Source organism: Pholis gunnellus (assembly GCF_910591455.1).
Source record: "Pholis gunnellus genome assembly, chromosome: 5".
Lineage (NCBI taxonomy): Eukaryota > Metazoa > Chordata > Actinopteri > Perciformes > Pholidae > Pholis > Pholis gunnellus.
This window is the reverse complement of record NC_136531.1, coordinates 14,066,594-14,210,560: the sequence shown is the minus strand read 5'-3', so window position 1 is coordinate 14,210,560 and position 143,967 is coordinate 14,066,594. Positions and strand designations below refer to the sequence as shown.

The following is a 143,967-nucleotide window of genomic DNA, read 5'->3' as shown; positions in this document are numbered from 1 at the left end:
CCAAGTGCAAATGATGTTGACACACAAGACAACTTAAACAACTTATCAAAACGGGCTACATTCATTCACCGTGCTGACATTTCGATAAGGCAAAGAAATATGAGGCTGTCCCGTTTAAAAAAGGCACTGAGAACAACATTGAACTGAACTCAGTTGTATCCCTTTTATCACCTAGTTCACTCCTCTTAACTGTACAGCAGCCAAACCATAATTTGGATTTGCTCTGGTTATAAAAGAAATTCCGATAGAAATTTAATTTTCCAAACTGAATCTAAACAGACAGCCTAATGCCAAATGTTGTAGTTTGGGTCTTAAGGTTGGGCTTAGGTAAGGGAAGGAAGGTGCCCAAAAACTGGACTGATGAACCCCTAACTGGTATTCATTAAAAACAACCAGAAGTGAATTACCCACTTCTATCAAAATAGGGTTTCATGAGTCCTTTTTTTCCTGGGGCCGGAGAGGTGGGACACAGCACAACTAACTCCAAGCCCTACTTCCTGGGAATCTATGGCACCATCACAGCTTTATGCGGCCACCTCTGCAGCAGGGGCGGCCTCAGCCTCTGGGGCTGCAGAGGCAGTCTCTGCTTCAGCAGCGGGAGCAGGAGGGACTTCATCTACTACTGCCATACCGGCACTCTCTTCCGCAGGGGCTTCTACTGCAGGGGCCTCTGCTGGCGTCTCCTCTGTGGCAGCGACGACCTCTGTGGCAGCGACGACCTCTGTGGCAGCGACGACCTCTGTGGCGGGAGCAGCTTCAGGAGCAGCCTCTACCGCTGCAGGTGGAGCAGCTTCTTCTGTTGCTGCTGGCTCTGCAACGACCACCGCGGCTGCTTCTTCAGACACGGCCTCAACGACCGGCTCGGCAGCGGTCTCGGCTACTGGTTCTGCAGGAGCAGGGACAGACTCTGCGACGGGTTCAGCAGCAACCTCGGCTACTGGTTCTGCAGGGGCAGGGACAGACTCGGCGACGACCTCGGCCACAACCTCGGCCACAACCTCGGGGGCCGGTGCTGCCTCCTCTACTGGGGCGGGTTCAGCTGCAGGAGCTGCTACTTCTGGTGCTGCAGATTAAGAGGGTGGGAGCAGAGATAAATAATAGCAACCTCATAAAAAGATTGAGATTTGAAGAAGTTGACTCCTGTCAACAGGTAGCATACTGTAAGGTTGAAGCATTTAGGTCTAATAAAAAAGGTAAAACCTCATCATTTTAGTTAAGTGAAGGATAATCCTTAATCCTAACATGTCATCCTCTGAACAGAAATACAACTGCTGACCTCACTAAAGATGTTGGTCTCAATAACTGCAGGACATTACATTTTGGTTTATACAGTTCTTTACAAAGAGTAGAGGTAGAAACAGATGCTTTAAAATTGAACTGCCGGCTTTTACAGCAACAATACTGACCAGTTCATCATTAACGAAACACAACCTGCAGACATAACACGCATCATATAAAAGGGCACAACTCTATGAAAGAGTAGTTTGTTTCAGTGAGTCAGCCGATAACTCAGAGCTAATATTCTTTATACATCTTCCAGTTAGTATAACCAACTGTTTTAGGACAAATTAGTTAGTGAAACAAGAATCTGATAAAACCTCAAGTGCCTCAGAGTGTGCATACTAAAGGTCACTAGCAATGCATGTGACATTACTAATAACCGCTTCTTCACAACTATTAGGTTCAACACAAATGAATTAAGAAAGTTCTGACCCAACAGGAAAAATTAGTTTCAAAAGCAGCCAAACCCCCCCCCCCCCACCTGACTGCACTGTAATTATACTCAGTGATGTGTACTCAGATTAAATGCGTCAGGACAATATGATCCTCGATCACAATCAGTTTAATCACCATGTGCATGAAGATGCTTCTGGGACTTAGTTTCCAGGACATTTTGGCTTTATTACATAACGTGATCACTGGCCAGTTTAAAGTCAGAGCAGGTCACTCTGCAGCGCTGTAGAGCTTTATACTCCTGTGACTAAAAACAACACTTCCGGGCTGCATGTACACAACTGAACCAGATGCAGACACTGCTTATCCCCATTACAGGCTAGTTAGCTGCACTGGGCGCGGAGCCATGATCTCTCATACTGGCTGAATAGACCAATGATTTGCAGACCGAAATCTAAACAGACAGGCAAGATAAAGCCATTGAGAGTGATCATTCTACCGTGTTGATATTTGGGTGGTGCAGCCAGAGCCAGCTAGGAGATGCAGCAAGAGTCTGATTTTATTTTGCCATTTATAATAATGGTCCGGCTAATGTACTTGTGTTTAGTGCTAATTATCAAATGTTAGTGCTCTCAAACATACTAAACATAGCTGCTTAACTTCAGAATGATTGGGTTGTCCTTGTGAGCATGCGGACGTTAACAGTTAGCTCACAAAACTCTGCAGCATGGTTTTTCTATAAATGTGTAAGTGTATAATCGATGACTTTGCCGTCGACGTGACCGTATCACGTTGTAATTTACAAGAAATGTGTCTTTGTTCTTTCTGTAGTATTATGTGGAGATGTAACCTCAGGAGTTTGAGTGCGTGTTTTGAGAGTGCGTGTCAGCAGCTGACCCTTTGCTGTGGAGGCGAGTTTGTCCTCACTGTCACCGCCAACTTTCTTGTAGGCCTGAGAGAAAGAGAACAGTTATGTACTTACTACATTCTAGCACACAAATGATAACAGTACAAAAATGGTGACAGTATTACAAAATGACATTTTTTTCTTATATGAACACAGCTGATACATAGTTGTGCTTTGCCAAGAGTCTGACTATTGTCTGGACTTGTGTCTGTTTAAATGGACATAGAAGGCTCTTTGTGCCTTTTACATACAGTAGTGTCTGGACTGTGGGGATGTCTGCGACACAGTCCAGTCTGTCCGTACAGCATTGCAAGTGTTTTAATATTTTGACAATATTACGTTCCTTGAGAATTACTTTCTCACTTCTTAATGTTGTTCACTGTGTGGAATAGGGAGAGGACGAGGCGATTACTCTTAATGACCTCAAGTAATATTCCACCAAACATCTTTAAAGTTACACTCGACACAAACACTCAACGACAGATTTTGAGCGGAAGACCTTTTTAAGAAATCCCTTCAGAAAGACAAAAAGGTAGAAATCATAGACCGTATATAAGAAGTGGACGTAGTAACCCTGACGTCACCCATTGTTTATGGACTGCCATTTTGAAGCTTAGAGCATTTTGGTCGTCGCCATCTTGGTTTTTGACCATTGCCGTCTTGGTTTTTACAACAAGTAGTGACAGAAGATGGTGGCACCAAGTATAACCGAATGCTGAATGGAACATTTCAGTCGCCTAAAATATCGCAATTAACTTTCAGGAATTGAAAATACAGTTTGAAAGAGTTAAAGTTGTAAGACAAACACAGACAACAGTGTGGTAGTGACCCGTTAATCACAAGGTAGCAACACCCTAAATCATACCCTGCTTTACCATCTATTCATAAAGTCATATTCACAATGTTTACAGAGGTAATGAATCAAGTGAGAAGTCTGGTCATTTACTCAGACTACATTAGACTTTTTGCAACCAGAGGAGTCGACCCCTGATGGCCAAGAATGCAAGGTTAAGGTTCAGCATTGGCTTCCCTTTTCAGACCCGGACGCCTGGTCATAATGCAGACTTGCAGGTCAGATGAACCTGGAATGGAGCAACAGATACTCACATAGACGGCTGCAGCAGTGAGGCCCCCTCCACACAGAACAAAGTACGCCATGTTGGATGAGCTACCAGGGACCCCAAAGGCCATGTGTCGCACTGGAGCTGCTGAGAGACACAGAAGGGCAGAATTACAAGGTTAGGTGGGAAACTTGATTGGAAGCTTTACCTCAGCAAAGAAGTTTACAGCTACCGAGTTTATATAATGAAGACCAACTGTAATTTAGGACTATAGTGCTGTGGACCTTTAGTCAACCAGTGAGTGGACAGAGCATTTATTTTTCGTTTCATGCGATCCAAAATGAGCAATTGATGAAAATCACAGTGAAATTTCATTGAGAAAATTCCCATCGGAACTTAGACTCTGCACAAAGACTAATGCATTCTGGTAGTGTCAACATGTCTCCATCCTTTAATCCAGTTACACAAGAGAGCCCTGGTCAGTTGTAGCAGAGGCGATGGAAAGATTTAAGAGCAGCCAAGCTAAACACCAAATTGTTCCTTAAATTAAATCCCCAACACACAAACTGTATCTAGTGGGCTTGAATTCATATGAATTAGTCCCTCAACACATATGTCAGGAGCTACTGAGGATCTGCCAAAAGCTTCCTAATTGGCTATTTTTGTGGTGGCGAATGTGGCAGGCTGCAGCCGTGTGAAAAGATTTGCTGGCGTTTAAAAGGATTGCCAGTGGTGCATGCAGAGGTCGTAAATAAAACCAGCGTGCGTCCCAAACACAGCCTCAGCCTAATCTCTTCCTACCTACATAGCCGTCTCTCCCACACACCATAGAGCGTACGTGCACAGTACATAAGATATCTTTAGCATGAGCCACTCCCTCTGTGTGTGTGTGTGCACATGCAAGTGGTTTACTCAGCAACCTGAGTAGGCTAACTGAAGTTGTGAAAGAACACAATGTACAGCCCACCCCGCCCCCTTTCGTCCTTCACATGTTTCACGTGTGTTCAGGCAAAGCATAGCTCACCCTTTGACTTTACCACTGACAACTTGCACCTAAAAGCAAGGAATCTCTGTACCAGCACCACAAAAGATCACTGATTAGCAGGTTTTATCTTGTTGATTTGTTCTGTGCAAACAACAAAGTCTAAAAGTTACACATTGTGGTTTTATTGCTTGACCCCGAAGCAGTAACTGATGTAACAAATAGACTTATTAGTTATTGAGCTTTAAAAAGGTGCTCCTGGGCAGATTTTGATACCGTTGAACCCCCGATTTCCAGTCTTTATGTTAAACTATGCTAAACTAACTGCCTGCTAAAACTATGAACACAATTTGTCCGGTTGTGGATGCTGAGCCACTGTAGCAGTGAGTCCTCCCTCATTCGTCCTCTTAATACCCATGACACAGCAGCATCATGCAGGCACAAGGCCAAGTACAGGTTATTTATACAGGTAATCAGTTAATCCCTGCAGTGAGGTTCAAGCCTGTAAAAATGGACACGCATGTCAGGCAACAACAGACAAAATGGCTGCTATGACGGCACATGTGTATGTTGGGTACGTGCTCCCCTGCTCCCTCTGTCAGCTGACATGTGCTCAGTACATATGTTGGCCTGCAGGAAAAGCAGGTCAGGACTGGTGTATACCAGTCACACCAGCAGTTTTCTCAGAATACAGAAAAAGCTTCATCAAGACCAATGCTTGAAAGTATAATTCATTTTGTCTGCTTCAGTCAGAGCTTGAGTTTTTTTAAATTTTATAACAGGAAATCAAAACAGTCTGACCTCAGGCGGAATTCCACAAACTCAGATTCCAAAGTCAAGGATGATTGGGGGAGGGAAGGACATGTGAAAAGAGAAAGCCTCCTTTAAGGCCAAGTGATCAAATCCACTCACCTTATATGTAAATGCTACAAAGTGAGTTTTAAAATACACATCAGCTTAATAGATTTTTTCCCCCCCAGGTGTAACAGATGCATAGAGTTATTGGCTGTACGTTTGAGACATTATGGAAATGCTTTTTTCATACAGGCTTCTCAAGAGTGCTGACACTTATGAGCTAGGCCACATGGAGAGCAGCTATGCCCTACATAAGACCTCCTAGGACAACGTGTAACCATGACATGACGAAGAATCACTCGTAAATCGTTTTTTCCACTGAAAATACTGCAAATTCTCGAGGCTTGAATATTTGCATTAAAAAAAATACAACTGCACTCGATGCAACTTATAAAACCTTTAAATGAAAAATAGTTTTTTATCGTGTGAGAGTGATGCGCCCTTTCATAATGTGCAAGAACGGTGTGTTCCCAAAGCAGGACACGCCTCCTTCTGCTCTGCACAATGGAAACCCTGTGAGAATGAAGCCTTTTAGGACACTTTCACACACTTCTCGCATGAAAATGCAAACACTTAAAAGGAATCTCTGCTTTGGAAATTAACTTAAAAAAAATAATGTGTAGGAGTAAGCACGGTTTAGACAGTTTTACAATCTGAGAGGAAAGTCATTAAAAACGATTCATTTAGTCTATTTCATTTGAATCTAGTCGAGCCGCTAAACGCACGAGAGAGCGACCTTTCACTCTACTTTCATCAATTTGACGGTAAAAATGGCGTAAACTCCCCTCAGACCTCACTAACCGACAACCTTTATAAGGCTGCTCACCATTTCTGGACGTTGGTTCGAAAGCCCTCCGTGCCAGCGGCCCGACTCTCTGCAATGCCCGTCTGCAGAACATCTTTACTCGGTAGTCAGCAGCAGGTGAATGAGTGCGTGTTGCGTGTGTTTCCAGCCGGTTTTAAAGATGATCGAGGAGGAGCACTCAGCCGCTGTCCAATGCTGATTGCAGAAAGTACAACCCCTTTCAAGAAAGATTAGTACACGAGCGCGCTCCCTGCAGGCGAACTGGCAGAACAACGGTCGTGTTTTTTTATTATTCTTAAGTAGATTTATAGTAACCTTGTAAATATAACATCTAGTTCTAGTTTTCTGGGGTAGGTTTTGCAGTTTATAATGTGTGGCGTGCTGCGTACGGAGATGAAATCTTGTTGACTGTGCTGTGGAGGATCAGACATCCCTCATGCTGGTTTCAAGTGGATTACAGTCCCATGTGGTGTTACGGAAAGATACAGTGAACTGCGGTTGCATAATGCACACTGTCCCAGAGCTATTGTGGGCCTGCGCCATGCATGGCTCTGATTGGCAGAGACAAAACAATACAAGTAAGTATTATAATAATACGTGTTACTCTCTTATACTAACATTGAATATGTTTGCACCCATCAACGTGTCAACACCAGATGTATTCAGACAGTAAAAGTGTCATAGTTTCAGTGCACTTGTACTATTTAAATAGATATTCAATATACATATTTAAAATATCTAAAGACTTAAAGGACTTAAAGTAGGATATAGTAGCAGCTCGACATGAGGTTGCAGATTGCACCTTGCCTCTAAGGTATTGACAACAAAATAATTCTTAGTTTCAAGTGAATAGAATGACAACATAGTTAGAGAAAGATATATAGAGAGATCTAGGAGTACAAGTAGAAATAAGTCAGTCATCCTCCATAAAGTTAAGGGACTCATAAAAGAATGGTCAAAATCAAAGCAGCAGGCGTGGAGACATCCTGACTTTTATTCACTAGTTTTGATGAAGCTCCAAAAAAACTGGACCCCACATTTCCCATAATGCAACTCCTATGTGTCTTTTCAATAGTCTGTACCTGCCTGGTAAACTCCCAAAAGGCTTTCTGTTGAAAGTTGATATCCTTCAACCAGACATCACTCTGATATCTTCAGCGATTACATTTTCACTTAAAGCTCCTCCAGAGGCGCACATCTGTTTTCACAAGATGAGCAGTACGGTATCGTTTGAAATGAGTGGAATGCTCATTTATGTAGGCTTGCTCTGAAGTATTGTACTTCGCTACAGTGGAAATCACATATGTCAGCGCAGAGGGGGCATTGATTTCAATCTTTTTAAAATAAAATGCACTGCTATTCCTATTTCTCCAGTAGAGGTCAAGCTGTCCTAATAAGAGTAGCAGGTCCGGTGCTGGAAACACTATTATAGATCCACCTTGCTTACATACAGGCTACGTGACACCTCTGTCAAGTGTAAGCTACTGTTTATTCAGGGGCAACCGGTGGAAAATGTCAGTCAAAAAAGTGGACACAGAGTACAGAGTTTTCCATGAACAACAGACCAGTTCCTGTTTCTCCACAGAGGTAAATGGGAAGTCAGTGTGCTTTGTGTGTCACAGCACCTTTCAGTGGTCAAGGAATGTAATATTTGGCGCCACTATCAGACTCTTCATGGCAAAGGATACAAGGACTTGCGTGGACAACTGAGAACAGAGAAGATAAATGAAACAGGTTTGTTTTTAGTTGTAACCCAGAAATCAGCCATTAATTAGGAGCATTTTCAGTAATCATTCATACTAATTTACACTAAAAGACAGGGAAACATTTGGAGGTGTTGTTATCTTTAGGTTAACATGCAAAGGTTTTACTGGTTCAGCCCAGTTGAGATTGAATTGGTCTTTATGTGGCTTTTGAATTAAAATTAGTTTGACATCCCGGTGTTAAGAGTGACAATATTGTCAGATGTTCAAACATATGCTTTAGATTTGATCCGTTCTTTGTGCACTTTAGAAGTCAGTCAAGTTGAGCTGGAAAACCCTACTCTGCTTCTACAAAGACATGCTTCAGACATTATGTAGCTGTTCACAACAGTCAGCAAATTAGAGAATTTTTCTCATTTCTACACGTGGTGAAGAGAGAGCTGAGCCGGAAGGCAAAGCTCTTAATGTACTGGTCGGTCTACGTTCCTACCCTCACCTATGGTCACGAACTCTGGGTCGTGACCGAAAGGACAAGGTCGCGGGTACAAGCGGCCGAAATGAGTTTCCTCCGTAGGGTGGCCGGGCTCAGCCTTAGAGATATGGGTAAGGAGCTCGGACATCAGGAGGGAACTTGGAGTCGAGCCGCTACTCCTTCGCATCGAAAGGAGTCAGCTGAGGTGGTTCGGGCATCTGATTAGGATGCCTCCTGGACGCCTCCCACTGGAGGTTTTCCGGGCACGTCCAACTGGGAGGAGACCCCGGGGAAGACCCAGAACACGCTGGAGGGATTATATCTCCCAGCTGGCCTGGGAACGCCTCGGGATCCCCCAGTATGAGCTGGAAAATGTTGCGGGCGAGAGGGAAGTCTGGGTCAGCCTGCTTGGCCTGCTGCCACCGCAACCCGACCCCGGATAAGTGGAGGAAAATGGATGGATGGATGGATGGATTTCTACACCATAGTTTTTTTCTCACTTTTCCAACTTATTTAGTGGCTAATTTGTATGTTATTTAATTGTGTAAAAGCAAATTAGAAAAATATAAAAGATACTCTCCAGTTATCTTTCTTGAGTATAGAGTAAGACATCTATCAGTTGGCTGTTGAATGTTGCACCACTGTGACACCTGGACGCACACGTGCACGTACATGCACACACACTCAGCTGCCTGTACCTCTGGTGCGTTGCAGGATCTATGATTGTCTTGACCATTGAGCAGAAGAGGTTTGCCCGCATCATGTGATGACTTCTGAATCATCGATTAGACACAAAATCACAACACATGTGATACACAACGCCCACACTGCTCATGCACAAGACTGGTGCGTGACTGCTGTGATGTGCCGTCCATCTGGACACAGTCCTGTGGTGGGAAATCCTAAACAGACAGGATTAGATTAACACCACTGCACCAAAGTTACTCGTATACAGATGCTCCACCAAATAATGTTTGCATTCACAGTCTTTTATTTTGCAGCAATTATAAAACAAGAAGATCACAAATATACATACAATTTCCAAGGACGCCTCACATACTTATAAATATTAAAGTTCAGTGTTGGAGTAACAGCAAATATTTCAAATGTAAAAAGATTTTTGTCTATGGTCAAATATTAACATCATGCACAGTATGGTAATTCTCTTATTGACACAAACACACATACGTTCACTCACACGATCATGCACAAGAGCTAAAAACATTCTTCCATCTGAAAAGGCCAACGGTTCCGTCTGTCTCTCAGCAGCAGGTCCACAGCTCTTTCTCGGGTCTTTTCTTGTTCAGGACTTTAAAGGACCCGTTCATCGAGGTGTTTGCTGCTGCAGGTTTCTTCTGTCTCTTCAGTTTGGCACCAACAGCAAGAACAATGTCCTCTACCTTATCCTGCTGATACAGCACCTCCCCGTCACCTCGTCGACCGCATTTGTTTGGCGGGTTCTTGGCGGACGTCTCAAAACACATCATGCTGTGGGCTTTGGCGAAGCTCGTCGCCTGCTCCTGGCTCACCTGGCTCACCTGGCCGTCAGTCCTGCTGGGGTCACGGAGGTCACTCTTATTGCCCACCAGGAACCTGGGAGGACAACGGGCAGCGGAAACGGACAAATGAAGGATGACGATATTAAGAGTTGCATAAAAGAGTAATATGGTCGTAGGCTGTTGACTCAAGCAGAACGGTTCGAGATGATTTAAGGGAAAACACATTTCTTGCACTGGTCAATTTTGAGTCTTCTTTCAGACTAGTGAAGAAAACATCCAAAATACACTTTTAGGTGTTTATTTTACTACTTTGCGCATATAGATTTCTCCTAAATTCACCAGAAGTTAGTATTAGATATGCATAATTTGCATATTTAAACATACAATTTCAGAAACAAAAAATAACTGTCTTAATGTACCAAATTCAAGTGTAGTGCCTTGAGTGCATATTCTTAAAGACCGTTTTCTTCTAAATTAGTTTTAAATCCACTTTGAGCCAGAAATCTCCACTTTCATACACCAAACTGTGTTTAATGTATACAAATTAGCAGATATCAAATAAGATAATACATAATTTAAACATACATTTTCAGGAAACATGTAATACAAAAATAATTGTCTTTGTGTAAGTAATGGACTGGTATAATTCGTTATCGTATTCTCCTGAGGATAGACGCCTGTTCTTTTAGTGAGTGTCAGCACATTACCTTGGGATTTCCTGCCCGAGGGAGTTCTGCCTGAACTCTTCTATCCAGGCTGTCAGGCTGCTGAAGCTGGCGGGGCAGGTGACATCATATACGAAGAGCACAGCGTGGACATTGCGATAGTAGTGCTGCACCATGGACTTACGGAAACGCTCCTGGCCTGCTGTGTCCCACAGCTGGAGCTGGTGACGAGGTGGCAGAGAGACAAAAAACGTGACAAAGAGGAAATTAATGAGAGGGAAGGCACGAAGGGCAAAAATAAATCATGTGTTGAAATACCTCTAGGCTGATGCTGACACGCATGCATGCACACACCCACACACACACACTAAGTGAATCATCACTGAGGGGAAACAAAGAAAAGGAATAAACAAGTTGATGTTATCATCAAAACTCAGATCTCTGTCCTTGAATACATTAAGTGCACTTGATGTGTTTTACGATGATGAAAGGACTTTGCATAAAATCCTGTAAACACAAATTTGAAAGGAAACTCTTCAGCTGCTGAGTCATTCATTATCACTCGGAAGACAAAGGATTTGTAACACTTTGAATTACATGTGATCTGATTTAGACTTGCCCTCTGGGACTTGAGTATTGACTTGATAGGCATGAGATTGGCTCGATTGACTTAAGACTTGCCCTTGAAGTCTCAAACAGCTCTGATAAAATTATAAAATACTTTGCATTAAAGAAAACACTTGATTAAGGAACCCAAGATGTTTTGTTAGGTGCAATGTGTAAGATCTGGCCCAAAGTTTAGTTCAACACAAATAATGAACAAACAGAATGTGAAGAAGTTACAGCGTTGACGTTCCGTCAAAGACGTCTCTGTATTGTGTTGCAGCGATCTACTGAAATGAGCATGCTAACCAGCTAGCCTCGGCACGTCCTGTCTTATAAAGCCACTTGTACCTCGAGAGGCGATAGTGAGTCACTGTAGCGTCCAGTCTGCCATGTCCAACATGAGAGGACGAAGGAATAGAGATGCCCCGAGGTGTCAATCGCATTGGAAGTCAGTTTTGATAGTTTGTTTATTGGCAGAAATCAGAAAACAACTCGTATTTTGATTTCATCCCCCGAATTTTGCAAAGCATTCTTGACCTGCTGTTAGTTAGTAGTTTGCCTTTTTACTGGAACTGATGACTAGACATTTAGACTGTGGTAAAGGTGAAATGCTGCCCCCTATTTGTTTGGAGCGAGCAGCCAGATTGTACACATTGCACCTTTAACTACACGTTTATTTTGAACAAAAGACTGTCAACTTGATGAACCATGCAGGAACAAAGTTTGAAACCTCGTCTACCCTTTAACAAATCCACAGTCACCACTGACAGACACTTCCTCTGTCATGTGGTCGTTTCAAAACACTCAGGAAACAGCACGAACACCCACAGATTTAAGATAGAATCATCGAATAAACATGCAAGTCCCTCACGTGGCTTCCCACCATGGGGTTCAAATTAAACAGGTCTCAATTTCAGGAATTACAAATCTGAGCTGAATTAGCTGGCTGTTGATTAAACAGTTAACATGCCGCTGGAGTCAAGCATGTAATATTTACAGAGAATTACAGGCTGCACTAGTTCTGCAAACAAGCTGATCTTATTCCATCCAGAGAATTCTCAGTCATTCAGTCTGGGAGAGATAAATCGGCAGAGAGACACTGCAGTGAGGGACATTAAAGAGCCATAAAAACGCAGTATAAAACATGATAAAGTCACGGTTAAAAAGCACAAACACCTGTAAGAGTAACAGGAATATTAGTATGTCGGCGGAGTTTTTAGTTTTGTTTGTCCAGGCTGGTTATTCGGTTAAATTGTGCCCACTGGGATTAACATTCAACCTACAGAACCAACATTACTTTATCAACCAGTTTATTTTTAATCACCGCTGTGCGTAAAAATATTAGTTTGGCACAGTCCCGCGCACAGTTAGCCTGTTAATGTGTCCACAGTTTCTTTTCAGGTTTTTTTAATTGATGAATGAACACTTCACCAGTTACCTTAATTTTCTCTCCGTGGATATCCAGCTGCCTTTCGCGGAAGTCCACCCCGATGGTAGCCTCCACTCTGCTGGGGAACTCTCCGGCGCAGAGTCGGTGTGTGAGGCATGTCTTCCCCACCGCGGAGTCTCCAATCACCAGCACTTTAAAGGTCCGGCAGCGAGTCAACAGGGAGGACACGCTGCCCAGAGAGTTGGAAAACTCAAAAGATGACTCCATTTGCCCGTCGGTCACAGTAAATTCACGAGAAAACAAAGCGCAAAAAAACGCGGTCCGCGTCAAACTCCAAGGGAGGTTTCTAATAAAGATGCAGGTCTGAACAAGCGCTATAGAGACTTCCGGGAGGAAAAACACTTTCTTTAGGTGGTTTTTAGTGTAACTTGTCAACCGAAACACTCCTTGAAAACTCCTCGCGCCGCTGGTCCGCGTGAATGGAAGGAGGCGATGGAGTCTCTGGCGTTTCATTTGACAGCATGGTGTTGATTGGTGTCTGAGGGTGGAGAGTTGGTCAAATGACGAGCAGCAGTTAGTTTATAGACTGATTAATATGGATTCCTCTCAAAACATGTTTTTGTTACCCTTTACCTTTTTAATTTGTCAAAATAAAATATTTAATAATTGTTGGACCTTCCTGCCAGGATAACAGCTATAAGCTGCATGCGCTTCTATTTGTATTATTCTGTCTGTCAGTTTCTAGAACATACTCACCTGTAGCTGCGAATTAAACTGGTAGAATGTTGTCATCAGCTCCACACAGCCGACCATTAGGCTACATCACATAGACTTTATTAAAAGTAAAATTAGAGATGTTTCCTTTAAACTAATGCAGAGCATTTACCCTGCAAAGCATTGCTCAAGACATTTAAGAATGATTTAAATATAAAGTAAAAGTTTTTCACAGCTCAACCTCAAACTGGCCCAACTTGTTTGTCAGTCAAAACCTACTCTACCACATTTTGGAAATGTTTCCAAATGTTGGCATTCTTTTATAGAGATGACTTATCAATAACATTTCAGAAAAAAAGCATATAATAAATATAATTATTTTACTTTTTTACATAAAACACTTCGTACCAATAAAAGGCCATTATACTATAAGGGCAAGTGTCGCCTGCAAAGTATGGATGCAGATAAATAATTACAAATGATTTAATCTTTTGTGCAGGCTTATTCATTGTTCTGCCTGTGTGTGATATATAACTTTTTAAAATGACAGCAGCTCTCTCATCTTACCTAAACAGTCAGTGTACATGCTGCTGCCCCCTACTGGTGGATCCAGTCATATTTAGCCTCCCTCACATTTTCATATATTGGAAATATTGTGGAAACGTAATTACAAGAATATGCTTAGTCTGACGTAAACCAACTCTGGCTTGGATTATATTTATTTATTTAATAACAAATCCATATTTAACTAACAAACTATGTATTTTATATACAGTGGCTACATCCGAGGACCAAAATCTGACCTGGCAGCAGCTCAGTAGATTAACAGCGGCTACACATACAGATGAAAAGAAATAAAATGTTTTCTTTCGTTTGGTTTTAATACAAAAATCCAGAGATATCATACATCGCCATCTCAGATTTCACCTTTCACATTAGAACCCAAATTAGAGGAAAACAGGGAAGAAAATAAGATTATTGGGGGAAAAAGGAGGAGGAACGGAAAAAATAAAACAAAAAATTCCAGATGCTCATAAGTTTAGTCGCCGTGTAACTTTTTTTCCCTTCCGTCACTTCGGGCAATGGGCTTGGATGCTGAACTCTGACCCTTTGAGGAGCCATTAAAATGAGCAGAGAAGAGCCCCGCGAGAGTGGAAACATCCTACTTCAGACTGTTAGAGCCCCTGTGTACATGCAGATAAAATCATTTCTAACAAGTGACAACAGCAACAACACAAGTGACTCTGCCAGGAGAACCAGATCTAGAAATGATCGTCATCAAGAGGAGTTTCACTAATTCATCTCGGACAGGAAGGTGTCTATGGTATTGCTTAGATCTATCCAACTCTCTCAGGATTATGTAACAATGTTAGAGAGAATCACTGTACTTGAAATGGCACACATCACACAACCTTTACAGTTTTTAATCTGTGCTACAAGGTGCTCCATATTAACAGACAGAGGATTACATATTCCAAAGTTTAACCAGGAACTGTGAGGGTGAAATAAAACAAAAAACAAAACAAAAAACTGTTCACATGTGAGGAAACGTTCTTGGTGCTGTACGCCTGCAGAGATGGCGCCTTGCTCACACACTGCCCTGCCACATGTAGATACCACAGACACAGACAGGCCTGTGGTTGCTGGATGTCCTCAGTGTCTACTTTGGGTCCTCAGTAACTCCTCCTGCTCAGCTTCCTACAGATCCGTAAGAGATCAGATCCACTCAGCTCAGTCCCCCCCCAGTGACAGTCCTATTATGATTTAAATTAGCTTTTTAAAATAAGGGGGAACGCAGTGCGCGATAGGCTTGTGTCAGAAGAGCACAGAGTCAAACTCGAGTGGTTGCTGTCACCGTTGTTGATCATCTCCCGAGGAAACAGACAGTCCGTGTGAGTCCGTCACAGTTTCTCCCGACAGTTTGCCAATAACTATTGTTTATTTTCATTTTCAGCTCGGTTGTCAGCTTTATTAAAAAAAGTAAAAGGGCCATTCCGTTATCTTCCTCTTCCTCTTCCCCCCCCTCCTCTTCCCCACAAATATACACAACCGCACACATGCTCTCAACACGCACGCACACACACACACACACACACACACACACACACACGCACACAGTCCTGATTTCCACCATGTGGGAGAGAGCCAAGCCATGCCAGGACAGACCCGATTAAGCTGAGCCAAAGAACGAAACACCCATTTTCGCTTCCCCCGTGTCTGGCTCTACAAAATGGCTGCCAGGCGTACCACAAGGCTCCGTGCTCGGCCCAATTCCTTCTCTCATTCGCTGTTGTTCTATCGCGCTCACATCTCGTTGGCTAGCTCCTCCGTTTCCGTGGAAACGTCTCCATTGGCGATCTTGGTGTTCTCCTCGTATCCCGGAGGCGTGAAAGCTAACGTGTAAGGGTAAAGCTTGTAGCACTCAGCGCGGTACGACTCGGCGCGCTCCTTACAGTCGCCCAGCACGGCGCTCCGAAGACACTCCAGGACCTCTGTGCAGATCTGAAGAGAGAAGAAGAAACTACGTTAGGGTCTAAACATTTAGCAAAATGTGTTTACAATTTACAGTGAACGAGAGGTGACATGAGGGCTTTACTCTGTGTACCATAATGACTACATCGATGCAAGTATTTCCACCGTGGTATCAATGTATACTATGTACTTTCTACCAGAGAGGTGTTACATTACATAACTCCATGAATACCTGTATGGTTCTGTTGTTGAGTGACTCATCTAGTGCAGTGGCCAGCTCTGCTGCCTTGGTTTCTGTCGATGAGTCCAGATACACCATCATCTTAGCAGCTGCAAGAGAGAGAACAGAGTCCATGAGTCTGAACTACAGGAGGAATATAAGATTGGGGTTTTTTTTTTAGGTATGTGAAAGTATTTTGAGAAAGAGAGAACCAAAGAGTGTTGGTATTAAGTTCAGTGATGTACGACGGTTTTATGATGTGCAGTGGAATCTCAACCCCATACATTAGGAATAAATAGGAACAAAAAAAATCCAACCACCAGCTCGAGGCGATGGAAAGGTTTTTCCATTATCTAGGGCTGGGTGATTTATCTATATTTTTCAATTATGATTTGGGCTTTTCAACAATTATGAAAACAAGATAATCGAGATCAATCGATAATTGTGCCACATTCCGTTTAGCAATCACGCTCTCCTTTTGTTGCGCTATTCCTCCGTGGCGGTGTGCTATGAGCGGCTCTAGGTCTGCTTGAAAAAGCCGAAGGTGACTCGCGGCTCCGGCTGTGAGCTTTACAGCTTCCCCCGCACAGACCTTTCCACTTACCGGGGCCGTGGACTCACTGTGCACTTCTCACCCTGCAGGAAGGGACGGGGCCCCATGCTGCGTCAAGATCAGACTGTCCTCAGTGCGTCTTGAAACCCAGACCCCCGTCTCATTTACCATGCTTTGTGAGCGGGACTTTACCATTCATATTTACACAACAATGCGTTTATGATTACATCTTTTACAAGGGCACAAACATATACCTCATAGACATACCCTGCTAACTTTACTCTCAAAGTGCACCAGATTGATTAATTTAATGAACAACATTTTCTTCCACAGAGCATGCCCCCCCCATCGACGGTCTGAGGTGAGATGTTTGAGGTTGTGTCAGTATATCGTTAACCTCACTAACTAAACGTGAACCAATCCTTAAACCACATTGTGTGTGTGTGTGTGTGTGTGAGAGAGAGCGAGAAGCCTACCAGCCAGTCGGTGTGGTATGGAGTTCGAGTGCTTGGTGAGGTAGGCCTGGTTGAAGCTCATAGCGTTGCTGTCTCCGAACAGCCGGGTGATCTCCTGCTTCAGCACGGTCCTGACCCCCTCCGGCAGCTCCGTGCTCTCAGAGACTGAAAGAAAAGGAGGAGGGGAAGTTGAAGAAGCAATTGTGGGAGGAATGTAGAAAACAGACACTGAAAAGAAGTAGGGAGAAAAGGGCAGAAAGTTAGGAGGAAGGATGTGTGGATAAAGGGACAAATAAGGTAATGAAACCAACTACATATGCTGATTCAACAGCTGTGGCATTAATGAGGAACCCTCTCTCGTACCTCCTTTGAAGAAGCGCACTAGACACTGGTGTAACCATGGATGGTCTGGGTCAATGGCCAACGCCCTCTTCACTGATTGGAGCATCAACAGGTATTTTTCTGAAAAGAGAAGACGGATTGTCGATCGGATTGAAGCAGAAATGAAAGTTAAGGGACAGAGTATCAGCACGGTATGAACTAAAGAAAAAGTCTGTGACACGTCATTCTAAGGTGCCCGCCTACCTTTCCTGAAGTAGATCTCAAAGGCCAGTAGGTGTGTGTCTATTTTGTCCTTGACCAGGTGTTTGAGAGGGATCAGGAACTTGACAGCTTCTTCCAGTGGACTTTCTACCTGTAAACAGGAATTGACAGAGAGGGAACACAAATCACTTCAACTCCTTCGGCTCACCTAATCGCTGACGTGTTCCGTTGCCTGGCCACTGACAATAAGGTTTTAAGGATTCTTCATGTTTGTTTCTCTCACCTTGACCAGCTTGTCAGGTATTAGTTCCTCCTTGGGTCCTCCGATCTCCTCGTCGTCATCCTCCTTCTTCTTCTTCTGGTTCTTAAGCTGCTTCTCTTTCTCTGCGTTCTTCTTCTCCTCCTCCAGCTGGGCCTTCTTCTGGGCTCTCCGCTGCTTGTTCCTCAGCTTCTTCAGCTCTTTGTCCGAGAGGTTAGCTAGAGAAGAGAGTGAGGCGTTAACGAGGGACAAAATGCACCAACGTCCTCGTTTATTATTAGGACAGCATTTGATACGGGCCGGCTCCCTCACCAGTGTCGGCCTGCAGCTCCTTGCTGTCGTCAGTCAGGGGATTGTCGTGGAGGCTCAGGTAGATCTGGATGGCGCTGACGGCAGTCTTGTAATAGAAGGGATGCATCCGAAGCACGTCCTCCAGCTTCAGCAGGTCCACGTAGGAGCGTAGCGTCATCTTTCTCATGCAGTAGGTGTGGAAATCAAACTGATCGTCGGTGATCTCCACAAAATGCTGATTAAAAGAGGGGAGAAAGGAAGATGCGATAAGAAATAACATTAAGGATTTGACCCATACATAAAAGAAACTGATATAATTTGGGTAGCTACGGAGCTACTACATTTCATGCACACACAACTACAATCCCTGCTCATAAGGGCTCACCCTTTCGATCTCGTGGCACTTCTTAAGGGCATCCCCAAACTTGTTCATGGACTTGTAGGCGAGTGCACACTCCGTCTGGAACCACATGCACTGCATCTCGTTGAGGTTCTCCACGGCCGACGCGCCCTCCTTCACAAAGAAAAAGCAAAAACACAAGCATGAGCAAAGTAAATGACAAAGCAGGGACAAGCAAATTGTAGGAAACGTGGTCATTTAGTACACTAAAACGTCATATGTGCCGTGTTCCGTCTGAATTCGAATTATTTTACATACAATCATGATTTTGTTTTCGACGCTCTCAAAAGTTTGCCTCAGCTCGTCAGCTGTCAGCTTCTCTCACCCGGGTGAACTTGGAGCACATTTCCTCGGCCTCTTTGACCATGCCAGCCTTCAGCATGTACTTGGCACACTTGGAGTTGATGAATCTGTCGGCGGTGTCCAGAGCCTGGGCCTCATCCATCCACTGGGCAGCCTCCTTGATGTTCCCAGCGTGCTACAGGAGAGAGGTCAATACAACGGTCACGACAACAGCACAGCAACACGCCGCTTCTCAGTTCAACCGTTAACGTGTGTGGAGTACGTTACCTTGTAAATCTTAGCTTTTATCAGGAAGAGTTCGATGAGCGTAGGCGTGCTCTCAATGGCTGCGTTGATGTATTCTAGAGCCAGCGTCTGTTGGTCAATGATGTCGTAGTGCTGCGCCAGGAAGTACTGCACCCAGAGCAACGTGGTGGGCGGCTCCTCCTTACCGTCATCTGTGACATAAGGAACTGTGTAAGTTTACGTCTTCAGGGTTGTAAACAAAAGACTGTCACAGTTAACCTTATAAGATAACAGATATGTTAGCTCTCTTCCATAAGATTTGAATGAAACCAAACCCTGTTTGAGGTACTTCTTAAATTCCCTCAAAATTGTTTTTTTTAGAAAGACATCAAACTCATCGTCGTGACCCATTTGCTCCTCACCGTTCTGGTTGAACATTCTAGCGCTTTTTAATGTGGTTTCATAGCTGACGACCAACTCCTCTATTATTGCCACCTGCAAAGAGAAAGAGCACAGAGTACATTACCTCACCTGCAGTATGGAGTACGCATCTGTGAGGGAATACTTCATAACAACTTAAAAAGAGATAGTTTGGGTCCTTTGAAGTTTGCTTGTACGAGGTACTTATCCGTCACTTACCAGTCGGTGTATTACCAACAGTAAATAGCAATCAGCAGACTCTTAGTTTGAAGAAGCAGACAGGAGAACCAGCAAGGGAGCTAAGTAATGTATTGCTCAATATCTGTTTAAGAGTACGCTATAATTAGAATATTTTCACAACCGTACCTTGCCATAAGACAACGGTTTCCTAAAGGGAATTGTGGCCGTTCTCTACGCTCTCTTCAAAGCCACTAGACTCCTTTTAAACGCATTACTTGGGAGTTGCTGGTCTACCGCTGCCTTGATCAGTTGGTTTGTTTGTGCGACTGTGGTGAAAAACCCAAGTCACACAACACTGACAGCTTCAGTTCCCAGTTGGAAACAGAGTGTAGCTGTCTGACAGCAAAGTAAACCAACTAAAAACAAAACTGCAGTGTACACTGTTTTAGGCGTCTAAAATATGTTTAGCTGCTGTTCTCATTAACAGCAGTACATTGCTTTGCTCCTTCTGTCTGCTTCTCCAAACTAGGGGCGCACCGGCCATCTTCTACTGTAGTAATACACTGACTATGGATAAGTACCTCACACAACCCCAATTCTAAAAATCCAAACTATCTCTTTAAACCTCGTTCACAAGAAGCTCTCCCCAGACTGAGCTCTCATCCCTCAATGCATTATGTAAGCTGGTTTAAAGTGAAGTGAGGAAAGGTGTCATTGTGATTTAGCTGTTGAACAGTCATCCGTCATGTCTTAAGCAGTGCCGTCACCTTTTCTTTGTCGTTGTACAGTGATTTGAGGGTGGTGAAGACTGGCGGACAGCCTTTACTGAAGTTCAACCGCAGATATCTGTCCAGACACTCTCTGAACTTCTCACCTACAGAGAAATACGATGAGAAGATCATGAAACATGAAACTCCACAAAACAAGTAAAGACAAGTGGAGAAAAAACAATCAAAAAACGGAAGCTTGTTCTAGCTGGTTCATTTATAAACGTTGTCACTGTTCTGGTTGAAAGGAGATGTATTATTGGCCACACCAGAGAGGAAGTTGAGGGGCAGTCGGCGAGGAACCAGTCCTTTGGGGAACTTCTCCCAGGCGTCTTCATAGATCTTTTGTCTCTCTTCTACACCGCCTGGAGAAAAAAGAAAATCAGTAGTGTGAGCGATTGTAGCTCGTACAATGAATGTGGATGCTTTTATAGTCAGTGGTGATGATGATGCTGGCGTTATTAACAGGAAGGACAATGCGTCATACCTGGCTTTAGGGCATTTTCCAAGCCGCGATAATAGGACCAGTTCTCTGGGTTCCTCTCCTGCAGACGGCGGTAGACCTCTGTTGCATCATCCAGACGCTCCAACTTCAACAGCAACTCTCCTACGGAAACATGAGATCAGAACTCTGGTGTCAAAGTACATAGGAAGAGTAAAAAGCTGCTCAAATTAAACTGAAAGTTGAGACAAACGTTCAGTGAGGAGCACGGTGACCCACCTCGAGTCTCCTCCACTGCCAGTTTGTCACAGATCTGCTTCTCGTAGTTGGACAGATGCTCCAGGGCCTCCTTGTAAAGGCCTGCTTCTCTCAGCACCTGATTCTGGTACAGAAGCAGCTCGCTGTATTCGTAGTCCACTTTGTCTGGAGACGTCTGGGGGGAAACAAATGGGTTGTTAAGTGAATTCAACATTTTATACAAGCGACAGTGGAAAAACTACAGGAGCTGCTGGATGGACTTCTGCATCTATGCTACTCAGGAAACTCTGCATCATTCTGTGTGTGTGTGTGTGCGTGGCGTTGCCTAGTCACGTTGGCTTGTTGCGTTACATATATGGCACAAAGACAGGAAGCAGACTGGTCTTATCAGGAGCAAGGCGGCGAGAGGGAGAGAATGAGCGTCATTGTAGTTGTGACCGATGAAGAGACAACGTCCATATTTAAAACTCGGTTGAGACATTTGAACTAAAAAGCCTGCACTGTAACTCGGCTGCATCAAGAACGGCAAGCCAGACACGTACGATATGACAATAAATGTGAGTAATCCTGTTACTCATCTTACACTGCAGAGTGTTGCACAGCATCTGCGACACACAAAGTACTACATATTCATGGCTCTTTGTTCCATCAGTTCCCATATCTCGCATCGTGTAGAAAGAACGAGCAGGACGGATATTATACAGGAGAAATGGTAAACAGTCAGTGGGTCTAACCTGTTGTGTTTTCCGGAACTCTTCAATGATCTTTGCAGCCATCTCGTAGTCCTCCAGGAGGTGATAGGCGATGGCGTAGCCGATCCAGGAGGCCCGCTGTGCCGGACGCAGCTGCAACAGCTGGTACCGTGTCTCCTGCAGAAAAATGATTATGCAAACAGGGTTTGTTTTTAAATGTATCCATGCGTACCACCAGAACCAACAAGGTGACCAAAGAACGAACTTATGTCCTGTGTATGATGACTCGGGGAGACATGGTATTGACACCTGGTTGTTACAAACTAGCTCAGGGAGAACAACAAACAAAAAAATAAAATATTAGGGGTGAAAATATAACTTTTAGAGATGACCCAATGACTTTTTGGCCACAGATACAATTGCAGTTCGTCGATAAGCCGTATCGGGCGATACGGATCGTTTATGCTTTTAGCTCAGGTGCTGCAAACAATACCGGTTCCGGTCGATTTCAACACAGATTTCCACAAGTCAGAGTTCAACTACGGTCCGTTACACCGCTACCTGATACACTCTGACTTGGAGCCCCTCCATTCTCATCGATATTTCTAATCCGTGGCATTTTATACCTCCCACTAAATAAGCATCTAAATGCCAGGCTGGGTCCCACGAGAGCTGTTCTACATTGTGACGCCTGACTGCTGCCGGGTATCTGCCTGCTGATATGCTTGGTCCTCTCCAAAGCTGGAGCCATACTGCGTCCTGGACGAAGCAGAGCGACAGATGGGAGTGTGTATTCCAGAAAGTTCTTTATTATTGAAAATCATTTTACTCTTGTATTACAAAGAACAGGTGACATATTTCTGGAATTTGCTTCTCAAAACTGGGTGTGGACCCTGTGGCCTGACCCCGAGTGTGTCAGGATGACTTCCATTATGATAATCCAAACGGTATCTCAGAATGATGATCAACTGTCAGTTCTCACCCTGTAGCCCTCCAGGTCTCTCATCTGGATCTGCAGCAGGGACAGGTCTCGGAGGATCTGCAGGTTGTCTTTGTCCCACTTCAGAGCGTTGCGATAACACTTGATGGCCTCATCGTACTTCTTATCCGAGCGCTGCAGTAGGCCGTATACATGCCAGCCTGGGGCGCACATAAAGTTAAGGAACAATCTCCATTCAGACAGATGTTATCAAAACACTATTTAAAAAAGGTGTTAAGAAGAGCAGAGAGACGTTGTTGTCACTGGGGCCCAATAAGCCTCTCCTGGTTAGAGGGGACAACCGATTCACGTATCAACGACTTAATGATTGTTCTTTAACATTGCGACTTCTTCACGGAGTTTACATTTAAGAAAACAATTTCAAAATTAGAGGATAACAGTCACTGCTGACATGGTTTGAAATAGGGCTGCAACAAACTCACTCACTTTCATTATTTTCTCCACTAAATTGTTTCATCTGTAAACAGGTCAGAAAATAATGAAAAATGCAATTCACAATTGAATAAATAAAAAAAGTCCCTACGATTTCAAAACAACACTTCGCATATATCAGCATACATCCCTCAAAGTATACACTGCAAAAACAAGACACATTTCTGCCACGGGCTGCTCGAGATAAGAAGTGACCGGAGAAGCTAAAGAAGACAGCAGTGTGTTGTCTGCTCTTAGACACAGTGTGTTGACTTCAGGCTGAGGCTGCCCAGCACTTATCTGCAGGAAATGTGCAGAGATTTCCCTCAGGCCTGGGAATCACAGGGAGAGAGGCAGGAAGAGAGTAATAGAGAGAGGAGGCGCCGACTATTCTCCTCAGCACAATGAGCCTCTCCAGGTCCAGTGGCATCAGACGCACATTCACTCATTTCACAAAAGACACATCAGCTGAAGGTCTTCAGTCGGGGTTCTTGCATTTGTATTTCAAATCCGATGCTTTTTAAAGACCTCAACAAAAATAAGCCAAGACTCAAAAAAATGTCAAAACAATTTCTTGGAGAGAAAAGAGGAACTTCTGAAATAGTCAGCTGCATAAAAGACAAGCACTTAGTCAGACATTGAGGAGAGCAGCGAGATAAGTGAAGGTGCCCAAAGATTCCCCATGCATAACACAAGGCTGTGTGCGCGCATATATATATATGCGCATATATATTTAAAGCATGATATATACATAACCTTTTTCTTTACATGGCTTGTACAAGGCAATAACGTATTCCATTAATATGAATTATGAGTTTACAGAGAATTCCTCCTCAGCATTGTGGAGGTTAATTTACGGCTCTTTGTCGGTTAAACCTACAGTCAGCGGGCATAAATATGAGTCACACTCGTCTTTTTGATTCGTCACAGTTCGTTTTGTTTGTACACCCTCTGGTCTTTTGGAGAATAATGCAACAAACGGCGCACAGAGTATCAACACCTCCGTTCATGCCCGGAGCTTTCCCGCCGTCTGCGGAGGGCTCGCCCTACGGCGCCACGCGTGAGTATAAACAAAGCTTTACTCCTCCTCACAACTTGATCTGCACCAAATTTTGTGCTAACCAGCTCCGAAACTAATCTTCCTCAAACCATTTATCATTAAACTTGCATCTCCTCATCTTGGCTCATCCGTAGCTTGTTAGCTAGCTAGCAACTAAGATACAGACATCAATGTCTGTAGCTAGCTAACGTAGCATACAACTTCTATAAACGAGTCTCTCATTGTTTGACACTATCTTAATCAAACAGGTTGGTGGACGCATAGCGGACTTTTTAATGAGTTGCAGGGTTAACCCAGAGCACATCTCCTGCACTAACACATCGTGTGTGCCATGGCATGAATGAGGATACAGACGTGGCTCCTGAGGTCATTGCGCAGGCCTCTTCGCACCAGGTCGTAGGCCTCCTCCTTCTTTCCCAGACAGTTCAGGGTCAACCCCTTCATCGCCAGGGTCTCTGCAGGGAGTAAATGGCACAGCAGACGGTAAAAAATACAATGCATATTCCCCATAGACAGGACAACCTTTTCATTCATCTTTCCGTCCGCATGTCTGCTGCTTACCTCCATGCTCTGCGAACTTGGGGTTGGACAGAATTTGTTTGCAGAACTTGAGCCCATTTCTGTACTGCTTGTGTTCATAACATCGCTGTCAAAGGAAGCAGAGAGAAATCACATTAAGCCAAAAGAACAGGAGTGTTGTATCAGATAGAGACAGAGAAGCAGCGGAACATTCACCCTGGAGTTGACAGCCATATAGAATGTCGGTTGAATTACTAGAAAACGTGCTACATTGTGATATTTATCGTTCTATGAACTGACCTATATCGTGGAAAGGGATTTTGACCATATCGCTCAGTCCTAAGCTAGACTTGGCAAGGAGAAAAACTACGAAAAAAGGACACTCATTTCTGCAATTTCACTTTGTTGAGACCCATACTGATGAACTAAAAGCTGGTACATGGGAGCAGAATGCCAACCACAGCTGAACCGGTATGTTGCAGCGTTCTACTAACTACATAAAGGGACCTTAAAGAACAAGGAACAACGAAAAGTTCTGGTCACAAATTCAGAGTGGGTTATAGTTGTTCACCAGCAACATTATCAGATAATGTACTCCAGAAATATCCATATCATTAACATTCAACAGCATTCTGCACACAGCCGAGCTCCATGTTGAATCAGACTTTTTACTAAAACACACAGTATTAAACCACCTTGAAGGAATTACCAGATTTTTGCCCTAAAGTTATATTTAGTATGCAGTTGCACAATAAACAGAACACCCCCCCCCCCTCCTTTTAATCTGATCTCTGTGTGTGTGCGTGTGTGTGTGTGTGTGTGTGTGTGTGTGTGTGTGTGTGTGTGTGTGTGTGTGTGTGTGTGTGTGTGTGTGTGTGTGTGTGTGTGCGTGCGCTAGGAAGAGTTAAGCTGGCAGATGGTATTACGTTGTCCCACCATCAACTTCACTCATGGTGGAAAAAAAAGATGACGTCAACCTCGCATACGGGTGCCAAGGTCGGTTATGAAATGACAAGTAATTAAATGTTGAACTACACGAGGACTAGAACAGGCTAATGTCCTGCATGGTGCTGCTTCATCAACAATAGTGTGCGCCGTCTGAATTTTTTTATCGATTACTCTAAAGATTATTTTTGAATTCTAGATTGAATGAAAATCAAATGACCCAAAATATAAATAAAAAACATCTACTGTATCTGCTTTAAAGAGATGGTTGAATAAAATATTGAAATGTAAATTTTTGCATTGGTGTTGAAACAATTTACAGAATGTTCTCACTTAATTAAACATGGCCGTTAAAAGTAAACAGAAAATATTAAACGACGAACAACAACATTAGATGATGCATGGTGTGACGGTGCCAGAATTACCACGAAGAAACATTTATAAAAACTATGTAAAGGGAGTACTACTAACACAAACACGTTCCGCATGTTAACAATCATAACACGTCATGCTTTGACATGGACAGAAAGTAAACAGTAGGTGCCGTCTGGACAAAGCGCTCAGGCATAGCAGTCGTACTACTGTGACAAGCACTTTCCAACTTATAGAGTTTACTAGTGGAGCAACAGATTTGCTGCTTAAAGCTAACTTTAACTAGCCACCAACTGCTTAAAGCTAACTTTAACCAGCCACCAACTGCTTAAAGCTAACTTTAACTAGCCACCAAATGCTTAAAGCTAACTTTAACTAGCCACCAAATGCTTAAAGCTAACTTTAACTAGCCACCAGCTGCTTACAGCTAACTTTAACTAGCCACCAGCTGCTTACAGCTAACTTTAACTAGCCATCAGCTGCTAAAAGCTAACTTTAACTAGCCACCGGCTGCTAAAAGCTAACTTTAACTAGCTCTGCTCTGACCGATTGTCCGCCTCAAACACTTAACTGTGTCCCGATTCAGTGGACGCACCCTTCGAAGGCTTCAGCCTCACACAGCTTGTGTAAAAGCTCCACACCGACATGCTTTGTTTTAGGAGAATGATGCTAGTACACACCCATACTGTACTGTTTATTTCAGGTAAATTTAGCAACATTAATACCACCAGCTGTGCTTCATATCCAGCATGTTATCTACCTCAAACAAAATAACTCTGCCCCAAGTTACAGAGAGAATCTGTCAGAGCAGTGGCTCTAAACTGCAGGGCTCAAGTGCAAACATTAGGCTGGATTTAAAAACAATTCCCAAAGTACCAATGCCACATTCTCATCATGTTGGAAGGAAGGTGGTGAAGAGGAGAGTCTTGGGGTTACAACTCAACTCAAGATAATGATGGTGGACCCTCAGCACCAGGATGCCAGCCTACTAAATTACCTTAGAAGGCAGTGAAATTAAAATGTAGTTGAGTTTTGGCATTCGTGTTCATAAAGATTTCAGACTCTTCTTTATTATGAAATACCTCGTCAGAAATATTCAAGCTATCGCGAAAAGAGAAGTATTTGTAATCTGAACAATAGTTCAGTGGTGTGACATCCTAAATGGTCATGGCACCTATATTGTTCTATACACAGAATACTACCCATAATGCATCTAGACAGTCCTGAATAAATAACTTCCAACAGGCAGACGTTCACTGAACTGAAGCTGTCCCACAGCTTGAGCGCTGAACACAAACTTAAGGGGTTTCTCTTTGATGTGGGCAAGTTGCTACAAGTATCAGTGAAATTAATTACCTGGAAGTCCAGTTTGATGAATTACATCCATTAGTCAGGGTCAACTTTCTAGTCAATGCTTTGTGAGGCACCATGGGACCACACATTTCTAACTTTACCGCCCTTTGTGTGCAACACAGTTTTATCACTTATTGCTGCTAAGTTAAAGTTAAAATTAAGAGGAACTGGCTTGATACGATGTATTGCCCTGCCAGCTTCAATGCAGCACAAAACTTTTCATGTCAGAACAAGACTGCAAGGAAAAGTGCCCCCCCCCAGGACAACAAAATGAAACTCATGAAACTCCAGTGTCATGGAGAAGTTGGAGAACTGCCAACTTTTATCAATGCATTTGGGCACTCAGTGGGGGAAAGCAAAAATAAATAGGGGTGTGGTCCACTTCTGACTACAGCCAGGGAGAAAAGCGCCTCAAATCACATCCCCGCTGCAGAAAGAGCAATCAATGACAGAACATTCATCCAACAACAACTTCACGCTGATGAAACGCTGTCAGACCTCTTAACTGTGAACAATAACTAAAAAGTAACTTCACTGTATTCAAGTTGAACAATGATGTTTACCCGAGGACATTAAACTGATCCTTCTATAAATGAATCGTAGATTATAATGCAGAAATAACAACTGTTGAACCTGCAGTACTATACATTTAAAAAAGTAGCAGTGCTGTGCAAAACACCATTTACATCCAACGCATTTAACGGTGCAGCACCACAACAATTTTGAGGGGAAAAGCAACACTCCCTCTGAGGTCTGCAGCAAACACGGGCTGTGACTTCTCAGGGTCAGGTGCAGCTCACAGGTGTGCTGCCAGAGGTGGATGAATGAATGCTGATAAACAGCCACCAACTCCCAGCAGAGCCCGTGCTTTTCAAAACAATGAAGGTTATCTGAACTAGCCAGTGACGTTAAACGGGTCACAGTAAAGTAAAGCTAGATGTGCTTGCAGAGACAGGACACACTGACAGCCAACAAGCACGGCAAAAGAAGACTGTTTATTTAAACATGCAGCAAACACCACAGCTGTTCAACAACGTCTCTAACCCACATGATGCTGTGTGCAAACAGTAAATAAACAGGTACTCGGATATGGAAGCGAGGGATGGACGGATGGATGGGTAGCAGAAGGCCTGAAGCAGCTAACGTTACAGATTTGCTGACACAGTCACACCGGTCCGTGCCTCGCTTCCGCACGTTCTCACACATGCACGAGCTAAAGTTAACGTTACCAGTTTGCTCTAATCCAACCTACAGCGGTGATTTGTGTGACTACGGATAGCCCACACAGACAGATTTAGACCGACATTTATCAGATAAGTCGAGATATTTAGCGCTAGTTGGCTAGCGTTAGCCGATTAGCTAACGTCAAGTGGCCAGTGTGATGAGCTTCGCATAGCTGGTTAGCATGGCCCACGTCTGACACAAAGTAAAAACACCGGCCATGCATTCAGATAAATACAAACAAAACGTCAACGCAGTAATACGAGGTTACATTAGTCTGAGGAGCTCCGAGTATACACGACCGGTACACTGGCTACACATCGTGGAGCCCAGCGGTAACTTATCGGTTGTTGTGTATGAAGAGCGTTGTGGCCTAGCCAAGTCTGGCTATTTAAACCAGCGCCAATATGCTTTTAATGCTGCTGCATTTTAATCACTTTGAACACACGAATCACAGCAGAGTCAAGAACAACAGTTGTGGCTTTAAGTTACGGTGACAGCGCATGTCAGGGCCGGGCTAGCTAGCCCATTCAATGATGCCATTTTGCTAACACACGGAAGCTAACGCTAGCAGCCGGAGAGCTACACCGACTCTCACACACACAGTGCATCTTAAAACTCCACCAGGTCTCCGTGCAACTCTTTAAGGATCAACTCACCAGAATCCTCTTGAAGAGAGCGTTCTCTTTCGGCGGTAAAGTAACTGTCGGCATCGTTGCGGTTGAGATCAGCTTCCCCCTCGATCTCAGCACATGTAGCTAAAGTTAGCCCGGGTAGTCGAGACGAGTAGAGTCGAGTGGTGGCTCGGGTTGCCCTGCTTCAGCCGCTCCGCTCGATTGCTCCGTCTTCTTTCTCCTCACTCACTTCCTCCTCACGTGGTGAATCCAACACCTTTCAAAATGGCGGCGGCTGGTTTTACGTCCATGCTTTTACAATGGACGTGTTTAGAGCACAGCAGTAGCCTGGAAGGTTGTGAATTAAAATAAAGTTGAAGATCCCCTCCATACATGATTTTAACACACATACAAATACTCTGCTTGGAATAATAATTTGTGTCTGATGTGTTTTGCACCCCAAAAGTTCAATTATTTTGTTAAACATTATTAAAATGCAATCTAGTATTCCAATATTGAAAATTCTAGAAACGTACATGTTAATCTAAAAAACACAAAATATTTTCTATACAATCTATACTTCTCAAAACCATAACAGTTTTCATTGTATTTTCTGTGAATGATTCAAGTTTACATCACACTTGGCGTTCACCCCCAAACCTGATGTCACAAAATCATTTTGTAGAATCTCATCTTAAACTCAGATTTAAAGTGACCACAGAAAAATTTTCTCTCTTCAGGAAGTGAAAGTGAAATCGACCTTCTAAGATAAGATAAGATAATCCTTTATTAGTCCCGCAGTGGGGAAATTCACAGGATCACAGCAGCAAAGTGGACAGTGCACACAAGATACAGAGTAAAAAAACAAGAGCAACAAGTAATATAAATAAGTATTACACAGTAAGAATAAGTAAAAAAGTACAACATCCACAGTGTATAACTAAAGAACTAAAATACTAAAATATTATATATACAGACAGGGTATTTTTATTGCACAGTGTGTTTCTATTGCACAGATTTATAGTGTTTTTTGGTGTTGTGTGGTTTACTGGGAGCACAGCTGGTTGTGCAGCCTGACAGCAGCAGGAAGGAAGGACCTGCGGTACCTCTCCTTCACACACTGGGGGTGAATCAGCCGGGGGCTGAAGGAGCCGCACAGAGCTGCCAGGGCGTCCCGCATGGGTTGGGAGGTGTTGTCCATCAGGGATGATAGCTTAGCCATCATCCTCCTGTCTCCCACCACCTCCACCGTATCCAGTGGACACCCCAGCACACTGCTGGCCTTCTTGACGAGTTTGTTCAGTCTCTTCCCGTCGGCTGCCAAGATGCTGCTGCCCCAGCAGACCACTCCAGAAGATGGCTGATGCCACCACAGAGTCAAAGAAGGTCCTCAGGAGTGCTCCCTGCACTCCAAAAGACCTCAGTCTCCTCAGCAGATAGAGTCTGCTCTGACCCTTTTTATAGAGTGCGTGTGGTGAGTCCAGTCCAGTTTATTGTTCAAGTGAACACCCAGGTACTTATAAGATCTCACGATCTCAATGTCTGTTCCCTGGAGGTTCACTGGTACCGGAGGAGAGAGTTTACCCCAGCGGAAGTCCACCACCAGCTCTTTGGTTTTACCAGAGTTGATCTGGAGGCGGTTCCGCTGGCACCACCCTATAAAGTCCTGGTTCAGTTCTCTTTATTCCCTGTCATCACCGGAAGAAATGAGGCCGACGATTGCAGAGTCGTCAGAGAACTTTTGCAGGTGGCAGTTGGCAGAGTCGTATTTAAAGTCTGAGGTGTAGATGGTAAAGAGGAATGGAACGAGAATGGTTCCTTGTGGGGCCCCCGTGCTGCAGGACACCAAGTCGGACTCACAGTCCCGTATCCGCACATACTGTGGACGGTTGGTGAGATAGTCCAAGATCCATGCAGGTGGTGGTCCAACCCGGTCTGCTCCAGCTTGTCCCTCAGAGGCTGGATGGTGGTGAAGGCACTGGAGAAATAAAAAAAACATGACTCTCACAGTGCTTCCAGCCTTTTCCTTTTCTAGTGTTGAACTTTGTGTTTACATAATTTTGCACAGTGAAGGTCCAACACTCACGTAAAGTAACAAGAAGCAAAAGATTTGGTGGAGTTTCATAAACCAGTTACAACTTATTTACAAATGTTTCACTTTTCACTTTTATTGACCGTTTCACAAATCACACCATGTTTCTATGTTATAAAACTCAACTTGAAGACTTATTCACTCAAGGTTAAGTCCTCCTATTGTCTATGTATGTGTGTATTATGAATATTATGAATATTATATATAATATATATAGCATATATAATTCAAAGCAATCTGATATTTCACATAGATCAGTTTTTTAAACGTCCAAAGCAACATTTTATGATCCCATAGATTTTATTATTAAAGGATGAGTGGGTCATTTAATGACTGCATTCTGATGGACACACTTTAATGTAGACACTATTTTCAAAATCTTTCAAACGTATACATCATATCTGTTGTTGGTAATTAGGTTCAACCTTGGACCTAATTTCATTGAAAAATTACAAGCACAGTGGAGATGCAGGCCTTTATTAAATATCAAATATGATATCATACTATGATACTCAACTTCTTCTATTACCTTTAGGGGCAAACTTCTGTTCACTCCTTGGCAAATAATAAGATGTTGGTTTCTGTGCTCCCGATTAAACAAAATGTAATGCAAATTTTTTTTTTTTAATTTTGAAAAGCCAGAACACATGATGTACTGAGTGAATGTCCATGTGAGATGAACTACAGCACATGTCCTTTAGGATGCATCATACATGTCGTCCACCATCAGTGCAATGGAGGACGCAATAATGTTCATAATCCAAGATGGTGAACATGCAAAACTACATTCTGTCTGCCTCGCCATTACACTTTGGTAACAGCACACTGATTGTCCTGGGCACCGATCCTGAAGAGTGCCCCATGACAACCTTCTGGAGTGTTTCAACGGTGTTCAAACTAAATGGCAGCAACACCTCGAGGACAGTCCACAGGTTTATATATTGGCATCTTGGTCTTTGATAACATGTAATCCTACAGCCTCCTCAATGGATCCCTGGATGAGAGCTTCATGATTTGCACTTTAAAATAGTCAGTTACTGAATGTTTTTGAGACTACATTGGCTTTAATAAAAGCTTAATATTGTAATGCCGTCTCTTGTCTGAGTCGCTGGAAGCTGTAGCTGCCAGAAGTTTACAGGGAAATTTGTTACAGTACATCAGGAGTGACAACCTTCACAATACACACGCACACGCACACACACGCACACGCACACACACACACACACACACGCGCACACACACACACACACACACACACACACACACACACACACACACACACACACACACACACACACACACACACACACACACACACATTGTAAGCTTTATGTCAACCAACACTTTTATTTTGATCATCTATTTCTTGCATATCTTATAAGAATTAAAGTAAATTCCCTTCCATACAGTTAAGAGTTTTATGAAAATCATAAAAAAGAATGGTCAACTTTAATATAGAGGAGGCGGTGCTAGCCAAAATTTTGTCCATAAACTGGTAAATTTACAAGACCGTTTTTTGGAGTCAAACTCCATAAACGCTGGATCTTACACTTCCCATGATGCAACTCAATGACATCTTTTGGTTCGACCCTCCTCGCAGGCAAACATCCATGTCTTTCAAACTCCATTCCGTGAGTTTCTGTTATAAATTATAAATAGATAACCTGCTGACATCACGATGACAGCATCAGGGTTGTTTTCTCAGACTTTAAAAGAAAACCAGAGCCAAAGGAGACATACATACCTTTTTCACAGGCTGAGTTGCACTCCTTGTGACTTGTAATGGTGTAATAATCTGATTAGCTTCATCGCTTCACACTTACGGCTGCTGACATAATTTTAAAACTGGGGGAAATAAAAGTAGCAGTACAGTTAGCAGGATGAAGCTGTTCTCAGTTCCTGCCAGCGTCATCTAGAGGGCGCCATATTGAAAGAAAAGACTTAAAACCACATCACTGCTCACAAGCAGACAATTTGTTGATTATCTTTAGCCAACAAGCCGACTTTGTACAACTTTTAAGTTGTGAGGGAGAGTAGACACTTCAGTAAACATGTGTGTGTGTGTGTGTGTGTGTGTGTGTGTGTGTGTGTGTATGTTTTGCACTACACGTGTGCAGGTTATCTTAAACAAGCTGGGGAAGCATACGGAGCACTTATCCCTACAGTCGGATACTCTGCATTGAAATAACTCAATGGAACAGAAAGATAAAGTTATCTGAAGATAATTAGAAATGTGTGTGTGTGTGTGTGTGTGTGTGTGTGTGTGAGAGAGAGAGAGAGAGATTTCCATGGTGTTTTATTCATGGTGTGAGACAGCTTAGGCCTTGCTCTACTGTTATCTGGTGGCCTCCTAGTCCTCCACCACCACAATGGCTCCTGCTACCACATTCATCAACTTGACACCACACACACACACACACACACACACACACACACACACACACACACACACACACACACACACACACACACACACACATACACTTTCTCCCTCTCACTTAACACTATCCCATCCCCTGTTCTCTCTTTCCCCCTCCATATGTCTTCCCACTCCACATTTCTCCAGCTACATCTCTTCACGTTATTACTCTCCGAGAGGGAGAGAGAGTGAATGATCCTTCTAACTCATCTTCCACTCTCTGTGACACATCATTTGTCGTTGTGATTAGAGCCCATAACGGTGCCTCAGGAGTGTGTGCAAGGCTGATGATGTGTGTGTGTGTGTGTGTGTGTGTGTGTGTGTGTGTGTGTGTGTGTGTGTGTGAGTGTTATGGCTTCAGGAGAAAACTAGCTGTCATTAAGTTGGACTTGTGGCTGGCTTGTTGTCTGCGTTTGCTGATGACCTCCTGAGCGCTGACAAACAAGAAAGACAGTTGTGTGTGAGTACATGTGGGCGTTTACCTGCCACCTGCCCAACCCAACCCTAAAAATCTTGGCATTGTATATTTCTGCAAACCATGTTGAATCTCACCGTTTCAGAATCAAAAATATGTTTTACATCAGCCTTGTATCCTTGCTTTCAGGAAAGCTCAATGTTATGTAACGTTACGTAACAAGTGTAGAGTCAATGTTTACGTTTGGTTTCACACAGGACATGAACAGCGTCCTACTGAGTGAAAGTCCTGTGTTTGTTTGACCCCCCCAATGGACACAAAGCAGATATAAAAAATAGGCCACCCTGGATTGGAGTGCACATACCGAGGCGGTTACTACGGACGTGGTTGTTGTGGAGCGTAGCTTACACTAGCAGCTAGCATATTCCTTTTTTTATAGTGATTGAATTATTAGGTTATTTACTTGCATTATTTGTATGTTGCCATTTATTGTGCTTGGCGTGGGAAGGAGGATATCGCTCCGCTTTCTCCACAAGTTTCGGTAGCCAACAGCTCTTGAGAGACTTTACACTTGTGGCCACTTACCGCCATACATTCTCACGTTTCAAAAAACGCATCAATTATTACTTTAATTGTAATATTCTCCTTGCTGCTTGACATACTACGAATTATTATTTAGAAAAGTATAGTCATTCTTTTTTCTGACAATTTCTGTAAATGGTTTGTTGAAAGGAGCAGCGGATTCAGTGAAAAAGAAAATAGTCGTTTCTTATAGTCGTTCTAGTCTGATTGGATTTGTGAAGGAAGCTTGTGATTCTCCATCTTCCATGCGGCCGGTACTATCAACAGTTGCTCTACTTTTTCACACCAGTAATGAACACCTCAAGATCGTGCTCTCCGAAGATGTTAAGGTGTGTGCTCGGAGGTGGATTGTAACAAACACACCCCATCTTCCTCCCGTCCTGTCCTTCATCCTTCCTCTTCCTCTCGTTTTTCTCTGTCCTAGGTGGTGTCGCTACTGAACATGAGTAATGATGTTGTCATCTCTGTTAGTCTCCATTTATCAATGTCAAATGGAAAGCAGGAGTGTGGTGCATATGTGTGTGTGTGTGTGTGTAAGTGTGTAAGTGTGGTGCTGGTTGGTGGGGGGTAGAGAGTGGAGAGTGGAGGAGAAACGAGGCAGCTAGGTAGAGGAGAAAGGAAAGATGTAGCAGGAATGTGAGGAGAAACGGTAGAGGAAGGTGGCCATGATGAAGAGGAGAGATGAGTTAAAGGGGGTGTGGCTGACTGAGGATGAGGAGAAGTGAGTTTGAGAGGGGCGGAAAAGATGAATTACAACAAAAAGGTCCCGGCCCTGCGTGTGGTCTGTCTGTCTGTCTGCTGACACCAACAGCGAGTCCATGATTCATCGTCGCTATTACTGCCAGACAGAATTAAGGCTCTGCTCTTTAGCATATGCAAGTCTAATTATGCAAATCAGGGCTGTTAGACAAAACATTACTACAGCAGTTAGTCAGTCTGGTTTTAGGCGCTACATGAATGTGTGTGCATTTGTCTCCGTCAGTCTTGCGACCCTGAAATGAAACGACTCTCTCGTCAGCTAACTGGGTAATATTGATGTTGTTGTGCATGGAGCCCCGAAATGAACAATAACCACTAACCAATCGATGAAATTGTTTTGAAATTTCAAACAAATAAATAAAATCTTACTTTCCTTTGAATCACAAGATGGCCGTGTCCATGCATGTACAGGTCAGTGATTGGTCCAGGGTTTGTGTGTTTGTTTGTGTAGGATCACTGGAGAGGGACGTGTGGCAGGCTAGCTTAACTAAAAACACAGAGATCACCAGCAAGCTCTTTGGCAAGATACCCGTTCAATCTAACTTTTGTCGTAAAATTACAACTGCCAGTGCATGTATTGTTAATCATCCACATATTGTGCTTTACTGCTGTATAGCTTCACTGTCTAAAATCTTGTAACAGCTAGCTAAAGCATTTTAGCCAGAAGGCTAACAAAGTTAGCTAGCTACACTCTCCATCTATCTTTCATTGATCGTCATGGTGTTCATCAAGGACGACAATGGAAATAAATAGTGGACTTTATGTGTCATCCTTGACATATTGTATATGTGTGTGATTTAATATGTTTTCTTTTCATGTTAAACTAAACTAAAAGCTTTCAAGTAGCTGGCTGGCCAACTCTGTCAGCGTTTAATTGTGAACTTCATGTATATTGTTTATGTATTCATCTTTGACTTTGTCTTTTGGGGCACAGTCGTGGTCTTATGTCTGCATTTAAAAAATGAACCCAATAAACAACAGAAACTTTCATTTAATATGATCAGCGAGAACAGTCTCTCTTTATTGTATCTTTTTGAAAAACAAAGAAAAAAAAAAAAAGGTCTTTTGTAATTCTCTTTTGTTAACATTTCAGAATTCTGTACAGGATAAAAAGAAATAAGCACTGCCTTAGAACAGAGTCAAATCTCAAACTAGAAAAAACAAATGAAAAAAATTCCAAAAAAGAGAGGAGGTTTACAATACAAATTAGTAGTAAGACATTGTCTGAAGTGCAATGGCATAGCTCAGATGGGTTAAAACGTGAAACCAAAAAACTTCAAAATAAAAATACTTCTCTATTTTTTTAACAAACAGTAAATTCTTTACAGAGTAGAGACTGTATTATCTGGTGTATTTAAACCTGTAAAAACATATTTACAAATAGCCATTATCTTTTATATACTTTTTCTCATAATCACATATATGTCAGCACCAGTAAAAAAAAAACAAAGAAAAAAAACAAACAAAGAACATCAACAACAACAATTTTTGTTAAAATGTTGTCTACAGACTTGGTCCCGGTACATAATGATATTTGGAGGAAGCTTCTATTCTCTTCCTGAAGGGATTTCAAACCATATCATGAACCCTACTTTGAAGACAAAAAGGTCACAAAGGCTGTGACCTTAACACTCACCCAGAAGTGTTTCCCTACCTTCCTGCCTCCAGTGTGGAGAGGTAAACCTCCGCTGTTTTCCTACACACCGCCTCCATTTCACCGGTCTGACACTGAAATTTAGTTTGAGCCGGCCTGGAGCACTGGAGCGATATCAAAGTTTTGGAAGCATGAGCAGTGGAGCCATTGAAGCGGTGAGAGCTCGACTGCATTTCCTGCACAATGAAGGCTCAAACAATCCAAGAGTTTATCTAGACACTGACAAAGAGTTGTTATATATTTCACCATCTCCCCCTGATAAAACTGGGGAACGCCACATCCCTAAACGTCTGCCTGTTGTTGACCTACAGACTCCACACAGTGAGACTGAGGACCTTCTGCTCCCCAAACGTGACAAAACTCGTGGGTGCTACCAAATGCAGCAACGCTTAGAGGACGATGGGCGTGGTGGTTAAAATTTGTATTTAAAGGGTTGGATTATACAACATCAACGACCATGAGAACAAATGTTTTGATGGCGAGGAGATAGTTTACAGAGAAGAAGGCTTTTTGGTTTGTTGATTACAGCATCGTCCTCCAAACTTTCACTCTGATGAGCTAAATACAAAGTAATGCAAGTACAAACACGCGTTCACTCATCTTTTAACCGAGATTACAAAACAGTTAGAGAAGTATGGTGTTGTCTTACCAACGACTACAGTATTAAAACACATATTTATTACGCAACCATTAGGGCAGAAGAGTGGACAGCTTGTTGTTGATGAATGAAATCTATACGGCCTGAAGCCTACGGTTTACTGAAGTAAGCTCAAAGAAGGGGAGACACTGACTTCAGTGATAATACTGATTGTTTTGATGCTAACTGGCGCTAACCGTCGTCACCCTTTAGCCTCAATCAGCTGTCTGAAGTTTCTCTACTGTCTACAAAACAAACTCAAGGCTTAGCAGTGGTTCATTTTCCTTGTAAAGCGCTGGAAGGGGAGAACTCGTATTTCTTCACAGTAGTGTTACAGTATAGCACAGTTACGTTCTAGTTTGGAGCGAGGGCGTTTTACAGCTGCAGCACAAGAGAAGCCACGATGTAAAGCAGGGCTACGGTGATTGACAACCAGCTGTGTCACAATGCGAGGGAAGGTTGTGCAGCGAGACGGGAGGACAAACAAACTCTCAAAAGACAACACAAACTAAAAGAAGGCTAACTTTTCCGTTTTTTTTCTTTTCTTTTTTTTTCCTTTTAATTGACAAAGACACAACCAGCATCATTGTTAGAGATAAAACACAGCAACAAACAAAACGTGTGGGTGGGCTTTCAATGAGCTTTTTTTTCCTTAAAAAGAAGAAGTCACTTGTGGTGCTTGAATACATTCAGTGCCCAGCAATCGCTTTGCTTTGTGTCAGCCTGATGCATGTGATGTGGTTTGTGCCACACAGGCAGAGGGTTTAATGCAATATTAGCTCCGTTAGCTGTCTCTCACACATTCGCTCACCCTCCCAGGCTGATGTTTATTTGTCTCTATGTGTGTTTGTATATGTGTGTGTGTGTGCATGAGCTTTTGAGTCCAAGTGCTTGCTTTAGCTGCCTATTCTCTCCCTCTTTCTCTGCTTTCCACTCTCTTTGTCTTCCTCTGCATGCCTACCCGTCATCCACAGCCACGCACAGGAAATGAAACCCCCCCCCCCCCCCAAAAAAAACACCACCCATGTCGGTTGCCTAGCAAAAGCACTGGAGGACGGAGTGCGCTTGTGTGGCACAGTAGAGGAACATCATTTGTTCTGTTGTGATGTTCAGAATTTAAACAGAGAAAGGAGTGTCGAGAGCGAGGAACGAGTCTCTGGAGAGAGGGTGGGAAAGACGGGAGGAGAGACAGGGAAGGAGGATGAGAGGGAGAGAGAGAGAGATCAAGTGAAGAGAGCGCGAAGGCGACAAATTTGTGCGTGCGTGCGTGTGTGTGTGTGTGTTATGGATATGGGGGGCACAAATCTAAGGGAGGAAATGGGAGCGCTGAGAGTGCTTTCTCCTCCCTTCAGCTCCTCACATCGTTGAGAGATCTGAAGCACTGAGCTGGGTGGCACAAGCACACAAACACAAATAAATTGCTGTCTTGAGAACATGTCTTCCTTCCCCTTCATCAGTCTGCGGTGTTCAATCAGCCCCTGCTGAAGCTCAGGCTCAAAGCGCTGCTGTGTAAACGGGGCTCGCTTTCAAACACTTGAACATGAGAAAAATTCATTCCGTGGAGAAAAAAGGGAAACTAATGAAACACACTTCTTAATCTCTATATTGGGTTTTCATTTATATGCACGAGACATAATGTTCACTCTCTCCATCACACACACACACACACACACACACACGCACGCACACACTAAACATAACACAATAACTCATTTATAACCTTGCTCATGTTTTACAAAAAACAAAACATGCCAGTCCATATCATGTCATCCTTTTTGTTTTACTTTCTCAGGTTTTAACATTTGTCCTACTTTAATGTTTAGTTCATCCAGTAAAAACTTATCTCCAGTTTCCCCGTTGGCTATTGGTTCGAGAAGAACTCCTCCATCCAACCATCGCTTGAGTCCAGCTCCGCCCCTGAGCCATCGCCCAATCCGAAGGCTCCTCCCCCCGAGGGCCCGCCCCCATATCCATAGGATGACATGTCCTGATTGGCTGTCCTCTGGTAGCCTGGTGGCTGACCTCCAACCCCGACTCCCCCTGGTCCATAGGGTCCACCTCCTCCTCCCCCTGCCCCTATTCCCGGCCCCCCAGGGCCCGGGCCGAATACCCCCATCCCAGTCATCCCCTGTCCCATCATCCCCTGGTTCATTCCCTGGTTCATGACCATGGGCCGGGGCTGGTTGGTCCTGGGCTGACCGCCCATGTGAGGGCCCATCATTGGGCCTGCCATACCGGCCGCTGGGTTGCCCACTCTGGGGTCCATTCCCTGGCTCATACCCTGGCCCGGACCCTGAAAGTGTTGCTTGGCCATGCGCGGGGGTTGACCCGGCTGCATCCCATAACCCTGCGTGGAGCTGAACCCCACCATGTCTCCTCCTCCTCCCCCTGTAGTCCTTCCGATTCCTCCCCCCATGGCTTGTAGACTCTGTCCTTGCTGCTGCGGCCAGCCACCCGCCGCCATTGCACCGCCTCCTCCTCCTGCTCCCAGCATGCTTTGCAGTCTCTGTGCTTGGGCTTTGGGAGGGCCTTTGAGGGGTTGCTGGGTCATGGAGTTCATTAACATCCCCTGTGCTCCATATCCTCCAGCTCCACCACCTCCGGGGCCTCCAGGCATACCGCCGACCCCAGGACCCGCACCTGCTTGCCGGGGCGGCCCTCCGGCGGGGTTGTGCTGTGGTGGATGACCCATGGAGGCTTGGACACTTTGGCTCTGGTGCTGCTGCTGGTGGATCATTTGGCTCATGGAGGGGTTGAGCCCATACAAGGAACCCTGGTTGGACCCCTGGTTGCCATAGGGTAAGCCCATGTCAGTTTGGGGTCCCACAGAGCCCCCCTGTCCTTGAACAGAACTCATCTGGACCATTTGCTGCTGGTTCTGCTGCTGCTGTTGTAGGAGACGGGCGGCCCGAATGTTCTGGAGAGCCTGGCTTCTGGATGCCAGATCCTGAGGAGGACCTAGGAGAGAAGAACCGGAGGAGTTGAAACCAGAGAACAGAGACAATGGAAAATGGGAAAGAGTAAAACAGACATATGGAGGCAGAAATCATTAAGGAGCTTGGACTTTCATGAAACCGCTTTAAAGCATGTACACTAGATCCACTTAAATCACCAAATAGCATGTAAGACTGATAAGTCAGTGCTGAGGCAAAGATTTATGTTTTGTGACAACCTGTTTACTCTGAAGACACATTTTTCCCTCCCAATTTAGTTAAACGCTAAAATAAAACTTAACACAGCCAGCCTCTCACGTCCACATTTCTTTCCTCTCAGAGCCTGGGTAGTGGCAGAGCTGAGGAAGTCTGCTAGCGTGGAAATGGCTTTGAATCCTCTAATAAACGTCTGACATCATTCCACTAATCCCTCACCTCACAGTTTGGACTGGAACAGTAACAAAGGGTCAGAACAAAGAGTACCACACACTCCAGACTCGTAAGTATAGCACATATAGCCACATATCCCTTTATGTTCATACATACGTTCTGCGAGTATGATTGCATTCTGATTGCAGGTGATGCTAGCGCAAACATTGCTTTTAAAATCACTGACACACTGCTGGATAGCTGAACAACGATATCTTTGTAGGACAGACCCCTCTTCTTTTCCATATTATCTCCTAGACTTGCAGACAGACTCTCTTGTGGCTATAAATGGTTTTCGACTTGACTCTCCTTCTCGCTCGCTGTATTTGTCTTCATCATCCTCTCACCCACTCATCTTCCTCTCTCTCTCTTTCTATTCCCAATCTCTCCTTCCACCTACCGGATCATCTACCTATTCCTCTTGTTGCCAGCCTCCCCCCTTTCTCCCCCTCTCCCACTTCCCTCCTCTCATCCATCTCTCTGACTTCACCGGAACTCTGGGGGATCCAGGACAGGCAAGTTGCCGTGGTAACAGGCAGAGCACGAATATTCTATTTTTTATTTTTTTTTCATAGGGAGCGAGAAAGAGGAGAGAGAGAGACAGAGAGAGAGAGAGAGAGAGAGAGGCTGAAGAGCATCTGAGCGCCAACTGATGTATCTGACAGACAGTGAGGACGAGGTTTGGTTTCAGGGTGCTGCTCAGTCAGCGCGGCTGTTTGCATACATGTTTTTAAGTGTCTGTTTCTGAATATGTCAGAGAGTGAACTGTAAAATCTGTTAAACGTCTAAATGTCTTGGCTCTCGACCATGTATACCATACTCGTTGCAGACCAAGTGTGCATGTGCTATTTGTTCGTGTAACTAAAAACCGATTGAGAAAAATGCATTTCCTAATGCGACCATCAATAAAATGCTGAAGAATTTAGGTCAGGTGTTGCCTCGTTTATTAGAAAATCTATTGGGGTGCTGCCTATACTTTGATTTTTGCACAACTTGTGTGCTTTGTTGCACAGACAAAATGGATACATGTTTGTGTGTCTCACCTTGGTACTGATTGACTTGGGGGTATGGATTCCTCTGGCCTTGCCCCATCTGTCTGGGGAGATGCTGCTGCTGCTGGAGCTACACACACACACACACACACACACACACACACACACACACACACACACACACACACACACACACACACACACACAATTGTTAAGAGTGTAGGTTAGCAATGAGTTACATGCCTTCATATCTATTTCATGAATTCAGGATTTGGTATCATAATGGGATATAGACATGAAAAAGGGTCACACAGAAAGAACAGTTAAACAAAACAGATTTTATGAACACAATGCACACTGAAGTCTTAGCTCCAGAGCTAGTATATAACAACAAAACCGGGCTTTTGGTCCCTAGAGATTCATTGTGGGCAAACATATTTGCCTGATTTGTTATCATCAAATACTACGAAGGGTGCAAAGCCTGCATTCACTTTTAATTTTGATAGATGATAATTCATTTAAATCATTAGTTTAGTATAAATGCTATTGGTAGATATACAGTAGTGACAGACAGATGTGTGGTACAGTAGAGACATATGTTTCATGCAGTAGAGGTGAGACAGATGTTTGGTTTAGTTGACACAGATGTGCGGTATAGTTTAGTTTAGACGGATGTTTGGTACAGTAGAGGTGTGACAGATGTTTGGTCCATACAGATGGTTTGATACAGTATAGATGGATGTTTGGTACAGTAGAGACAGACCAATGTTTGGTACAGTAGGGTTAAGACAGATGTTTGGTACAGTAGGGTTAAGACAGATGTTTGGTACAGTAGGGTTAAGACAGATGTTTGGTACAGTAGGGTTAAGACAGATGTTTGGTACAGTAGGGTTAAGACAGATGTTTGGTACAGTAGGGTTAAGACAGATGTTTGGTACAGTAGGGGTACAACAGATGTTTGGTACAGTAGAGTTAAGACAGATGTTTGATACAGTAGGGTTAAGACAGATGTTTGGTACAGTAGGGGTACGACAGATGTTTGGTACAGTAGAGTTAAGACAGATGTTTGATACAGTAGGGTTACGACAGATGTTTGGTACAGTAGGGTTAAGACAGATGTTTGGTACAGTAGGGTTAATACAGATGTTTGGTACAGTAGGGTTACGACAGATGTTTGGTACAGTAGGGGTACGACAGATGTTTGGTACAGTAGAGTTAAGACAGATGTTTGATACAGTAGGGTTACGACAGATGTTTGGTACAGTAGGGTTAATACAGATGTTTGGTACAGTAGGGTTAAGACAGATGTTTGGTACAGTAGGGTTACGACAGATGTTTGATACAGTAGAGACGGATGATTGGTACAGTAGAGACCGACAGATGTTTGGTATAGCAGAAGTAAGACAGAGCTGTGCTTTCAGGACTAGATGAGTGCACAGTATCTGCATGATGCTCTCTTACACAAATAATAATGAAACAGGAAACGTAAGGCAGCCCTGATGCTCTATCGTAGCCATAATTGTGGTGCAGGTATAGAAAATGAAATGGAAAAAACTGAATGTGTGCTTGGAAAGCAGAAGGTGTTGCTCATTTAAATGGTATGATATCCATTTAGCAACATACATTAACCCCAGCAGGACGAGTTTCCTTTCAGACACCTATATTTGTGTGTCTGTGTATGTTTTTGCAGATCCAATTAAAACCAACATAGTGGGTGGTGACTCCAGAGTTCAGAACTCTTTAACACTTGATTCCCTCACAGAGAGAGAAATAAAAAGAAAACACCACATTATCACAGCAGGCGGCATGTGGCAAGAACACACACATACATACACACACACACACACACACACACACACACACACACACACACACACACACACACACACACACACACACACACACACACACACACACACACACACACACACACACACACACACACACACACACACACACACACACACGCAGAGATGAAAAGAAAGTAGTGAAGAGGGGGCTGGTTGAGGGTAATTATACATGCAACCAGACAACAGTAAGGAAGAGGAGCGGATGAGCTGCTCTTGTTAGAGCTCCAGACACAGACACATATACAGGAATGTATGATCAAACAAAATTAGAAATGAATGCATGAGGCCTATCCATTTTGTTTGATCGCCACACCATCACACTAGCTTTATGCTATGAGCGCACTGATTTAAAAACACTCACCTGCTCGGCCAGTAGTTGCTGCTGCTGCTGTTGTCTCTGCTCTCTGAAGAGCTGCTGTTTCTGCTGCTCCATCATTTGCATCTGCGCCCTCTTCTCCTGCTCCATCGCCATCATCTGTTTCATCATGGCCGCTTGCTGCTGGTTGCCCACGTAACCCGGAGGTGGTCCTGACCCCTGGTTGGGCCCCACCCCTGAGGCCACGCCCCCAGCAGGGTGAGGAGGCGGGATGGCGCCTGGTGGTCGGGACATTCCCACCACACCTTGTTCCTGTAGAGACAGAGACAAGAGGGGGCCACTGGGTCAGATGGACTGTTGAACAATCACTTATCAAGAAAGCAAGTCAAAGGAATAGATAAACCAAGAGTTATGTGAGAAGATTGACATCACTCTTATTAGTGGCATTGATTTTCTCATTTAACTTTCGGCAGGAAAGCAAACAAGTGCATGTTGAACTATTGCTTTAAAGTCTGTTTAAATGTTTGCAAAGCTCAAAGGCTAAAACCCAAACAAAACCATTTCAAACTATTTAAACCTCCTCTTCAGTGCCTTTCTTACTGCTCTTTATCGCAAGTGAATGGCTCACAATGAGATCAGGTACGGAGAGAATGCATATTCAAAACACTCTCAGCATTGTTGCAATCCACAGTGACACCTTTGCGCAGTCTGATTTAGGCATAAAACCTAAACGGAGCCATTATGCTGTATGATAACTCACAAAAACACAATCCAGCTGTCTGTGAATGAGAGTGAAATACAAGATAAAGACAGGACTGCCTCAAGATTCAGCTCGTCGGGCCACCCTGAGTCCTCCCAATGGGACATTGGTTGGTCCTCGCTGCATACATTATTTCCTCATTAGCATATAAAGAGCACTTCCTCCTCCACTCAGCCATATGCTAATCTCTAATAGGATGAAATGGCCTGCTCTGGCCAATGGGAGGGGAGCGTTTATGAATCTATTAAAGGTTAGACAGCTGAACGAGACTGGACATCGTTTAGGCCCGCCGGCAGTAAAAGAGGAGAAGAAAGAACAATTCAGGCCAGTAAAGAGTGTTTGCACACATAAAAATGCAACAACACACACAGCCACACAGAGGAACAGACAGTGTACAACAAATCACATTTAACTGCAGGGCAAGAACAAACAAGAATGAAACAGCAAAAGCGGGATTACAGCAGCGCATCGTAGCATTGGCAAGAGTCTGTAACACATCACTATACTCAATATGTTTTGAAAGAGCCAAAGCCTCATAATCCGTATTGAGGCTCCGCTTTTCTTAGAAAGGAGTTAGGTGGAGATAAACCTCATATATTAGAGCACAAAAAAAACCCTGTGGAGCAAACAGAATCGGCTGCTTAAGACTGGCTCACCAGACAGCCAGACCAGACTGATCGATGCTCAGAGCTACGTGTCTCATCTCCGGTCGGCATGTTCTTACCGGACGGCAGTGAGACGGTGTAAAGAAAGGAGCAGAGAGGGGAAAGAGGAGGCGTAGTGTCAGAAAATGACCAACGGGTGGCAGTGGTGATCTTTAAGCATGCATGTGTGTGTGTGTGTATATGTGTGTGTTTGAGTCTCACTGGCCTCCTCTCAGCAGATGGCTCAATCATGACGGTTCTGATCTACGATCTCTCCCTCTCCCCCACTCACTCCTTTCTTCCCTTCCCTCTAAACACCCCACCATCAAACTCCTTTCTCCACTCTTTCTCTGGTTCTCTCTCTTCCTCTCTGTAGACAGGGGGCCCTGAGTCATGTCCGCACAATTGCCAGGGAACGAAGGAACGGAAGAGAGATGGATTTCAAAGGAAGGAGGAGGGGGAAAGTCTGAGAGAATTAGAGATTTTGGTGGAGGTGGTGTGTGTGTGTGTTGCAGTGTAGTAGCAGATTAGCAGTTATAGCTGAAGAAATGACTAAAACTAAAGCATGTATACTCTGTATATAGTTAAATAAAGGCATGCAAAAGAGAGTAGCACACGAGGGAAAGGATCACTAGTGCTTCAGTGTTATTAGTAATTTGCTGAAGCGTTGCTAATGTACACTGAATTGAATGTCACGCCAATAAAGCTTGAATAGAAAGCAGGTATCCTCAAATTAAATTAAAAGAACGTGTGACGAAAGAGAGAAGGTAGAATTTGAAAAAAAAGAGGGGGAAAAGGAGAGGAGATCTTGTTCTGGGAGAAAAAAAAGAGGAGGAAACGAGCCAAAAGAGGAGGAGAGAAAGGTGGGCTAGAGGGGAGGAGAGCAGGTACCCTGGCAACAGTTGCTGCGGCGAGGAGCAGATGGCGCTCGGAGGAGCGGTTATGGCCGCCGTGCCTGGTCACCCTCCACAAACACACTCACATTTATCCTCCAATTTTACTTTGGCTTCCAACCTCTTCTTTCTGGGTTTATCAGTACATCCTTGATCCTCTCTGTCCTAACTCATGGCTGTTGTTGAATAATGTAACAAAGAGCATCTACAGTATCGTCTGTCTTTGCCTCTGTTTCTCCGCCCCCCCCCCCCACCCCCCAGACGCTTCGTTCTGGCATCTTAGACTGGCTCGAGTCAGTCCCGAGTTCCTTGCTCTTCAACAGAAATGGGTCAGCAGCTAATGAGACTCAGTGGTTTGCTCCTGACTACAGGAGGAACAGAGGAACAGAGTTTGAAACGGCATCAGCTACTACAAATTGTAAAATAGATCAGTTTGAAGCAGGAAGGATCAGAGCGGATAAAATGAAAGGAGAGGTGAATCTATCACAGGTTGTTCCGGAGGACGTATGTGTGTGTGTTTGTTTGTGTGTGTGTGTGAGTGTGTGTGTGTGGTGGAGGCTGTCAGCGTTATTGAGTTAGGAAGCATGGAGAGCCCAGGTGATTACATTACACGTGAAGTGAGCGGAAATGTGTGTGTGTGCATGTGTGTAAGTGAGAGGGTAGGGGAAGAAATAGTGTGAGAGATTGTCCATTTCATTCCTATATCTCATGGAGCAGAAATGAGTGTCTACTTTATTCCACGTGTGTGTGTGTGTGTGTGTGTTTGTATGTGTATGTCTTTAACACACACAGCAATGTGCAGCCTGACACACACACACACACACACACACACCATACAGTACATGCAACCACATTCAGAAACCAAAGACAAACACAGACGGACAGACTACTACAGCACTACACGCTGCCTTACAGTTCATGCATAAAGGCTTTCGGTGAAACACAACTGCACATCATGCATAAACACACACACACACACACAGCCTATAAGAGCAGCGGCGCCTGGCAGCAGAGTGCTGGGTGTCTGTGTGCTCTCCAGAGTGGCTCACATCTGTCACCCACTTGTGTAAGAGAAGGAAGGGGGGGGGGGGGGGGGGGGGGGGAGTGTGAAGAGGAGAGCAGAGAGGAAACAGAGAGTGAGGGCTGGATGGATGAGGGGATGCTTCATTAGACTCTTACGCAGACTACGGCTGCCATCAGACCGAGAAAGTGAACAGGAAGTACATCTGCCTGTGTTATTTTTTGGGGGATTCTGCATTTGGAAGCAACGCTGGATGTCGCAGCAGCTGCTGGTTTGTGAGACAGATGCATGGAGTGAGCTAAAGATGGAAGGTCACAGGTTCACAGCTCTTTCACAGCTCGCGCTAATCAGCGGCTGAATGTCCTTGAGCTCCACACTGGTTGACCTCGCACTCTGACCCTGCTGGTGACGTCTGTAGCAATATGCAAATCAAAATGCTGTGAAAGACACTGGTAAGAATCGGACGGCTCGCCTCACAGAAAGTGTGAGCAGGAAGGTAGTTTGAGCATCGACATCCAGCCGGAATCAATAAATGTGTAGATAGCAAGTATTGATGTATGTAGGATGAATAAAAACATGAATATAAAGCCTGTCATGGTTATATTTGTCAAAGCATGGAGGGAGGGGCAAGCTACCGCTACAGTATAGTAGATTATATAATACACAATCTATAGTACCATACTCAACAATGCAAAGCAGCCACTTTACATAATCACATAGATTAATAATTTTACTTTATCACATCTGTGAAAATGGTATTAACCGGTTGTGCTCCATCGACTCTCATGCAATCGTAATTATCGGCGTAATTAAAACAATAACAAAAGATGCACTTTGATGAAGTTGTGAAGCAGCGATGGCTCATGGGAGTTGTTGTGTTTATTGTTAAACCACCACTCAGGCTGGAATCATGTTCACGGACGACGTAATGTATTAAGGTTTTATTCACGTTACTTTAAGTCACATTTATTCTCGTTTATTCTTGTTAAGTCATTGCATTCTAATGAAATAGCCACAAGTAGTAGATTTAATTAACTTGCACCTAATGTAACGTTGCATTAGATGAGTCGACTACCCATACAGCTACTGTAGCTAACGGTGTGGGGCAAATTCAATTAAATTCAACGGTAAACAAGAGAGTTGACTTGCTCGCTGACATATCATCCGGAAGTTAGAACAACTTGAGGGATTAAAGGACATATGACGCCATTGAAACGGTGACTTAATAGAACACACATTTCTCCGGGTTTTGAACATTGTTGGAAATATTTGTGAAAGTACACAACTCAACAAAACATATAACAAATGTCTAGTCGTAAATGTTAGATATTATACCTTTAAGTCATCTAATAAGATGACAGGAGTCAGCATACGTTCTCAGTTTGTCTGTGCTGAACATGGTAGCTGTCAAGTTGAAGCATAAAGTATTTGTCATCGAAGAAAACAAACAAACATGTGTTGTGTATTAGAGCGCATGGTTAAAACATAAGTATGCAGCACCTGACACACAACCATAACGACACGTGTACATGCTAAACACATACACACAGCAGATGGTGGAGCCAGACCTCACAGTATCAAACTATCCCCCCAGCGCCAAAGGTAAAGAAGACATCACTTTGACACACACACACACACACACACACACACACACACACACACACACACACACACACACACACAATGCAGTAACAAGGATAGCTGCTAGTTAAAAGCAGGTGGGTTGATTCCTAGCCACCAGTTGTGTCGAACACATCCACCCACCTACTCAAACCCCACCCCCTCAAACACACAAACACACACTTACTCAGTTAGTCCCTGAAGAGAGTTATATTTAAACTGCTGGAGAGGAGTCTTGCTCCCCACAGAGGTCTGTTTAATCTCTTAACATCTCTCTGCTCTAAACCCTAACTGGCCTATTTCTGAATGTCTCTCTCTCACTCACACACACACACATATAGGATTTAAAGGGCAATGCACATAACCCCTTATTTCTCAAAAACAATAGACTGGGTTAACAGGTTTTCTTGAGATCATCCTTTAACCATAACTGAACAAACATGTTTCCATGCAGGGATGCTGTGAAATGCATGTCGGCATGCAGGAGGGGATCCATTTAAGTAAAGACTCACAGTAACTCTGAACAAGGCATTTCTCGACATACACAGGATGCCACCCACAGACAGCGCAGAGCCCGGAATGTCAGTTTGTGTTTGCAGTCATGTAGCATGACATTCCTCAAATTACAATTCACCCAAACAAAGACGTGTTATCCATGTTTGTCTTTATAGTTACAGACATAGTAAGCATTTCATATTCCCTCGATAGACGAATGACACAAAACTAATTTATCCCTTGATAGTCCCGGATTAAAAATGTCAATTTGTTCAATATCTTTATGACCATGAACAACTACCAGTAAAACTAAATCATGTGATCATGTTACCTCCGTCGTTGTGAGAATGTGTGCAAGTTGCAAGTTTGCAAAGTTAGCATTTAGCTCAAAGCACCACTGTGTCTGAGTTTCACATAGTTATAGAGTCTGAGGAGCAGTTCACAAAAGGAGTGTGTGCAAATAAGACAAACATAAACCGTGTAATCACTGGGGAAAAGTGCAGCTGCACAACTTTATGGGCCCGATTAACCTGAAATATCATTAGCGCAACATCTTTAGTGAAGCGCACCTTGAGACGGGCAGATAGCGGCTGCAAATGAAGCGCAATTCATGGCGCTATCAGCGGTCGCAATATCTTCTTTGCGAATTGTCCGCCGAGTCTTGTTCTACAGCCTGGATTTAAAAAGAGGATTTCATATTTAAATGTCCTAATCTAACCCCTAAAACTAACCATGACATATTGTTTCAGGCCCGTCGTTCTCACTGTTGATTGTTTGGACCCAGTGAAGCAGTTAAGACACTGTTTCTGAGGAGTTGCTTTTGCTCTTAGCTCCACATGATTTCCCTCCTATGAATGTTATTACTGAGGGGGATAAACGGTTGCAGACGGCGGAGTGCGACAGGGGGTGAGAGGACGGACGACGGGAGTAAATCACGCTCGCGACAACGAGCGAGGAGGCGGGAGTGTGAGCCGAGCGAAAGGGATGAGATCATTGGTGGCCGGGGAGCGATTGTGGACGAGCAGACGAGTGTACCACCCTGAGAGGGACCAGGTGCTATAGTAAATCACCCTGGAAACGGTCGCCATGGAGACCTTAAAGACACACGTGCGCGCACGGGCGAGAGGACATGTCTGGGAGAGTGTGTCTGTATTTAAAAAAACGGGAGAATAGTGTGTGTGTGTGTGCGTGTGACTGAGGTATTTCTGTGTGATCTAATCATGGCGGCTGAGAATGGTACGTCTGAGTGACAACATAGAGCAACAGCAGGTGGACTGCTCTTTCTCTTTTCTCTTTCTCTCTCCATCACGCTCCAGTCCACGACCTGCTTTATTACCACCGTGCGTATACGTGCGCACATATATGTGTATTGAGGGTAATGTGCAAAGCTTGTAGCTGGAGGTATAGCAGTAAACAGAGAGTGAGAGGAAATCAAACACTGAGGTGAGTGTGCCCTGTTGTGTGTGTGTGTGTGTGTGTGTGACTGTGAATGGGAGGCTATCACATTCGGTCTCATCCCGGAGAGAATTCCCAACTAGAGGGTTTGAGTTATTCCCAGCTGTGATCAGTGCTATAACACGGCTCTTAATGGAGGTAAAGATAAGTTCCACACATCCGTCCAGCCTCCATACCTCCCCCCTCCCTCTCTCTCATGACAGTAAACTGCCTTTTTATCCATCCAGCCATCCTCCATCTTTCTGATTAACCTCCTCTTCAATGTCCTCCTTCATCGTCTCACCACGCGCTCTGTGCTCCAGTCTTCCTTTTTGCTCTCACTCCATCCATCCTTCCTTCTCTCATTCAATCTCTCCTTTTCCACCGTTAATCTCTATATTTCCTCATATCCCTCCATCTAGCCACTCCTTCGCCCTACACCGCCCTTCCTTCCTTGTTCCCTGTCCACCCTTTGACTCCATCCATCTTCCATTTATTCCTCCTTTCTTTGTTCACCCGAGGGCTGACGCTTCCTCTTCTCACCTGCTTCATTCGCCCGACAGTGCTTCACTCTCTATTTCTCCTCCTCTTCTTCCTTCTTACTTCACCCCCCCCCCCCCCCGCTTTCATTTGTTTTTCTACCTGTTTCACATTTGTTTTTCAGCATCTACGCTCATCCGTCTTTATTCCCTCTATAGCTCATTTAACGTCTGGGTCCGTCCCTGCCTCGGCAGCAGCTATCATTCTGCTCCTTCGTCTTCCCCCCTCCCTTTCACCATTTACCGCTTTCCTCTATTTTACTCTCTCCTCCTGGTTCCTTATAACCTCCACCTCTCTTTGTCTCTCCCTCCTCATCTACCTCTCTAAATCTATCTCTGCCTCTGTCATAGGACCCTCATTATGCCTTCTCCTCCTCTTCACTCCCTCCCTCTCTCCAGAGAAGCCATTAGGTGCTGCTGTAAGGCTATCACTCTTTTGCTCACGCTCTCTCCCTCTCTTTTCACTCTTTTCTTTTCCCTCTGCCGTAGTCTCGGGGCAATAGGCTCCCCCTTCCCTTCCCTCCATCCCTCCTCAGTCTCTCCATCTCTCTCTCTTTCTGCGTTTCTTCAGGCGCTCTTTCCTCTCCCCCCTTTTCCCTCCCCTTCTCCTCTCGTCTTCACATCATCCGACTGCCTTCCGCTTCCATCCTCTTCGCCCTTCCTCCATCTTGATTTCTCCACCCCTCTTTCCCTCCATCCTATACCATATTCCAGTGAGATAGTCCAAGTGTAGCGGTGTGCTTACATACACTCTATACTGTATGTGTGTATATATATATATACACTGTTTATATACCCTGTGGTTGTTGTTTTTAAACATACTGTAGGCCTTCAGGAATACATCTGCTGGATATTCGCTCTGGAGAAGGGATATAAGGATGAATAAATCTAATTTTCTTGTCCACTTATTGTGTTAGAAGGAAACAGTCAGCGCACGCACAGAAAACGTTATCTAGAGTGCACAACCTATCCTTACTTCCGTTTGTCTTATACACATTTAGATGCCTTTCTGTGCGCTGCTCCTTCAGCTATCTCCATCGCCCTCGACCTCGGCCCATCTTTGTATGCCGTTAATCTCTCTCTTCCTTTACCTCCTCGGCCTTACCTCTCCCTCTCTAATGCAGGCGGGACAGAGCGAGGGACGAAAATATGAAAACAGAGAGAGAGAGAGACCATTATCTAAGCCAGCATCTGCAATAATTCCACAGCAGCCTATTATCCACAATAGAGCCAAAATGGCCTTTGGTAATATGATGAAATCTGCCGTAAAAAGTAGAAATGGGACTAAAAGCGTCAGAGTGTAGAAAAACCTCCATTCCTCAGCTGCTTTATCACATTATTGCATTCTACTCATCTCTCTCTCTGTCTGCCTCCCTCCCTCCCTGCCTCCCACATTCGGTGCATTACTGTGTGTTTCTCCAAATTCTCTCCATTTCACTCTGTTTGTCTCTTTTGCTCTGCTTGTTTGGCGATACTCCTCCCTCCATCAATCACACACACACACACACACACACACACTCTGTTCCTCTATTGCTTTCCTCGTCTCTCACCTTCTCTTTCTCTCTGTCAATGTGACCCTCTATGAGTGTGTGTCGATCAGTCGACGGATAACAGCCCATTCTCAAAAAGTAGGAAATGGAGAGTGTTGGTGTCTTCCTAATGCAGCTAAAACGCTAATCCAACTTACACACATGCAAACAGACAGGCAGACAAATGTGTGCATGGACGTGTTTGTGTCACCAACAAGAGAGAAAGGACCTTCCAATCGCTGTCATTGCTAACAGCTGCTGCTGGTGGTGTGTAAGAGACAGACAGAGAGAGACAGAGAGAGAGAGAGAGAGAGAGAGAGAGAGAAAACACCAGGCCCATCTCTCCCCCGTTCGTTTTCTCCCCTCCTCCACTGCGTTGTCCCAAGGGAGGTGGAGAGGTGATGTATAGACCCTCTTCTGATCGCACGACTCAGCAGAACAGATGGACACAGAGAGACACAGAGAGAGACAGAGAGAGAGAGAGAGAGAGAAGAGACAGAGAGAGAGAAAGAGAGAAGAGACAGAGAGAGAGAAGAGACAGAGAGAGAGAAAGAGAGAAGAGACAGAGAGACAGAGAAGAGACAGAGAGACAGAGAAGAGACAGAGAGAGAGAGACAGAGAGAGAGAGAAGAGACAGAGAGAGAGAGAGAGACAGAGAAGAGACAGAGAGACAGAGAGAGAGACAGAAGAGACAGAGAGAAAGAGAGAGAGAGAGAGAGAGAAGAGACAGAGAGAGAGAGAGAAGAGACAGAGAGAGAGAGAGAGAAGAGACAGAGAGAAAGAGAGAGAGAGACAGAGAGAGACACAGAGAAGAGAGAGAGAGACAGAGAGAGAGAGAGAAGAGACAGAGAGAGAGAGAGAGAGAAAGAGAGAGAGAGAGAGAGAGAGAGACACAGAGAAGAGACAGAGAGACAGAGAAGAGAGAGAGAGAGAGAGAAGAGACAGAGAGAGAGAGAGAGAAGAGACAGAGAGAAAGAGAGAGAGAGACAGAGAGAGACAGAGAGAGAGAGAGAAGAGACAGAGAGAGAGAGAGGTGTACAGTTGTAGACTGAACAAAAGGGCTGGTGTGTGTCTGTAGTCAACTGACGATGCTGAAAGCTAGTCTATTGTTTCAATAATCTTTAAAGCTAGCATCCTCTGTGTTCCCTGTTCTACATCTGTAAGGTGGGGCATCTTCAAACACCATGCTAACACATTTACAGCCATGCAAGTCAACCGACTGTGGAAGTGTTTGTCTTTTGACCTGCAGCACTGAAATCAACAGCGCTAGCCCAGCAGTGTCACACTTAACACAACAATTTAGTTTACGAAAACTGTGATGAAAGAAGTTCGTTAAGACCCTTTTTCCATGAATATAATGTGATGGTGACGAGACGGCACCGACGTCAATAAACACTAACTGTGACAATATCAACATGCAATATTGTAAAAATGACAAGACTGAAACGTAGTTTGAAATATAACCAACTTTCACTCTCTCTCTTCTCTCTATTGTGCTACTATGACGCATAATGTTTGCGGGTTGAGTCTGGTTTGTGTGGTCTTCGTCAACTTAAACTGGACAAAAACGTTTTGGAGTTGTTGACCAAAACTATGAAGAAAAAAATGACGACTGTAACGAAAACGTATTATTACAAAGGCTGTTTTATGTTCATATATATATATATATATATATATATATATATATATATATATATTGGATAACCGTTTGCAGTCTATTTAAGACAGTGGTTTGTCTTATATTATACAATCCAATTCCTCTAACCTAACCCTCTATTGTGATGTTTTTAAAAAGCTTTGCTTGGGCAACACACCTGTTAATATTCCAGCTTGTTACAGGCAATATAGAGGACTAAACACTGAAACAGGAACCTGTTTCAATCTAAATCTGCTCACATTTTGATGCTAAACTTCCAATTTATTTGACTGAGAATTTCATTTATTCTTATTAAACTGTTGCTCAGAGGGATCTTTTTTTGCCCTTTCAATTGTCAATCTGGTTGAACCTTTGTACAGCATTTTGTTCTCCAAATACACACAATTTACTTTTTAACAAACCCTCCATACAAAATAATATCTATTTGTAAAGAGGACTTTTATACAACCTAAAAGCATGACAGACAAAATATAGAGAAAGTCCTCTTCTCAGCCATCTGACTGGAAAGAAAACACGAGATAACATTTAAACAGCAGTGTAGCTCTGTCTCCACTACGTTCATCAGCTAGTTGCTAACTTTGTTTGGGCTGGGCACGTAGCGTACAGTTGGTACATCCAACGCATTCTCACACCAATGCGTCAAATAACACTCCTCCTACCTTCTAGCGTCAGTTTTGCACGTCTCAGTGACGGCGTGTCAATATAACCTCATTACATGCACGGCGTCCTTTCAAAATAAACTTCTGTCTTCGCAGGAAGTTAGGTTTAGGCAGCAAAACCACTTAGTTTAGGAAAAGAGCGTTGTTGAAATTAACTTGACTAAGTATGTGACTACCGTACGACTAGCGATTCATGTGATAAAATGTCAGTGTTCACTTTGAGATTTCCATGGGAAACGAACATCGGCCTTCTGAACATCCTATGTAATGTTACAGGTGTGTGCGTCGCAATAGACACACTAACACACTAAAGTGAGAACGGGTTGGTATAGCAGAGCTTTTTCGTGGTTTCTGCAAACAGCAGAATGATGACAGAGGAACTAAATAATGTGGGTTCATCACTACTTGAACCACTTTACATTATGCACTTCCATTGTTGCTATAAAACACTGATTTTTAGTTTCATAAAATATGAAACACTATAGCATATAACACATACAGTGCACAGTATGTGTGTTTGTGATGAGTTCAATGGTGTGCCTGAAGCATGAACAGATTGTAGATGCAGAATTGTTCATCACAGAGCATCCATCTGTTCATGTGTGCTAACATATTGCTTCTTTGAAAGTCTACCTGTGTAGATAACGGCAGACCTTCACTGGCTGACACGGTGTTGTGGGGCTCTGGTAGAGAGGCTGCTAAGCCAGACAAAACCGGAGTGCTCTCCACACAAAACTGAGCCTTAAAGAGTCAATTACCGCGGTTGTGACCAGAGAACCCTTCTCCTGCCGCCTTATCATTTCTACAAAACAAGAGCAATTGAGGAGTGGTTAAGAAGGAGGGAGAGAACCAAGTGAAGGGTGGGTGGAGGGATAGCTGTTGATAAAGGAAGGGAGCAAACAGCCACCCTGAGGAGATGAAGAGATGCTGAGGGAGGAGGGGAGGGAGGGAGGGATATATAGGGGAAATCATTTTTGAAGGAGTGGACTGTCGGCCAACCGAGAGGGGGAAATAGATGTGTAAACAGACACTGGCTATAGGGAGAAACAAGAGTGTGCCGGAGAGAGAGAGAGAGAGAAAGAGGAGGGAGGGGAAGATGGAAGCAGAGTGGGAGGAAGGCACGGAGTGAGAAAACAAGCTCGGCCATGTGTTTAAGTCAACAACAGCAAGAGAAACCTCAATAGAGAAAAAGGTGTGGGCGGGAAAACACTCCACGGGGAGAGAGGAGACAGATGTAGAAGTGAGGCAGGCATTGTGAGGTGTAGAAACAGACACAGGAAGGAGAAGGGAAGAGACGAATCAAGGGATTCAGAGAGAGACGTAGATAAAGAAATCAAGAGAAAGTGAGATATTTAGAGAGTGATATGAGGTAAAGGAATGCAGACAGCGACAGTATAGTTCAGATACAGTGTTGGCTGTTGACAGCAGAAACACTAAGGCGAGGTGGGAGTAGAGGAATAGGGTGATGGAGGGTGGTGGGAATTAAACGACAAGAAGAAAAACTAATTATTCTGTGATTCCGCTAATTAGCTCGGGCTTTACCGACAAGCTCTGCAAGGCAACAGACGTTTACCAAAGGATTCACACTACCCTGATGGCCCGGGTGGGAGGGAACTGAGGAGGTAGGGAGGAAGGGAGGGAAGGAGGACGAGGTGGGAAGGAAAAGAGAGAGGGAGCCACAAAGAAAGACAGACGAACAGAGATGGAGGGAGGGGTGAGGAGGTGGCAGTGATGTGGGTCTGAAGTTATCCGAAACCGCTCCATCAAGTGAAAGAGACAGAGGAAGAAAAAGAGAGAGGAGAGCTAACCCCAGGGGACAAACTTCTGACGTCTGTTTACCCATGCAGTGAGCAGCTTTCACATAAACTAACAATTAAAAAGCCCCATTTAGGCTCTTACCACTTCAGATAATGCACACACTGGCATGTCAATGAGGGGAAGTCATCTTTAAACACCGACTGTATTCTAATAATTGCTTCTAAGAAAAGACAGAGGCAGGGTTGTGTGTGCGTGGTATGGTTGAAGAGTTCTGCGTAATTCTTTTAATTACTACTTCCTGGGAATGTCAGTGATGTCAAGATACCAGAAATACGACTTCAATACGATATCCGTGTAAAGTATCTCGGTATCGATGCGGAATTGATACCGTGGCAAAAATCTGAAACATCCGGTAAAGTGATGAAAGAGTATCGGACAGAGCACGTAACTAAAAACGTTTCTTCTTTTTGTTTCAATGTTGTTTCAATTGACAATCTCAATGCAAGGCGGAGAAAGAGTGCGTTTTCGTGCCATAGTGTGTTCATTCATTTAATATCCAACTAAACTATTCTGTTGAGTTGCCTCTTAGCGAAATAAGCAGCGATGCGGTGGATACGTCGAAGTGCGTCTGTTGTTTATTAAAACGCAGTCGTTCTTAAAGTATCGGTACTAATAAGATTGGCTGTTTTTAACGGCAGGGTATTGCGATACTTTTCTGGTGTACCCATACGAGGTATACACGACACACACGCAGTTCACAGCGGTGGCACGTCTGTGTCGCTAGCAGATGTTATTAGCTGTAGCTAGGTAACCTGAGCTAACTAATATTAAGCCTATTGTTAGGGTACAACACATGCGCAATGAAATCTAGTCTTCACTGGCCAAAAGGCTCACTAACTGGCACACGATCACATGAGTTTGATTGATTTGTGTTGTTGTTATAGTAGCTTGATTTATGGGTGGGAATGGCAATTCTGCAATTATTGGAAAAAAATCTTTAATAAAAGATCGGAAACAATTTGTAAATATTCTATCGTATATCGTCTTCTGCAGTCACCCTCCAACATCACAGCTCCCGTTACACTGCCCATGAAAAGGTGAGGAGATTTTGGAAAGAAAAGAAAATCCTGTGATCCGATTGTGCGTAGGCACAGTATGTTTGTGCATAACTGGACCTGTGTTGTATGTGTCTGCTCACAAGTTCACGTAACGTACACCCGGCTTCATGCTTCTGTTTATGTGAGAGAGAGCGAGAGAGAGAGAAATGTTAAAGAGGAAGCGCGTGTGTGTGTGTGTGTGTTTCTGCCTATGCTGAGAGCTCATTTGCAGTTCCTGCGTTTTACTCTGGCTGTGAGGTTCGCCACGTGCCAGAAACGTGGTACTCGACAAAGCATTAGTTTACTGATCACACACACACACATTCACACACACAGAAACGCTGCAGCTAATGGTTACTGGCAGATCCAAGCACGAGCGAAGGGGGCGAAATGAAAGAGAGGGGTTAAGTCGCTGAGTATGGAGGGATTTAGACCTCAAACAGTTAGAGGAAAAAGGAGAGAGAGAGAGAGAGAGAAAGAGGGGGGCGGGGGGAGTAAAAGAGTGCACTGAATGACTCACTGAGCGTGTAAGTGTTTAACTGTGCCGTACTGGTGTTAGTGAGCGATAGGGAAATCTACAGGGACCAACAGTGAATGTAACGCCACCAGTGCGGCAGTAACGTCGCCCGTTCTCTTGATTTCACTCCGTATCTGCTTTTCTGGTTCTCTCCGAGCCTCAGGAAACGGGAGGAGAAGAACATGCTGTCGATGGAAGAAGGGATATCCCTGCACCTCATTTCTCTTCTCTGACTCGCTCTCCTTCCTGTGGCACAAAAGGGTGCTTCTTTAACGGATGAGATATCCCAGATTATTGACCCAGTGTATTGATATGTTCCACATTTTTTGTGTGTATGCATGTGTGTGTGTGTGTGTGTGTGTGTGTGTGTGTGTTTGTCCTGGAAGACAAATGTTATGCCTCCAGTTTCTGCTGCAGAGAAATCAATGACAACACAAGCCTTCCACCTTAGAAAACCAATGATTGGGTGGTTAGCAACACAAGTGTGTGTGTGTGTGTGTGTGTGTGTGTGTGTGTGTGTCAGTGTGCACATTGTGTGCATGTACGTTTGTGAATGTTTATCTGAGCTTGTTAGCAGATATTTGCACATCCTCTTCATCCCCGCACCACAGAAGGATAACAGGGTGATTCATAGCTACAGCGATAAAATATGCTTACTTCCCCTGCTAATCCTCACTAGTGACAATGTCTTTTAAACCTGGAGGTATTCATTAGCGCTGGCTAATGGCAGCCCAGGTGGGCTAATGCGTCAGGTCCTCTCAGAGACCAGACCATTTGTGCCTTGGCTGCTGAGATTGATTGGGGGTGGGCGAGAGCGGCATATTGTAGCGTCATTAACCGTGCTCATTGACCATATGGAGATCAATACTTAGAGCAGCCCGAGGACAGTCAGAAACACACACACACACACACACACACACACACACACACACACACACACACACACACACACACACACACACACACACACACACACACACACACACACACACACACACACACAACATGAGCACACAAATGCATTCCTCTATGGGCAAACATAAAGGGAAAGAAATGCACACACTCCACATCCACAAACAGCCTGTGGTGTAAAAATTGTTAATGATTTGACCATTAGGAATGAAGCATGAATCAGTGGTAATGGCTACTAGAGAGGGGCTGCATTGATAAATTGTTACACATGGACAAGCACGTACACACTCGCGCACACACACACACACACACACACACACACATACAAATAAACACAACGTAGCATGTAGCAAAATACAAATAAACCCACACATCTACAAAACCCAGAAAGTGTTGAAGGGCTGTAAGGAAACAAAGACATGCCACGTTCTGCCATTGAGCCATTTATGATCAGGACCAATCAGGGCGCAGGTAGGACAAATGGCTGATGACAGTTCCACGTTACATATATTTCACAGGAGCTATTTTAACTCACCTCAAGGTTCACTTAGAATTTATTCTGGAGCTATCAATCACAAAAGAAAGTGCTCAAAAAGATCCAACATTTCCCTGACTTCTGAAAAACTCCATCTGCCAATGAAGATCAGAGCTCCAAAGCAACTACTAAATAGACCCTGCGGGGACAATGTTTCCAAGGTCAAGATTGAACATTAAACCTCCACGGTATAGCCTAGCTTAGCATAACGACTGGAAACAGGGGGAGCCGGCTTGCTCGAGTCCGTCCAAAGTGAAAAAAATAAAAAAGCTCAATAACTGTCACCTACCGACCAGATCACTCTTCTCTCAAAAGCCAACTTCCTGACAGTCCATTAAACAATTAATATGTCTACAGAATACATCGCATGGGGGCAATCTAACAACTAATAGCCCAGCACAATTTTATACCACTTCACACTGTTTCCATGTGTGCACATGCTAGCCAGCCCGTATCCAGCAAAACAGAAAACCTGTTAAAAGGTGATACTTTTGACAACTATGTATTAAACTACTTGACTAAGTTTTGTAAAACATGCAGTTAGGCATTAAGAGGTCGCAATCACATGAATATGACAATACTGCAATGTCAGTATCTATGCCTAGTTTGGGCCAGGCATGAAGAAGGTGGAGAGTGACGGGAGCACTTAGTGCCCGAACTCCCAGGTGAGTCTGAAGACACAACGCCGACTATTTCAGTCTAATCTGCAAGGAGGGAGAAAAGGAGGAGCGGGAGAGGAGGAGCGGGAGTGTAGGAGAAGGAAGAACGGAAACCGAGGCTCTAAATTTAGCCTGATGCGACATTCCAGAGAAGAATAATACTGCTTCCCCCTGCTGCTGCTGCTAGTGGAGGAAGACAGAGGGAGAGAGAGGCACCAGAGGTGGGACATATGCAGAGAGGACCGTGATCTCATGCGAAAAAGAAAAGGACTCAAGTCAAAACAATAGGCTACCAATGAAAGTTTCCGTGGATAAAAGGAAACAACGCTGCGGTATGAAAAGTTTCCACTCATTATCTTGCTGGTGATGGTGGAGGTTTTCAGAGCCGGAGTACTCAGGGAAACTATCATGTGATTCTCTGCTCGTCCTCGTATCCCTGACCTTCTGCGGAGGGAGGTGGAGAGAGGGAGGAAGATAGAGAGGGGAAGAAGGAGGAGAGGAGGAATGTTGAACGAGCGAGGGAGTGGACATATTGGAAGTGAAGAGGCAGAGAGAGAGAGAGAGGGGAAAGAAAGATTAGAGCGAGTTAGTAGAGGAGAGGATAAGGATGAAAAAAATACAAGGTAACTGGAAAGAAAACATACCCCCACTCCCTATTGCATGTGTGGGTGTAAACACACACACAAGGAATGAGTTGCTGTTGTAGTTTGCACAATGTTGTTGCTTTGTACGTGTGTGTGTGTGTGTGTGTGTGTGTGTGTGTGTGTGTGCTCTTCAGACTCAGTCTCACATGACCACACACACAGCTTGGGGTGCCTCACCCACCAGGTAACTGTGTGCTCGTATCAAAACACCTGCTATTTGTGTTACACATGACCTTTATCTGTCAGTGTGTTTCTGTGAACAAGTATGCATGTCCCGAGTGACGAAAAAAACAAAGGACGGTATCATTAAATAATCACTTAAACAGATTCAACACTTCAACTGTGTCCACTCTCCGAGGACTGAAACATACGTGAACAGGGTCTGATTTGTGTAGCTTTGGCAAGCTTTTCTATCAGTTGTGATCACATGGCACTCATCAGTGAAAGCTGGAATCTGGCAACACGGGAACATGGCTGTCCAATAGAGCAAAGGCAAATAGAGGAACAAGAGCAGTCAGACCATCAGACGTTTTACTTGGAGGTAAAAGTGAAAGTGAGAGCCCAAAATGTCTGTAACAAGCCCTCTCAAAGTGCACGCAACTACGGCAAGGGCAAAGTAGGAAATTGGTCTTTAAAGTGCAACTGACACATTGGGTAGTATTTTTCAGTTTGACTAACTTTGGAGTTTTACGTCAATCTTTGATCGATCCCCTCATCTAACTCTTGGGAAGGAAGTGTTGACAAAATGGTGAATTATTCCTTGAAATCTGAACATTTGTTACAAATTTGTTACAAGGAACTATCTGAGAAGCCTTCCCTGGAAACTGTTTGGAAAAGGGGAGGCACTTTAGAAAAGTACTTGGCAGTTGATTGGATGTCTGCCGAAGCTTTTCAGGAAAAGAGCAAAAACATCTTTTCCATCGAGAAAAGTCTTCAGTGTTGTTTCGTTGCTCTTCTTTCGATGAAGAAATATTCTCCAGTTTTGATACAACTGATGATATTGCAGACTGTACGCTAACCTCTTTAAGAGCCGCCATTGTTGTTGAGAAGGATCAGTCGCCTCTCTGTGTCGTCTCTCACCTAACCACGCCCGTAGCTGCCTGTAGCTCCACACAGGAAGAAAAGATGTATTTTCTTGTGACATGTGATCCCGCTATAGTTGCATGATCCTGTGACATCGCGAGAATCCAGCTGCCGTGCAAGGTAAATGTGTTCCCAAAAATCTCATTTAACTTGTTGAGTGCAATGTTATAACTGCTGATAGAAACAATGGCCTAATCTACAAAAACAAGGCCAAAACTGGAATCACCCTCTCAGAGCCATTCTCCCATTAATGCACCTTAACTGTGCTGGAGGGTGACGGAAAGATAAAGCAGCAGAAGAGAGGTGTGAAAAAGTGAAAGGAGGAAAGAGAGAGTGACAGAAAGAGAGGGAGAGATGAAGAGGAAGAGGAGGGGGGAGGTCAAGCTTGTGCAATTTCAACAGGAACTGTTTGTGCCGTTCCAGACCGGGGTGACATGGCAGTGACAGGCATTAACAAACAGTCAGCCGCACCAGAACATCGCGATCAAACCTCGGCTTCGTCAAAGTCATTCCTCAGCCCACTCCTTCCTGGTATTGATTGGTATTATTTGGCACAGATACAGATGAGGGTTTGGAGAAAGTATGACGGGATAATGTGTCTGTATTAGTGACCTCTTGTTACATGTACACAAACAACCCCACCCTTTCTATTGCTCTCCCAGTCTCTCTCTCTCTCTCTCTCTCTCTCTCTCTCTCTCTCTCTCTCTCTCTCTCTCTCAGAGGTAGAACGATGGCAGTGCCCGCCCACAACGAGGTCAAAGAGAGATTTACTTCCTTATCAATTGGACCAGACAGCTGCCTGTCAAAGGAAAGCGATACAAAACGAACGAGAGATGAAAGATGGAAACATGGACGAGACGGAAGGGCTGCGATGGCCAAGGTCACGTTACTATGGAGATTTTTACAGCAGCGTGACGTCGAAGGTGACTGTTGTGACTATCTGACAGAGACGCATACATCAAGGTCTCTAGTCCAGAGAGTGAAAGACGGGAAGGAGGGTGGGCAGGAGAAAAATGGAGGGAGAGAGTGATAGATGGAAAACGAGACAGATTTGGTCTTTGCAACAGCAGCAATGGAGAAAATAAAGAGCTCAGTGTGTGTGCGTGTGCGTGCTGCTGCAGCCCTCCTCTGCCAGATTACAGAGTGACGTAGTGTTATCATTTCTCTGATAGGAGCTCTGCCACAAGAGGAGCAAGAGGAGGAGGCAGGGGATGGAGGGAGAGGACAGAAAGGGGGAGGGGTGACGAGTCTCATTGCTGGAAAAATGGTCTGATAGCCAAGAAAAAGGGCAGGGAGGGAGGGAGGGCGGGAGGGGGGGGGGGGGGGGGGGTGAGGGCGGGAGTGAGGGAAAAGGAAAAGTGAAGCAGAGAGAGAGCAGAGATAGAGACATAGTGCCACACAAAGGAACAGAGCATACACAAAGAGAGAGAGAGAGAGAGAGAGAGAGAGGAAAAAGAGGGCAAAGGAAAGAGAGAGCAGTTGAAAGTAAAAGAAGAGGAAAAAAGGCAGTGAGCTTGAAAAGAGAGAGTTCTTTGTGAGTGAGATCAGAGAGTGCAATAGCAAGGCGAAAAGTTGAAAAACAAGCAAAGGGGGGGGAGGGCAGAGGAGGAAGGAAAGCGTAGAGGTGACAGGGAGGTGAGAAGACAAGAAGAGAAAGAAAGAAAGACAAAGAACGAAAGAAAGAAAAGATGAGGGACAAGACACGGTGAAGTGCTCTGAGCGACTGGTGGGTCACAGAAAGTGTGTGTGTGTGTGTGTGTGTTCGTGCGTCCACATGGCAGCAGCAAGCAACATTTACAAAGAGGCAGCTGTTCCATTAGCTACTGCCATTGTGTCTAATTACATCCTGGTCTCCTTAGACACACGCTCACACCCTTACACACACTCTCTCTCTCACACACACACACACACACACACACGCACACACACACACACACACACACACACACACACACACACACACACACACACACACACACACACACACACACACACACACACACACACACACACAGCATATGTGCATACAAACACACAATTGCCGCCTCTCCAGCCAACCAAGAAATCCCTACCATGCACGCTAACAAGGAAAGGAACTTGGAGCGACAGAGCCACAGCGTGTGTGTGTGTGTGTATGTGTGTGTTAATCACAGTGTCATGCACACTCTCTTACAACCCCACCCCCCTCCACACAAGAATACAGAGAAAAGAGATCCATGAGTGTCTGTGTGTGTGTTAGCCATTATCTTTCTCTTGCTCTCAGACACACACACACACACACACACACACAGACACACACACACACACACACACACACACACACACACACACACACACACACACACACACACACACACACACACACACACCTCCCCCAGCCTTTGAGGAGAGGAGGATCTGAGGCTTTGTGAAATACCAAACATACCAGAGAAGCCACATGAGAGAGAAAAAGGCAGCTTTTGAGGAGCCTCAAAAGACACACACACACACACACACACACACACACACACACACACACACACACACACACACACACACACACACACACACACACACACACACTGAGACACAGGGCTTGCAGTTGTTACAGGAATGAGGCTTTTCACACACAAACACACACACACGCTAAGCTAACATGATGTAAAAGCAGATAGACAAACACACACTCACAGAAACATACAAATAAACCCTTACACACACACACACGCACTCACTCACAAACACACAAACACACACAGAGACACCCTCACACACACAGAGACACCCTCACACACACAGAGACACCCTCACACACAAACACACACACGTAAACACACAGACGTCCTCCCTAATCAGCTCAGTGGTGTAGCATTTGGATAAGAAGCCCTCCTAAGACTCCTTGACAATGGTGAGACAGGAGAGCTTACATTGTATTAAATCAGACAAACCGCACAAGCATCCTTCAAGCTAAGCACTGCTGCTAACCTGCTGTCTGAAGAACACATCGGCACAGAAACAAGAAAACCCAACAACGTCACGGGCCAACACAACACAAGCGTGGTTTTTCATTAAGTCAAGCCAAAAAGGTTTGTCACCATGTGATCTGAAGAAACCCAAGGACACAAAACAAAGACGACAAAAACAAGGAAAGCAGAAGGCAAATCAAGCTGAGCACTGAATCATAGTATTGACATTAGTTATTGGATTTTTTTCCTGTTGTTTTAATGTAACAGGTGGACACAAAATGTGATTTACGGGATGATAGCTGGCTACTATTACTAGTGTGTCCTGAAACTCTGATCTGCACTCTGTTGTATATTTGTTGATCGTTGGCTTGTCGAACGGTTTGAAAGTTCTGCTTTGTGCAGTCTGTTCCTCCCACATCGGCTTGTAACTAGCTAGCCAGCTCTGTAGATGTCAGTGAAGTGTAGTCTAACACACAACGTGGGAGCAAATGCAGGCTTCCACTTTCTTCCCACCTGTGCCTAAAGTGATTATTAAGTTGATATGGAATAGCCAGGAATGTTCTGTTTGGAAAGATAAAAAGAATAGAAAGGACAGCGGACGCACGCGCGGTTCTCTTTAGACGACACTGACTTTCTGCATGCACGGACGTGTTGTTTACACACATTTCATCTAGTCTAGCTTTATCTAGTCACATAGTTTTACATCATCGCGTGTCTGCTCACCTCACATTGTCAAATTGTGTGTCTTCATATAAAGAGAGAGAGAGAAGATGAAGCAGGCAGGTCACCTCGTTGAGCTCGTCATCAACAAAACCAGACATCGTTCTCTCTCCCTCACACGCACCCACCACAAGTTTCTCTCATCGCACACTTAGGAGGGGAATGGGAGGAGTTTGCCTTATGAGTGACTGCATTACCATTGCTCTGAGGGCACATTGTCCATTACAGCTCATTAGTTTCCTAAATCGCTATTCATTTTCAACATGGTGCCCTGTGGTCTAATCCCACCGCAAGGAGGAAATGGGAGGCCGGACAGGAGGGAATGACAGAGATCGGTCATGTCATCAACAAAGAGGCTGACACTGCGTTGACGTCAAGCAAAGCCAATACAACATCTGAGAGTAGATGCCCCACACACACACACACACTAACGACAGGTATGAGCTGGGTGAAAGAGTCACATACTCACACACACACGCACGCACTTCATCCCCATTTCCATCCCCCACCTTGATTTATGAGCTCAACCTGGGAGATTGCTTTTCAAAAGAAAGGGAGAAACATATACCAGCCTGCCTTTTCACACACACACACACACACACACACACACACACACACACACACAGTCATAAACCCATGCCTGCTGCCATCCATGTCAAGGTGAAATGGAGTAGGAAAACAAATAGATGTGCTAGTGGCAAACCCCTGGTCCGGTCAGCAGCGACTCTGAAATAACTGTCCGACGCACACACTTGAATGATTTTTTTGTTTGTTACCTTCTACATCTAGCAATCAGCGTGACAATAAAGATGTAGAGGTGTGCAGGTCTGCAGATTGCACCTGACCTAAAGATGTCAAATGGTCGGAATAGGATTATTCCGTTTCAATGTCTTTGCTTCTCCAACTGCTGCCGATGTCCCACAGACTGAAAAGTAAGAGTTGTAGCCAACAACAGTTCTTGGAAAAGTTCAGGCATTTTGGGGAAAAAATTCCTTAAAAAAAAAAAAAGCTAATTTAAATCACAGTGGCTGGCAGGTATGTCACCTAACCTACCGCTTTTAAACCCCCACATGAAACAAGCTAATGCTCCTGGTGTGTTGATTAATGGCCACGGCGGAACGGCTCACCCCTCAGGGGTTGGGGTAGGAGACATGGAGGAGGTGCCTTAGTTTTCCAATAGATGTGGTTACTGGTCCATACATACGACAAGAGATGGGAAAGTAAATGATGTTAAATCACACATTGTGTGCGTGTGTGTGTGTCTCTGCGTACGTGTTCTTAGTGTGACACCTGGGCAGCAGCTGCTACTGCAACATTTCTATTTCAGTTAAAGGATGACATTGTGATCAATGCATTGGAGTTTGTGTACGTGTACATTTCTGGGATGTGACGGCATCCAAAACGGGCCAAAAGAGACCCAAATGCCCTTGTGTGTGACGCAAAATAGCAGTCTGCCAGGAGCCCAGGTGTCAAACGGTTACTGAAGACGGATGGTAGCTCATTGGTGTTTCTGTTTATGGGTGTGTGTTGTCTCTCTCAAAACAGAAACATATAACCTCTAATGCCCAGAAATAGTCCTCTGAATGACACTGTCGGCATGATGTGTAGTCTATTACCGTCCTGCCAGCAAGCTCAGCTACTGCTGAGCTGAACCGGGCTATAACAGCAGACAGTGCCGTTGTGGATTAACCTACATACCAGTACTAATGTATTAAAAAGGATGTAATGCAGGTGTTTAGCATTTCTATATTTAAGAGCTACCTCTGCCAGATGGAGGGCACTTTTTATGCTTCCTTTAGGATTTTGAAACTGAATATTGCTCAGCACCCCTCCAGCACACTCGGGCTTTATAGGCAAGAATCTGACGGGATTAAGATTCATTATATTGCGATATATTACAATTTTTTTTAGAGATCATTTTAGGAAAGCTGTTATAGTAAGAAAACCCAGCAATACACACACAATGTGAGAAAAGAAACAAATTGAATGCAATGCAATCAGAACAGTAGGATTTGCATTTGCAGTGATCAAAGTCACTGTAACATTTAACATTAATGCCACACTTCATCGCATGTAAATAACATTTAAAATCAATAGTGTTTTTGAGAATTTATCGATATTTTCTTACACCACTACAGCACGCGGACTCCAAGAAACGTGAACATGTGACTTACATTTTCCGGATTACTCTTCCTCTTCGCCACAGCCGACCCTGCAGATGAGCTGATTTTAAGCAGTAAGAGAGTTTCTTAGGAAACTACGGTACCACGTTTTCATCGTAATCTTATTTCTCAGCACCACGGGCTCAGGTTAACGTGACCTGGCTGAAACCAGGCTACAGTGAACTGAACACTTATCCAGAATAACAAGATGTTCAGCTGTGATAAAGGGTCAATACAGTCAACAAATCAGCTGACGGTCTATATCACCGTCCTGCTCCTGTTCAGCTCAGATGGATCATTAATAACATTCTGTGTGTTGCAGCCGCTGTCCGAGTCGCTGGTCCCGGGACCACCGGGGATGTGGGAGCCGTCGGGGTGCTCTTCGTCGTCGGTGTGCTGACGGCCAGAATTCCCACTGCTAGCAATGAAAGAATACACTCTGGCCTGCACATAGATATTATTTTAGGAAGCTTGTCAGTAAATTCTGCTGTTGTTTGTCTATTGTGACTTTTCTGGCGTCCACTCTGGCATTTTCTATACTCCCTGGTTGTCTCTGTGCCGTTATGAGGCTATGGTGCTGTCCCCAACTTGTGCTGATATAAGGTTACTGCCTGATGTGTCAATTTCACCAAAGGACACTGATGTAGAGCAGTTAAAACAAATGTGTACGCTACCTAGTTTAACACATTACCATACCGTGCCTGAAGCTCTTGTAATATTTTACATTACAACTCAGCATGATAGCTAGACTTCTCAATTGTGCTAAATACAGAAAAAAAGAAGCAAGTGAAATGGCACTCCTTTATGTTACGGCATGCGCTGTGCTGCAAAAGGAAATTAACTGTGCCGAACGATCAATTAACAAATCTGATCTTCAACAACAAGGTGTTAATAGTCCACCGTCTTGTTCCGACATGACGGTGTATGCCCTCAAGACAGAAGAAACACGTCCTGTGAAAACACAGAGGCAGAGCCACAAACACACATGGACAGGCATTGTTTACTGTACACACACACACACACACACACACACACCTCTCTGAGCCACAGTAGATAACACGCACATGCAGTATATACACACTAACACACACGCACGCACACATACACAGGTTTGCTGTTGATGGTGCAGGTAAAGCTGTGCTTTCCCAAGCAGTTTGAACTTTGTGTGAGACTGGCAAACATCCCTGCGTGTAGGGTAAGCAGATTTTCTGCCTTCTTGCGCAAAAACTACAATAAGGGAGAGTGGGATGGAGGGGGGGAGGGAAGTAGGGAGGGAAGGAGGGATACGGGAGCGAGGGAGGGAGAGAGAGAATGACAATGTGTTTTAGTGCTTTCCTTCAACACTATGATGGTAGATGAGAAACGGTCAGAAAATATATAGGGAAGGTGAGATCTCTTTGTGTCTTGAGGGCGGCAGCAGCACAGAGCACATGCTTTATACTACTCACAGGTAGAGCTAAATCATGTGACAGTAAACCTGCATCAAGTGAAAGGCACAAACTATGGAAAGTGAGAAATGTAGTGTCAGTGCAGAGGGTAACATTTCTGCAGGGACTCCTTACATTGCACATGTTTGGTGACTTTAGAGGACGAATGCACGAGGAAGTTTGGATTTCAATTGATTTTTCTGTTTAACAATAGTCGGCAAGGTTGTGAATGTTCTATATCTCTATAGAAGTCGAAGGTGTTCAAATGTAAACTAAAAAAATGGATATATCTCAGTAGACCGACATCACTTACAAACACATTGAAGGCTTTGTAAAATTATTGTGAGCTATTATTTTGTATAACTAATTAAAAAAAGCATCCCTTTATAACAAGCATTGTTCTCGATTTTGTGATATTTTACAAACCAAACAATCCGTCAATCACTTAAGAAAATAACCATGTGATTAATCACTAGTGATAATAATCGTTAATTGCAGTCTTACACTGTATAGTGGCCTGAATCCAGTGCTCACCAGAGGAAATCAGCCCTCAAAAAAACATGTATTTCAACAGATAAAATCTATTAATGATATCCAAAAGTGTCTACATAAAAAAATGTATCTGTAGCTTCACCTGTGAAAATGTTAGTAATTTTGTGCCACTTTAGGAGAACTTGAATTCAAGCCTGTTAAACGCTGGATTCAAAGACATGAAGCCGATACTACGCAACGGCACATTTCTTCTTTTCCTCCCCTTTGTCCACTCACACTCACATGTGGTTTCACAGGCCGCTAAAACCAAATGTTGGGAAATTGCTGTTCACATTGCCCATCTGTTATTGTGTACAGATGCATATGAAACAAACCAGGAAAGCAGCGCTACTGAAGAGGAGTTGCTGCCAAGGGCGCAGCCATCCACCCAAGCACCACTCCTGCACCTAATGTCTATACTGTAGTACAAAGTAACACAGCCAGACACACCATACAGTCACACACTTCAAACAAACAGCACATTGAAACATGCAGCGCACAAGACAAAAATAGCATTTTTAACTACATTTAACACACACACACACACACACACACACACACACACACACACACACACACACACACACACACACACACACACACACACACACACACACACACACACACACACACACACACACACAATGCAATTTGATTTTGCTGCTGCAAAGAGCAGCACAGAGTGACATGAAGCATGTGAGACTGATGCTCAGTGCTGCCAAATTGAAGCTCTCTGTCTAAAGTGAATTATCTTTAGGTGGCCGGGGCTGCCTCACTGCTCTGTGTGTGTGTGTGTGTCTGTGTGTGTGTCACCATCTAAAGCTATAATGTGTGGGTGTGTATGAATGTGTCCCGGAATTAGTGCGACGGCGCATCTTTCCTGGTAAGGGTGTGTGTGTTTATTTGGGCAATTGGACGGGATGTTGGGAAGCCTGAGAAACAACCGAGGGGAGGGGAGCTAAAACAAACACACAACTCACATGCGCACAAATCTCTGGTATGGAGTAATTCGTCTGAGTATTCCTGTTAGAGGGGTTTATGCATTTACTGATCAAATAGTTACACTGGTCACACTTGCTTGAGACAATAGCAACAGAAATGGAGCTCTGCAGGTCTGTTTTATTGTCCAAGGGCAATTTAGTCTTCACCTCACATATAACCATGAGTGCTTTACTATTGCCACCACTACTACTACTACTAAAAAAAAATCTAGCTAAATTCTTGCTAATCTAGTATACATCCATAAGAGTCTATCTCTAAACTATCTATAAATAAAATGTGTTTTTATGCCCATTGTATAGCATCTGAACCTAAACTACAATTACTGCAGTTCAGTTGGTTGCTATTGTAGTGATGCTATTTCCCCTCGGGGATACTTTAAGTTCCTTTTATCTCATATGAAGTATTCAGATAGGAAAGCGGAGGTCATGCTGGGAACAGGTGACTCTGATCTTGAAGCTGGAGATGGTACATATACACAATAATGGTTGCGAATAAAGCGGGATACCACATTTCATGTCTTTTGTCTTCATTTAACAACCAAGATAGTAAAATAATGAACTCCACCAACCAGGAAAATCTGCATACAGACATGTAAATAATATCTGAATGCCTTATAAAGTGCCCCATCGGCGGAAAAAAAACTGTTACAGCTACAATGTGTCCATATTTGACTGGAGGCTGCAGTCAATTTCGCATCCTTAGTATGAAGCTGCAGAGATTTAGAGCAAGAAAAAACCTTTGCATTTCACCTTTTTAATACACATTTCTGCCCTACGCCACCGTGGACCAACGTATTGAGTCATTACTGAACGTGTGTCGGGTATTTTTGATCTCAAAGATAAAACAGCGTCCTATAAAACTGTTTATTTTCAGATTTCTCTGTAAGTGGCGCTGCTATCTGTCCAGAGTAGCAAGAAAACATCTATTTATGTACAAATGTGGCACTTTAAACTTTACTACTTTAAACAACCAAGCATGATTTTTATTATCAGAAGCATCTGAAATGATTGTGCATCTCGTAACAAACGCTCCAACAAATAAAAATGACTTAGATGAGCATAGCTGTTTCCTGTACACTAAAATAATTAATCAAACTATACAAACAGAGTGTGTGTGTGAGTGTGTGAATGAGAGGGAGTTATAGTGCCAGTGGGAGAGAGGAGAGGGAGGTATAGGGAGTGTGGGAATAAAGACAGGGGGAAGAAAGGAAAAAGATGGAGAGGGAGCTTTGCGCAAACCATCAATCACCTTCTTGGGGTTCAAGTTTATTTGGCTTCATTTTTTTTTTTTTTTTTAAATATACAGCACACAGAGACGGAGAGGAGCCGGGGGATGGAGAGAAAGAGAGCAAGACAGAGGGAGAAATGAAGGAAGAGGAATAAGGGAAAGGAGGTGGAGAATAATATACAGAAGGGGGCAAACTACCTGGGAGTGAGGGGAGGACGAGGGAGGCAGGGAGAGACGAGAGAGCAGAAAAGTCAGGAAATTAAGAGGAAAAGTGGAGACATAAGGGTTAAAAAAAAAAAAGTCTTCAGATATGTGCATAGATTGTGCATGAGCACCAGCACGAAAAACAGATTTCCACGAAAAACAAATCTCTAAAAAGAGAGAGAAAGGAGAGACATAAGCCAAGTGATCATGTCGAGGTGGGTTTTCTCTCCGTGTGTGTGTGTGTGTGTGTGTGTGTGTGTGTGTGTGTGTGTGTGTGTGCGTGCGCACGCCTCTGGACCCAGAGCCAGCCTCAGAGCTCTAATGAGAGACCAGAGCTCCCTCCGTCTCCTCCTCAATCACTACTCCGTCCCTCCTGCTCTCCGCCTGCGCTGCTGTCGCACTCCATAACTGTGTACAATTCTATGTAGGTTACTCTCACTTTGTATCACTCCATGTTCCGCTTCTTTCCTCTCTCTCGCATGAGCATCATGTAATGTTTCTCATATTGTGATCAGTTTCCATGTCTCTCTCTACCATGTGTCCTAAAACAGCACACCGCCCATGAGCCTGTCCTCCCCACGTTGTCACAGTTCTCCTTTTCTGTGCAGCTCAATTCTCCATATTGCCCTACGACCATATGAGTCACATTAAGCTCATTCCTTCCTTCTGTTTTACCTTTTAATCGTCCATCTCTGTCCTCTTTTCTCTCTTTCCCTGCACCTCATTCTGCGGTCATCGTGTGGTGTTAGTATCACAAATGTTACATTATATAATTTCTGCATTATAATAACAGCATGTTGAAGCTGCTAAACAGAGAAGTGGAACAGTGGAAAAGCATCTTTACCACAGCTGCTCCATACACGTTGATGATTTATCAGTGGAGGAGACTCCGATTCAAAACTCATTTCGTAAAGACAACATCTTAAAATTGTGTCATTGTACAAATGTATGATGCACCCGTGTGAATTTTTGACATGTGAATTTTTTTAGGAAAAAGAGAGCCGGAAAGTCCAAAAATAATGGAAGCTATTATAGCTTATTAGCTGTGTTGCACCATCCACTTTCATCTAACCTACTCTGCCGGATAGAAACTGCACAAAAGAGACACGGTTTTCAAACAGTGAAGAGACAGGAGTCGATGCAATCATTGATGTGAGTCTCTTCTAAACAGAGAACTTATTTTTCTGTGAGCTAACACTTTTTTTTATCTAACACTTAGCGAGTGGTGCTAGTTAGTTAGCTAGCCCTGTAGGCAGTCCCTCCATCACCAAGTCTCTCACACCTCCTGCTTTTGCCTGTTGAACCTCCTTTTGAGCCCCTTTACACATTGCATTGGAATGCATATTGGGTGATCGGATTGCAATCGGACAGTGCTTGACCACATGAAAGTACAGGTGCTAATGCACCCAAAACGCATTGAGGATGAATCGTGATCCGATCGGTGAAACTACCTCCGGAGGTGGTCAGTGACGCATTGGGACCACATTGAACACAAGTGTAAATGCAATGGCCTACGTGGGCAGGAATACGTAATGCTAAGGCCGTCCAGCGTTCCTCAGGTCACTGGACCGCCACTGCTCTGTCTGTGCTCGACGTCTCTTCTCCTCGTCCTTCTGTGTGTTTGTGTGTATAGACAGTATGTTTGCAGGAACTTTCTGCCTCTCTGGCAGTGCCCAACTGCACCTCCGGAGTCCTCTGCTCAGCCCTTTCAGACAGAGCGGTCTGATCTCAATATGTGTCTCAAGTGGACAATGAAGACACATATTAATACACGTGTAAAAATAGTCAAGACTAAATCATTTCTACATACATTCTGGGTCTATGCCACTTACTGGTCTGGCCCTGGAAATGGAGAACGTAGAACACAGCGTGATGCACGCCATCACCACCGCTGTTTCTCTGTAAATTCTGCCTGCCGCTCTGATGCGTTCAGGTGCCGTATACAAATCACACAACAATGCAGATACAAAGAGCAGACTACAATGACCTGAGACGAGTGCAAGAAACGTTTCTGAAGTGGATGCTCCAGATGAAAACCCCAGAAAGGAAGACTTGAAGAGAGTGCTCCTGGGGGCGGGGGGGGGGAGGTGCGGTGAGCTAACCTGCAGGCATACGTGCATCAGGGCGGGAAAGTCGCCACAGACACCAGACAACGCAACTCCGGTATACCGCGAAATACAGAGAGCCCTCCCTGCCAGATCCCTGTTGTTGATGTTTTAACGCCAAACAGAAGATAGTACAAGTTACGTTCAGATGCAAATATGACTTGCAAGCTTCTCAAAACAAGAAGTGAATCAGAATTAAGCAGCCCAAAGCCCGACCAGTAACGATGTAGATTAGAATAGATGTAGACTAGACTATTGTAGAATTGCAGACTTTGAAAGTGTTGGAAATCAACAATCTAGCATTGCTTTTTGATCGCATATTTACCATTTCTGTCTGAACGCAACACATTTGATTTTGCTTGGAGCATATGAACAGTTTAACACACACACACACACAACTCTCCCAAACCCTCCCTCGTTTTCCTGCCTTCATTCTGCCACTCTCTTTTCTCAGTATCAGGTACAAGACTGTTGGATTAGGCTCCTTTAAGAGCGGATTAGCTATGTCGGAGTCGTTTGAGGTAAATGGCTCCAAGGAGTCAATCTACCCCCACCACTACCACCACCAACAACACCTCCTCTTCCCTCTGTTAGACAGAGTGAAAATTCTTAACCTAATCCTCAAAGAGCCTAACCACACCTCCCCCTGTGCTGCACCCCCTCTGTCTGCCTTCTCCGTTTTAGGTTTTTCCCTCCATTCTCTCCCTCCTCCTTTCAGCCCACACAGAGGAGTGATGAAGAGTGGAAGAGTGATAGACGTGTGTGACGGGCAGGGTGGGGTGAGGTGGGGTGGGGTGGGGGTTGAGAGGAAGGGCTGGCATATGAATGCAGAAACTCCGACAGACACGCACGTAGGTGAACCGTATGACTTTACAAGACTGGCTGCTTTTGTCGCGTGTGTGCATGTGTGTACACCTACTGGAGCATGTCACTGAACAGTGGTGAGTGGTGTTAATGGTAAGTGGCAACGTGTGTGTGTGTGTGTGTGTGTGTGTTAGCATCTGACTGAGCAGATGGGGAGGGTGGGGTGCATTTTGGGGACAAGGGCGGGGTCACATCTGTGTCGTCTCTAGCGTTTGTCTTTGTGTGTGTGTGTGTCACTTGGCATGGTGGCCACATTTAGAGCCATCAACAGAAACAAGGTGATTAGCAAGTCGGGATGAACACATTTATTACTCTGAATTAATGGACTGACCTCAGTGTCTTTCTAATAGCTACATGTTTTCCCACCAAACTCTTTCAATATGTCCCCCCCCAAAAAATATATATATATTCTGTTTATTCTAGGCTGATATCAATTTGTACACCACTGATCGTGCACTGGTAATGCAATCTGCAGCTGCGCCTTATGCCACATTTATCACTAATCTATACACAAGTACAACCTGCTTATAGCCTGGAACATTTGGACAGAGACAGGCTGTCGCGTGTACACACACACACACACACACACACACACACACACACACACACACACACACACACACACACACACACACACACACACACACACACACACACACACACACACACACACACACACACACACACACACACACACACGTTACCCCTGCCTACCCTCATCTTGGAGCTGCCATTGATTCGGGCTGCAAGGTGCTGTGGGCAATGGTTGCCATGGCAACCGGCAGCCGAGCAAGGCAGCCAAAGTTTGAGCTGGCATGAGGAGAGTCTGTGTGTGTGCATGCATGTCTGTGTGTGTGTGTGTGTGTGTGTGGACTGTTTGTGAATGTGTGTATAGAAGAGGTAGAGCAACCAAGCATGCATTTATGTTTCTGTGTGTGTGTGTGTGTGTGTGTGTGTGTGTGTGTGTGTGTGTGCGTGTGTGTGTGAGGTGCTGGCAGGGTGACAGCAGTCTGTTTAGTATGCAGCCTTCTGACTGCATCGCCGTTCCTCCCTCCCTTTGGCCCACAGACACAGCATAAGAATGATCCCCCCCCCACACACACACACACTCACATACACACATACACACACACTCACACAGACAAGCACACACAGCTGCGGTAGCTCTTCCACATATGCACACACTTGAAGTCCCATACACTCAGACATCATGTGCCTGCAGACACATTGTGTCAAGACTGGTTTACTACACATTGAGGCCCGCAGGTCAATATTGCAGATGAGGTTAATATTAGAGATGGCTTGGTTACAGACACGCACAGAGACACTGGTGATAAACACTCCAACATAAAGGGACATTCCTCTGAAAAGGCAGCCTGTTGGTGGAGGTGAGTATTGATATTTCCTCTGCTGCCCTGTATTCACACCCCCAGGGCGTGTCGGAAGGGTGGAGATGGTCTGTCTCAGTGTGTCTTCTCTGGCGCTGTTGGAGTGAACCAAACAGCTTTGGTAAAGGGTGTGTGTGTGTGTTTTGTTGTGTTGTGGGGTATCGGGGGACCTATGCTTCTAACACACAAACACACACACACACATACATATATAGATACATAAACACACACTTTTGTGTGCCCACTCTTATCTCAAGAACACAAGGACAGCATTAAATCGCACATATACACATATAGACACTGTTGTAACAGACACATGCACAGTATACACACACACACACACACACACATTCATTTAAGAAACATCATCATAAGAAATGATGCACACACACATTTTATTGATTGGGACTGGTGGAGTGGAGCTCTGCACTAACAGCTCCCTCTAAGCACAGGAGAGGTAGAGTGGTTAAGGAGGAGAGGAGGAGGTACAGGGAGAGAGGATGAGGATGAAGGAAAAAGATGGGAGTGGAAAGGAAAGGAAAGACAGAGAGAGGAGAGGGGAGGAAATTCAAGGAAAAGGAAAAAAAAAAGAAAGGAAAGGAAATGTGAGGAGATGAGAGGAGACATGGAGAGGAAAGGTGCAAAGAGAACAGAAATGAAGAAATGGACAGCAGGAGCACAGAGAGAGCCGTTTGTCTTGTGTTTGTCGTAACAGGAAGCATCTCAGAGGGAACACAGGGAGAGAGAGCTAAGACCAGAACATGGTAGTCTCCACCCTGCCCCCTCAATGCTGCACCCGAACACCCCTTCACTACCTGCCTGCCCTCCCCATCCTCAGAGCCTCTCTACAGGATCTGAGAGCAGCTCAAGCCCTGACACGTGTGCCCGAGAGAGAGAGAGAGAGAGAGAGAGAGAGAGAGAGAGAGAGAGAGAGAGACAGAGAAAGAGAGAGAGAGATGGAGGAGTGAGAGAGTGAGCTGTATTCACTTGTGTGTGTGTGCATGTGTGTGACACGGAGAGAGCGTGTGTGTGGGGGACGACAGAGTGAGCAGAAGATGAAATGTGTGTACGTGAGGGCGGGAAGGTAATATCTCCTGCTCATGGGGATAGATGGAGGGAAGAGGGAGAGGAATTACTCGGTCAGGGCCCTCGCTGTCCCCAGCTCCCCATTTATATATTTTGAGGCCGATACAGATATTGATATATGGGGGTTGTAAAAATGTGTTATTTTGTTCACATAAATGCATAACATAAAATCTTTTATTTTTTCAAATCCATTAAATTAAGAATCTAAGATGCAGCCTATAAATCGGGAAAAAAATGAAGTACAAATTGGCTTACATTTCAGGTTTCAAGGGCAAAAAACACACAGAAAAGAGTGGACATTAATAAATCTTGCAGTAGGCACCCCAAGGTGTCGCGGCATCTACTTTGGGACCCACTGCAATACATATGTGATTTTACAAACTCCCCTTGCTGGACTACAAGGCACAGCTTATAGCATTATAGCACACTGGGAATTTTGAATTGGGACAAATAATTATTGTGCTTTTCCGCATCAGAACAGTATTTTTAATTTCATAAAGGAAACTCTATCATTTGCTGACATACACATAGGTGATGTCACTCACACTGATACAATATATCTGTTATAAGCTAAAATCAGCCAAATAATATGGGTCCAGCTAATGTTTTGTTCAGGTTCTGTTTCAGTGATTGTGAGAAACGGGCTCTGTGTGTGTGTGTGTGTGTGTGTGTGTGTTGCGCCTGCCTCCCTTGCGACCTTGTGGAGGTCAGGGTTCTCAGTAGAAGAGGATGGAGAAAGGGATGAAAAAAAGGAAAGAGAGGATGATAAGAGAGGCTCTACCTCTGGATAGACAGAGGGGTGGAGAAGGTAGAATGCAGGAAGAGCTTTGTCGTTGTGTCGTGACTCAGAGAGATATTAAGACCGACGCCGGCTCCTTCGTGCACTGCAGTCGGTGTGCGACACTGTGATCTCCTGCACACGCACACACACACACACACACGCTCACTTCGACACACACACGTATTCATCCACATATACAAAGTCACAACGTCCTGCTCCAATTTATCAGGATGACACCAGAAGCCCACCTCTGAGCCCAACACCTGTCAATCCATTCTCACCCAATCATCACTCAGATAACCCCAGAGACCCGCCCCCGAGCTGCTAGCTTCACACAGCTGCACACACACGCTTGTGCAACAAGCCACATCCGTCTCATAATCATTCTGTTACACACACACACACACACACACACACACACACACACACACACACACACACACACGTAGTGAGGCAACCGCATCCGTCACATGCAGACAATCGCACAAACAGCAGCTTCCACAGACTCATGCACGCGCCTTTGCTCCCCCACTTGCTGCTTCCACTGAGACATCCACCACCGTGGCGACGGTAACCGCGACAACGGGCATAAATTAGCGTCATGGCGATATGCAAAGCGAGGGAGCAACAATTAAAGCTTGACTAACGAGCTTTTGAGGAGCGAGGCTGAAGTTTCCCCGAGCAGCTGCTAACTGGATTAGCCTAGGCTACACACACACACACACACACACACACACACACACACGGGGAGAGAGGATGGAGCAGAGACCGTTTTAAGCACCACCTGTGACACGACACACATAAACACCCAAAGGTTACTGTTCACATTCACTAATGCAGACAAAGAAATCGGAATCTAAACCCAGCTAGCAACACTTCACCCAAACAAATAACAACATGACAAAGGTTGTCGGGGGGGTTATCATCATATCAGCACAAAGTACCTCACAACAAGAAATACATAATCACACACACACACACTGCCATGACCACTGCTGTAATTATAGCGTAACTTCGACTTGAAGCGTTTCTGTAGACTTCAAGTATATTTTTTCAACAATACGGTGTAAATGTGACGGTTGACAAGGCAGGAAATAACCGTTTCCCTGCTCGCAGAGCAACAGCTGCAATGTAGTCAGCTGTTTAAGTTGTTCTATTAGCCGTTAGCTGTTAGCCAAAAACACCGAACAAAACAAAAAAGTGAGCAAAAAAGTGAGCAAACTGTTCTCCCTCCAACTGTGTCTCTGACCGCAGAGTGGGCTTTGTTATCACAAGCAGCCCCTACCAGCCGGGGGCAGGCAGTCGATGGCGGTATAAAACAGGTAATAAAAGGTGTTTTGACAAAGTGTGAGCGACCACAACCACAAAAGGTCCTTCAGCATGCACTCATAATATTATGCAGTTTGCTGCGGCAGAATGCGAGATTACCGGTGGACAGACACAGTGATGAACACTCACTCACGGACGGACGCACACACACGCAGAGGAATTTCATGATTCTCCTGGTTTAGATAATAAGGACTGATTGAGGTCTTGCTATTATTGCCACTGGTTACTAGCGTTGTTCTGATACCGATAGCAGAAACCGAAATGCCTCCGATTAAAGCCTAATATGGGTGATTACATGATCCGTGCAAACACTCACACACAAACACTCTCATTTACCCTAGTTTTTTCTGATAATACTACATTGTGAAAAACAAATCCGTGTTGAAATTGTCAGGAGGAGAGCTAGTTAATGATAGCTGTTATCAGTCCGTGTGCAGCACAGCGAGAGTGGAGGTTCCAGTTCAAGCTCTATATTGTCAAAATGAATATTGGGCAAAGGTAAATTATAACTTCATCATGATGTGTTCAAATTAAATCTTGTAAAATTGAGTTTTTGGTGAGAAACTTGAATACATTTGTTTGAAGGAGACGTTGTCACAGCAGTATAAAATATATATTATAGAAGGAATTACCAGATTACCACTATAGATAACAATAATATCAACATTAACAAATGACCTCATTTGGACCAATTAAAGATCTAATGTGTAAACACATTCTTTATTTCAGTTTGAATCTGTAGCACCTCCTTGATTATTGCAATTAGCATATGTTGTCATTATTTTCCAGATTTCTCACTATGACATACTGAAGAATGTTTCTGTTTTTTGTCCAATGTGCCAAAATGTGGACACAGATGGTTTGAGAAGTATCATATTAAGGAGCTGATTAAAAGGCCTTTTTTAAAGACTGAAATTGCTTGTAATCAGAGATTTTGTATTGCAAAATATATCAAAGTTGGGGGATTCATGAGAGAGGAATTAAAAAATATATCACCAACATTAATGCAACATAAACTGAGATATCTTGGCTTCTACTAACAAGCGTGGGTCTGGATCCTACACTTCCCATAATGCAATTTCATATCGCGTTCATATTTGACTCTCCCTGCCTGGTTGTCTGTCAAACGTTATACTTCCATTTTGTAACGCAGACTTCAGTTGAAAAGGTTTGTAGCCTCCAAGCCAAGACAACCCCAACGACATCACTATGACATCATCAGGGTTATTTTGCCAGACTTGACAAAAGCCCTTCCAGAGCCACAGCAGACGTTATACAATTGTTTTCACAGGCTAAGTCGTGCTCCCCTGGTGGACTGACATTGATGTGTAAAATATGTGGATTTGCCCTTTAACTGGTACCACCTGTTGTCCACATACTGTAAATATTCCACCCTAATAAATGTCATTACAATGGAGCCAAACGCAGAACTGTGAATATTTTGCATTTCAGACACTCCATTCTGCATCGCTCACTTATTTTCTCTTACCAGCCCCTTGACTTTCTTTTTAATATGCTCGATCCTTACTCCACAATAAATCTCTCTTCGTGCATTTGCCTTTTTCCTTTAAGTCGTTTTTTTTTCTTCTTTCCTGCACATCTCTCTCCTCCCGGTCTCCAATTCTCCTCTGCTCACTCAAATAAATCTCTCCACCTCCCCCTTCTACCCACCCCCCTACCCAAATCTATGAAACACACACAAACATACATGTGCACAGACACGCACTTACTCACTTATGCACACAAACACACAACCCTTCAGGCAGCAGCCACAAAGGCCCCATATTAATAAATCTGCTCCTTTATTGGTGCTGAGTGTCTCTGGCAGGGGGAGAAAGAGAGGGAGGAGAGGGGGAGGAAGGGGGAGGAAGGAGGACAGGAGACGCAGCGATCAACAGAAGGGAGGAGGAAGAGGAGAGGTGACTGACTGACTGTAGCCATATCATGAACACAAGGGAGGCAGAGAGAGAGAGAGACAGAGAGATAAAGGGAGACAACACTGACAAGTGAATCATCAACAAGCACGCACACACCGGCACACACACTTTCTATTGACAATAAAACAATGGCCCTGAGATAATGAGACTAACCATACCAGCATGATGTTTAACTTGTGTAGGTGTATACTTCTTACGGTATAGTCCACCCACACTTCCTTAGCGTCCTCCGTCCCGTGGATTATTAAGGACACCTGACACCTGGCTGAACCACCGGAGCGTTCACAGTGGGCTGTAGCTGTCGCCGGGCTCTGGAAACAAACTGCCCGAGGTGGGCTCTCGGTAATGACAGCAGCTAGCTTGGCTTAGTGGTCCAATCTCAGCCATCAGTCAGCTGTGACAGATTGGGGATATGAGCTAAGGAGCCGTTTAGCTTTGGTGTTTGGTGTGGTGTGTGAGTGAGTGCATGAGCAGGAGTGGGGGGCGGCTATCAGTGCTGCTAGTGTTGCAGAGGCATCAATACACTGTCGACAGGCCATTTTCCTATGCCTATTCCCAGCCCTGGCTTGTTGCTGGGGAAACTACCGCCATTTTACCTTCTCTGGCTGCACCTCTGGAAGGTTTTGAAAAACAGCGAGCCATTGTCCGTAATCTGTCCCGGTCAACTGTTTAATAAGCTTGTAATACCTTGTATTTTTTAATTTTCTTTGCCATTCCGCCGTTTACACGTAAAAATGGAGTCCAAATGATCTGTATATTTCGTAGAAAACCTCCAGCGGACTGCCAGCATTTCATATAGCGCCCCGAGGATTGACAAGTAAAAACTGTTGGGTGTATTGTTCTCCTCACAAGGTCATGGGTAGAGTGCTCTATAACACCACCACGCTCTGAAATGAAACTCATCTCCAGAGTAAATGCTTTCTGTTTGCATCTGAAGAATGAGTCTGGAATCAGAGCTAAATCTACAGACAGTTGAAGGACACCGTCCTCCTAGAAGAACTTTATCTGCACAAATACAAACAACGTTGCCTCGCCATATTGATCACATCTACAGTTCCCTTACCTGTCCATGAGCCTGCATGGCGCTGTAGGGCATGTTCTGGTTTAACACTTTCTGCTTCATCAGCAACATCCTCTTCTGCTCCTCACTCAGGTGGGCTGTCTGCCCCGGGATTGGCCCCTGGGTCTGCCCGGGCCCCGCGCCCTGACCGCCGCCTCCCCCGCCACCCATGTAGGGAGGCATCATGGGGTTCTTGACCTGATTGTTCCCTCCCATGGGAGGAGTCATCCTCTGGCCTAAGTGATCAACCCCGCTGCCGCTGAAGTGACTCAGCGGTTTGGTGTTGTTATAGGACAACATGGCTGCTGTTTGTTGCTGCTGTTGCTTGGACAGGGTGTTCTGGTTGATGCTGTTTGGCTGTTGCTGGCCCATCATGCCCATGTGGTTGTGAGGGAGGTAGTTGTTCATGGGGGTCTTGGGCCCATTGTTGGGGGTCATCCCAGCCACTAGAGGGCCCTGTGGCGTGTTAAAGGCTTGCGGTGGGTACATCATGGGGCTGTTGGGTTTGTCTTGGTTAAAGGGACCAGAGTTATACGGACTGGTTGGAGCACCTGCAGGGGACCAGTTAGCTGCTTGCTGCTGCTGCTGCTGCTGCTTCTGCTGCAGCAGTTTTGCCCGTTGCTGAGCCATTGCCTTTAGCTGCTCTGCTGGAGAAAGTTCAGGTGTCACTGGTCCAACAGGTTGACCTCCAGGGGCAACTCCAGCCGCTCCGGGTCCTGTGCCCGCCTGACTGACCCCTGGGCCTGGATTCATCATGTATCCATTCCCAGGCCTAGAGACTGCTTGTGTCTGAGCCTGGGTTGGGGTCTGAGGGGAGCGAGCCACGCAGTTGTGCAATGGGGAACCTGATGCCATAGCAACTGCTGGAGACTGCTGCAAAGGTTGCTGAGGAGGCGTTCCATTGGCAGTGGTGGCAAACTGAGGGCCCGACGAAGATGGTCGAACCTGAGGAGTCCAAACACAAAATAATCCCGTGAGACTCAGGTACTGTTAACTCTCAAATGAGTTCAACGCCAACACCTGGTGCCTCTGACCTTAGTTTAGAATAAAGAGTGCAGACAGCTTGGCTCTCTCCAAAGTAAAAAAAATATGCCCATCAACACCTCTGAAGCTTTCTAATTAACACATTGTCTTTTGTTTGTTAAATCTGTAGATAAACAGCAAAGTAAAATATGAATTGTGGTTTGAGGGAGAGTTATTTCTCAGTCTTGTTGCCAGAAGGCTTGGTATCATCTTGGTGGTGCAGATATACTAAAACTCATGCTCACCTGTGACCTGGTTGGAATATTTAAGAATTGTTTATAATATAGCTAACCCCTTGAAATGTCTACAAAAATGTGTTTTAAAACTGTTTTAAAGCACAATACCTCACAGTTAGGTACATTATTATATTTTACCCTCAACACACTGTGTAAGCATTGGCAATTTCTACTCACGTAAGCATGTTTGTTTCTTGTTCTGCACATCTCACAGTTTTAATCATGTATAAGCAATTTAGAAAGAGTAAACAGAAGGACACACCTGTGTGAACATATTACTATGAATTGGAACTAAGAACCATTTTCTTTCTAAAACCAGTTCAAATGACCTGATTCCTGAAGAAAGTGGTTCAAAAGCAGTTGAAACCTTTAAATTGGCAATTTACTCATCACCTGGAATCCTTGCATCAGGAATGGATCATAAATGGCCATTTGTAGAGTGCATATAGATTACACATGGTTTATGAATTGTTACTAACAAATGTACTTTAATTCTCTTCTTTAGAGAAAACATCACACAAAAATCGGCATGTGACTAAATCACCTAAGCTGGCCACAACTTGGGGCAGAGTGCTCCTGCCATTGGACATCTTGTTGACCCTCTTAGTACTGACCTGTGGAGAGCCCATGGGAACCTGTGGCCCTCCCTGTGGAGGCTGAGGAGGAGGAGGCAGGGCTGCTGCTGGCGGTGCCGTTGTGTTCCCAGCTGCATCTTGGGGGCCCGGTGTCTGATTGTTTGCCGGCCTGCCAAACTCTGCCTCTTTCTTGTCCTCAAAGTCCTCATTGAAGAGGTCGTGCATATCGTCCTCGGGCACGGTATTGGCCAGCTCATCGATCAGCTCCTGCCACTCTTGGTCATTGAGGTTGATGTCAGAGAACAGTTTGTTCTGATTGGACAGAGACTGGGGATCAGAGGACTCCATCCCACCTCCGTCGTCCAGCGGCTCCTGTTTCAGGTCTTTGAGGAGGCCGAAGCTGTCCTCCAAGTCTAGCGAGCCGTTCAGCTTCATGTCCGCGAGATGGCTGCCACCGTTCTTCCCCAGCTCATCGGACGCCTGACCTACGTGGTTGCCATTGCTGTTTGTAGTGTTGTTTCCGGTGGAAGTGTTGGGCCCGCCAAGTAAGGGCTTAATGTCCATTTGGTGATGCAGTGGAGAGATGGGTGGAACATTGCTGTTATTGTTGTTGTTCGGGAGACCCGTTAGTGAGTCCAAACCACCAGAGCCATCCTTCCGTACCCGTTTGGTAGTCGGTGAGTAGCTGCCTCCATCACAGATGCCGTTCTGCTCTCCATTGAGGGGCGATCGTGCACTGTCCAGTTTCCTCTTTACAGTCTCCTGGAGCTGTAACAAAAAGGAAAGAGAAAATGGATTAGGGCTGGAGGAGCACCAGTGATGGGAAACGTTAGCAATATGAAGACTTTTCTGTGGTCGTCGGGGCGCTAACAATGGAAGCAACAAACCAAATCAATAAGGCAACAGGCTGCTTCCTCTCTACACACATCAACAACTGTCCTGAGCTGAAAATCAAAATATCACCAAGACCAATGGTACTTTCTGCATGGATTCTATTTGACTGAAATACTGATCACACCAATTTTCACACAGAGCACATGCATGTGTACATTTTCTTAAGCATCAAGTAAAACATGGGGCAAAGCAAAGAGAAGACTAGCAGCGCTCTCCATGAGGAATGAGCAGGCTGGGCTCAAGGTTTCCTAAGGAGGGAATGCAAGATCAAAAGAACAGCTTGTACCATCTGTAGTATTCTCCCAATCATTAGCATCAGCCAATGGGCACATGAGCTGCCCAGTCTAAATTCACACCCCGTTCTTAGCCTTACTGCAGACAGCCACTGCACAATCCACTAAAGTCAACAGTCTCTGTCATGGCACAGACGAGATAACGATAGGGTGCTAACGAAACACTGGCTGGCAATTAAGGAAATCACTATCATAGACCTGGGTTGAGGAGGAGAGGAGGTATGGAGGGACAGCAAACAGAAACTCAGACCTAGCAAGAGAGAAGTGAGAGTAAGGGAAAGGAGTAGGACCATGCCAACACGAGAAATTTAAATTTCTCCGCATTTTGGCCTTTCACCAACACTAAGCATGTGTTTTCTATCACAAAAAAAAAAAAAAAGTGCTTTTCAAAAACTTTGAACATTTGAAAACAGTGGTCTCTTGCAGTGCTGACATGAAAACGAAGTCTAGAAAATGGATACAGAACTGTCAGCAGGGTGCTAGCTTTACACTTAGCTAGTCATTCTGTTCGATTGATGAGACAGGGCTTACGGTTCATTGCAGTAATAATACTGTTACCAGTGTCTGAAAATATGAAGTATCGCTGAGGGAAAATGTAGTCCACTGTGGCCAAAAACTGTGTCAGTGTGAACCTGTGGTGTTAGGAAGCTTTGGACAGGATTTTGACTTTGTCTCTCTACAAACCCTTTCATAGAATTCTGAACAACAACAGCACTTAAGTGGCTCGGTGCATCAGTAAAATGCTGTTGCGATGGATAGCTAAATCTTAGTTGTTTATCTGCCTGAGGGGAGAAATATACAGTATATATTTGGTAACACCTTAACTAAGCATACATTTTCTGACAAGCTTGCAAACAAACTTTATTTTGTTACACCGTGTGCCAACTGTTCTGGTGTCAGAGTTTATATTCAGGACGAGACATTATCAGCATTAGCGAGGACATGGCCCCGAAGTATTAAACCTCTGGGTGCATTACAACCTTCCTGTGAATCTTTGTTTCAGGACACCACGCTGGTGACTTCCTGTAAAGTAGGAATATTGCCGGGCTTTTGGTAGAATAGTAAGGGAGTTGGCAGTGATGTAGGCTCAGGTAAACAATGGGAATTGGCAAACAGCGTTATGGAGCATTATCGCTACCAACTGGAATGGAGTGTGGATTGGGAGATGTGCATGTGTGGACCAGACCGGCACGGATCCTCAACAGTAATGTGAATGGAAACATGTACAAGTCTGCCCGATGGTTACAAGTCCGCAGCTGTCCACTGATGGGGAAGGGATGCTCGAGGCTTAAGGCACTTCTGTATTAGCTTCGTTTTCATCTGCCTGATGAGAGTGCATAAAATGGAGGTTTAGTGCAATTTTCACGAAATGTAATAAACTCTCAATCTCAATTTTACTCCCAACTCCTGTTAATTTCAAACATTAATGAAGTTGGCAGAGAAACAGCAGATGTTATTAAAATGACGGATGGGAAGCAGGGACCTCATTTATGGAAGGTTCCCAGGGTGCACATTTTGTACTCTGACCCAAAGCCAAGGTTTAGGATTCATTCAAAAAGAGGATGATCTTTGTGTTAAAAGCAGTGGCACAGGCTTGCCTTTAGCGTCACTGTACAAAGATTGGATGGCGTAGTTCCAATAGTATTTAATCTTTTCTACATTTACTCTAAAGTCAGTGACTATTCTTAAGATGCCGTCAAAGAAGAGCGATTGATTGAATTTAGCTTACTTTCTAAAGAAAGTGAAATTCAATGAACAAGTTCAGTATTGTTAAAAGCAATCTAGGTTTATCAAAACAAAGACTATCGTAAAGAATTAAAGAATATGTATAACGGAAATGAACAAACAGTACAAAAGTGAAACTTCTCTCCTTATCTCATTCCTCTCAGTCAATTCACACACACACACACACACACACACACACACACACACACACACACACACACACACACACACTTGCACAAACACATACAGATTTACATTAACTGGAGCGGTATGCAAGTTACATATACAGTTCGTGTATGCTGCAGATCTTGAGCTCAGAAGCAGTAAAACACATTTTCTAAAATACATGCTCTGAGTTCTCACATGTGAAAGAGTCAAACACACACACACACACACACACACACACACACACACACACACACACACACACACACACACACACACACACACACACACACACACACACACGAAGCATCACTGCTACGTGTGCAAATGCATGCTTAGCTCTTTGTTATTCAGATGGAACAACAGACAAAATATATTCAGATTGTATTCTGACCCCGAGGTGGACCCACTCAAGCTGGCAGAAGCACAAAGACACCACATCACAAAAAGACACACACCACAACACAACACAGAGCACACAAATCCTCCTTTTTTGACATTCTTGGTTTACTGGTGTGTGTGTGGGGTGGGGCTGTCAGGTTGGCTTTCCCTTCTCTTCTCCACCATGACTGACAGTCAGCCTAATTATATTTATGGCATGATAAACACCATTAGTATTGACAGCCAAAACTACAGTGTGTGTGTGTGTGTGTGTGTGTGTGTGTGTGTGTGTGACTTGAACTCTTAAGCTGGTGTAGCCATTAGGGGAACAACTGAGAAAAACACAGGAAAACACACATCTCCACTGTCACGACACGACTTCATCAACTGTGTGTGTGTGTGTGTGTGTGTGTGTGTGGTCCTGAAATCAATGGGTTTCAATAATTCAGGTCTCCTGAATGCAGTTTTTGTGTGTTTTAGAGTGTTCATGGCTGTATGTGTGTGTGCGTGTGTGTGCGTGTTGCCGGCTTTCCCTAAATGCCAGTGACTCATGTTGATAATAACAGACTCGGCTTTCAAAGCCCACCTATAAAAACTCCCATAATTATCCAGGTGGTGTGAACTACAGCACCCTCCCACAGACACATGCGCACTCACACAGACCCACCTGAAAAAAAAAATCATTACCAGTTTAACCTTCTTGATACAATCCTGAATAGACTGAGAGAAACAAAGAAAAAGGGGTGCAGACAGAAAGAGAGACATGGACTGTGGTTCTGTCTGCACAGTAATGTGACTCAGCATGCATAGCCTGAGCAACGTAACAGGATGAATGAACTGTGAGCCAGAACCAAATACTCCATATTAACCGCAATTAATTAACTCTTTGTTTCTTTTATCACTATTAGCAACCTGTGGTCCTTACACCGCTGAAGTACAGTGATGTAGCTGCCGTGCACTGCAGAAGGAACTGACAGTGTGTCTATTCGTTTGACAATAACGGCAATAAAATACCTGAATTGAGAGAAACGGGGGACGGCATGTGTGAGTGAGAGGGAGAAGAAGATATCGAGAGTCAGAGACAAAGAGTTTTGCAGCAGTTTAATCAAGCTGGAGTGCTTAGCGAGAGCGCAGGGAAAAGAGCATCGGAGCAAAAAAGGACGAGAGGATGTAAAAGAGCAAAGACGGGAGAGAGAAAAAGGAAGAGAGCGCTGCTCGTTTCCCCTCCTCTCTGTATTCTTTGACATAAACACCTGCTGACTGCTGCTCTGTCGGCTTCCAGCAACAGACAGAGAGAAAGAGGGAGAATGACAAAGATACAGCGAGACAAAGGAAAGAGAGAGAGAGAGACACACACAAGTTCGAAAGAAGGAATTATTTGTCAGGCAGATGGTATTTTCTTTCCTCTTTGAATGGAGGAGAAACAAGAACATGAAGCGGAGGAGTGACGGAGAAAAAAAGAAGAGGTAGGTAGCGGAGAGAGGAGGAGGAGATAGGTGGCTTGATGGAAAGGCATAGCGCGCCAAATGACAGCAGGGAGCAAACGATGAGAGGGTGATCAGAGAGGGAGAGGGAGGGAGGGAGGGAGAGACACAGAGATGGAACCACTAAGGTGCTGTTGTTATAGCAACCTGCTGCTCTGGTGCTTTGTGCGCTGCATCCTCCTCCTTCCTCCTTCTCCTCTCGCTCACTTATTCCCTCTCTTTTAAGGTTGAGCATCATATCGAAATCCAAAGTCTCAACATTTAAAGAACATGTCTATGCCGAGACATGATAACATGAGGATTTTTTTTTAGCGACATTAAGATGCTTTAAAAGACATTTTGAGGACGGGATAACACTTGTACAGCTAACAAAACACACTGTAAACCTAATCAAAAGTCACACATCAATCAACTCTTTGAAAAGCTTCTTCTCACCAGCCTCTTTCCACATTATCCCTTCATCCTTTTCTCTACTCTGACTGCAGGGGACAGTCCCGTCAATAATAGGCGGGATACGGTCATGCGATACACGGAAAAACACACACCGAGTGGCTACAGGGTGATGACCACTGTACAAGAAAACAAAACATGTCCGGCATATACATGCACGTTTTATGCGTTCTCTGGTTTACTCTCTCCGTCTGCTGGTTGGTCAGTTAAAAAACAAACAAACGTAATAGATAAATCCAGATAAATCCTGATCTCAGCATCACAAAGGAGCAAACACAGCGTTTATGCTAACAATAAAACCCACAAGGACCCATCCACTAAGTGAAAAGGAACTATCAGACAATAGTGGACACTGATTATTATTATAGTCTGCAATTCAAATTTCACAACACCAAAACAGACCATATGGGAATCTATCTGTAGGAGGGAATTCATTACCATCCACATTTGTAAACAAATCACGACATGCATTTGTGTGCAAAGATGAATAATGTAGAGTGAATATAATCAGGTAGCACAGACCCACAAACATGGGTCATAACGGGTCCATATTTCATTTGGATTCCCTGGTACAGGCCAGTATGCACCTTGTCTGTGTGTGTGTGTGTGTGTGCTTGTTCCTGGTCTGGCCCACTAGACTGTGAAATGAGTCAATTAAATCAAACAGGTATTTAATAAGTAAATGTGTGTGCCACTGTGGGTGTGAGTGGTGTTAATCGGGGTTATGGCAAAAAGCTCTGGCACGTTTCCATCTACAGTATTTTAAACTATAACCTGCCAGTAAATGCTGCGGTTTAGTTGTAGGTTCTCTGACTTGGTACCACAAGTTTGTCCTTATGAGTTTCTAAAGTTGTGTTCAGGAAAATGACTGTCGGTGTGCGGCAAAAACTGCACTTGTTGGAAACTTATCCGGAAAAATCTAATTGAATGAACTTGCTTTGAGGGATTATTTCACCAGACATAATGTGAAGGAGAGGGTTAACGCTGCATTCATACCAAATCAGGCAAAAACAACAGTCCTCCCATTCCGTTGAATGAGGGAAGCTACGACCGCAGAGGATGCCGAAATTAAAAAACGTAGCGGCCTGCGGCACAAGGAATCAACTTTTGGAGAAACGCAACTCGATGTAACTATGTGGTGGCCAATCGCGTAAACAGTGATCAACAGTCACTCGAATGGGCTATTTAAGTGACACTCCCACACCGCCGCACGCCTGCTTTAGTGTGAATGTAGCCAATCAGAAGACATAAACCTAAAAGGAAATGCACCAGTGGTTTCCTTCACATACATGTCACATGAACCTTATTTTCTCTATAGCGAAGTGACACTGTAGCAAGATGGCCTCAATGATTGACTGTTTGGCTTATTATAAAATTACATTTCATCAAGTTATTTCAGTGAGGAGAACCGGGTGGATATGAGCGCAGATTAAGAGGGAAAACAGGCAGAAGAGTCAGAGAGTCTGTCCTTCATCTCAAGGGCACTGGTTCAAGCGCACGTCAGCAAGCACCCATCCTGCTGAAGTGTCCTTGAGCAAGTCACTGAAACTCACAGGAAGAGCCTTTCTGTGAGTGACCCTGACATTAAGGGTCTGCAACTTGGTCCGTGCCCAAAAGGACCAACTGGTGAGCAGACTGAAGATTCAGGAACTCTTCAGACCTTAAAGGAATAGTACTCTTATCTGCTTTCTTGTCTTGAGTTAAATGAGGAGATTGATACCACTCTCATGTCTGTACGGGAGTTATTTAGCTGGAGCCAGCAGCCGGTTAGCTTAGCTTAGCATAAAGACTGGAAACAGGGGGGGAGGAGTTAGCCTGTGTTAGCAAAGAGTTAAGTCAGTTTTGAGTGTAAAAACATTTCTGAAAGCTAACCTTTTAACACACACACACGCGCACACACACACACGCACACACACACACACACACACACACAGCATGTTTAGTTTTCCTGACCACATCCCTGAACATTGGGCAATAGATGGACAAAACACAAAAACAAAGAGTCTATGGGAGTGAAGGACAGAAAGCACCAAGTGACAAGAGGAAGGTACAAACAAAAGAACCATTTGGCCGTCATCCCAGAGAATGGCGCGTGTGTGTGTGTGTGTGTGTGTGTGTGTGTGTGTGTGTGTGTGTGTGTGTGTGTGTGTGTGTGTGTGTGTGTGTGTGTGTGTGTGTGAGAAAGCGCCTGCCAGTCTGCCTCCTGTACATAGGGGGCCTAATACACCCTTGATTTAAATACACACACAATACTATTCTTTTAAACAATAACATCTTCAATTTTACCTTTCAATTCTGCAAGTTAATTCTTTTTTTATTTTGAGTTTGAGCGTTGGCAGATGTAAGTAACATACTGGTTTGGCTCTGATTTAGGAAATTTGGTGCTTTCTCAACAATTTAATACTTTAAGAAAACATTTCCTGCCCCCCCCCCCCCCCCCCCCCCCCCCCCCAGAGGGGTAACTCTGGATATGAAGCCTTTATTACTATAATGTATGAACATTTAAATGAAAAATAAGGTATTAACAATAACTATTAACTATTTAAAGCTATGTTGGCCAATGTTGAAGTATCACCCAACAGAGGCAGCCAGACCACTAACACACATACACCAAATAAACACTATTGTGGTTTGGTTTATTCAAGCTCTTTCTCATATATATTATATGGGATTTCTGTGTGTGTGTGTGTGTTTGTGCGCGCACACTATGAAAGATAGACTGTGAGCATGCACATGTACGTGTGTCATCAGCAGTTTCAAACCTGCTGACCTGACATAAAAACCTAGTGGCCACAGAAAACCATCACTTTTTCCCTCCCCATCTACCCTCATCCATCTCTGACCCTCCCGACTCAATGACAGAGACCGTAGTGTGTGTGTATGTCTGTGTGTGTGTGTGTGTGTGTGTGTGTGTGTGTGTGTGTGTGTGTGTGTGTGTGTGTGTGTGTGTGAGAGAGAGAGAGAGAGAGAGAGAAATAAAGAAAAAGGCAGTAGGCTAAGCAGCAGTGTGTGTTAACAGACACATTTACAAACATTAGCATTGAACGCACAACTAGTTATCATCCAAGTCAAGGACTGTGTGTGCTTGAGTGTGCGCATGTGAGTATGTCTGAGTGTGTGTGTGTCTCTGTGTTTATATTTTTGAGATAAAGTGTAAGTAAAAAAGAGGGCAAGCAGAGAGCAGAGAAGCAACAAAGAGAGAGAGAGAAAATGAGGGGACGAGTGAGGGGAAACTGTTCGTGTGTGTGTTTGTGTGTGGTTCCTGGCTGAGCAGCTCCTCTCTATTTATAGAGTTGCGGCTCCTTCCTGTTTCTGGAGCTGTACCATCACGCCAGGAGGGGGTGGGGGGGGTGACAGAGAGAGGGAGGGGGGGGAGAGAGAGAGAGAGAGAGAGGGAGGGGGGGAGAGAGAGAGAGAGAGAGAGAGAGAGAGAGAGAGAGAAAGAGAGGGGAAAAGGGAGAGATGAGGAGAGGGAAGTGTGAGTGGGTGGGTGGGAGGGGAGACTGGTCGTGTTTGAGTCTTTAGTAAATCAACAGATCCACCCCCTCTCTTTCTCTCTCTCTTTCTCTCTCTCTATCACTTGCTCTCTTTCTCCCCTTCCCACCCCATCCCTTCTTCCTCCCCCTCCCTCTCTCACTCAACAACATGGGCTCCGCCTGCAGCTACAATGAAACTACACACAAGTGAGCGAGAAGGCGAAACGGGAAAGAAACAGTCAAAGCTAAACAGTGCTAAAGGGTGATTAGCGGGATATTTCTGCATCGGATGGGGACGTTAGAGTTCTGCAGCACAACGGGACGTTGACAATTAAAAAACAAATGCTAAGACGTGATTGCTGACATGAAATAACAGGGCAAACAGCAACAACTGTTGATCTACTAGCTTTCCAGAATCATGTGCTATATCTGTGTGATTGAAACCTCTCTATTGTTCGTCCTGGCTTGTTTGTAGCAACACAAACTGTGATTTAAAGTTACAAAAAAAAAAAATCACACTGAATGAGTGAGACTCGTAGAAACGGTCTGTGAGAAACCGTACAGCCACTCCCATCCTACACCGCCCGTAGAGGAATGATCAGAGGATGATCAGAGCTCAGACAAAAGTACTGCAATTTGTGACTTTTTTCTTCTTCTTATCGATGGAAAATGATCCCGACAGAACCCAGAAACAGAACTCATTTGCATTTAATATCCTTTAAGTACATTCCTGTTACATCCTGTTACATGAGTATGACATATTAGGCAGGGCTTTGAGAAATGTATCGCGCTAAAAATGTGCTTTTCATTGCACTATTTTTGTACTCTTCTTTTTATAAGCCACATTAAATAGACTATCAGCGCCACTCAAACATTGTTCATCCACATGGCTCATGTAAAGCTAAGTGATACTAGGGAATTACATCCGTTGAAAGAAAATGTAACAAAACTCTTCTGGTTGCTGAGTTCAATTGTTACTCGTTTATTTAAAGCCAAGCAGTGAGGTTAACTACCTTTGAACACTAACACTCCCACATCAGAACGGAAGGTTTCCCTGGTCCTCCTAAAGTGCATTGCATGCTTTGTAGGGATACCTTTGATATTGATTCAATGGATCATTTGTTGTATTAAGAGGTAAAGTTACGTTAAATCAGTCCTGCTACTACTTTCAGCCATAGCTTTCCCCAAGCTGGCTTGTTATTTCTGACCTGGGGATGAATAAAAAGCTGTTCAAATCCTTCCAAAACGACTCTACAGTCGGAGTCGCTTCCAGTTTGAATGCAGTTGTATTCGCACAACCTGTTTTGCACTAGCAGCGTTGTAAACAAGTAATGATGTTTGGGAACATTAAGCCCCTTACAGTGTGGTGATTGGATGGTTTTACAGCACCACATCCATCAGCGGCAGGAGGGACGACATAAAAGTGGCCTGAAAAAAAAAATCTTAAAACTTAATAACAGCTTTTTTTTAAGGCTTAAAAAATGTTTTTCTTTTTGGCAAGTAAAGGCTATTAAAGATGGAGACGCCTAGCAAAGTAGACGCACCTCCTTCTAAAACGGAGGTAAGATTATAAAATGTCGCAACGTGGAAGCACCATAGTTCAGGCAAAGAATAAGGTGAATAACAATCAGATTGTGACTCCATACAGGCAGACATTATATTAAATATTAATCAGGACATACTACTGGTTGGCCTGTTGCTGCTGCTGAGTTTATCTGATCTGTTGGTCACTTTGGAAGGGGGCAAGACATTATTCGAAGAGCCTATATTACAGGAAATCTAGGAAATAGGCCTTTTTGTTTAATTAGCTACTGAGGCAAATGACAAAGGTTGTCAGTCTTGACTGTAGATATGGAAAAATAAGACTACAGCAAGAAAAGAAAAGAAAGGGTGAAGGAGGGGGGGGGGGGGGGGGACTCCTGGCTTCATGGCCAGATGGTCACCAGGAGGGGTCTGACAGCTGTGTGGTTGTGTCTGTGAGGGTTTCTGTGTAAGTGTGTGTGCAAGAGAGAGAGAGAGAGAGAGAGAGAGAGAGAGAGAGAGAGAGAGAGAGAGAGAGAGAGAGAGAGAGATAGGGACAGATTGTGTCCAACACCTGTCCTCCCTGGACCACAACAACAAAAGAGAAAGCAAGAAAGGCCAGCTAAACTCAACAGGGGCAACATCAAACACAGAGAAAGAAACCTAAAAGGAGGTGAGAAAGACAGAGAGAGAAACAGCGGAGCAAAAGAAAGACGGCAACAGAGAGCAATGTAGAGAGAGAGAGAGAGAATGGAAAGGGTGAGAGACACAGGTGGGAGATTATTGGGGAGGATTTTCACCTTTGTTTCTTCACATGGAGCCATTTGTACACATATAGAGGACAACATCCGCAGCCAAAAAAAACTCCGTATATTTGTTTGTAATGTTGGTGTAATACCTGTGTACGAGTCCACTACTCATGCGTATATCTGTGTGTTTCAGAGGAGCTCCTCCGACAGAAGACCAGCGTATGATTGGCTGCGTCGAAAAGAAAAAAAAACTCCAGCGGGCTCCTGCCTCTGCCAGAGCCCGTCGTGAGGGCAGACTGCTGCACATACACACAGATTTATGGATGCTCAGTAGCAGGAACGGCAAGTCCCCCCCCCCCACCCGTCTTTTTTCACCAGTTCTCCCTCTCTACACTATCGCCTCTGAGCTGAGGGGGATGAGAGAGCAAGAGCTTCAGTGAGGGAGAGAGGCTGCTATGGTAACAGATCACTGTGGCAGCGAGTGGAGGGGCCCTGATGGCTACTTGGCAGCAACGCCAGAATCTCACTGGCTGTACACACGCGTCAGTGTGAATGAGTGTGTGTTAAACGTGTGTGTTGACCAGAGGACGTGCTGAATGGGGAAGTGTGTGCGAGCCTTGTTTTTTTTTTTTCTGGGGGGGAATGAACCCATTGAGCTGGTGTGTGTGTGTGTGTGTGTGTGTGTGTGTGTGTGTGCGCTCTGTGCTCCAGATGTCCTTAGTCGTGCAGATAGACGGCCACACGAGAGCACATCCCACTAACTTGAGTCACGACACCCGTCTCCATATTCCTCTCTCTGTCTCTTGCATATCCAGGCTGCGGGACTCATCCATTTGTTCTGCTATTTAAATGTGTTTTAATAATCAAATACTCTTCAACCAGCTTGAACATCTCAGCCATGATATGTCACTTTATGAGACAGCAGCAGGATGTTGTCTGAATAAAATTGTAATTCAAGCACTCTCTTCCTGGCTGCCTTCACTCTCTCTAATTTTTCTGTGGGCATAACTAGGTCATGCAGTAGTAGACTGCTGTTGCCTCGCCGCGGTGCAATTCTTTGAGTTTGTGTGTGTGTGCGTTTACACAGCCTAAACACACAGTTCAACTAGACCCGGAAAGAACAAAGTCCAACCTAGTTGCGAGCATTCAGGAAACAAATGCAAGATCCAAGTATGCATACTAGATCACCTACACACAATCACACATAATAAGGGTTTGCATTTGGAAAAGGCAGTATACCTGCAAGACAGTGTGTGTCTGAGCCACACTTCTCTCCGTTTGTGTGTTTGAGACAGAGCTTAAATGATTACGTTTACTCCAGTACTGTAGTATTTCAGAGGGACATGTTATGTTTGGCTTGTGAGTATAGTAGTTAGATTAGTTTAAGCACACAATCAATTACATCAACATCTTTTTACAGTTGTACAGAATGGCTCTGGGCTTTGTTCAACATTAATGTTGACGCACAAAGACGACACAACTATCTCGACTGTGCTGTTAACTTATTAAAAGGTCAGTGACTGAGGAAGCCTGCTAACTGGCAGTTAACAAGCCAGGCAGGCTATTGCGGATGACATGCACTAGCGTGTTGCCCGTAAGCTTGCTAGCTTACAGCAGCTTGCCAACTAGCCCCACAAGTAGTCACTATAGTGTACCATTTATTCACTCCCTCGTTCAGTCATTCACTTCTCCCTATATAGACGGGCAAAAGACAATCAGGGGTAACATCACAAAATGATTGAGCAGCCGCTAAACCTGCACATATAACTCACAAATAATGATCCTCTGAGCACCCACAAAGGGTGAAATGCACCCATGACTGCGCTGCCAGGCACTCGATGCTCCTGTGATATTTTCGCATTTTTAATTAGGTCACATGCATATATTTGGCACAAAGTCGGCCTCATTCAATGCAAATGAGCCTCTTTGCAAAAACAGCAAAAAAGCCACACACAGTAAAAAGTCAATTTAACTTATTTACTTATTTTAGATCGAATGGTCTAAATAAGTGCTACTCAAGTGTTTGTACTGGGAACTGATTTACCTCAAAACAGGAGGGAAAAAAAAAAAATTCGGCTGAGTTTCAGACATTTCTTTCCCAAAGTAAGTCTTTAAAGTAAGTGTTTTTGGGCCCAATCACATGACGGACCTGGTAGCTGTAATCACACGTTTAGCCACTAAAACTGTGCTCTTCTTAGGGGCTTGTGAGTAATTCGGGCGCAGCCTTTGTCACCAAGATTCCATCACCACCTATTAAGCAAGGATGCCCAAATGATTCTCGCTGTGGCACGTTCTGCTCCGACAGGGCGCTCATTCTTATAACTGCATGTAGTTTGGTGGCGTCATAGTTTCCCAAAATAGCACCAATCACCCAGAATCATTAAAAAACACCTGTGTGGGTGTGCAGAGTCTCTGAATTGATAATTGAGTATACTTTACTGCTAATAACTTATGCACATGTTACACATTATTGTGATCTATACATTGGATATTTTGATTTTGGTATTGCTCCCTTTATATAGTAAAAGATTTGACCTTAATGGTCCTGCCAGTGTACACTGTGAATGGATCTGTGTGTTCATGCCCGGCGTGTTTCCGAGTGTGTTTGCTCACTGCCAGAAGATAGAAAGACTAATATATCAAGACCTCTACAATACTCCTCCCTATCCATCTCTGCCTCCCCTTCTCTCTCACTCCTTCATCCCGTTGATCCCATCTCATGGCAGAGTGATCTTCATTTAATGCAACAACAACTATGTGCTGTGGGGTTTGTTTCTGCTTGCTGTGTTTATATGTGTGTGGCCATTCTCGCCCCCCCTCGTGTAAACTGTACTTTTTTTATACTTTTACCCTCCGTCTAAAATCCTAACACTCTTCATTGGTCCCCCGTCTGTCTCTCTCACTTCATCCCCCTCCATCTATCCCGTCCTGCCTTATGCATCATCTCTCTCTCATCTGTGCAGAGCAGGCAGACCCATCATTACCTCAGCATGCAAGTATTGATCCACGGCCCCAGTGTGTTTGTGTTATTTTAAGATGTTCAGACCTGTAATCAGCGTGTTAATGATAGTTATCGCCAAAGCGACACGCTCTGTGTGGTTATTCCAGGCCTGTGGATACCAGCGAGAGGCTGGCGTACACACACACACACACACACACACACACACACACACACACACGTAAGAACATGTTACGAGGGTGGATGGAGGCGTGCTGGTGTTCTAATGAGGGTGAGTGCTGCTCTGGGGCTCAGTGGGTGAAATCTGCAGTGAGGATCGCTTCCTGCCGTCTGTCCGTCATAAATATGAGAGTTCATAGCTCAAACACAGGGCCGCTGCAGGTGACCATGTGAGCTTGTGTATGTGTATACAAAACAGGTAGACGTGGTGGCTGTCATATCTGAGGAAGGCGATGTCGTCTGTGCCCATGAGCACAGCGGTTCCGAAGGTATTAAACACCTGCAGGCGAGTCTGGGATTGCATCTCGCCTGTTTAGATCATCTTTTTTTTTCTTGCATTGACAAAGACATAAATAAGTGATGTGTGTGTGAGTGTGTGTGAGTGTGTGTGTGTGTGTGTGTGTGTTATGGCCCTGCATGTGTGTGCACGCTGCTGCCCATCAGCAAAAGGGAAGTGAGGTTGTGTAGCTGCAGGCTTTGACTTGCTCTGGACAAATGACTACTGCATTTCCCCAAAACATGGCAATTTCACATTCCTAAGGTAACCTAGCTGCTACCTCATTTACACACGCACACACACACACACACCTTCATGCACAAACACAACACAAACACACATGCAGATACAATTAATCTTGATATATTACAGGATACGAGTGTTGCACCCCCACACTTTCCTTCCAAAAGCAAATCCATATTCATTCTCTCTCTCTCTCTCACACACACACACACACACACACACACACACACACACACACACACACACACACACACACACACACACACACACACACACACACACACACACACACACACACACACACACACACACACACAAGTATGGATAAGCTCTATTTGGCAGTGTTGAGGAAGATGCATTTCAGAGGTAAATGACATCATTACCATATAAATGACTTCCAGCCAAACACATCTGCTAATGTAGCTACACACACACACACACACACACACACACACACACACACACAAACAAACAAATACAAGGTTACACTTTTAAGTGCAGCAGACTTTCACATAGTGTACACACTCAATACAAAAATTCTGCCTCAAACACGCACACGCCACACAATTAAAAACTAAAACGTAATGGGGTTTAATGCCCACAGGATAAGAGGGCCGACCCTGAGCTATGGAAATAACACCTATACACCACACAGCATGGGCTACCAACACGATGTTGTGAGTTGAGTGTAAAGCTGAAATCAAGTTACACTTTATGACCACTTCAAATAATTACTGTTGCTCTAAAGCTCACTCATGTGTAGAAAAGCTTTATTTACACGGAGAGGGTTGTGTGAAAATATATATGCCCTTTAACAGCGCCGCTCTGCTTCACATCCATATATTTATCATAAAAACATTCACACCTTTGAGTTACACATCGTTTTGTTCTACTAATGGCCGCTACAAGTGAAAAGCCTTCTTCAAGCTTTGCTGTTAATATATTTCCTGTCTTGTTTCTGTTTTTCTTTGTCGAGTGTTCTGTTTCGTTACAAAGGCGCTTATAATTTCTTTTTTTCTTATATTTTCTCATACTCTGTTATAGTAGTTTAAGACTTCGATATGTCATTTAGCATGGCTTGAGTAAGAGTCATCACAGTAGTAACACAGAAGAGGTTACAAGTAGGGCTGGGCGATTGAAACATTGCCTCGACTAGAAAAATGAGAAACTTTGTAATGTTAAATGGGTTAAATTGCTTGACAAAATACTAACAGTCACATTACAGAAACAAGGCTAATTTCCAATAATCTATCTACCTATCTGACCCAAGAACAGCATTATGTGAGAATTGAGAGCCGTCTTCTTCTGTGGTGTCCTTATTTTTCCAGCTTGCTGCTGTTTTCCAGCTGTGCTGCCCCCCGTGGTGAACAAAAAAAAAAAAAGCCTCATCTGTCAAGAACATTACTCTAATTGGTGAACAGGCTCAACACAGAATATGTCTTTAGGAGATCTACAGCACGTGGGAACAAAGAGAATAGTGCTACCGTACCCAGATACAGTACCCTGCAACGTTGCAGCTGCATGTGTGAGCGGAGCTTATGTGACGAGTACAAAAGAGTAGCAGGGTTCGGTGTGACGCGAGACTAAGCCCGGATAGAAGTACAGAATCTGTACAGACGGTCACTGGCTGTGTGTGTCGCGGGCGCTAACATAAAGCTGGCACCAGAGCCACTTTCTCATGCTACAAAAGACAAGAGGAGGCAGGTAGGCGACGCCGACTGCAGCAAAGCTGTGATGGCCGTTATTGTCCTCAAGACTAGGACGGCTTTTATCTGCTCTCCAGGCTCACAAAGAGGAGCGAGAGAGAAAGAGAGGGGAGGAGGGGAGGGGAGGAAGGGGGGGGGGGGGGATAAAGAGAGAGAGCACACAGACTGCCTGCGGCTCGCTTTCAACATCTCAATGACTACATACACTCGTCTCTCTCTCTCTCTCTCCCTCCCTCCCTCGCTCTCTCTCTCTCACCCTGTTCTCCTCACTGGTCCTCCCCACCCTCCCTATCTGTAATTCTGCCTTTTTCTCCTCCTACTCGCTCTCTATCCCCTCATGCCCCCAGGCCATAAACATCCGCATGTCACACACATGCCATGAAACACAATGAACACACACACACACTGCTGCAGACACACACACGCACAGACACCACCAACACTGAGGAATACCAGCGTCAGGCTTTGTTCCAGAGCGCTGGTTCTGGGGTCCTGAGGAACCACTCATGCAAAAAATAAGTCTGTGCGTGTCTGCATGCACATGCACGTGCACATATACCCCCCCCCCCCCCCCTGCCCCAACCGCCCTCCCACCCAGACTGTCGCTTCTTAACACCATCACTTATTCATGTGAGTGAACATTAGAACAGGACTCTCCCTCTCTGTATCTGTCTCTCCATCTCACTACAGTGTGTGTGTTTTTCAGAGGAGGGGGTTTGTTAGTGGTGCATGATTACATGGGTTTTATTGTAGCATGCGTGCGTGCGTGCGTGCGTGCGTGTGTGTGGTGGGAATTTAGGAGATTCATATCCACAGGAAACAACAGAATCAGCCAGACAACCAGTTTGCTCTTCACTGCCGTTTACTCACCAGTGTGTGTGTGTGTGTGTGTGTGTGTGTGTGTATGTGTGCGTGCGTGCGTGTGTGTGTGTACATATGTGCAGTGTCTGAATGGGTCCCTGTATGTTAAGAGCGAAAGTGAGTCGGTGCGTTAGCGACAGAGAGAAAGAGAAATAGAGGCAAGAGAATGAAAGCGTCAGAGGAAGTTATTAATTATTTTAGCTCCTATTAGGAGGAACACGTCGAGTCGATACCCCTGGAGACGTGTCATGAACGCCTCTTATTGTTCTCTAGCTGACATACGCCGCTCTTCTCCTCCCCTCCCACCTCTCCTCCCCCTTCATCTAGCCTTCTCTCCCTGTCACATGTACCTCGCCTCTCCTCCCTTCCCTCTCCGTCCTCCCTCTCGTTCATTCCGGCTGTGACATGCACATTTGTCGTCCTACCTCGCTCATTTTCTTCCATGTTTTTGGTGCTTTCCTCCAGCACCACCTGTCCTCCATCTCTACTCTAATTTCCCGTCTCTGCTACGCTCCTCACATCTCCAATTTCTCCCTCTCGCCTGTCTTGTTCTCATCTCTCATCATTTTTGCCTCCTTCTTTTCTCCTGTGATATCGCCTCTCCCTCCAATTCTATTCTACATTTACTTCATCTGGTGTCTTTCCTCCTCTTCACCCACACAGACACAGCTCACTCATCTCTGTTGAACTGTCATGCTGTGTTTCTTGCGTGTGTGTGTGTGTGTGTGTGCGTGTGCGCGCGTTTGTGTCTGCCGTTGGGAGATCATCTGGAAACGCACAGCCCGCCTCGTCTCAGAAGCCGCCTCGGCTTTTATCCCCTGCTCAGTCGCAATGACTTTAACCCGCCCACTACCCACTAAAGCAGCCAATGAGAGGATGGCAGGCCACTTCCTTATTTCAAACGGCATGCGGTTTAAAGAGGCATTGGACAATTGCACACAGAGAGAGAGAGGAAAACAGACAGACAGAGACGGAAAGAGACAGACAAAGAGAAAGGAATTCCCAGTTTATAGATACAGCTTTCACCATGAAGCAACAACCAGGTCGCGTTGCTGGCATTAGGTCAGCGTGGGTTAATCCTTACCCGGCTTTGTAAACCAGCTAATGACCAAGTCTTAGCTCTGGTATAACTCTGAAAAGGTGAGCACAGGTTACTACACTACTAAGGTGTAACTATAGCTGGTGAGAAACCGACCCGCGGCCCTTTGCTGCATGTCGTCCCTCTTCCTCATCACATCTACCTTCAGTTTTATCTAATAAAAGGCAAAAAAAAGCCCCAAAATAAATAATTAAAGTAAATTCTTAAAACTTTCAAACCATAACTTCTGCTCTCGTGAATCAAAAAGATAATGGCCGGTGAGTGTTAGTTTGCTGCATAAACTTTTAGGAGGTAACTGAATAAAGAAGTCCGTCAAGCTGCACAGTAGATTAGTATGACATTATCTAACATCTTTTATTGAAGTTACACTTACCAACACTTTAATATGTGTAATGTGAAAGGGGTCACTTGTGGTGAGAAACCAGCAGATAATTATCACCAAACTCTGAAGTTCCCCGAGCTGAATGAAGAGCTTAAGCGTCTTTGAAGTCACTGTCTTGGTATTACAGCCCACAACCGCTGTTTTGGTTTGTTTTTCGCTGGTCAAGTCGACTTTTTACTAGTTAGACAGATTATTAGTATGCAGAGGTAAATATTGTGAGCTCAACACATCTGTTTGCTTGACTATCTGGTTGATATCCTTGATTGTTGTAGACATTTCCCTCAATACTTTCCAACTTCCCTGCGTTGTCTAAACCCCGAGACCATTTGTTCCTGCAGCAAACCTAAATCTTTAAAAACAGGCCCGAACTATTTTGTTTCCTATTTTAAAAATAACCTTCTTGCAGAGCATTGTAGTTTTTAGCAATAGTTACTTAAACAGTGGTAAATAGTGCTTTTTGGGGGACTATTTTCTGCTGTGGATTAATACGCGTTTGGTGCTCTAGCGCGCATTTCCGGCAGAAGTACGGTGGGATTGACTTAAAATAAACTATAGTGGCCGTGTTCATGGTAATGACGGGACACGTCACCCAGGGAACAATGTTTTTGGACAACAGTGGAGGTCAATGAATAAGCTATATTAGGAAAACATAGATATATAATAAAATAAATGTATAATACTTGTTAATATACTTGGTCTTCTCATTGTTTTTGCTGGAATATAGGAAAATTAGGGCTGAACTAACGATTACTACTATCATCTATAGATATTTACATTCAATTTTTGATAATTTGATTAATCAACTCATCATTGCGGCTCTAAGACTAATACATAATATAACCAGCCTTATCCTTACTTACTAATGTCTTGATAATTGTGATATAGTATATTTAGGTTGGTAAGAGTCACATCTTTCAATGAGTTCAATTTGTCACCAAGCCCTAATCTCCAGTGTTAAGTTTCAGTGACCATTTTGAATGACACTAAAGCAACAAGCCTTAGAATTACATAAGTTCTGATAGCATCTGGCTAATAAACTACTGTCTAAAAAGCAATCAACAGGACTCAAGTCAAGAAAGGAAGATCTTTGACCTTGGAATCTGTTCGGGGCCCAACAGTCTAATGCACAAATTAGACACTAATTATCTGTGTGCACACCCGCATACACACACATTTGTAAATACAAACACACACGCAAGCTTAAACACGCAAGCAGATATCAAAACCATGATTGCGTAGATGTCTACGAACATACACTGTCTCCCAAACAAAGAAGGGAGTGCATCCGTGTGCAAGTGCCCCAGGGGGAGACCTGATTCTGCACCCACCCCTTAACCCCCACATGAATGCTCACAAACACACAGATATTAACCCACCCCCATGCTTGACGGCCTACTTTGAAGAGTAACAAACAGGCTAGCAGACAGAAGTGGGGGTGGGGCAAAAGGGTCCCTCTGTGGTAACAAGGGCATTATAAGCCAATTAGGAGTGCCGCCTGATTGACTGACAGACAGGGTGGAGAGCACGACACGGCTCGCAGTCTGATGTGAAGAAGGTGTGTGTGTGTGTGCGTGCGTGTGTTTGTATCAAATTGCATTCCCCTCTCTTATAACTAAAGCTTTGGGCTAAAGGGCTCTAATATGTGCACACAAACAGAGTCTAACACGCACACACACACACAGGGCAAACATCCACACGATCCCCTCCCTTGAGGTTCACCTCCTACACGCGAAGGCATTCAAAAGATCTTTTTGTCTCCGTTTCGTGCCAGAGAAAAAGAGGAGAAGGACGAGAGAAAAGGGAGAAGGAAAGTGAGGGAGACTGGAGAGGGAAAAAAGAGCGAGCGAAGAGGAGAAAAAGAGCAGCAAAAGGGTTTGCAGGAAAGCAAGGAGGGTAGAGGGACACCTGGGGGGGGGGGGGGGGGGGGGGGGGGGCAGAGAGAAAACATGGAGTGAGAGAGAGGAACGGGAGGGGGAGCGCAGAGGAAGACGAGGAGAGAGCAGGCAAAGAGATGGAAGCTGGGAGAGAGCTACAGACAGCCGGGCTCCAGCGCTGCTCTGAACTCGTTTGATCCAGTTCGTCTCGCCAGGCGTTCCTCGAGATACATTCCTGTGGCTGGCTGGGCGCAGAGTGAGAGAGAGAGACTGAGAGAGATAGTGAGAGAGAGAGAGAGAGAGACAGAGAGAGAGGGAGAGAGAGATACTGAGGGTGAGACCAGCAGAGATTGAGAGAGAGAGAAAAGCAGAGAGAAGTTTGGAGGTAATTTGTGAAAAGAGTAGAGAGACGAATATCAACTAGAGGAAATTAAACGACAAGGAGAGAAAAGGATCAACGAGCAGCACAGAGAGAGAAACCGAGAGAGGAAATGTACTCAACAGAGAGAAGCCACAGCAAAAGTTCTCTAACCTGCTACAAAAAAAGTTCAACCCTCTAACCCACCCCATTTCTCTCCTATTTGTTTTTGTCTCGTCACTGCCGGAAGCCTGAGTCCTACAGTCAAGCAGCCAAGAAATAAAAAGAGAAACAAAACCCTGAACAAGGAGAGAGGAGTGGAACACATTGGCACAGAGAAAGGTTTTGTCACATTTGAAGTCACTGAAATAAATCCATGATACAAACGTGCGAGTGTGAGTGTGAGAGGAAAACATACTTGAACAGACTCACAGACTGACGACACCATGAGAAGAAATGGAAACCCAGAGAGGAAAGATTGGTGAACTCTGTCACCAAGGCCAATTAGGGGAAGAAGAAACTTGAAGGCCATTTTCTTCTTCTTCTTTTTGTTCCATGTATCAAACTAGGGACATACTAGTGTCTACTATAGACATGTGGAGAGCAGCAACATCCTGACATTAGACAAAGAAAGTCAGGTATGATATTGGGTTTGTATAACATCTCGATATGCAGATCAATTGTATGTCTTGATCACAGAGGTGATGTTTCCTGCCTGTAGGAGGTGCCTCAGTTTCAGCGCTTTCCACCTCAAGGGGAAATATTTAACCCTTAAGTAACCCTTCTAAAGTTGACCCTAATGGCTCTATACATGTGTATAATGCCACTGGTTTGGGTTTTAAAGGTGTATGGTGTTCCTAGGTGTGTGTTGGTTGGCCGTAACGATTTCGGTCCATGTTTGGGACAACAGTGGTTCGACCAAAAGAATGTCAATCAGGCCATTAAAGTGCTACTGCTGCAGAATATGCAGTTATATTTGTATGAGAATCAAGTGTGGTGTTTCATCTGCAAGAATTTGCTTCCCAAACCAGATATATTCAAATTCCTTCCTCAAAAGATTTTCTAAAGTCCCCCGACTGTTTCAACTATACTCGCAGCAGCGTTTCCTTTGTACCAAACCAACTGTCAAAGCAAAACCACCTTGAGTAAGGGGGCCACTGGCTGTCACAGAGTGTTTGTGGCTGACTAATGCTCAATGTTCTGTATATCTTTTACCTTTATTTCTCTAGCTTTGTTGTCCCTGTTGCTAACTGTTATTTCTAGTTCTGTTTAAATACAGCGAGAGAGATGTGAAAACAATGAGAAATGACTTGTATGTGAACGCACACTTGGCCAATGAAGGGGATTCGGATTTCTGATTCTGATGTTGATTGTTTAGTTGGTCTAATCAGAGGAAGTCCAGATGATTCAGAATGTTGCCGCGCTGCACACACACACACACACACACACAAGTGCAAATATATCAGCAATCGACAGTTGTCGGGCTGACTGTGGCCGGTTGGATAATTTGAACATATTGCCCAACCCCATTGTAAACAAGCCAAGAGTTTAGCCAGATGATCGAAACCACTTTATTTGGAGATGAAACCAAAAAAGTGAGTGTTGGTTATAAACCATCAGTGCAGAGGAAAAATGGCGTGCTTTGAAGAGAAGTAGTGAGGCGCGGTGAGGTGATTGGAAGCTTTGATCAGGCAGCCAGTGACCAAAGAGAGCTGCAGCTGTCTCCGAGCTTTCAGCTCGCCGAGAACTCTTTTATCGGTCACTTCCACAGTTCAGATGCGAGAGATGGAGCAATCGAGAATGCATTAAGGTAAGATTCTTATGAAATAAAAACATTCACATATGAATGTGTTGGTTTATATGTGGCCGCACTCTATGATTAGCCATAGTGCTCTATAAAAACACCAAAAGCATGATAATAGAAGAGGCATGGGGGGGGGGGGGTGTCATTGGTCATAGTTTGCTGTGTTCATCACTGAACCAAGTTGCTAAGCAGATGGTGACAGCGATGCACTACTTTCCGTCTATTTCAGTTACTAAAGGGAACTTTTATTTTGTGTTGATTTTGGTGGCTCCTGCCGAAAAAGCGGTAGGAGCGGTGGCCCAGTGAAGGCGGAGAGGCAAACATTAGTTTGATCATAGTCTTGGTTAACATATAACATATGTGACTAAGCTGCGAACACATGAAGAAAGTCCAAAGCAAAGGTACAAATTCTGTTTCCTGCGATGAAGGCTTCAAGTCAGTCAATTTTGATGAATCTGGCTTTTTCAATAATGTGCCGATCCCCGCATGCTCGAGCCCCCGCAGCTTCAGATTTTACACATTGAGGCTACGTCCACACTACCAAGTTTCAATTTAGAAACGCATATCTTTTGCTACATTTACACTGAGCATCCACGCTACTCCAGAGATCTAGAGCACCGAAAACGAAGGAGTTTAGAAACGCTACTGAAAGCCGGGGAAGTCTGAAAACCTCCGGGGTTAACTGCTAGTGTTGACAGGCCGCACCGCATTAGTTTTAAAATGATGACGTAGAAACCCGTGTGTGTGTGTGTGAGAGAGAGATAATGCAAGAACTGCAGCCTTGTAACTACAACTTTCCACGAAATGTGTCTGTTTTAGTATAGAGAGGAAGATTTTAGAGGAAGTATCAAGCACCTTTTTATTATTAAACAGTACTATACTATAGTATTTTATGTATTTTCTGCAACTAAGCAACCAGTCTACTTCCTGTTTACTCCGGCACCTGCATGCCCAGTGTGCGTGAATAGTCATGTGATATTCGTTGTCAGGCGTGCTAGCCTGGACAGAAATCATTTGGAAAACGATGCTCTAACACTCCGTGTGGACGGAGATCGTTTTCATTTTAAAACGAAAACGTATTAGTGTGGATGCAGCCTGAATGTCACTGCCCCCTCCTTAAACACACCTTTCCTCCTCAAGTCGTCTCTCCTCCCTCTCGCCTCTACCCATTCCCCGATACACTCACCAGCCCTTGTTTTCCACTCACACTCTCTGACTCTCTTGTTCACATGTGACAACATATGGTCAATCATTGTATCTGTGTGTGAGCCTGCATGTGTGTGGGACTGGGAGAAGACGATCTAATTGAGGGGATAAAGGAGAGTAGAGAAAGAGGGGTCAATTACTGCAGGAAATGGAGAGCGTGTGTGTGTGTGCATGTGTGCGTGTTTGTGTGTGCATGCAGAAGGTTGGGGGAGGGTTCGCTTTGTCATTACTTCCTTCCTTCCGGGTCCCTTTTTACGCATCAATAAAACGCCTGAACTGCTGAGACAATCCCAAGCTACCTTTTTTCACCTATAAGCTCTGTGTGAGCGGCTATTAGTGTGGTTCATGCACTCGTACTAACCTCTGACCCAGTACGCCACTTACACACGCAATAGCACGTCCAACATACTGCAGTCCATTCAACAAGTGGATTTACAGTACAACAATAGGCAAAAGCTATAGAGCAAACCTTCACATACACACATAAGCCGTCTGTGGCAACCTTACTTTCAGTTCCTCATTAAAACGCCCTAAAAATTGGACTGCTGGTTTGGAAAAGTGACACACAAAACGGCTCATATCAGCTACAGAATGTGAAATACACAGTCTTCATCACAATTTACTGAACTTAATTGAATATTTTTCGGCGGGAAATACACTCAATCGTAATCAATGTAACTGTCATGTCTTTAATGTAATTATGAAGCTACAAACAATAGCAAATTAGCTTAGCTTATCATAGGAGTACTGTCGTCAATGTAAGGCTCGGGTTATGCTCAATGCATACTGCAGAGTATTCCTGACTCTGTCAGAAATCAAAAGTGTTTGTAGTTGATTTGAAGGGCCACACTTGACTGACAGCTGGCCAGCTGTCTCGCCTGGAAGACATTCACAGTGTTGCACTCGGCTGTTCACGGACAGAAATAGTTGTGGAAAGATTTTTCTTTTTAAAAAGCAAGCTAGAGAGAGAATTTGATCAACACAGCTGGCCAGTCACAGTGTGATTGGTATAAGTTGTTACCTTTGGACAGAGCCAGCCAGAGTACTATGGCAACAATGCAAATACGTGTATCTTCCTAAATCTTAACCTATTCCTTTCATATATATATTTTTTATAAAAAAGCTGAAGTAGAAGAGCTCATGTTGAGTAGGTTACTAGTTGCAATGATGGCTCAGTAAAAGGGAAGTGGATGCCAACTAACTCATGTCAACTAACAAGAAGATTAGACACTAGTGCTGTTGGCAAAGGTCTCTCTCTCTCTCTCTCTCTCACACACACACACACACACACACACACACACACACACACACACCTTCCCTGCCTCCTTTCAAGACCTCAACCTGTTACCTAAAGAGGGAAGCAGGATGACTCAACTATAGCAATGGTGAGACTAAAGTATAGTCACCTGCACGCATGTGGGCGTGCAGGTAAATGTGAGAACATGCACAAATGTCAATACGTGCAAAGAAGCAAATTCTCTGATCCTTTGAGCATAAACACGAGATCGAAGAGACTTTGCAGGGTTGTGTGCGCGTGTGTGTGTGTGTGTGTGTGTGTGTGTGTGTGTATGTATGTGTGTGTGTGTGTGTGTGTGTGTGTGTGTGTGTGTGTGTGTGTGTGTGTGTGTGTGTGTGTGTGTGTGTGTGTGTGTGTGTGTGTATGTGTGTGTGTGTGTGTGTGTGTGGAGGAGAGGGCAATTAGAGGAAGACGAGAGAGGGGGACAATACAGAGAAGCCATTAAAAAAAATCTGGATACAGGCAGAAAAACTTGAGACGGTACATTTATAGTTCCTTGTTAAAATGTGACCACTAGTGATGTTGTATAGCAGAGGTTCTCAATCTTTTTTCAGACCCACTCATGTATTTTTTGGCAGATCCTAAGAGTTATAGATTTGTTGGATTAGAACGTAATCTATGTACTATTATAATGTAATATTATCTATTGAACTGTGAAGCCTTTTGTGAAAAAACAACAACAAAATCCTGATAATTTGGCTCTGGCAGAGTGCCAAAGGGTCTCCAGACTTCCCAGAGGTCACTGCTGTGGAGCAGTGTTTTGATGAGCAGGTCCTCATATTGTTGGTATCTTGTATTCTAGTGGCATCCACTCCAGCACGATGAGGTGGGGCTGAATATTTCTACGGCAAAATCAGTAACACAATATGCCAATATTCGAGGGGAAGAAGAAGAAGACAGTTCATGTCATTTTTTATGATGTTATCATGTTTGTAATGAAAACCACACAAAGCTACTTATACGTGTAGCACTAGCCACATGCTAGTCAGCTTTAATTGGGGCTGGTCATTTTGGGTACTTCATTATTTTACCGTCCCTCGTTCATCGTAAACTATCTCAGATGTAGACGGCAAAATTGTGGGTGTAGTTTCGAGCGATTTCTGAAAAGCATCAGTTGTTGTGGCTGGTGCATAAAAACAAAGTTTGTTGCCCTCTGAAGAACGGATGAAGAAGATGAGAAGCCCACTGTTACATAACACCATCAGAGGTATCCTGTGTGTGTGTGTGTGTGTGTCACTATTTGTATCTGTATAGTTGTGCACCCAAACAAATGACTCAATGTTGTGTACAAGATGTTTGTATACGTGCAGATGGACATAATATTTTAGTGGCACAGTGTGTGTGTGTGTGTGTGTGTGTGTGTGTGTGTGTGTGTGTGTGTGTGTGTGTGTGTGTGTGTGTGTGTGTGTGTGTGGACCAGTGTCTCTAGTAGACTTGTGTTAATCCTCTTAGCGTATGCTGCTTGAAGCTCAGAGCACATTATGTAACCCCTCTAATCCAGCGCCGCATCAAGACAGACAGCAAAAGACCACAAACCATGCTTCCTTAGGCACACACACACACAGACACACAGACACACACAGGACATTGAATGTCTGAGTCAAAGCGCTAATGAACAAACAGACTGTTCTCACTCTCAACACCCTGAAGTGAAACGTCCAATGTACAGGAATATTGACAGTTGACACTATTTTAATCTTTTACTGCTGATGTCCAGAGCGAAGCTGCAGAGAAACTGAAACACAGACAGTCTCTCTTTGTGTGTGCCCGCTGCCCTCTTCACATATTCTCTGTACCTCCCTGATAACCTGAACATCCAACCCCCAAAAAAAAAAACTTTCACTCTCCATACTGTTGCCAGGGCAACAGCGGCCATCTTGCCGTGCCCCATCTGTCTTGGGTACACATCACCGGCCGGTCATAAATGTGAGACGACAGTCAGAGAAGGGAAAAAGCAAACAAGGTTGAGACGGAGGACGAGATTGAGAGTCAAAAGGATGAGAGAGAGGCGGACCAAGACAGATCGTGTCTGCAGGTTAAATAAAATAAATACAAAGGAGGATGGGCGACCTCGTCTTTAGCCAGTATAACCTTTACATATATATATATATAACCTATCAACCCGCCCTTCTCTGATTAGGCCCGAGTATCAGTCAAACATTTTCTGCATCTATACAATGCCAAGCAATACTTCTTCAGCCTAATTTGATAAATATAAACATGTTTTATTCCATAAAAGCAGTTCAAGGTCTCCACTGTTGTCCAATAACAAGAACTTTGACAAAACATAATTCTAAAATTGGCAAAATCTTGATTTGAATCAAGAGCTATCTGATGGAAATAAACAAGGCAACAAATCTGACCAGTCATTCGATGCCATCTTTTGGTACTTGACGTCTTTTTGATCAAATGTTGTTGTTGCACATGTAGGTCGGGACCATAACAGTGTTGAGATTCGATGCCAGTATCTTTGCACAAATCGTCTGCACAAGCATTGGTGTAAATGCTAAACCGTAAACCGGTCTAGATTCAAATAGGACAGCAGTGGAGTGTTGTAAATGGTTCGCAATGTGGAATCATCTTTCGTCAGCAGGACGTAACCCGTTACGTGCTTGTCCCTGCAATCTTACTTCTCTCATTCAAAACACAGCCGTGCCATTTTCCCTGAAATGTCTCACGGTGAGAAATTGGCGGTACAGAATTCCCTAAGTATCTATCCCTACTCCCATTCACACATGACCCCATGCAGGAAATGTTGCTGAACATTTCAGGGATAGACTGTTTGTGTGAAAGGGACAATGAGGAGCCGTCAAACACCAATAAGTGCTCATTTGACCATTTCCTCCAGTATTTCACAGAATGGCCTTTTCCGTTTCTTTTAATGTTTTCGTTCTTTTCTTGTTTTGTCAAAGTTGTACTTGATTTGCAGTCATGAATAGTGAAATATTAATTAAAATCTTGCTCGAGAGTAAGAGCATCCACCTGCTTAGAAAAAGCAAGATCACTCTAACAACAGAAAATCCAAAATGAGTAAATCTAAACCACAAGGTCAATGGCTTCACACGTAAGCCGTCAGGTACAGAGTGCAGCCAGACTGTGTGTGTGTGTGTGTGTGTGTTGCATCCTCACATTCAGTGCAACTGAACACAGTATTGGAGTCACAATGGAGGCTGAGGTGACCTCGCATGACCTGGAGCTGAGGGGGAAGTGACAAAGTGGTTTCACTGAGACACACGATCCTTTTTGGGTTTAACCGCGTACGACACACGACTGCAACAGTGGCTGCATGGAGAGAGGTGAGTAAGTAAAGACGAGTGCGTACGAAAGACATTTTAGAGGGATGAAAGAGAACAACGAGGGGGAGACAGCTCGAAAGGAAAGAAGTATATAAAAAGACAACAAAAATAAATAAGCAAAAGCCAGAAATTAACATTCATAAACAAGAATGAAGGAAGGCAGGTTCCAGTGAGAGGGAGCGAGAGTAATGAGTGTTGCTCCGGTCCTCCGCTGGGTTGGGTTGGGTGTTGGGTTACTGTACGTGCACAAATACAAATGATGAGTCACTTTCTAAAACACACAGGCACAAGCTCGCACACACGGCTTTAAATATAGACTCATTATACTCAAATCCAAAGCAAGTCCACCGCTCTCTCTGCAACCAACCAGCCATTCGCTTTTAAGTCCTGACCGACACACAGACACAAACTAATTCCTCAAAATTATTACCTTTTTAATCCACTGCAACATTTTCATGACCTTTCTCCCAAAGCTCTGGGAGCAAAGAAAAAGATCATTTTTAAAGAGACCCAACCGACACACACACACACACACACACACACACACACACACACACACACACAGGCCCAGTGTGCACTTTGCATGCACACGCCTAGGCCTGCTCTTTTAAACATTTTCTCTGAATTTTTTGTCATCTTAAAGAGCACTAATTACAGGCTTAAACATGCGGGCAACTGTAAAGTACACATACGCACTCCCACCCTCCCAACTCACTCACATAATTAGAGACTTGAGAAAGCTACGAGCGAGCGGGGAGAAGAGGAGGTTTGGAGGAGGGGAGATTAGAAGACGTGAAAAAGTTTATCTTGGGAGTTGAGGATCAGGGAGGAACTTCACACCGAGTTCCTGCAGTTTTCCCTTCACGTGCGCGCGCACAACACAACGCTCTCGTCGGTGCGTGGAGTGGTCGTGCAAGTGTGGAGAAAGAATGGACAGCGACAGACCGAGAGAGGGAGAAAAGGTGGAGCTGAGCGCATTAAAAGGATAGATAGAGGGTTTAAACTCATTTCCACCAATACATTTCTATTACTTTGGCTACATTTTCATGATCATACATATATGTGGTCGCCAAACCACATATACTCTATAATACAGGTATTTCTGGAGCAAATTGCCGTGACTTTTTAAAATGTATTTATTCGTTTTTTCAAAACATCTCCATGCCTGGAAATTGCTTTTTTGTAATTCCATGACTTTCCCGGTTTTTCATGACCAAAACATGCTAGCAGGGCCGCCCTGAACGCGTCATACTATCACAACTGCACTTCCCAAGTTGGCTCTATGTTTTAAAACACCAATAAATTACATCAAGGGTCTATGGACACAAAAGTAGTTTTGGTTGTTTCATATGAAATATTTTTTTGTTTGCCTGAATCTGAATTTAAAACATGATGACAGTTGTTGGGATGGTTGTTCATGGTGCCGCCAGCACTGTCAATATGTGCTATTTTACCAGACGGCGGATAAATCATGACGTACAAACGAAAAACATGAGATCTGTGTGGAGGCTGTAACTCTCCTCAAACGAATACATGAAACAAACGCAGATGCCACGTTTTCATCATGTTCTCCACATGGTAAATACATCTAAGCTATGCCGTGAATGCACAGGGTCTTTAGTCATACACTTTTAATGTTGTAGAGAAATACTTAAGATTACAAACAAGTTTTCAAAGCCCTAAAATCCCCAAATTGAATTGGCTGAATAGGGGAAAGAATTCTTCAGATTTTAAGGGCTCAACAGAAGTCAATAATGTATCCAATAAGTAACATCTAATAAAACTAGCTTGTTAAAACTTGTATGGTCCCTTAAAATGACAGAGGGGGTCTAAAGAGGATCAGGACTGAACAACTCTCACTTCATTAATGCAGTTCTCTTTTCTGGATCTTGAATATGAAACTCTAACTTTTCTTTTTTTTTGTCACATGTTGCTAGACTTTTCAAAACTTTCTTGCTCTGTTTACAACTCCTCTACAACAGACTGTTCATCACTACCTCTCCTGATGCCCCTCTCTCCCTGTCTGTTTGCATCTCTCTCTATTTTTAGCTTTCTCTTTTGCAGATTAGGGGCCTATTTATAGACCCCCCTTATGCTGTCCAATGAGAGGGCTCTCTGTGGGAGAATGGCAGCGTCACAAGGATTCACACACCTCCCACTTGGCACCAAGCCCACCAAACCTCCCTCCCTCTCTCTCTCCCTCTCTCCCCCCATCAAGTTCATACCACCCTCTCCCTCTTTTGCTCCCCCCCCCCCCCCAATCTATACAAGGTGGCTCCTCCTGGCACAGAGCCCACAGCTTCAGTGAAAACTTTACACACAGGAAAGAGCCTCACGTCAACCCCCCATAGCCCGACACTGTGTTTAAAAACTGTATCCGACTTACTAAAGAGATCCTGTAGAGACAAAACATCTACAGTGAGCAACTAAAATAGCCATGCTCCTCACTGCATGGTATCCATAAACACGACACGCCCCTGCTATGCAAAGACATATGCAGACAGAGAGACACACAGATGGACGGATAGGAGCTTTTTCTGCTTCTTTCCAACTTTTTCCCCCTTTTTTAAAAAAGAAGAGGACATTACATAATTCTCCAAACACTTCCTCTCTAAGCCGAGAGCACTCTGGCGTTTTATCACTCTCTCTCACACACACACACACACACACACACACACACACACACACACACACACACACACACACACACACACACACACACACACACACACACACACACACACACACACACACACACACACACACACACACACACTCTCTTGACATATCCAAGCAGACAGGCAGCCTGTTCGGGCGGTCTGCATCACTGTCGCTATGACAACGGCGGGAGATCAATCCACAAAAACAGCCACTCGTGAGGAGGGGAGGGGGGGGAGACGGACGGACAGACAAAGAGAGAGAGAGCGAGAGAGAGAGAGAGAGAGACACAGAGAGACAGACAGAGGGAGACACAGACAAAGAGGGAGTGAGAGAGAGACAAAGGGAGAGAAAAGAAGGGAGGGTGGGGGGGGGGGGGGGCTAATGGGAAGCTCATGTGTACGTGCAGCTGTACCAACTCGGGCTCCGTGCCATTTCTTTGCCGGATTCCCTAGTCCCTAGTTTCCTTTACCTGCCCTCTGCAGCAAAAGAAACATCTCAGAAAACACATTTCATTTCATTTTCCAGCACATCTCCGTTTTCTTTGTGGTTTGACTTTGTCTCACAAATAAACATGGTCACACACAAAAATATTACAAAATCTAAATGATCTTAAAATCTTAAATTCGTACTGATCGCACACACTGGAGGCTCGAAGATTAGGTCTCATTCTATCCAAGTTTTCTACGGTGCAAACCTCAACTGGATCCTTCAGGTGCCCCGGGGGCATTGGTGTCTGATAATCAGTGCAGATTATGCTGCAGGATGAAAAGGTTCCCGATCAGACTGCGGCTGTCTTGACCACTCAGGTCCAAAGCAGTCAAAGCCGGTGAGACTTTTTCAAATGGCCAAAATGTCACTGGACACATTTTGTCTGGCCTTAAAGCTGAAGAGATAAGGCTGAACAAAGTGGTGCATAAAGGGCTACAATGTACTTCCCTGTACGTCTTTAAATGAATATATGCATTCTCCAGCATCATCATCTCTAATGCTAGATGCAATAGCTTTTCTTTTTCGAGCAAAGCCACTTAAATCCCCAACAGCCTCAGCTTAGTTCCCCATCACAATGTGAACGTAAATATGATGACTAATGGGATGAATGTATAACACAGGTGATCTAGTTTTGCAGTGATGCTATGGAGGGACAACAGGTAAAGTCTAGGGAAGTATGAATCAGCTACAGCAACACCTCAGCAGTGATGTATAATTCAGGCATCGTCAACACCGAAACATGACCACAGTGCTGGCAAGAGTCTCCCTCAACTTCAGCTCATTTAACCACAGTTAGGAGTGGGCGCAATGGACAAGCCTCTATCATAGTATGTGTATTAAATATATTGTAATACTAATGTCTATTGTGAAATTTCTGCACATTTTCTGGAACATCGTTTTGGAGCCTGTTGGGATGAAAAAAACCCAATAAAAGGCCATGACACACCGGGTCGGCCGTCTGCCCACGTCGGTGAGCGTCTGTCGCCCTAGTTCTTGCGGTGTGTCCCGCACAGTTGGCACTACAGTCTTCCCGTGTCGGAGGCTTTTCGGCAAATTCAGCATCTCTGACGACAGTTTGGTGTGTCTGGGAATTAAGACTCTACGGCCACGTTAGCGTCACTGTGAAGCTGCACTTCGGTAAATCGTGCTGATGTTTAGTAGCTATAACGCCTAAAATATTCAACAATATTTCACTGCCCTACAAATCCCGTAATTGGAACTAGACGCATTGTGCCGCTGCGGCCGATGGGAATGTCATCAGTTTTGCAGGTATTTGGTTATAAACCGAAGTGCGACACAAAATGTTGTGCCAATCCATCTGGTCGACGCTGATGTACTCACTGGATGAGCGAAAACATTGACCTGTACGATACATCCTTTGAAGGTCTGCAGTTATTTGGTGTGAACGGCCCTCACCGAAGCAAAAAGGTCCATTCCCAGAGCTTGATACAGATTTAGACACTTAAAGGAAGAAAATATCTTCGTCTGTGTCTGTCTGCAGAGACCATATTGTTTTTTTCCAAACCGGTTTGCTTGGCACACAGGTGTAATGAACTGGAAAAGCAATGGTGTGGAAAATACACTCTTAAAGTATTTAGTGTATGTGGAAAACAAAGATTAGGACTTTTCCGTCTCTCCGGGGACTTCCGTTGGCTGACAGTTAGGATCCTCGAGGGGCTTTCTTTGTTATGTTTCGTGCGGCAGTCATTAAGTATCCATTAAAAAAACTCAATGGCTCCTTAACTGTCAACAAGCCGAAAATAAAACAAGAATCCCACTCTTGCCATTTTTATGAACAGGGAACAGTGACAATTACAAAGCTTGAAAGGGGCATAGTCACTGCTCTTCCCTGCATTCAGTGGAAATGCTGCATTTTCAAACTGTAACAACTTCTCACAAAAGGAAAAACTTTTGGAGCGTTATCAAGAGAGGGTTTTCAGCTGAGCTTTAAGCTGCTAACACCACAAAGGTCACTTGACAAAAAAAAACACACCACGTCCGACACAAACGCTGCTCAAATGCTTCAGGGAAATGTCGTTTTTTTTTTCTTGGCTGTATTTTTGCTGCTCCGCACTCGTCTTGTGAGTTCTCGTGCTTTGAGTGATACACTGAAGTGAACGGTTTGTGACAGCAGAGCGATCTTGTCTCCTCAGTGGAGTTTACTGTTTCTGCTGGAGAGGTGAATTCAACGAGCGAGAGAGAGAGGAGAGGATAAAAAAAAGTGGTATAGAGAGCGGAGGTTGAGAAGACATCGTGATATGCAAAGGCTGGCTGGCAGAAAGACTGAGCCGAGGAGATGGGATGAAAAAGTGAGACTGAAAGGTGAAGGGAAAAAGGACACCGGGTGTCAAGAAGAAAGAACAAGAAGCAGAGAAGCGGAGTAACGTCACGACACAGAAAGTCACAACAGAGACAGGCTAGGAGACGTTCAGCCAAAAGAAATGTTCTGAGTGACATAGATACCGATTCTTAAGTGGTCCAAACTGAAATAAAAGCCTTCAGGATAAACCTACCAAGTCACGAGGGTCATATTTATTATTATTAAACTACACAATGACATGTTAGGCATCTCCACTATTTTTGTCAGGATGCAGCGACACAACATCACTCTGTTTACACTCTGCATCGCTATCATGACAAAGCAGTTTAAGAATTTAAAGATATTTATCTAAACCAATGAATACTGAACAGACAAATGTGATTTTTATTCAATGTGATTGGGAAAACAGCCTTAAGATACACAACTTTCGCTGCACGTGCCTTCCTTTGAGCTTATTATTAAATATGAACGCTGAAAGAAACCCGGCCTCCTACAAATTTACATTTCCATAAAACTGAACTGCACCCTCAATTACTCAAAAACATGTTTGCACTCATTCCCTTTCTCTCCAAGAGTTAGATGAGAAGGTTGATAGCACTCTCATATCTGCTCTTTGATTTAAATATGAAGCTACAGCCGGTTAGCTTAGCTTGGTATAAGAACTGGAAACAGGGTAAACGGCTAGCGTGGCTCCGTCTAAAGCTCACTTATTAACATTTTGATTTTTGTACTGGTTGGACGTAGGTTAACAACATGTTAATTAGATTAGATTAATTACACTTAAGAGGTGCAGGTAGAAGGATTTTTCCACTTTGGACAGAGGCAGACTATCTCTGTCAATCTTTATGCTAAGCTAAGCTAATTGGCTGCCGGTTGTCGCTTCATATTTATCATATAGACATGGCAGTGGTCGTGATCCTCTGGTCTAACTATATTTTAACTCTATATAATTTAACCTTTAACCAAACAAGTTAACCAGCTCTGTAACTATTTAAATAGTCGGTGAATTACTTGTACCTATATTTCTGACACCTCTGGCAGATGTTTTAGAACATTACATTACATTACATTACATTACAACATAACATTATGATTACTCTTTCCTTCCCCCCATTTCTGTTTAGGAAAACTTTAGTTTAATTTCTGGTGCTTTTATTTATAAAGAACTTTGTAGTATTTCCATTGCCAGTCTAATGATGTTGAGTTACTGACAGCAAACAAAAGGGTGCTTTATTTTCCAAGTAGCTTCACGGACTACAGCTGGTTTGCGTGTGATATGGAAGGGTCATGATTACCAGAGGATTGGTCCCGGCTAGAGATTGGTTTTTTTTGGCGTACATTTAAATACTGTATCCATCGTACACTGTCTGGTAAGTGATTGAGATCCAGGCCATTTCCTGAGAAATGAAAGATTTCAAACATCTCTTTACTTACTTATATTTTCAAATAGTAAAATTGCTGCAGTTCAACCAAAAATGAAAACATATAGGGAATGATTTGTTGCTCAGTGTTTAATACTAGTATCCGTATGACCCACGCCTATGGAGAGAGGGCAGAAACAGAGCAGCTGTCGTGTTTCCTTGGTTGTGATCGTTGTTGCTGCTATTTTAGGAACCATTCAGGAAGTGATCTGCAGACAGGCTGCTGACGGAGAATTCAGCTCAACCGAACGCAACTCAACTCAACACGAACCAAAACAAGCACAACTAAACAGGGAGACAGTGCCCACAGAGAAAAGGTGACAGAGTAACCATCTATTTGTTCCAGTCTACTTTTGACTTTTGTGTAATTAGTTAAGCAGTGCAGCAGCACTAGCTGCTTATCAAATAAACAGACCGTGTACTGTCTTTAAACCAGTTTCAGTGAGAGTGTGAGATGCCGGTGATCCCTTGCTGGTTTCAATTTGACAGATTTGACCTTTTCTCCCCACAACAACGTGGGCCATTTTGTTAGGTGGATCAAATAAGTTTAGCTGCTGCCCCCGTCCACAGCAGAACATTGCTGAGCTCCCGCGAAGGCGCTGCAGTCTGCTACCCCAATCTGGGTTGCGTGCCGACCATCATCTACTGTTGGTAATACACCGAGCACGGACAAGTACCGATAAGGACACGACCAAAATCACATTTCAGGGTCCAACTCCATTTTCAACTGCATCTGCCTCCTCTTCATCTTAAGAGGAAATCAAAAAGTCGGAGTAAGTGCAGAATAAGATTTCTTTAACTGCCGTTTCAAAAGGCCAAGAATGAAGAACCGTGCTCAACAACGGCGACAAAACAGCGTTTCCAACACTGCAATTTAACGATCACCACGAATTGATTCCTTTAGGCCCGTGTGAGGTAAAATAAATCAGCTGACATCGACAACATCCACCTCGGAGCTCTTTTTTCAACCAGATGTGTCGGCTTCAGGTGTAGTTTCAGGCAATCCGACAATCAGTGTCATACTGCTGCAGTGCCATAAGACCTCCAGTCTGAAATCACACGCTATAAATCAGTTAGCAGACTGTGGCATCGCAACTATGTCGACCATAACCGTCTGACCACACGGTTTATATCCTCCCTCGCACTGTCCTGCTCTGCCCCACTGTGTCCTCGCGCCATCTTTTCCTCCGTATTGCCCTCTGCAGTATTATCAGATAATGTGGGTTTTTTTTCTTCTCCTCCTGCACTGCAGCCACTGTGGCACAATTACCCCGGCTGCTGCACTAATGGCTATTGATGCAGCTGAGGGCCCCACACACACACACACACACACACACACTTGCACACGCAAACATTCATAAAAAATTCATGACACTGGCTCAATAGGAAGGTGCTGGGGGTTTAGCCAGCCCTAGAAAGAACAACAAATGTCATTTAACAAAAGGAGGGAAGAGGCAGATGATGACGGTCTCGACATTTTGCGCAACATGAGACAGAAAAGCACAGACTTAAGTGAATACAGATAAATGTGTGTGCGCACTAATTGTGAAGAATCATCAGGTTAAGTTCAAACAGACCCGTTACCTGCTATTGAATAGATATGCGTGTGTGTACAGATCTGTGGGTGCACAGTAACAGCCTGTGTATATGTGCCTGTGTGTGTTGCTGGAGTCCGTGTGGTAGGTAATTCCCTCTTAGCGCTGGATCTCTCCCTGCCACCGACCTGCGCTGAGAGAGCTTTAGAGCGCTAAGCCTGCTAGCTGAGACTGAACCGGGGATCACTGGAGACAAGGGGCAAAGAGATGTAGGGAGGGATGGAGAGGGAGAGAGAGAGAGAGAGAGAGAGAGAAAAGCACAGGTGGGGTGTGAATGATCAAGGGAAAGTAGGGAGGGAAGGTTACAAAGAGGAGGTCAAATGGAGGTATGTTGCTGTGTGACGGGTGGGTTTAGAAATGAAGAGGAAAGGAGGACGGATGGAGGAGGGTCATATTATCTATAGTTCAAGAAAATGATTTTTCGGGGGGGGGGGGGTTAAACGGATCGTAATTGACCCAGAGTTTAAACAGACAAACAGGAAGGTATCAGGAAGGTTTATACTTCTACTCCACACGTGTCAGAAGGAAATATTGTACTTATTCTTTTTACTTCTGTAGTTACCTTTACAGAATAAGCTTATAAATTGCTTAAGTAAAACTCCCAATGCGTTTAGGAGCAGTGAGCTGCTGTAAAGCACCTGGGGAGCAACTGGGGCTCGGTCATCATCGCTCAAGGACACTCTGACATGCGACAGGATGAGCCGGGAATCAAACCGTTAAAGGGTAACCCACTCTACTATGTCTTATATCACAGTCAGAGGCTCCATGATGTAGAACTATTCAATATTTCACAAAAAGGCAAAGATTAGAGGAACGTTTTTAATGTTTTTAAACATGTCCTGTAACCCTTTAGGGGTTATTAGCTCCACATCTAGCAGCTACAACAGTAAAATACTGTTACCCATTGCTGCATCAGTTTAACAGTCTAATAATGTAAAAATATATCACTGACAAGGTTGTTTTTCTTCTACAGATGAGTACTTTCAGTACATTTTGTTGATAATACTTCTGTACTTTAGCTTTAATTTAAGTAGAGTATCGGAATACTTCTTCCACCACTGACTATAACTTAACAGTGAAGAATGAGACAGCAGCGGTCCGATAAGTTTGCTCATGATGTGTGTCTTCTAGCATTGTGTGGCGAACAATAAACCACATGAGAGTGACACAAGCAGGGATAGAAGTGTTGGAGCCATTATACGATTCACAGAGAGCAGGTAGCAGTACTTGTCACGGTACTTGACCGAGTAGTATTTTTTTCTTCTGTAATCCTGCTGACAAACAAACAAACCACCAAACCGAACTGAAATCATACTGCAACATCCTTGGTGGACGTAATAAATTCTCAAATACACTGGTTTAACTTACTTTTAGTAGCAAAACTGAGTTTTGAAACTAAACAAAAAAAGTCTCTAAAGGTTGGCTGTTTAACCAGGACTCGGTTGGCGGCAACGTCTGCTGTCCCACAGTAGACACAGGTATGAGCTAAGGTTGGCTAACAACTACTTGCTGCCACTTGACTGCAACTTTGAGCAGACATGCATGCATACAAACACACATTGGGTGGCCGCACATCTGCTGCAGACACACATGTTCCTGCCAACAAGTACAACTTTCTGCATACTCTTCCTTACTGTATGTTACGCAGTGTGTACGCACGCATCTACCAAGACACACTTTTCTCTTTTCTATCCGACTAGTCATACAAAAGTTAGTGTAGTTGTACACAACAGTGGGTGGTCAACTTCAGCACTAGACCAGGGTCGTTTGTTGAGAAAGCCTGCTTGGTTGTGGAACAGTTTCCTAATCGGTGGTCACTTACCTCACAAAGTGCTGGTAGTCAAGAAAAAACACAGCCAGGCACTTGACTGGGGCTGTTTTTGATTCAGCTCTGTGGTGTGTGTGTGTGTGTGTGTGTGTGTGTGTGGTATACAGATGAAATGAACATGTCATATGCTACATGTTAGATGATGAAACAGAGAACTGTTCAAAACATTCAGTCATGAATGTGGGAGCAAAAAAAACCGTTGCCGTACACTCAAATATCTACACGCACAATACATTCACTCTACTCTCACATTCACGAGGAATACAACGCACGTTAGCTCTCACAGGACCCAGGCATCTCTGATAACAACCTCATCTATATTTCACCGTTTGTGTGTATGTGTGTGTGAGTACATGAGGGGGGGGAATAGAACAAAGATGGGTTCTCATCATTCACATTTAAGGGATCTGTTGGTCAACGTGTCTGTTCATGTTACAGTAACAGTAGTACAGTAAGTTATGTTTAAGTAAAAAGAAAATAGTATATTGGCTGATATACCGTTCTCAGATTTTTTTTAAGCCTTAAAAAAACGGATATAGCCTCAGAAATCCAGTATTGATCGGGATATAACCTCTCGACTCAGTGTGCTGCATTGTGGGGCGGGAACTTTCATTAGTTATTACTTTGCAGATTACTTTCAAAATCTTCAAATGTCTTATAATTTATATATTTTTTCAGTTTACTATTATACATGACAAAGAAAAGTAGGAACATTTTAGAAACTACACATTTTTTCAATATTTCTACTTTAAAAAGACGAAATCAAAGTCAAATCAAAGCCCCGCTGACCGCTTGTAACACACTCTTTCATTTCACAGCGACACTAAAATATGTTTCTGAAAACATTTGAGGCGAGAAATAGGCAATACAGTAACAGCATCTTGATCTAATTAGATTAACGCCGTCTTGTTTGACAGTTTGATCAGAGTTCACAAGCTTCGCGGGCAGTTCAGTTACCAAGCGTAGCCTGAAGCAGGAAAATACAACACAGTTGTCAGGTGGTGACTAAAAAATGAAACTATAGTTGAGCAAATATTTGAGGACTGAAACATGAACCAGGCCTTCTGTCATTACTGATTACAACCTTCTAAACAGGTATGCTTGCAAGTACGTGAGTGCACGACATAAGATTATATATTACTAGTTTGATTAGCTTTGAGCTTAATCTTAAAGATATAGACTTCACTTTGAGTGATTGAAACTTTCTGGACAGGAGTTTGTTGTTGCGTCAACCTATATGGAGGGAACACTGCTCCCTCGCTTCTTCAAGGGGCTGTGCCGAACATGCGTGTGTGTGTGTGTGTTCCTGTAGAACATGTGAACGAGCGTGGGTGGAAGGGAATGTGGTCGCAGCCGCCGCAAATCCAAAACATCCAGAGTTTGTGCCATGTGTGTAGGGGCCGAGAGTCAAGAGCGAGAAGAAGCACAAATAAGTAAGAAGTGACAAAAAAAACGGGATAAAGTGCGCATGAAGAGATAAAAGGAAGAGTTTGAAAGACACAGTTCACAAAAAAACAGAGGGAGTCAGCGAAATAAGCGCGTAATGAGTTAAAAACAGCATGCCTGTGATGTCACGGGTGTGCGTCGACGTCACACTCTGCGTGTGCATGTCGAGTGTCAGCTCCATGCCAGCTCAGTGGTTTAAATATAGCACTTGGGCAACAGTCCCAGCAGATATTAACAATGCTATAGCCACCGAGACCCATCTACACCATATTAGCGCTGTGCTAACGCTGAAACCAGAGAAGTGGTGAACAGAGGGAGGGAGGAGAAGGAAGGGAGGGAGAAGGAAGGCCTCGGATTCATGAAAACTCAGCCGCCCACACTCCGGCCTCTGCTGCCAAGAGTTGAGCAGGACAACAGTGTGTGTGTGTGTGTGTGTGTGTGTGTGTGTGTGTGTGTGTGTGTGTGTGTGTGTGTGTGTGTGTGTGCGAGACATTCCTCTGTGAGGTGGATGCCAAGGAGCGAGCCGAGCTGAAGACAGACTGTCCTGAGCTACTGTGTTTTAGTGGAACTAACGAGCCCCTCACTGTGCACCTCGGCCTCGCAGCTGTAAACTCGTTAGCGATTCGGTAATCAGATCCGACTGGATGTTTTTGTCAGAAAGTACAGGTCACAATTCGGTTTTTAAGCAACACCGTGGCCCGTCGGTTCAGAGACACGTGCCTACTGGTGAACACGTTGTGTAGTTTGTCCATGCTCTTAGATAACTAGCCAAAAGTAGAGAACTTCATATCATGTGAATACAGCCACAATCAAGTTTCACAGCAGACCAGTTTTCAGTGATCGAAAACTGCGACAAATGTCAGATTTTGGTGTCACTCGCTCAGCATCAACATGCAATTTTCATTTTTAGACTCAAAATGCTGTACTGGCATTTACCCATCACATAAAAGAAATAAAAATGACAAATCTCTCCAACAACACTGATCTCAACACGCCACAATGCTTATTCACATTTACCTCTAACGCAACGGTTAATCACAGACCGACAATATCCAACAAAACAAGATTATTGAAGAAGGAATCCCCCGTTTATTTCAGGTGTTCTGATGAATGAGTGGCCCAGCCCATTTGAGACTGGATCCCGAACCATGAGAGTGAAACTCTAAATTCTGTCCTGGCGTTTAACACCGTTTTGATCCGTAGTTCAGCGTCTGATTTCACCTGTTGATAGCAGCACTGCAACACGTTACTGAGCCTTTCTTGGCCTTACCTCGTGTTCTTTTCCCCACTTTCAACAATGTCCAACAAAATCAGAAACAGGAGACGACACTTGCAACCCAAGTTGACCAATCACAAAAGGCCTGCGTGATGCAAATGCTGCTATCTGCCCGTGTTCGCAAGGATCTGCGTGGACCCATGTGCGCACATGCATGTGCAGCGGAACGTTGATGAACATGCGGCATGACACGCGCCTGTTTACCCAGACACCAAATGGAGTTAAAAACAGACATGTGCACATGCACGTCCACCCTGCTGTACATTTGGTCATTAAAGGGGACTTATGTTCAATTTCACGTTCATACTTGTATTTTGCATTTCTAGTAGAAACATGCTTTAAATGTTAAAAAAAAAGACATTCTCTCTGTCTGTCTGAATATGCCTGTCATCCTCTGTCTGAAACACTCAGATGTATTACCTGTCTCTTTAAGCCCCCCCCCCCCCTCACAAAAAGGCCCAGTCCGCTCTGATATAACTTGCAAGAAAAATTATGGTACACCTTTACAAAAGGTATAGTTCTCAAAATGAGGGCAGTACATTCTAATGAGTCTGCACGTGACACAGGAAGGGGAGCCAAATCTGAATGAACCATGTGTTTTCTGATCAGCCCACATAAAACTCACTGGGTTGTCTTGCTCAGAGTTTGTGGGTTGGTAGGCCCCTCCAGATACCCAAATGTTTGTGCACAAGCACTGAAAAAGTGAGACTTTATACCATGTGCCACTGTTTTGTTGTAGGCCCAAAGAGGAGTTAATAAATATGTAGTAAACTACATATTTAGGAAGGTTAATCAGTTAGGTGAGTGTGAATCTAGTGTTGATGTGGAAGCCACAGTTGTGGACCACTTTATAAGGTATAATGTGTGTGTGCACGTGCAATGAACATAGAGCTAATAACACGCCTTCAATATCCCCCGAGGAACTGTAATTATCGGCTTTTACAATGTGCCTGCAAGCTGGACACCGTCTGTTTGCTTCTAAACCATTATATCACCCATTTTGCCCATCGCCATAACTAACAGCATTTAGCAAACAACTAATCCAGAGTACAGACCGTAGTGGAGAAGTTCTTAGTATGTTAATGAATCATTGACTATCCCAGTGCTAGTGCAATATTCTGAGACATGGTTTCTGGCAGAAAGCAGAGACGTGGCCTGTTGTTTCGCAAGCGACCCTCTCATTATCAGACAATTACGAGTCTGTAAGTGTCCATCTTGTGAAAGTGAACAGCAGCGATGACCGTGTCCGACCTCACTATCAGGCTGTGTGTGGTTACACTGGGATTATCCCACCCAGGCAGGTATCTGCCGCTACCGCTGCTTCGACTGTCTCGTAGTTGCTGCTATTCTGCTTTAGTGACGTCAAGGAAATGGTGGGAAAGCCAGAACAAGCTCCCAGTGTCTTCTTTTCCCTTCTCAATAATAGTTAGCCTATAAACACAAACACACGCTTTCCATAATTATAGGCTTGCCCCTGCCTCGATGTGGGTGTGTCTGAGAACCGCTAGACCAGAGCAGTAGTGGGATGCATATGACAATACCGAAAGCTCCAGAATATCACACCAGGACCGTGTGGGGACCGTGGAATTACAAGTCTATTATTTCCAATGAATGACTACAATCTGCCAGAGCTGAGTAACCAATTTGTCAAACACCGTCTTGCCGCTTTTAGAAAACACATTGATTTTCTTCTGTTTACTTTTTGCACATTGTAGACATTCCTGACATTCTTCAAACTGACAATTACCACGTTAACACTGCAAACTAACCAGTGCAACAGCCAAAGAGTCATTCTTGTCCCTTTGGCCTAATGGTGCGAGGACTTCATACACAACTAAAATCATGACATGTGAGCATATTTGCCATCTTTTTGCAGTAGGTGAAACTGCCTTCAAAACACACCTTCTCAGCACAGTACACTGTCTGTAACATTACTCTACAGATTGCGGGGTGCACTGTGACGAGTGGTTACATCTACAGCACACTTGGCTTTCCTAGAATGCCTGCTTCTGTAGCGACTACATACAGCCATCTAGCTGCAGCTCGGTTCCTACGAGGAAGAAAAAAAAAAACGGGAGAGGGACGGCAGACTTTTCTCTCATTTCCTTTTATCGTCTTAACAATTCACGCCTAAACAAGAAGGACTTACAATGTAGCACAAGAAGGGTACGAGCGTGGAGAGCTCTGTAATTCAGCTATTGGGTGCTGTGCGTTTGCATTTGAGGTGTCTCCATCAGTGACTGGCAGAGGAGCAGAGAGGGACAGCGCGGAGGGATGCCACTGTGTCTTTAAGCAGTAATCCCTCCATTCTCTGAGCATTTGTTGCCGGCCATCTAATGGGCGGTTCAGTTTAATGTCCACAAGGGCCGCTGGGAGGTCCTGCACTATTAAAATCACTGCCGCTCTCTCTCTCTCTCTCTCTCTCTCTCTCTCTCTCTCTCTCTCTCTCTCTCTCTCTCTCTTTAAAGCCGGAGCTGGTCAGGCTCGCATGGCTCCTGAATAACGACAGAGGCCGTCTTAGAAATCAAAGACGTTCTGATTTTGCATTTCAAAAAGGAGAGGAACTGGGCTCATTGCAGCAACAAAAGGGGACAACAATGTTGACATTCCCGATGGATCCTTTGGTCTTTTCTAAAGAGAACTAGAGCTCGCCCAACAAGAGATGCGGTGTGGCAAACTACACAGTTCGGTGGTGTCTGTCTCCATCTCTAGCATGCAACAGCAGCTGAACATTTTATTTGTAAATGTCACAATTTGATCCTTTAAAGATCTGATCTGCACACCAGTTCAGAGACAAACACCACGGTCCTCAAAAGACAGCCTTAAGAAACTGAACAATCCTACCGACACTGCCCCCTACCAACAGGAAATCACTGTAGCATTTGTATTAAATCTACTGTGAGTTGTTCAGACTCTATTGGACTTGCAGTATGTATGTATTTACTGAAGCATCACTGCATTATTATACAAGGACATTTTTGTGGTTGAAGTCGAGCCTCCTTGTGAAACGTGTCACGTGATCACCGTGTTATTACGGTGACGCTCTACAGTCAAATATGAATGAATCTCCAAAAGTTACTTGCAGTGTGAAAATGTATAGTAACTATGTGGCAGCAACATCTGAAGTATGTTTTCTCTTAAAGTCTGATGACAGGGTACTTTCGGTGAGTGGGTGGCTGTGATAAGGTGTTTGCAACACTGTGTGGAGTGGCTGTTGATTTTGAGAGTATGTTACAAAGGTTACAAAACAGGCTGGAGCATAAGCTGCTACTGCTGAGTGCGGGGAAGCAATGTTGCAACGGCAATGCTGTCTGTCTCGCAGAACAATCTGCACCTAATCGCAAAGGAACAAGAAAAGGAGAAGTTGCTTTCTTGTATATATATATATATATATATATTTTTTTTTTTAAAAGCGGCCATCCTCCAGAAGTTAGTTAGAAGTTTCTGAGGTGAAAATCTAAACTTGACAATTAGCAGTGCCTTCCAAATGTTCAGCCTTCCTTTGAGCACAAAAGCAGCACTGATCTTGCTAAAGATCAAATATCAGCTGTCAGGCTTGTCATTTTTGAATCCTGCAGCATTCAAGCACTATAGCAGCCTTTTTTTTGTTTTCAGCAAGAGCTGGATTTCTTTGTAAACAAAAGGCAATAGTTTGCACTCTGGTTTGAAAAAGTGAAGTGTGTGTGTGTGTGTGTGTTTCCAAAGCAATTGCCAGCGCTCAGTCAACGTGTTTTCAACAAGTTTTCACAGTGGTGAACAAGTAGTAGAAGTGCAGCTTGCAAGCCTGACGGGGGTCCAAGAATGTGGGGACGGAGAGATGGAGGGGGAAAATGAAAGACAAGAGTGTGTACCGAAGTGTATGCTGTGTTTATGTGTGAGTGGAGGCTGTCTCGGGGCAGTCTTGGCCGTGGTTGAGAGCTCGTCCTTACCGCTATAAGCGTGTTATTCCTCTGTTCAGTGGAGGAGGCAGAGTCCGGGTCCGGCTGCTTGCTCTGCGGCTGCTTGCTGCTGCCGCCGGCCGACTTCTTGGCCCTCTGCTCCAGACTCCGCTGGTACAGGCTGACCGTCTCCCTCCGCTCGATCTCCAGCTGCTCGGCGTGCGCTTGCTGGTACCTGCTCTCGCAGTTGACGTGGTGTCTCCGGCAGCCCTCTATCCGCTGCCTCAGCCTCTCCACCACGGTGCTGTGCTTAGGTATGCCCACCGCCCCGGCGGGCACCACGCTCCCGGCGGCCGGGTTCATGCTGTTGTTGATGCAGATACTGCCGTTGGGTCCGGCAGCGGGGGAGGCGAAGTCCCCCATCACTAGGCCGAGTGGCTGCTATTTTGGAAGAACTTTTCTCCCCGTCAAGCTCAACACCACCGCCACCTTCTCCTCCTCCGGCCACCTCCTCCTCCACCTCCACCGCCTAGTGTCCTCTTACGCTCTGTTCTCCCCCGGCGAACGGTCCCGAGCAGCCGGGACAGAGGACGGAAGGTACGACCGGTTAACAACCGGGAAGGTTTAAAGGGCTTCGAGCCTGGTAGTCATACGGGTAGGGGCTCGTTTCTTTTCCCCCCCTGCTCGGCACTGTTTCCAAAAACTAAACCGCTCCCGAAATCACAAATAACACCCAGCCTGGGTGAGACGAGAGCAAGCCCCCGAGTCGTACTCAACAATAAAGCCGCTGCCACGCCACTAACAACAACTCCACCAGAAACACACAACACTACCGTGGAGGTATGAACGTTAGCAGGCACTCAACGGTCATATGCACACAATCCGTCCCGCGGTGGAGCAGCGGCGGCGGCGGCAGCAACAGTCCACTCGCCGTTTTACGGTGTTGTCCTTTGAGAAAAAGTTTTGCTGCCTGCACCGAACGGGCTCCGGAGTTTCCCAGTGAACTTGCATCTCATATGGTTTTGGTTTGAAAGAAATCCCGGTGAAGATGTTGTTGAGTTGGTGGGGGGGGGGGGGGGGGTTGAAGTGTGTGTGTGGGGGGGGGGGGAACACAAGCGCCTTCGGTAGTCCGGTTGTGAGGCAACTAGAGTAGCCCAGACGGCACAAAACGCGGATATGGGAAGCAGTGGCGGAAGTCTGTAGTCACTGGCTGCCGCTTGCCACCATCACAATAATCAGGTCCGCTTCTCCACCATGCCAGCGGAGTGATATCAGGACAGGAGTTGAGTAAAAACCAGCTAGAGGCTGTGAGGAGCCCGCTGATGGTACTCGGAAAACCCGGACTGGAATTTGGAGTGTATCCCGTTAAGGACCGGACTGATCCCACCTACGACTTGTGTGTTGTAGACGGCCTAAGAAAAAGTTATTTTGTCTCGGTCTCTTTCCCTTTCTGTCTGTTTTCTTCTCCAATCTCTATGCCTTTGGTGTAAATAGACCAACTAGACATGCAGAGGTGCATACAGAGGCCCAATTAGTCAAACGTTAATTATAGTACAAATGAAATAATGGGCATTATGACATCACCACCAGAGGCAAGGAAATAGGGCAGTGATGTAGAGGATGAACTTTTTAAAGTGGTAATAACCAAAGGATAAAAATGGTTCTGCACAATTGCATACTATATTAATGAAGTTATTAAAGAGAACACTTTTCATGAGCTGGCTGTAAACACCATGATACTGAAGCACAATTAACACTTTTGAATTGGAAAGTTTCAGTGGCAAAGTGCTATACAGACAGTTTAATGATAGAAGCAAATTTATACTATCTATGATACTATTACTATGCTATTACCTTTATTTACAGGTTGCTGTGATACTATTACACATTTTGGGTTTAGTAGTGAAGTGTGAAGCTGGTTATACAAATGACACCAGCTATGTCTCACACACACACTTTATATAGAAAATACATTACAATTCTTACATGGATTGAGAAGAGTGGAGTTTGGGAGGTTCATCGTCAAAATGTATTATTATTATTATTATTGCTATTAACTATTAACCCTGAAGTAATGTTTTTGAAATGCACCATAGAAACTCATCATAGTGTGCAAGTTACATGCACCAATACAACCACAAATCATCGCCTGAGGTCATGTACTGCATTGAATGGTTCGTGGAAATACATACCGCATAATATGCTAGGTTAAAGATTAAACAATCCCTTATTAGTCCCGCAGTGGGGAAATTTGTTCTCTGCATTTGACCCATCCCTGTATATAGGGAGCAGTGGGCTGCCCATGACAGGCGCCCGGGGAGCAGTTAGGGGTTCAGTGTCTTGCTCAGGGACACTTCGACACACGACACGTAACAACCAAGGATCGAACCGCCGGCCTTGCGGTTATCGGACGACCCTCTCTACCCAGTGAGCCCCATTAGTAACACATGGATGAAAGGCTGGGGATGGAGCTTTCAGTTCCATTCTAAGACAGTAATAAGAAGAAGTATAGAGCCAGTGTGCTTTAACAATACTCCTGTCTGAGCAATGCTCAAGAAAAAAGAAAAAGGATTTTTGTTTGTATTTCAAATAAGAGCCTGTAAGTCTAATGTCCTGGTTGCTCTTTGTGACAACTGTGTTATTCTCATCTTCTTATGAACAATGCACACATGACATGATGATTTATTGTAATATAAAGTCATCTTGTGAATCACACGCTTTTACATTGCATGGTCACTCCTCTTCTCAGTCACCAAGTCGCCACCAAAGAATGATCACAGGCACCACACGCACACGCTCACATGCACACATACAGACAACATGTGGAGTCTTTACCTCGCAAACGCCCCTTCTCTCTCTCTCTCTCTCCCTCTCCCTCTCTCTCTTTCTTTCGTTTTTATTTTTATCTGCCATGTCATGTGGGATTTCTGAGTTCTATCCCCGACTGTTCAAGCCATATGTGCTCCCTTGTCTCTTTCTGACCATCCCACCAATACACTAATGTACTCACACACTAATCTATTGATCCTAAATTGGAAACTCTCATCTCAAGCAAAATTTCAATCCAAATTTTGAGCAAATCTGAAAAAGAAAATCAGTGAAATCAGTGAAATAAAATCAGAATCAATGCATGTTTCCATTTGCTAATCTTGTGCAAATATTGGGAGCTAAATTATCCAAATAAACAGTTGGCGGCAGTACTTCTCTAGTCAGGTGCCATTAAACCCTCACACAGGAAGAGGACGTAACAAGATGACTGGATTAAAGAGCGCCAGCCAAATGTCAAACAAATGACAACACTGTGGAAACCGTGATGGAAGGTCACAGTCCGCTGTATTTTTCCATTGTTTAAGTTACATGTTTCAAATACATCAGGATTAATGTGCTAAGTCTGTTTCCATTGAACTTTGTCACATATTGCTTTTATTGATACATAAACTTTTCCACATCAGCCAAACATCAAAAGTTTTGATATGGATTTTGTTTTTATTTCCAGCACGAATAGACAAACAATAAAACACAACTGATGTTTACCATCTTGTCTCACCACTGCTAAGATAATAAAGCTAACTTTTTACAGTACAGTTAAGTGAACTGAACTCTAATTTTGGTGAAATCCTTTTGTTTTTGTTCTTTAACAAGGTTCTGGTTGAGCACTAGCACTCTTTCCAGGGAGCAAAACCTTTCGGAGCACAGGAATGGCGCAGCAGCATCAGCATTGTTTGGAGCAAACAGAAGAATTACTAAGAAGTTCTTAAAAGCAGCTGAATGGACGAAAAAGAAGACCAAACTTAAATAACTTCTCCCAGGAAATATTATTCTTAGTACAAAACCACCAAACAGCAAAAACATTGGCTCCAAAATGTAAAAACAGGGAACTCACATTCCATCGTGACATGACAATGGCATGGAAAGAATAACAGTGGCAGAAGCAAATTAATATTACCACACTCTTTCTGACTGTTGCATCATCCCCCATCTGCCAGACTTGAAGCCATGAGGATTTTCTTGGAACATTTTGGCTTTCTCCTTTCTTTGTAGACGGAGGAAAGGCTTTGGTGTGCTTGTTGTTGTTCTGGGTTGCGCGAGGAGATGCCTCCACTGGCCCTGGGCGAAACGTTGGCTCAAGTATCTCTTGCCGGTGCTTCTTTGTACGTGGTTATAGTGCAATACACCTTAGAAGAGAGTGACCTCTTGACTGAGAGAGCACCTTACCAAGTTCAGCCGGTGACTTAGGAATTCAAATTCCACAATAGATTCCTCCGCCAATGATTCTTATTTTTGTGTGTACAAACACAAAGTAGCCTACCGCTGGGCTATTCTGCCGCAACTAGATGCATTTTCTCCAGACCCAGATTATGTAAACCTATGAGATGTCAAATAGATTGGTGTGGTAACCCTGTTAATTATTGTTCTTATATATTATAACAGCTACATAGTTCTTAGTACTGACAAACTACTGGTGAGTTACCTCTGACAACGTATAAAAGCTTTCTGACTTGCAACACCTTGCTATACCTGCTCTGTAGCATCTGAAGCTAACGCTAGCTTCACGGACTAGCAGCACAAACCGCTTCACAGCCCTGAATCCTGGAGCAACAGATTCAGCTTTTAATTTAATATGCTAAAAAACTGTGTTATTATGATTTACAAAAAAAGTTTACCTGGGAATTTCTATAACTATTAGTCATTATCTGCTAGCTGTCAGTCAATTGATTACCAATGAGCTAGGTGTTAGTGTTAGCTGTGTGATTAGTTCAATCATCCAGAGAACAGCAAAGACACGGTCCACTCTTTATCTTTTACATCTTAAAATGAATGCATAGTGGTGCTTACTTTTCAACAATTAATTTTGCAGTATTTACAGTTTTGTAAATCTTTGTTAATCTCATTAGCGAGTATGCTTTCAGTGACAGTACAGCTGTGGCTGATCAGAATATCATTAGTTAGAATTTGGTCAAAAGCCAAAGTATTGGACAAAGATTAAAAGTCACGAGATCAGCAGAGTCAGTAAGATTCATCCTTGGGGGACAATGAATGTCTGTAGCTAAATTCATGACAATCCATTGAATAGTTGTTGAGAAATTTCAGCCTGGACCGAACTGTTGGGATGACTCACAGTCCAACAGACCGACATTACCATCCTTATAACCACATTGCTACAAAAATGAACATTGCATCCTGTACTTTCATTTGTTTACCATTGATGTGCACCATTACTGTGGTTTCCACCTCTGATCTAATATACTTGAGGCAATTCCCTCTTAAAAGAGATACCATGATTCACCTTTCCTGCTGCAAACACTATGTTTTCATAAGTAGTTCCCAGTCTTATTAAATAAGTGGGATTTGATTCCCACAATGCCAATCATGACAATTAGTGTTGCTAATGAAACCAAAATGAGTGAGTCATGTTGCATTGGGCTGGATAATGACAGAAAAGTAATTTAAAGTCAATGTTATAAATGTCTGGACACTATTACGCTTATTTGCTTTCTATTCAGTTTTGATTCAAGACAAAAGGAAAACATGATTTGAGAACATTTAGTTTTGGTCTTAGCCTCACATTGCCAGAAAAAAACAAAACACAAATATGAGTTAATGTGGAACCTCGATTTCCAAGTTGGTTTATCAAAGGGAGTGGACCACAATGCCTCCGGACGCAATTAGACAGACTTACAGACAACTAAACATGTGACGTGATGGCGGTTGTGATCAGACCTCAAGTTGCCAGAAATCTGTCCAAAGCCGAGGGCGACCAGACGCATTGTAGCTCTACAAGCACAGTTTTATTAAGAGACTCAGCTGTGTGTCCATGGATGTGTTTGTGTGTGTGGCTGTAACTGGTGCTCCGGTGCTGCTGCCCAGCCTGGCTGGCTTAGTTCGTCAGGAATGAATGGAATGTTGTTTTACATGAACACACACACACACACACACACACACACACACACACACACACACACACACACACACACACACACACACACACACACACACACACACACACACTTTCTTAATTACTTGCTTTGACCCAACTTTACTGGTCGTCTATGTTTCTTCTCCCCCTCTGCTGCAATAATACTGACCGATTTCCTTCTTCTAAAACTTTTTATTTTGACGTGACATGGTTTTATTTTTTTATGCATTTTGGTTGTCAGCACTGACATTTTGGGAGAGGATGGTTGTGGATGTTTGAGGATGAGTGTGTAAGTGTATTTTGACTCTGAAACAGCCATGGTTAAGATATAAAAAAGCTCCAGCCTGAGCTCTTTCAGTGATGCATTAGGATAGAACGCCTATGCTACAATGTGCAAAGGTATAACAGTGCTGCAGATGACTCCTAACACTTGTAGTTAGCCAGTCATTAAAGAAGAGAGTTGTTTTTGAGAGGTTAAAGTGATTATTAGGAGATGTTAATCGCTGTTTTTACTGGATCTGCTTCTGCGGTGTGCACTTAAAACAAAAGCACAAAATATAATTTGTTGTTTGCTCTCAAACAAGGGAGAGACGTGTTTCTTCTCCTTTCTCACTGTCATGCCGGTTTGTCTGCTCACGACTTCAAGTGTGGGAGGTAAAGAATGAGTTTACACAAAAGGCACACGCATAGAAACATGCTCAGGGTTGAGAACTAAGAGCTGGAGGGAAGTATTCAACAGGGGCCGGAATGATTTAGTTTTGCTGTGTGTTGCTCTCTTTGTTCAATCATAAACCAATCAAACACATTGAGACCAAACACAAACATCCACAAATAAAAAACAACAGAGTTGTGCTTAACCTAATTTGAGGATTTCCTCCCACACTTACACCACATATCTCCTACTCCTCTTCTTTTTCCATGTGGCCTTTTCTGTGTTCCTCTGTGCTCACCACATCGACTTCCACGGCGTTTTGACATTCAGACTGCGCTGTTCACCCTGTGATGACCCCCGACACACGCTCAGTGATACCCAAAGGGAAAACCGGGCTCTCCCACCCTTCGGGCTCTTCCGGAGACTCCCCTCCCTGGAGTGGCAGAGAAAAAGAGAGAGAGAGAGAGAGAGAGAGAGAGAGAGAGAGAGAGAGAGAGAGAGAGAGAGAGAGAGAGAGGTCTGGAGAAGTTGCTGGGCTGTTGCACTAGACCGTCTGTCTCTAAATATTTAATGTACACGGCACTGCCTCCGAGAGCGAGATAAACAGAGAATCAGGGTAGCTGATATATTGATGAGCCACAGGGAGGGAACAGGATTGGATGGAAGGAAGGAGGAGGGGTGAGAAATAGAGGAATAAAAGGAGAAGGGAGGACAGAGGGACATGAGAGACAACCTTGCTCAATTTGAATTCAAAATGCTGTTAAAATATTAAATCCAAACTGTGTTTCTGCATTGTTTTCTTAAAGCTGACAGCCACAGTTTAACATGTGGATGGCGCCGGTGTAAATGTGAGGAAATTCCTAAAGTCAAGACAATGACAAGCCATCCAATGTTTCCAATATATACCGCTATGTTGCTAATAAGGAAGAAGCTATAGCAGTCTGAGAGACCCAAATTAAGTTCATATCCTCCTAAAGCACAGTTTCTCTAGTACGAAATGCCCTCGTTGTGTTTCCAGACACTCTTTCCTTGCTGAGCTGCCATAGAGGTAACACAAAGAGGGAATTCTGTGCTAAACAGGCTGCAACTTTGGAAGATACCCACTTAATTAGTCCAACTGTTGAAGCCTCATGTTACAGCTTGTTGCGTCTGACTGAACAGATAAGCTTCCATTTTAATCAATACAGCAACACAGGCTGAGTAACGCATCTAATCGCTGAAGCATATTTCTACCAAGTTTATTTTGCTCCGTTTTATGTGCACAACTTCAGTGACTGTCCCTGCATGCTTATTCTCTCAGCTCTCTGCCTAAACATGATGTATTTATAAGTCCTCAGTATGAACATGTTAACGATATGACTACGAGTAACTTACAAGTGTAACAATTGTATTTTTAAAGTGCTGAATTGGTTGTATAACATGGAATGGTGCACTTGGTAAGCTAGGAAACTCAACTAGTCACTGTACTAAAATTACTTTGACTTTTCGTAGCGTGCTAAGTCTGGGCTGACAGTATTGCTGACCTGTGCATTTATATTGTTCCTATCCACGTATTTCTGTGTTATTGTATTTTCTGTGTATTGTGAAGGCTTGCCAGTTAATGACAGACATGTCCGTGCCTGTTGGGTCTGAGGTGACTACAGTAACAAAAGAACAGAAAAAAGCTGCCACACAACTCAACTCAGAGTACAGGTCAGTCGTATGAATACTGTTTTTCAAACCGAGACTGCACCAAACGGACATACTGTACATCACATGAAAACACGTTACTCCATTATCAGCATTTTTAGATGAGCTCTCTTGGAACTCACATAAATTAAATGATTAAAAAAAGAGCTGATTGACAAATTAGATCTTAAGTTAACAATTTGACCAACACATATCATACATCTGTATGGAATTTATACTTCACTTTTTGCACTGGAGTGAGCGCTTAAATATTACCATCCAGAATATACTGTATGAGGCCAGTCTACTGTATGTGACTGTGTTGAATACATTAGACGATTTCTCTGTCTTTACCCTCAACACCAAGGAAGCTGTCGAAACTGAAGATGAAGCATACACTCCATCCTCCAGACTAGACCCTTCTTTGTCTGTATGTACCATCATAGAAAGCTGGCAGGTCTAATTTGAAGTTTGATGTCCCACTTCATGTTGCACATGGTCTCATGGGTAATGGAGAAAAAGATTATGAGGAGGAAGAAAACTAAATCCCTCAGAATTCAATGCAGCTACTACTGTGTGAGTTTCACTTGACAAAAAAACTGTTGACAAGAAAGTGTCTTATTGGCAAATATGACGAGCCAGTGCACATAAAATGAGCATACACTCTCAGTGTGTCCATGGCCTGGCATTTGACAGTGATGTGCTGCAATAACTGCTGCTTTTCATACAGGAATGCTATTGTTACCCGCACATATGCACACATTACCACAGTGTTTACTCCCAGTGCACAGTGCCGCAATGTTCTAAAACCTCTGGCTGGGAGACAAGAGGTGGTGACCGCACTCGCCCTGAAGGCTGAAGAGAAGAATCATATTGTTTTCTGCCTGATCAGCTGTTTCAGAAGAGTATGAGGCAAAACAGCAACACAGTTTGAAACTAGACTTCTACTGAATAAGCCTGGTCTGAGAATTAAGGTACAAATGTATTTTCTACTTGTTACTGTTGGTTATTTTGCAGTAAAAGAGACTGACAATATTTTCAGATGGTGGAAAGAAAAAAAGAGGTATGAATGAAGAAAAAATGAGAGATGAGATGTGAGATGTGAGAAAAGGACAGACACACAGACATGGGGGTGGGATCCACTGCAAACAATACAAACACACACACACACACATACGCACACTTATACGCACATCTACATGTGCGTGTCATGATCACAAAGGATGCTGGGTAATTATGCTAATTATCCCATAATGAGATGCATATGCCCTCTCTCATTAAGGAACGACATCTACTTTCTTTTCAAAATATGTTAATTTCTTAAGAACCATGCACACGCTACTGAGACACACACAGAGGCTCACACACACACACACACACACACACACACACACACACACACACACACACACACACACACATCCACACACACACACTTATGACTGACACATCTTAACCCTGTATATATACACACAAAAACACACACAGGCCGACACTTTGGCAAACACAAATGCTTACAAGCACACACACAGATATAAACACGTGGCACCATTTGAAAATGAGGCTGATGGACCCGAGGAAATGATGCGGATTACATGGCTGCCATAAACAATACTGTGACATCAGCTTTTAAGGAAAACAAACACACACACACACACACACACACATTCACATTTCACAGATCTATAAAGAAGCTCACCTGCACATATACATATATTGTATGCAAAATGTCTGCACACAACAGTTTGTATGAAATCTTACGAAAAATGTATTTGTCATTTTTTTGTGCATCCTTCTGCGAATGTCCAGCAAACATGAGCAGCATGCTGAGCAGAGCCTGTTGTTCAAGTCACAAAACTACTTGGTTAGATTTAGGAAAAGAGCGATTCATTCTGACTTCCAACATGTCCAGAACCAACGCTTGGTCAGTGGGCCTGCGCTTCCCACGACGACGCTCTACGTACCCCTCTAGAGTTTTGGACGCGGCGTGTCAGTTTTCACTCATTACAGGCAAACAAGATCAAAATAAACCTCTGTCGTTACTTCCACTGCTAGGTTTAGGAAACTATCGTGGTTGACATGAACTTGACTGACAAACAACTTTCGTGAGAGTGACTACCGACTGCCATGACAAAATATCAACGTTTACTGCGAGAACAGTGATGCCGTTGTTTATACTACGTCAGTTGCTATGACCTTCTCATAATGACACGGGGAGGGTTTACGCTGGAGATAAAAGCTTGGTGCATCGGTATCAGACTGACAAACCGTCGGTATTTGACGAGTTGGGAGTGAGACCGGGTCGAAAAAAATTGTATATGTATGTTTGAACTACTTGGTCATGTTTAGACAACAAAACTACTTGGTTAGGTTTAGGAAAAGATCATATGTTGGGTTAAAATAACTATGTTTGTTACATAACTTACTTAGGTGGTGCTAGTTCAGTAGGTAAGTTACATAAGTCACCTTTTGGCTTCACCTGGGCTTTCTCTTGGGTGACAGTTCGTGTTTATTTGATCTCTTCATCCACCCCGACCTCCTGCCTATGCAGACTTTGTCTATTTTCTCTTTCTATACTTTGTCACCTGACTTCCTGAATGACAGCCCTGCACGTCCTGGCTCACGATCATCGAGTTATCTGAGTATTACAGTGTATTATTTACACAACGGGGGCAGATCTTAAAAATGAACTGACAAAGTTAAGTTGAAGATACTGTTTGATCCAACCAAATCTGTTTTAATCCAATCATTCATGTCAGAATCAAAACAAATAAGATTTAAGACACACACACACACCCACCCACACACACTCAACACAGTGACACATAACGATATGACAGTCTGACTTCTAAATTTGGATCATAATATGTGTTCATGACTTCATGGGCGCGTTTATGACTTCATGACACTATCGAGACATTCCGTGTCCACACAGGTCAGCTGGAGAAGCACCACAACTGACTGATGTCAATAACTCGACCACACACACGCTCACACACGCACACACTGACTCATATCCCTTAATGAATGTTATTTGACACTTTCTTGCCATGTCATGGTGACGCAAGGCAAAAAGAACAATTAAATGGGACTGTTTTGTCTATGCAAAAACAGAAAAACAAGGTGTCCACAGCTCTGCAGCTCTGAGGCCAATTTCTTTTAGGTCATTTTGTTTGAAAAACAGTTCTTCATAGTTTTGTAGCTCACATTTAGTTGCACAAAACCAAACTAACTGGTGTTCCCTGGGTACTGCGAAATGCTGAGGAAGGTGTCACAAAGAGAAGATCTTTTAGCCATTCACTTGAATGGTAGCATTGGTAGCATGCAGCAAAGGCAGTACATTGCCAATCTCCTCTGCTTGGTAAGAACTTAAAGTCACTATAATCAATACATTTATAATAACAAGGGATCAGCTGACCTGACCCGCCAGATGATTTGTTACACAGAACCATCTGAGAAGCTGTCACAGGAAGCTGTTTGGAAAGGGGCAGGCACTTGCAAAACAAATACTTGGCAGGTGATTGGATGAACCATCTGTCAATCAAAGTCTTACCAAAGCCAGTCAGGAGAAGAGCAAAATAACTGTAAAAAACACACTGCGAACTTTAACCTGCAGCAGTCAGACAGAGTTTGCAACTGGCTCTTGAACAGAGTGGAGCATTTAGTAGCTTAAGTGTTGGATATTTCCGTGATGGAGACCAAAAACAGAGCTACAAGAGTGAATATTGGACTCACATTCCTTATACAACTCCATATGAATGCTGATGTTGTTCTTTATTATCTGGATGCATAAATAAGCAACTGTTTGCTAACAAGTTTGCCATATCACCTCAGGTAATGATCTGATGATATGTCAATTTTGTGCTCACAGCTTGTTTTCGCTGGCCAACATTATCAATAAATGCAGGTTTTAAGCCCCTGGGTGTATAATTTTGATGTGAGTAGTGTTTAATATGGCGTAGGTCTAAGAGACATGGCTTCAACGTGCATCTGAATAATGAAGGAAATGTCACTCACTTAAGGATGCTTTTAGCGTTTGCATGTGTCCTTGTGTACAAATTATAAGCGTATATATGCATTTACTTGTGTTTGTGCACATGTGTGTCTGTCTATCTGATTACATATTTTCACAGGATCCCTAAAAGTCAAATTACTTTTACATAAGTTTATAGAAAATCTGTGTTGGTTCAGACAGGCCAGGAGGTGAACTTAGCTGAAGTCAGTCTACATCATGCAGCTAATGGTAGTGGGGGGATTAAGCCCCCGGCCCCTGACACACGTGGGGCCCGAAATGCATCTGTTGTCTCTGTGTTGTGCATACCTTGTTACTTTAAAAGAAATGCCACCTTTTCACGTAATATGAAAAGCAAACCTGTTTTTCTAGCTCATCATCTTATCACGTTTGTCCATGGCTTCTGAGAGAGGCCGGTGAGCAAAAGTGTTATCAAGAATAGGTTTGATCTAAAAGAGGAGACCTCATGTGCTGTGTTGTATGTGTCCCACTAGTACTCACAATGATAACATTACGTTTTGTCTATAAAAGTAGTTTATTGTCTCACATCTCAACCCCTGTTTTTTGCAAGTTTCCCAACTCTATGGAAGTGCAATACCAAATTACTGTAACGCATGCTGTGCTGCATGGTTGGTATAAAA

At 44.1% G+C, this 143,967-nt stretch overlaps 4 protein-coding genes across 5 annotated transcripts in view; all 4 read right to left on the bottom strand.

Annotated features, from left to right (window-relative positions):
• The window catches only part of LOC306695939 (uncharacterized protein), a 6,782-nt gene extending 368 nt beyond the window's left edge, over nucleotides 1-6,414 (bottom strand). The window contains exons 1-4 of one of the 2 annotated variants that reach the window (XM_079159378.1): nucleotides 6,306-6,414; nucleotides 3,689-3,789; nucleotides 2,572-2,626; nucleotides 1-1,063 (exon numbers count right to left, since the gene is read on the bottom strand). The exon at nucleotides 1-1,063 is cut by the window's left edge and continues 368 nt beyond it. In XM_079159378.1, the coding sequence (XP_079015504.1) occupies nucleotides 525-1,063; nucleotides 2,572-2,626; nucleotides 3,689-3,789; nucleotides 6,306-6,378 (768 nt within the window). In that variant the 5' untranslated portion in view covers nucleotides 6,379-6,414 and the 3' untranslated portion in view covers nucleotides 1-524. The remainder of the gene's footprint in view (nucleotides 1,064-2,571; nucleotides 2,627-3,688; nucleotides 3,790-6,305) is intronic. The other variant, XM_079159379.1, reaches the window with a different exon arrangement.
• Nucleotides 6,415-9,546: 3,132 nt separating this feature from the next.
• Nucleotides 9,547-13,013, bottom strand: LOC306695700 (ras-related protein Rab-33B-like). The gene is made up of 3 exons (XM_079159006.1): nucleotides 12,668-13,013; nucleotides 10,666-10,844; nucleotides 9,547-10,052 (listed from the first exon to the last, which is right to left on the bottom strand). The coding sequence occupies exons 1-3, from the start codon at nucleotides 12,884-12,886 to the stop codon at nucleotides 9,722-9,724; spliced, it is 729 nt and encodes a 242-aa protein (XP_079015132.1). The 5' UTR covers nucleotides 12,887-13,013; the 3' UTR covers nucleotides 9,547-9,721.
• A 1,018-nt stretch (nucleotides 13,014-14,031) lies between these two features.
• On the bottom strand, nucleotides 14,032-29,488 carry naa15b (N-alpha-acetyltransferase 15, NatA auxiliary subunit b). Its single transcript, XM_079159930.1, has 20 exons — nucleotides 29,354-29,488; nucleotides 24,846-24,930; nucleotides 24,635-24,739; nucleotides 22,796-22,953; nucleotides 21,856-21,990; nucleotides 21,143-21,296; nucleotides 20,909-21,028; nucleotides 20,691-20,786; nucleotides 20,422-20,528; nucleotides 19,477-19,549; nucleotides 19,097-19,266; nucleotides 18,852-19,004; nucleotides 18,512-18,640; nucleotides 18,148-18,361; nucleotides 17,860-18,053; nucleotides 17,619-17,727; nucleotides 17,397-17,495; nucleotides 17,055-17,198; nucleotides 16,038-16,135; nucleotides 14,032-15,835 (listed from the first exon to the last, which is right to left on the bottom strand). The coding sequence occupies exons 1-20, from the start codon at nucleotides 29,405-29,407 to the stop codon at nucleotides 15,638-15,640; spliced, it is 2,595 nt and encodes an 864-aa protein (XP_079016056.1). The 5' UTR covers nucleotides 29,408-29,488; the 3' UTR covers nucleotides 14,032-15,637.
• Nucleotides 29,489-38,871: 9,383 nt separating this feature from the next.
• Nucleotides 38,872-131,555, bottom strand: maml3 (mastermind-like transcriptional coactivator 3). Its single transcript, XM_079159969.1, has 6 exons — nucleotides 131,129-131,555; nucleotides 85,484-86,212; nucleotides 83,614-84,555; nucleotides 44,432-44,698; nucleotides 42,272-42,350; nucleotides 38,872-40,824 (listed from the first exon to the last, which is right to left on the bottom strand). Exons 1-6 carry the CDS (start codon nucleotides 131,498-131,500, stop codon nucleotides 39,728-39,730), a joined length of 3,486 nt encoding a protein of 1,161 aa, XP_079016095.1. The 5' UTR covers nucleotides 131,501-131,555; the 3' UTR covers nucleotides 38,872-39,727.
• Between the last annotated feature and the right edge of the window lie 12,412 nt (nucleotides 131,556-143,967).

Excerpts from the sequence above, each read along its gene's own strand:
- LOC306695700 (XM_079159006.1), bottom strand. The coding sequence starts at position 12,886 with ATGGAGTCATCTTTTGAGTTTTCCAACTCTCTGGGCAGCGTGTCCTCC. Across the intron at positions 10,845-12,667 it reads TCCACGGAGAGAAAATTAAG|CTCCAGCTGTGGGACACAGC; the intron begins GTAACTGGTGAA and ends CCTCGTCACCAG. Across the intron at positions 10,053-10,665 it reads CTCGGGCAGGAAATCCCAAG|GTTCCTGGTGGGCAATAAGA; the intron begins GTAATGTGCTGA and ends TTGTCCTCCCAG.
- maml3 (XM_079159969.1), bottom strand. The coding sequence starts at position 131,500 with ATGGGGGACTTCGCCTCCCCCGCTGCCGGACCCAACGGCAGTATCTGC. Across the intron at positions 86,213-131,128 it reads GGAATAACACGCTTATAGCG|CTCCAGGAGACTGTAAAGAG; the intron begins GTAAGGACGAGC and ends TTTTTGTTACAG. Across the intron at positions 42,351-44,431 it reads AGCAACTACTGGCCGAGCAG|CTCCAGCAGCAGCAGCATCT; the intron begins GTGAGTGTTTTT and ends GTGTGTGTGTAG.
- naa15b (XM_079159930.1), bottom strand. The coding sequence starts at position 29,407 with ATGCCGACAGTTACTTTACCGCCGAAAGAGAACGCTCTCTTCAAGAGG. Across the intron at positions 24,931-29,353 it reads CTCTCTTCAAGAGGATTCTG|CGATGTTATGAACACAAGCA; the intron begins GTGAGTTGATCC and ends TTCCTTTGACAG. Across the intron at positions 21,991-22,795 it reads GAGACCTGGAGGGCTACAGG|GAGACACGGTACCAGCTGTT; the intron begins GTGAGAACTGAC and ends ATTTTTCTGCAG.